The 144,179-nt window shown below is 34.4% G+C and overlaps 1 long non-coding RNA gene and 1 pseudogene across 1 annotated transcript; one reads left to right on the plus strand and one right to left on the minus strand.

The window, feature by feature from the left end:
• Positions 1–30,642: 30,642 nt before the first annotated feature.
• Positions 30,643–34,013, minus strand: LOC139362620 (large ribosomal subunit protein uL30 pseudogene; annotated as a pseudogene).
• A 1,009-nt stretch (positions 34,014–35,022) lies between these two features.
• On the plus strand, positions 35,023–86,715 carry LOC105475418 (uncharacterized). Its single transcript, XR_983336.2, has 4 exons — positions 35,023–35,153; positions 52,393–52,499; positions 74,452–74,580; positions 86,549–86,715. It is a non-coding gene; the product is annotated as an uncharacterized lncRNA (long non-coding RNA).
• Positions 86,716–144,179: the final 57,464 nt, after the last annotated feature.

A 144,179-nucleotide genomic window follows, 5' to 3' on the forward strand; every position in this document is an offset into this window, starting at 1 on the left:
CGTGATGGATTTGAAACAGATCCCTCATTCTGCCACATAAGCCAAGTTATCTTTTTAATCTGAATTAAATTGCTTTAAGGAGATTTACACTGTCAGGCAGATTGACATTCTCCAATTGGACATTTATTTTAATGTTCTTGAAGCCAATTTTTACGGAAAATGTCCTCATCTAGGTATTTCTGTATATTACTTATTATTTCAGGCACCTTAACCCATCAAAACTTTAGGGTTTTCTGTGTCACCACTCTTTTTCACAAGAAAAAAAAAATGCACAAGAAATCAGAATGAGTATAATTAACTTCCAAAAATCAGGCTGTTGGATCTATTTTCCTATGTTGCTGAGAGCTATTTTCCCGTGTTAAACAGTGTGCGGCTACTATTGTTAATCATGATGATGATGGTAATTGAACAGTTGCTACATGACAAACTATGTAAAGAGCGTTACACAATCATTTCTTCTGAGTCCTACAAGGACACTGTAAGGTCAATATTGCTATTATTATCATCTTTTTTTTTTTTTTTTTTTAAACAAATGAGGGAGTCTCTGAGAGGTTACTGTACCCAAAGTCATGGTTTTGTTTTGGTTGGAAGCAGGATTCAATCTGATCTGCCTCTAGAATTCTCACTCTTCCCCATGTCAGACAGTCTCCCTGAAGAATAATTTTTATCCGGTACAGAATCAGATGATTATTATTGATCTCTTTTATAAGAAAATAAAACATAAACTCTTATTTATATGAATACTTAGAGTTTAGAAGTAGATATTCTAACTTCATGTGCCCAGACAGGTAGTAGAAATATAGTCTAGTCTACTGATAGAAGTGTAGACTCATGTTAGAGGGACCCAGCAAGTTAGGAATTGCCTAAGCAGTTATATTTTTAAAATAATTTATTGGAACTTTTTTATAATGAAAATCTCTTGAGCAAATGTTTCTTTAATATCCCTAATTCATTTGCAGCAAATTTGTAAAATAAAGTACAGGATTAAAAATTAAAAATTATCACATCTATTTTCCATGTTTCCATAAGTTGTCCAAAATTCATTCATTGTTTGATTAAAAATTTTTATGATCCTTTTCAGATTTTATCATTTCTCTGTAAATAATTACTTTATTCTAATAGAAGCTTGTTTGACTCATCAGTAAAATAATATAATTTAGTAGACTAAAAAGAGAAAAGCTCTTTTCACTTCTGGAAACAAAAAAGATAATAAAATAATTATTTAATAAAAGGTATGTTAAACTTCAATAAAAACTGTATTTAAGTTATGAGAGTAATATTTATTGAAAATTATAAAAGATAAACAACAATATAAAAGTCTGATTTTTAAATAATTGCATTGTTTTATGCTGTATGGCAGATCACACTAGCATCCATATCTTTTGTCCTCTGATTTTGGATATTTATAATAATCACACTAAACAATTAGAAAAGTGTCCTCTCTGTCATTCCATCTAAAAAAAGGAATAAGAAGAAACAAGCTTCAAAATGTAAAACTATTTTTAAGGGAACTATTAAAAGGCAATAAAGGAGAATAATAATGTATGGGAAAAATGGGGATAGGAAACCAAGGAAAAGACAGATGGAAGCAAAGAACACAGATAACAGAACCCAAGAAAAAAACTGATAAACAGATTGTGATTTCAGTGTACCCCAAGGGGCCAATACAATTTGAAGAAGTCTAAACGTTTCATAAATATCATTTGAATATAGCTGTGGTATGAGAAGAGGGTCTCTTTAACAATGTCTGGTTATTTTAGAGAGTGTTTGTGTATAAGTATATGTATGTATGTGTGATTTTCATATCCTAAAGACATTACAAGCATGTGTTGATATTCAGGTTTCAGAAATCATACTACTGGATGAGCACAAAATTACCTGCAGAAATATTACATAAGAGAGCCATTTATCATAACTTTCTTTAATTGGATTTAAGTAAATTAGATTGAAGTTTCTGGCTATCTGAACTCTCTATTATGAACTTTAGCATTTTCAGATTTCAGAAATTTTCACTGGAAAAACAAACAAAATTTCTGCATTTTCATGGTTTCACATAATTTACCCTGAAGACTGTCATTGTGATATGTTTTTTCTATCTTAGTTGAAAATGAAACATATTGGAAACATCCCAAGAAAAAAATATCCTGGGGAGTTTCCAGTCTAACTTTTATACCAAAACTTGGATAAGATTTAGAGAAGCATACAGTTTCTTTATTTTGATTTATATCTATGTTTTTTTCCCAACCCATCATACAAGCCTATTCACAAGGGGGTTCTCTTTAACAAATGCTCTCTAATTTATGAACTAATGATTCAATGCTTGCTGGTTTTTCTTTTACCTGTAGGAAGGCAAAAATCAAAATTTCCCCAACTCACGTCTAGCTGGCCACATCATTCCTGATTTGGATCTGTTTTCAATTCTATTTATTCCCATTCTATTAAATCACACATTCACCTTTAGTTTTACTAATGGAGGCTATGGCAGTGGTTGTGGTGTCTGTGAAGTTACTATTAATAAGATTCTTTTAATAAACTTCAATATGGTCTGTCATTTCCAATTAAATATCAAAATAGTTTGCTGAAATGATGTACAAATATTTCTCTTTAATAAATATGTTCAACTATTTATGATATGTGATTGAAACAGAAATTTAGGGCTCTTTTAATAATCTGGTTTAAGACTTGATTCTCTTTTAAATATGTGTCTTGCTTTGATCAAGCTTTCAAAGTCCAAATGGTAAATAATTTTAGTTCCAAGCCACTTATTTCTGAGTTAAAGGTAATGGAAAAACAGCATGATGATCCCTAGTATCAAATTGGCATTTCTGAAAACAGTGCTTCAGCTCCTAAATGTAAACACATTTTACGTAAATTCCTTTTAAAAAAACTTCTGCCAGACATGGTGGCTCACACCTGTAATCCCAACACTTTGGGAGGGCAAGGTGGGCAGATCACCTGAGGTCGGGAATTCGAGACCAGCGTGACAAACATGGAGAAACCCCGTCTCTACTGAAAATACAAAATTAGCCTGGCGTGGTGGTGCATGCCTGTAATCCCAGCTACTCGGGAGGCTGAGGCAGGAGAATCACTTGAAACCAGGAGGCAGAGGTTGTGGTGAGCCGAGATGACGCCATTGACCATTGACTCTAGTCTGGGCAACAAGAGCAAAACTCCATCTCAAAAACAACAACAACAACAACAAACAAACAAAAAAACCTTTCCATATTTTTATATTTTTCACGCCATAGTTTCAATTTTATGCCTCATTAACGCAAGGATATAAAACATATGGAGTTCCTTAAAGCACAGGGTTCACTGACTCTTTTACAGATATATCGTCTTCCCAGTGTGGTTTATTGGAGTGCGATTATATGTAACGTGAAGATAAAACAGGGTTTGTGTTTTTGTTGATTCACCGGTTTTAGAGAATGGGACTGAAATGTTACTTTATGTTGTTGTGGATTCACCAACTCTAAAATATGTCATGCAATGGGCAAAGAAAGTAAAAATTTAGGTACCAGACCATTAATATATTAATATTATGATATTACATTAATAGTATAAGCTATCAATAGAAAAAGATTGGATAGAATTGTAGAAAACGGTATATTTCTGTGAGCAGATCTGATAAAACTGTCAGAGATTTGCCAGTTGGGTGTGAATAATCAAGAATTCAACAAATATTCGGGGTAACTCCTTCTATGAGACTAGGCTTGATTCATATAATTTTATGATATAAAAATATTTCCAACATTGGTTCTCTTCTCCTTCTATTACGCTGGTGCAAAAGTAATCACAGTTTTTCCCATTAAAAAGTAAAAAGTTACAGTCTAATATTAGATCTTAAATATCATCCTAAAAAGTAATCAGGCCAAGGTAAGAACATTCTCTCCAAAATTTTTATTATAATAAAAATGCTAGTGATCGAGGAGGAGGATAAAATGTACTAATTAAATATTTTTAAAACTTATTCTTTATTCTCTGTGTTAGTTTAGGACATTAGCTAATAGTGGTATGGTATAGTATACTTTTCAAAGGACAAGCTGCATCAGGGAATAATTTCTTTGGGGAATATGAATAGTACGGGTTGTCAAAAGTGGTACAGGTGGTGTGATCAAAAGGGCTCCAGGTAGGTGGAAGTCCTTAAAATCATAAATCTCCATGAGGTGACCAACCCAAGGAAAGCCATTATTTAAAAAAAGATACATTTGGGTGAGTTCAAAATTAGGTAACATTTGGGGGTGGGGGACAGAGAGATAGAGGAAAATTTAAAGGAAAGAGGTCTCAAAAAAGTTCTGCCAACTTTACAATTTTGCCTAGGCCAACACTGGGAAATACGTAAGATAACTGGAGGCTATTTGTGAGCCAGTTAGTGAAAAGACTAAAACCCTTGCATAAAAATTATTATTTTACCATGTTTTTAAGATTTTCCAGACAATTTTTAATTTAGCCATCACTGATACATAACAATGCCTAATGTCTGACCTCAACATTTTACAAACTCTAGGGTATGAAAATGTACACACAAAACAAATTAAATAATATTTCATTTCAAGAATGATATATACAATAAATTTAATAAAAAGTAAGAAAATGTGAGTTCAATATGGATTGCATGAATTCATAAGTACTCAAGGACTTTGGTTCAGAAACAATGACAAAAGTAGTCAAATAGAAGTTTTAATTTGGGGAATCATGAATAAATGTGGGAAGGGCAAGATTGTGTAGAACAAAGAAACATTGTTAGAAATTTTCTGGTAAGTGTCTGGCATGATAAATATCATGTTTGGGAAAGATTAATTGGAAGGGATTAGCAAAATGCAAGACTGCCTTTGAGGCTGCTGCAATAACTCAGGCACTGACCTACTTTCCTGATTTGATCTTCACTTTTCCCTCAGCATAAAAGTATCCCTGCAGACTGATACACTCTAGTCCTTGTAGCATTCCATTCTCATTTCTGCTCCCATGTTTGTGCCACGTGCTTGTAGTTCACTGGAAAGGATAGGATTTAAAAACACTCTTTGACCCAAATCCTGATTCCACCACTTAATAGTAATTTAACTTCCCTAATCCTGTTCAATAAATGGAATTGCAACACCTACTTTTGAAGTTGAGCCATGATGAGGTCTCTAAACTGGAACTTTATAAAATGAATTAAATATAAACTTGAGGTAGTTAATTAATGTCTTTATATCTCCAAATTCTTACATAATGACTAGATTCTAGTATAGATGTCCAAAATATTTTTTTCAAATGTTTGCGTATCATAATATTTTTCATAGTGTGTCTCAAAAATGTAAAAACACTAACTAGGTGTAATTTTGTAGAATTACCAAATGGACTTGGTTAATGATAATGATATTAGAAACAAACTAACAAAAAAAAGTCTTATATTCAAGAGAAATTTCAAAGCTAAAAGCAACAATACTTGATAACAAATTAGAGATGAAGGAGGCTGAGTCAAAATTGATTTCACAAATAACAGAAAATTACAGTGGATTAAACAAGACCACTGTTTATTCAATGTCTCTTTCTTGTTCAAATGAGAGAAGTCCACCAGTTACATTCCAAGTCTTGCACGGCATCATTTCTCAAAACATAAGAGATCCACCATCTTCTTTGTTTCTGCCCTGCCATTTCCATCTAATGGATGTAATTTTCAAGGTAAGGAAAAAAAAAAAAAAAGCTGCTGGAATTCTGGTCATTGTTTTTGCGGTGACCAAAAGTTTGGTAGAGAGGGTAAAAACAAACCCATACCAAGTGTTAAAGGGCCAATCCAAAATGCTCCACATATAAACTTTTGCTTATATAATGTTGGCTTCACTAGCGGTAAGGAAGGTTGATAATGCAGTTGTGTTAACTGCCTGAAATATAAATCAGAACTATATTACTGAGAAATACAGCTAAATACTTTGGAGAAGAAACTAAAAGTCTCTTCTTTATCAATTAAAATGAAGATTAGTATTTGGGAGAAGTAGAAATATTTGGAGGAGGAACTATTTTAAGTTGGAATTTATTGACTTTAAATATGAGTGGATCCTGTAATCCTAGCATTTTGGGAGGCCAAGGAGGGCAGATCATTTGAGCTCAGGAGTTCGAGATCAGCCTGGGCAACATGGTGAAACCCCATTTCTGCAAAAAAAAAAAAGAAAAAAAAAAAAATACAAAGATTGGCTGGGCATGGTGGCATGTGGCTATAGCCCCAACTACTCCAGGGAGCTGAGGCAGAAGGATCACTTGAGTCCCGGAGGCAGAGGTTGCAGTGAGCTGAGATGACTATTGATTGTGTCTTTTGATGCACAAATGTTTTAAATTTTGATGAAGTCCAGTTTACCTCTTCTTTTCTTTTGTTGCCTATGCTTTGGGTATCATAGCCAAAAAATAATTGCCAAACCCGATAATAGAATGATTTTCCTCTGTGTTCTTCCAAGAGTTTTATTGTTGTAGCTCTTACATTTGTGTTTTAATCCATTTTTTATTAATTTTGGTATATGGCATAAGGTAATAGTTCAAATTATTCTTTTGAATGTGGATATGCAGCTTTACCAACACCATTTGTGGAAAAAACAGCCTTTTTCCTCTTTGAATGGTCTTGTCAATCTTGTTGAAAATCACTTCACCATATATGTGAGGGTTTATTTTTGGGCTCTGTATTCTGCTCCATTGGTATGTATGTCCAGTTTTATGCCACCTTATGCTCTTCTGATTACAGTAGCTTTGCAGTAAGTTTTAAAATCAGAAAGTGTGAGACCTCTAACTTTGTGTTTTGTGATTTTTTTTCAAGATTGTTTTGCCAAATTGTGGTTTTTTGAGACTGCATATAAATTTTTGGAAAGCTTTTTCTATCTTTGCAAAATCATCTTGAAATTTTGATAGAGATTACACTGAATCTATAGATCACATTGGGTAATACTGAACTCAACAATATGAAGTCTTCCAGCCCATAAACGTGGACTATCTTTTCATTTTTTATGTGTCTTTAGTATCTTTCAGCAGCTTTTTAAAGTTTTCAGTGTACACATATTTTGCCTCCTGGGTTAGATTTATTCCTAAGTATTTTACTCTTTTTGATACTCTTTGTAATAGTATGCTTTCACACTGCTGATAAAGACATACGTGAGACTGGGTAATTTATCAGGAAAATGAGGTTTAATGGCCTCACAGTTCCACGTGGCTGGAGAGGCCTCACAATCATGATGAAAGGTGAAAGGGACATCTTACATGGCAGCAGGCAAGAGAGGATGAGAACCAAGAGAAAGGGGTTTCCCCTTGTAAAACCTTCTGATCTCACAAGACATGTTCACTACCACGAGAACAGTAGGGAGGAAACTGCCCCCATGATTCAATTATCTCCCACTGGTTCCTCCCCCAAACACGTGGGAATTATAGGAGCTAAAATTCAAGATGAGATTTGGGTGGATACAAAACCGAACCATATCATTGTTATAAATTAAAATGAAAAACTATTTAGTATTTCTAAGAGTAATTATTACAGAAGGTTTGAAGTCTCTTAATATTCTCTGTTCTCCCAAGCTTGATACCCCTTCTCTCTCTCCAAAATCTATAGTGAACATGAATTCGGTTTTTATAATTTTAAAAGGTAATAGTATTAATTTGCATTAATAGTATTTTCTGGGTTTTAAAGTTTACTTTTTAAAATCCGACATTACAGACAGATTTTTTCATGCTAATGTAAATAGAGTTAATTATTTTAACAATGGTAACAAAGTTTATCATGTGACTCATACAATATTTTTAGTCAGTAAACAGTTTTAATCTATATTATTTCGATTGTTTTTGCTTTATTTATTTATTTCCATCTATTTTTTATTCTAGATTCAGGGATTACAGACACAGGTTTATTACATGGCTGTTTTTTGGATAATATCTCTTTCTTGATACATTTTTAAACAATATTTATTTACTTTTTAAAATCAACACAAATTATATATATTTATTATGTACAACATGATGTTTTGAAATATATACACATCGTAAAATGGCTAAATTAAGCTAATTAACACATGCATTATTCCATACAATTATAATTTTTTTGTAGTGAGAAACTTAAAATCTCTGTTATCAATTTTAAAGATAATGCATTGTTATTAACTATAGTCACCCTGTTGTAAAACAGATCTCTTGAACTTATTCCTCCTAACCTAAATTTGTATCCTTTGCTCAACATCTCTTCAACCTCACTCCACCCCACCCCTAGCACTTGTTAACTACCATTTTACTCTGTGCTTTTATAAGGTCAACTCTTTAGATTTTACATATAAGTGAGATCACGGCATATTTGTGTTTCTGTGCCTGGCTTCTTACATTTAGCATAATGTCCTCCAGGATTATCCATATTTTTGTAAAATGACAGGATTTCCTTCTTTTTTTTGAAGCCAAATAGTATTCCATTATATATAATATATATATAATGTTTTTTTGTTCATTCATTAATTAACACAGATTGATTATAATCTTAGCTATTTTTAGTAATATTGTAATAAACCTGGGAGTGTAGATATCTCTTCAACACACTGATTTTATTTCCTTTGAATATATATCCAGTTGTGGGATTACTGGAATATGGTAGTTCTATTTTTGTTTTTTAAAGAAGCTTTCACACAGTTTATCTAATCACTATGCTAATTTATACTTCCCCTATAGTGTGCAATTATTTTATTTTCTTCACATCTTCACCAGCACTACTTATCTTTCACCTTGTTAATAACAGTCATGAAGTAATAGTTCATTGTGGTTTAAATTTGAATTTCTCTGATGATTAGTAATGTTGAACATTTTTTCATATACCTGTTGACCGTTTTTATGTCTTCTTTTGAGAAATAGAAGACATTTTGGTCCTTTGCCCATTCTTTTAAATGGGTTGTCTCTTTTCAAACTATAAACTATTGAGTTGTTTGAGTTTCTTACATGTTTTGGATATTAACACCTTAACAGATATGTGGTTTGCAAACATTTTCTTTCATTCTATGGGTTGTCTCGTTACTTAGTTAATTGTTTACTGCGCAGAAGCTTTTTAGTTTGACAAAATCTTAGAATGTAAATTTATTTGGAAATAAGGTTTTTGCAGATGTAATTTAGTTAAGGACTGTGGAAAGAGATTATTCTCTATTTAGGATTACCTCTAGATTTAATGATTGGTATTCTTATGGGAGAAAAAGCTGCAGAGACACACAGAGGAATGTGCCATGTGATGACGAAGGCAAAGATTGCTCTATGTGCCAAAGAACAGGCAGTATTCCTGGCAACACCCAGAAACGAAGAATTATGGAACAGATTCTCGCTCAGAGCCTCCAGAAGTAACCAGCTCTGCCAACTCCTTAATTTTGGACTTCTGGTCTCCAGAATTGTGAGAGAATAAATTTTTGTTGTTGTTAGTGATGAAGTTTGCTGTAATTTGTTATACCAGCCCTAGGAAACTAATGCATTACTTTACTTGTGTTAATCATTTATCTCTCATAACAGTTGTATGAATTAGTTACTACTCTTATCCAATTTTATAGATGAGGAAATAAAGTTACAATATACTAAATAATTTACCAAAAGTTACACAGCTGGGAAGTGGTGGAGACAGATGGTAAGATACAAATTACTAGAAACAAGCCACATTGCCTCTTAATCTGGGCTAATTTAGTAATTATGGTCATTCAAATGCATATAGCTAGCTTGACTTGCTAGCATTGACCATCAGAATGATTACTAAATCTTTACTTTCTACCTTGTATGTGTTAGAAAAGGACAGTTAACTGTATTTCCATATGTCAAGAATATTTCTATAAGTTTTTATATAAAAACATTTTCTACCACCAAGATTTAAAACTTGTCACCATGATTTAGTAGAAGTTTACCATAGCACATTTTGATTATACTTATTTGGACATCGCTTTTTAAAGAGCACTGAAGGAATTTGAAAAACTAAAGCAAATGTTAAAAATCCTTCAGGCAGGAAGTATCAGAGGAGTGAAAGCTGGTTTTCATTGTTCAAATAATCATTCTACAATATTTCAACATTTCACAGTGGCATGTTACATGTGTCATTTTATGTACGTGATGGGAAAGTACAAGGAAGTACAACTTATTTAGTAAATCCAGATTTTGGTAGAGCAATAATCAAGAATAAAATTTTATTATAACATGTCCATTCATAAATTAGCAAATTTTTCTAACTCATCTAAACACAAGTAATTCTTCCTAATTTTCTAACCAATCTAAACTCATCTAAGTTTTCTCAAATCTTTATTTTAACAATGCTATGTTTACATTTAAAAAAAAAAAAATCAATTGTTGATACTTTAGCCATACATGTATGAGTTTCTTTTCTTTGTAGGCTTTTTTTTTCCCCCCCACAAAGTCTTGCTTTGTCACCTAAGCTGGAGTGTAGTGGCATGATCTTGGCTCGCTGCAAACTCCGCTTCCCAGGTTCAAGCAATTCTCCTGCCTCAGCCTCCTCAGTAGCTGGGATTATAGGTGTGCACTACCTTTTCTGGCTAATTTTTGTATTTTTAGTAGAGGCAGAGTTTCACCATGTTGGTCAGACTGGTCTCGAACTCCTGACCTCGCGATCCGCCCTCCTCGGCCTCCCAAAGTGCTAGGATTACAAGTGTGAGCCACCATGTCTGGCCTCTTTTTGTTTTTTATCTTTTAAATTTTCTCTTTTTTAAAAAATTGCATTTTTCTTTTAAATGTTCTATTGCTTGAGTTCTTTCTTGATAGAGTTTTTATAATCTTTTAGACTTTTAAACATTGATTGAATCTTTAATGTATGTTAAATATAATTAGGGTTTATGGAATTGTAAAATGTATTTTGTAACTTGTCGTTGCGTAATTTCATCCAAAAAGAAATTCTTTAAATTTAGAAATAACCTCATATAATTTTATATATCCTTGTACTTTCCCTCATTAATTAATCTTTAACCACTGTCAAAAATTGCCTATGATGCCCCAAAAACATCGTGCTTAACAGGCGCTATGGAAACCTAGTATTTCTATAAGGTTTTCTTATTCTCTCTCATTTTTCACTTCCCTGTACACATTTATAATATAGGAAAATGAAGTTAGAAATGTATGTCTTTATGTGCCTATGCTGACAAACAAATAATTCTTCAACAGTTTTTCATTGAGAATCTACTATATACAAGCCATTATACTAGATGCAGTGGGTAAATATAACATTATCAGTATTGTTTAGATAAGACAAACTACAGTTAAATTATTAGTAAATAGTTTTAAAATATTGTCCTTTGGCTTTTTGAAATTACAAAAACCTATTAGGTAATGTTTTTAAAGGTTCTTTTGTATTCTCTTATAGTGGCGTTGATTATCAACGATGCCAACAGCAATCTCCTTTAAATTTTTTTTTTCAGTCAGTAAAGCCCATCAACAAATATACATTGTGTTCAAAACTACTTACTCTACATGGGAATGCTTCAAGCTACTAGTGACTTGTGGATTGGTAAAGATAAGCAAATTGATAAAATAATAATGATAATAATCCTGCTAATAAAAGCGTATCCTAAGTTGCCAGCAAATGTTGCTTTAAATTACGTTAGTGATTATGGAGACACTGTGTTGGTAACCGTGCTTGCTCATCAGAATACTATGTGTGAACTGAGCTTTAAGCACTGGAGAGTAAATGTTAACAAGGAGAAGGCCCTGAATACCACATTTGGCGTTTTATTTTATTTTGAGTGTCAGTTGAAAGGCACTTGTGTATCTTCAGAATGGGGATCATGAAACATTATATTTGACACGATATTTCCCTCTGAGAGCTTCACAAGAGTTTAGAGGCAAGAATGCCATCATTTGAAAAAAAAAAAAATTCAGTAGTTTGGCTACAGGTAGTGATGACTTAAGCTGCGGCTCTAACTGTAATAACATAGCAAAGAAAAATTCCAGAAAATAGCATGATGAGCTGCATTTGGTAATTACTCAAACACAGGGGAAAGAGCATAACAGATACAAATGAGACTTGAAAACAAATACAGAATATTCTGTGACAAAACAAGAGTGATCAACTATCTTTCTAATCACAATGTTTACAAAAGGCCACATTGCTAAGTTGACTACACAAACCAAAAATATAATTCTCCATATACAAAAGAGATTTAATTTCTAAACAGCATGATCCACTGTTCTGCATATTTTTAGTGTGGCAGAAGACAAAGTGCTTTTCCTGAAACTTTTAAGTGAGCTCATTTTTTTCTGCTCTGTTATTTTATGCCAACAATAGTCAGTAGATTGAATGGCCATCCATACCCAGAAAAATGTTACTGATGAATTAGTGTCAGCCCGGGGAGACATAACAAGTGATGTTTTGAAGGGGTCACCTTTACATCGAGGACTGCTTAAGTGTTTCTTCAATGACCTGGAAAATGAAATAGAGAATAGGCTCATCAAATTTGTAGATGAGTTCAATCTCCTGAAGAGAATAAGGACAGAACGACTCATGGAAGATGGATTCGGTATTCAAAATGAACTTGGCAAATTGGAAAGGCAGTGAGAGATGAACAGAATAAAGTTCAAAGAGGTCAGATTCAAGTTAGTGCAACACAGACAAAGATCCAATGTCAAAGGATACACAACAATATCTTTGTACTAATGGGGTAAAGGTGATTTAGAATAGTGTTTGAAATACTCTCTTTAGTGATGCCATGCCAAAAAAGAGTGGGGAATGGTACCTGTAATGGCAGCCTGGCACAGAAAAACCAAATTCACCACATTCTAAAACTTTCTTTGGAAATTACCTAGGGGCTCAAATCCTCACAAAGATTTTCTATGTCACAGTTCAGCAATAGATATTTACTAGTTGGATTTATCTGTGCTGTTTTTGTTGTTTTAATGCTACATCACAAACATTTGCTACATACATGTGTTATGTAGCATTAAAACTATATTTAATGTACCTAATAAGTATACATAAGTCTAGTTCAAAAAATTAGGCTCAAGTAGTTAAAGAACAACTTATGCTCATAAAAAAATGGTTTTGTGTATTTTGCGTATTTTGAATATTTTTTTCTTAATCACATTGTTTACAGTATTAAGTCATTCAACAAACAGTCAATAAATAATAGTTAAGTGATAACCGTGTGCGGCACTCAGTTAAGTACTGGTATGCGGCTGTGGAATAAGCAATAGAATCTCTGACTTCAATGAGCCCATATCTAGAACAGAAGTCAGCAAACTGTGAAAGGGCAGACAGTAAATATCTTAGACTTTTGTTGACCGTATGGTATTTGTTGCAATGACTCAACTCTGCTGTTGTAGCACAAAACCAGCCATATAATACACAAATAGGTATGACTGTGTTACCATAGACATTTCTATATTAAAAAAAAAAATAGGCAGTAGCGCAAATCTGGCCCATGGGTCTTAGTTTGCCAACCCATGTTCCAGGGGATGAGATAGGCATTAAACAAGTAAAAACTTGATATAAACACAAATAGAGTGTCATGTGGTAAAATACTGAGAGATGGTCAAGAAGACTATCTTAGAGCGGGTGGTTTGGAAAGGTTTTACTGAGGAAGTGACATTTCAGATGAGACATGAAGAATGTTCACAGTTTGCCAATCCACACTGCGACAAAGGCTCTGCAGCAGAATGACATTTGTGTAGGTGATGCCCTAAAACAGGCCAGGCGGCAACAGATATAGGGCCTGTTCTAAGTAAGGGGAAGGAGATGGTTAAAAAGAAAAGGTTGCTACCATCCAGACTGAGTATTATGTTCCGATGGAATGAGGCAGTTTAAAAAATAACTGTACACACATAAATGAGGTAGAAAATTTCAGATCATAAAAAGTGCTATAGAGAAAATAAAACAGGCCGGGCGCGGTGGCTCAAGCCTGTAATCCCAGCACTTTGGGAGGCCGAGACGGGTGGATCACGAGGTCAGGAGATCGAGACCATCCTGGTTAACACGGTGAAACCCTGTCTCTACTAAAAAATACAAAAAACTAGCAGGCGAGGTGGCGGGCGCCTGTAGTCCCAGCTACTCGGGAGGCTGAGGCAGGAGAATGGCGTAAACCCGGGAGGCGGAGCTTGCAGTGAGCTGAGATCCGGCCACTGCACTCCAGCCTGGGCGACAGAGCGAGACTCCATCTCAAAAAAAAAAAAAAAAAGAAAAAAGAAAAAAAAAGAAAACAAGTTCATATGATAGTATGATTGGGTAGCAAGGGATGTATGAGCATGACACATTTGACCTGAATATAAAGAAGAATACAGCTTTGAAAACACATGAAGGGAGGGAGTTCCAGCCTGAGGAAACAGTAAATGACAAGGCTCAAAGATAAAAGGAGGCTTGGCATGATATAGGGTCAGAACAATGGCTGAGGTGGACACAGCGTCTTTTGGAAGTGGTGACATTTACTGTGATATACAAGATTGAGGGAGGAGCAGAACTAGAAAGAAATGTCATAAATTCTGTTTTGGTTTTGTCGAGTTTTCATTGCTTCATAAACATCTTATCCAAGATCTACAATATGCAGTTGGATACATGAGCCCAGGGCCCAGAGCTAAGAAAAAGGCTAGGGCTGTAAGTGTAAATTTGGGAAGATGTTTTAAATGTGGAAAGTCAATGTCTTTGGGCATAGTGAGTTATGAAGACTCTGGCACAAGAAATTAGAAAGGTAAGCAGAGTTATATCATGTAGGGCCTTGCATGCCATATGTTAACTAGGTTATATTTTATTCCAAAAGTACTGAGAAGAAATTGCATTATGTTTAAACAGGGGAGTCATATGATTCAGTTTCTAGGAGATTGTCACTATTTGTGGATTTCCTATTTGTGAATTTGTCTACCCATACCCACGAAATCTATACTCACAGCATTTGTATGGTCACTCACAGACATACACAGGTAGTGAAAATTTGAGTCTCCAGATGCCGGTGTGCCCAGGTGAGGCTGAACAAGGTCATGTTCTACTTTCTTACTTCAGTTCTCATACGATGTAAGTTTTCTTTTTGTGGTCTATTTAGTGCCACATTTACCTCATTCTTTTGCTTTTTGTTGCTGATTTTGTGGTTTAAAATGGTGTCCAGTCATAATACTGATGTGCTGTCTAGTGTTCCTAAGTGCAAGATGTCTGTGATGTGCCTTAAGGGACAGATATCTGTGTTAGATAAGTTTTATACAAGCATGAATTATAGTGCTGTTGGTCCTGAGGTTCAAAGTTAATGAATCAATGCTATATATTAAATAAAGTGTCTTTAATAGAAACACACTTAAAACAAGATTATGTATTGACTGGCTGATAAAAATTTTGCAGCCAGAAAATCTGCAGGAACCTAACCTTGTGTTTCCCCAAGGAGCAATTGGTTCCATATTCGCTAATTCAGTGTTTGCAGCAACGTTTGCAGCAACTTCCTAAAACATAACTACCTTTAATAAAGAGGATTGACTGAATATCTCAAAAAGGCTACACTGAATTGCATAATGAAATAGTTGGGTTTATTATAAGGAAGCTTTTCCTGTAGTTGTGTATAACATTGGCAGAACTTCTTTAGGGAACAAGAAAGAAAAGTAATTTCTTTTTCAAATGGCTGTGTTTTAAAAAAAAATCAACCAGTAATCGAGAAATTTTAGCACACAGATTATGCATACTTGTTGGATTATTTTATCTGTCATTAAATAAAATGTAAAGTGCAGTTTTAGTTGGCTTTTCCTGTCCTGGTCTTGAAATCAACAAATACAATTATATACATGTGTGAAACTAAAGCCAAGGGCTTAGCACAGTGCATGATGAATAGTCTTTCCTCCGGGAAGTGTTAGCTGCTGTTGCTGCTGCTGCTGCTGCTGCTGTTGCTGCTGCTGCTGCTGTTTCCAATGCCCTATACAGGAATGTCCTATTTCTACCCTGAGATGGCATTCCTGAGGAACAAAGGTGGCAGCCCCAGCAGATTAACCAAGATATGTTCCCTAAAGGTAGTTATGACCGAGACAGTCTCTGCTCATGCCTGTTGTTTCAGCCAGTATCCCATTCTGTTGGTGGTCCCTTTATTGGTACAAAAAAATTATTTGCTCATGCTATGCAGAGATGTTTCAAATATAAAATTATGAAATATGGATTTGGTGGTGGAGCAGCTGCCACTTAGCCTCAGAATCAGTTAGACAAGGGGCTAGGGATTGGGGAGTGTTCTAGGCCAGTGTGTTCTAATCAGGAACAGAATGGGAGGTGGCTGTCTTAGAGTCAAAGAGAGATGTTGGAGCTAAAAGTCAGAAGAGCAGGAGATTTTCAGAGAAGGATTTTGGCAGTGATGGAGCAGAAAATATGTTTACAACAGCATCATGGGGAAAAGGAAGTAACAGGAATGCTGCAGAAAGTTGAATTTGGAGAGAGTTAGCAAATCGCAAAACGGAAAAAGCAAATTTTTTAAAATGTGAAAAAAAGAGAGTCATAGATATATAATGAAAACAGAAAGGATTACATAAATGTAAATATAAAATGTTGATTTCATTCTTGACTTTATTTCTTCAATTCTCTTTATTTCCTGTCATTCTCTACTTTTCCTTCATGACTTAAATTATTTTAGAAATCCATTATTTAATATCTAAGCTGACAGTGATCCATTCCATCCTCCCTTGCATCACACATCTAGTCCCTTTGGTCACGCAAGTTCTTCCTTCTCAATGTCCTATTTTTCCCCAATCCCTCCTGCTCACACTCTTGCCTGAACTATGTCAGCCACCCTCAATTCTTTGCCTCATCGCTGATATCTCTAAAGTCATACCTTGTAGACATTTTTAAAAAGTAAATTAAAGATTTTCTAAAAATGTGTTTTACTCTTCTCTTTCGTCTTTATATCTATCTGTTGAATATTGTACTAATCTCTTTATCATTCTGGAACCCTGTTTTCACTCTCAGTCAGCTCTTATTCTCTGTTCTCTTCTTGTTAGTTTTATTTTTATTTTCCTTTTTTTTTCTTTCCTTTTTCTTTGTTTCAATTGGCCAAATAAAGTACAATTTTAATGTTTCTTCTTTTTTTCTTATGTTCCAAAATTTTAGTGAATTGTTTGTTTTCTTTAAAAAATAAAGTTTACTATAATATTAACATTTACTAAGAAGACTTGCTGTGTGTGTGTTCTGACTCCTGTCCAACTCTCCTGCTGCATCTAAAGCCACTATTTACTAACCTGTACCCAATCCAGAGCCTTCTTTCAGTTTCTCCCTAGAGCAAGCTCTTGCTAATTTCAAGGTTTGTGAAATAACAATTCCTTCCTCTTTGAATACCTTTTCATAGTCTTCATTACTCTTAGTAATTTCTTAGTTTAAACGTCACTTCCTCAAATAGGTCTGCCCTGACCAGACCAATCAATAGATATTCACTGATTACTGTGATCATTAATATTGTGTGTCAACCTGATTGGATGCAAAATATCGTTCCTGCATGTGTCTGTGAGGGTGTTGTCAAAGAAGATTAACATTTGAATCAGTGAACTGGGAGAGGCAGACCCACTCTCAATCTGGGTGGGCACCATCCAATCAGCTGCCAGCACAGCTAGGATAAAATCAGGCAGAGGAAGGTGGATGGGCTAGACTGACCTGAGCCTTCTGCATTCGTCTTTCTCCATGCTGGATGCTTCCTGCCCTTGGACATCAAACTTCAAGTTTTTCAGATTTTGTACTCTTGGACTTATACCATTGGTTCGCCAGGGGCCCTCAGACCTTCAACCACATACTGAAGGCTAGACTGTCGGCTTCTCTATTTTTGAGATTTTGGGACTCAGACTGGCTTCCTTGTTTTTCAGCTTGCAGACAGCCTACTGTGAGATTTCACCTTGTGATTGTGTGAGTCAATACTCTTTACTAAACTCCCCTTTATATATACACCTATCCTATTAGTTATGTCCCTCTAGAGAAACCTAACTGATACAAGTACTTACTACACAGCAGAATTTGTCTTAGACAATGCGAATACAGCAGTGAGTATATCAGACAAAAACCTCTGCCCTCATGGAGTTTAAAGGGTAGTGGGAAGACAGACAAGAAAGCAAGAAGTAAAATCCTGTTGTGACAGATGGTCTGAGTCACAGGAAACATAAGGAGGGAAAGAGAATGAGAAAGACCGGTGTGTTTGGAGGTTGTACGTTTCAAAATGTTCTTCAGGGAAGGCCTCTGTGAAAAATTAGTTCTCTACTAAAGACTCAAGAATGTGAAGGCATGTGCCACATGGAAATATGCAGAAGAGTATGGCAGGATGAAGAAATGAGTAGTCCAAAGGCAATGAGGAGGAAAAAGCTAGGAAATGCAAATAGCTGGAGCCTGCTGAGCAAGGGCAAGTGCAGCAGAAGATGAGGCCAGGCAGGCAACTGGGCACCAGGCTGGGATGACCTTAGGTTCTAACCCTGATTGAGATGAGAAGCCATGGACACTTTAAGCAGAGTGACATGCTCTGTATTACGTTTGAACCACATTACTCTGACAGCTGGGTTGAGGCCATACTGAGGCAGAGCAAAAGTAGACTAAAGGAGCACTTCTCACTCCTCATAAAGTGCATTATTATGTATTCAATTTTACATTCATTTATTTAGTATCATCTCTCTCATCTGTTGAAATATATTCACCATGAGGACCAGAACAAAGTCACTTTGTTTGCAATGTCTCTTTTCCCAACAGGTGTTGAGCCTGGGTTTTTGGACACATAGTAGGTACTGAATAAATAATTGCTAGTGAAAATATTAAACAATCCTATGATGCATGATTTCCACCTTAGAAATAGATAAACTGCATTTCTGGGAAGTTAGATTGCCCAGGAAAGTGGGATAATGGGAATTGAATTCTTTTCCGTTTCCAAAGTCAAATGTTTTAAATAAATACAATATTCTGTTAATAGTTTATATATTTTTCTATAAAGATTGTAATCAATACTTGAGTTATAAATTAACGGAACACATTAAAATTCAAGTAACTCTTTTTGATTGCCATTTTAACTAGGAAGATTCACACTTCTTATCATAGCTTAACATTGCATTTCCCAATATTATTCATGGAGTGTTAGTCCATTATATGAACTACATATATATGGAAGACAAGGAAAAAAAAAAAAAAAACAATCTTCCCTCTTCCTTCCACAATGATGGAATACGTTTCAAAAACAACTGTGGTTTTTGTTTATGGCAGCATGAAGATCTCTAGGGATTTGAACCTTTACAGTATATCTTGGACTCAGCGAAGGTAGAATAGAATCACATTTCCAGGAGGTTACCTAATATCATAAAAGGCTTTTGCTAAATCTCAAGTGATCTGCAGTAACATTTTACTGCTCCGTTGCTATAGCTTTCCACATGTAAGTGTATATAAGCTGTTTGAGAGTCTTCAAAAGTGAAATCTGACAGACAATACATCATTAGTATACCTTTCCCATTAAAAGAAAATAATGGTTAATGTATTTCACCAATGATGCTCAAAATTCTGAGATTTTTTTCTATTTTAAAAAATGTCATTCCAAACTAGGTTAAATTAATCTGTTTTTTAAAGTAATTTTAAACACAAAATTTTTCAATAATATGTTTGTCTGTCTAAAGCAAAACATCAGTTGAGCAGTCTTTTAAATGGAAAAATGGGAAGATGTGATAACATAAATTCCAGGAATTTCTCATAAAAATGATATAATCTTATCCAGAATATTCATGTGTTCCTATGTTTCAAATATGTGTATTGAAGGAGGAAAATAGTAGGAATGGTGGAAAGAAATGCTTTCTACTAACATCAAAGATTTCTTCTTCAGAGTCTTGAAGCTACCACAAATACAAACTAACCTCGAACTAAAAAATTAACCTATATGATACAGTCTGCCTTGTGAGCAATGAAATAATGCAGTTTTGTTATGATGTTTCTTTAATTTAGAACATTAGTTACCAGTCAGATACAAGTTTCAGGGAAATAATATGCAGTAAGAATTGTTTATAATTTATTTTCTTTATCTTCTGTTCAAGAACATGTTAGTAACTGTAAATAAGACCCTGATAATACAAATTTCATTTTAGCAAACCTTATTTTCCCTCTATAACACACTGAAGCTCTGTAATATACAAGCTAGTCAATTTCAACTCACTATAAATTGAACTAACGATTAAACTAATCTAGATATTTATCATTTTATGGCAAACATTCAGATAGCTAATTGCATATTTCAAATTAAATTTATGTTTTCTCTGAACACGCTTTTAGGTTTATTTTAAAGTTTATAAAGTGGTCATTTCAGACTTCTGGAGTTTATTTTTCCTGTTTAAAAATTAGTCAGAATAAATGAAGCATACAGTAGGAATTCTCCTGGAAACATATAGTTCAAAGAAATTTCTGGAGACGTCGTTGTAGCCCTGCAGAGCCTTTCTTTGTTGCCTACAAGGTTTCCCCCAATTAAATATTCTATCAGTGCTGTGGGCCTACCAGTATTTTTATAGCTTCTGATATCCGGGATCTGGTATCTGCTTCTGTCATAGTTCTATTTATTTCTTCTGTATGCCTTGCCACTTAGGAAGAAAACATATTTTATGAAAAATACTTTTCTTCTACCCTTGGGAGCCCCAGAGAAAGAAGCACAAGGTTGGGATGGCCTGTAACACATTGTTTATGGCAGTATCCACAAGCAACATTTTGTATGTCTACATATGGTACAAGTCTTATTTTAATTCAGCCCTTGGGACTTCAATCCAATAATGCTGCCAAAATATACTCTTCTAAGTTCAGTGATAATAGAGTCTGAGGACAGCACACTTCCAAGCTTTCCAGCTTATAGATGGCTTACTTTTTGTACATATTTTATACATATGCATAGTAAAATATATGTAAGTAGTATTTGTTACTTTATTCTATGCTTAAGCCTGAACTCTGATGTGGTAAGTTAATGTCTGTTTACTTTTACTAATAGAATTATGTCTTAACTATTTTGGTGTATTTTTCTTTTGTTTACAGTGCAACCAAATACAAGTGACATCTGTTAGGTGCTTGAACTTTCTCAAACACAGGTACACATTTTTTTTTTGTAACTCAAATGCTTTTTTTACAAAGTGAAATATGGAATGTCCAAACACGTTGTAATGTCCCATCAGAACTGTTGCTTTTTCTGGATCTGTTTCAGGGTTTTGGGCCCAAGCATAGAAAGGTGTCCACTGATTTTACAAGCCAAGCCTGACATATGTTTTTTTACAGAACTCTAGAATGGAGTAAAGAAAATTGTTCATATTTAGGTCACAACAATGCCTTGGGGAAGAACAAGTGTGCTCACTAAGTCTGTATTACACTTAATGCTCTGACCTCTGTGTCAAGGCTTTATTTTGTGTTTTTTTCTAGATTAGAGTGTTAATTATTACTACAAGTATATCACATATTTGTCTTTAAACCTTGAATGATTGTGAGCAGAGAAGCAGCATGGGTTGACATAGCTCCCGTTAAAATGCAAACTATGTACAGGGTTTGTTTTTTTCTTCTCACTGCCATGTAATCAAAAGGAAGGACAGCAAAACCACTACAAATGGCTTTGCAGTATTTTTTCCATGATGCCTTTAGTTTATTTCTGGCCTCAAGCTAGGTCAACAGTCACTTAAAATCATATTCCCCAAACTTGTCACTTCTTATTAAAAGCCTAAATAAGCCAGATGAAACAAAGATTGTTTTTATTTACAAAACATTTAGCGTCTCAATCCAAATCTAATAGTATTGAAACATTTTAATTCAAATATATTGGATGTAATTTTATTGCAAACTAACACAATTATTCATATAGATCAAATAAGACAGTATTTAAACAGAGCCACATCTATAGACTGAGTAATGGCAAATCCAATATTCTTTGCTTTATAGTTACAACCTAAAATAGGTTATCTAGGCATTCCCCATTAATGTCAGTAATTCATTTCTGAAAATCAGAAGTTCTGTTTGAAAATAACTACTGGAGGTCCATTTCATATTGTATTAATGGGAGAAATTATAATGCATTGAGTGCCAACCTCTAATCTTCAACCAATTATCTAATATGAGTATGTGTAAGTAACAAAGTATCACGTTAGAACATTAAATGTTTTAAAACATTAATTCCTGATGACCAAAAGAATAATATGTGCTGTTTAAAAGAAGCAGTAGGTGCAGTACACTGTGTGTTTTGCACTCCTTACCATAAGCATTTAGTTTTGATAAGGCATGTGAAATGCAATATAATAAACATTTAGAAACAAAACGCAGTTATACAAAATATAATGAAATTATCTAAAAATATAGAATGACAAATGAAAACTAGGGGATTGTTCTGATTATCTCTTAATGCCTAATATTATTAACACTTACAGTTCTGTGGGTTGACTGGACTCTGCAGGATCCTTCTAGCTTAGGGTTTTTCATGTGGTGACAGATGGAAGCTGGCATTGTAGTTATCTAAAGGTGCAGCTGGATTGGATGTCCAAGATTGTTCATGCACACAGCTGGCAGTTAATACTAGCTGTTGCCCAGGACCTGGAGCCGTCAAGCAGAGCACCTACACCTGATCTTCTCATGGTATTGCGACTAACTTCATATAGGAAACATTCCAAGAAAAAGCATTTCAAGACGTCCAAGCAGAATCTGCAAGCCTTCTTATTTAGCTTCAGAAGTCCCAGAACATTATTTCTGTTTCATTCTCTTAGTGACAAGTTTATTTTAAGATCAGCTCAGATTTAAAGAGAAGGAGATTTAGATTCTACCTCTTGGTGTCAGATGCAGCATAAGCATGTGCATATAAGGAAAGAAAATAATTTATAGTGAGCATATTTGAAGATTGTCCACCACAGAAATTATCAAACTACAACTTCCAGGCAAAATCTATCTTACCATCTGGGTTTTTAAATACAGCTTTATCGTAACAGTGCCACACTCATTAGTTTACGTATTGTCTATGTCTGTGTTCACTATATAAGGGCAGAGTTGAGTAATTGTGACAGAGAACATATGTCCCACAAAGTCTAAGGTACTATTAGGCAAAGGTCGCTGAACACTTCTTTAACAGCAATTTTCTGGAGCAAACGGTTATTAGCTGAGTAGGGACTTGAAGCTTTAAGAAAAGTTCAGAAATAAGGTGGGAAAGAGAAGTAGACCAGTGTCACTGGGTGTGAAAGATGATGGTGTGGATGAGCCAAGTGAAAAAGGGAGAGTTTTAGGTAACCTATTAAGACTCAGAGCTTCTACTTTAGATTTTCATTGTTTGGTGTTTTCATTGTTTTGGTGTTCCTATTGACATTCCTAAGCAAAAAAATCTTCAAATATTTTTAGTGGGTTTAACAAAGTCTTTTGAATATTAAAACCAATGCAAAATGCAGCTTTACTCATGTTCTTATTTGTGTGTATGCGTGTGTGTGTGTGTTTGGAATTATGTGAATGGTGTGTTATAAAGGACATCAGACCATTTTAAAAGGAAGGACACTCATGATACATTCAAGGACAATGCTTATTGTTGCATAATCCACATTTCTTCAAGCTAATGGTGTCTTGTGTTTTGATTGATTGCTCTTTTCGGTTTTTTACACTATGGTCTTCTTCACACTAGGTGATACTTAAAGGCTTTTCAAAGTTATGTCTTTGATTTCTTCTAAGCTATTTACTATTACAAGAGGAAAACTTTTCCTTTTGGCATTGACTATCTTTTCAAAGCTTTTGAAATTAACAACAATTGCAGGATCTGTTTCTTCAATATTCTGTTAATCATTTGTAGAGATACTCATTGTCATGCCTTATCAATGATTTCTAAAACTGTTTTTATGTAAAAGCATTTCCAAAGGCCTTTCAGTGAGTCTTCTTGATTGGCATTCACACTGCAGACCACATATTGTTTGCATAGGGAAATAAGCACGAGAAGCTATAAAGGAGGCAATACCGTACTAGTTCACAGGATGCATTGGAGAGGTCCGTTTGGGAGAAGGAAAGCCAACTGAATGTTGTCACTACATATTACAACACTGTGTGGTTGTCTAGGAATATTGTCTATAATGTGTAAAGCCTTCTTCGTGAGGTTTTATTTGACTGTTTTCTCCTTCAGGAAGCACAGTTATTAGAATTGTATGTCATTTACAAAAACCTTCTCATTAACTAGTGTTGATATTGAAACTCCAGAAACTTGATAATTTTTTTGAACATTTTTTAAGCACATGGAGATTTACAAAATGGTCATTAGAAAAGGTTGAAACTTAACTCCCAGCAATGAAGTTGATCTCTTCTGGAGGCTTTCTGATCCAATGCTTTCTTCTCCTCTAGTAAAATAAATACTGAGAAAGACATACACTTTCAAAGCTAAAATTTGTATTGCCTATAATTTTTTACATTGAATTATGCTCACTTGTATAGACTCCTTCATCAATACTTTTTAAAAATTAGATGGTAATGTGATGTTCACCTCACTGTCAGCTACAGCTGCCTCCCCTGTTGTCTTGATATTGTGGAATATGGCTTAAATATACAGCAAAACTCAAGGCTTCCTCCTTCATTAATTTATCCTTCTCTACTACATTCTTCTTCTTAAGCTTCTCAAACATGTTCGCAGTCTCCCAGATCAACATAGTACAGAAAAAGTGTCTTGATCACTTTGGTTTAACATCTACTTTTCCAGGTTTATTCTAAGCTTTCCTAACATAGAACAGTGTATTATTTCCCTCACCGCACGTATTGCTACCAAAGTGCTTTATGGCTTTTTTTTTTTTTTCACTCCTTATTATGATAGTACACAAGGTGATGATTAAATAGTGTAGTATGCACATGATGTCTTTGGTGGGCAGGCTGTCCATTGTTAAAACACTATTAACTTCATTTTCTCTTCTATTGTAATCATCTCTCACACTCTTTCCTAACTTTTTCATCCTTTTTTATTTCAAAACTTTTCCAAAGTTATGAAGACATTTTATAACATGAGACAAAAATAAAGGCTACATATAAGTATACATTGTAAAAATAAGTTTAGGACATTGTATAGCTGAGGAAAAATAATTACACTAAGTGCGATCCTGTGATGACCGTCTTGGTGCTAGCAACAATTGATATTCACATCCCTTTTATTAGCACTCAAAATACCTTTTAAAATATCACGTGATTTTGCTATTTCACTGTTAGATTTCAAATGTAACATGAGACGTTACTTCTACATAATTTTGTAAATATATTTCAGTTTGGAGATTTATACACCCACACACATGCACACACACACCCCAAAATTACCCTCCAAACTTAATATACACATATTTTATATATACATCCACGTTTAATATCTGTATGTATAAACTTCAAACTTAAATTAAGCTTATATTTATATGTAAACTTTAAAAATTGTATATAAACATGTGCCCACATATGTTTACATATGTATTTAAACATATATGTACAAGTATATACATGTATGTATATGTAATTTTTTCTTCAACAAGCATCAGTTGAAAAACCTATTACTGAGATATGTCCTAAGAAATTTTGATATTAAAAACTAGATGGTATTTCAGCAAGATTTATTACATATATGCCTACACAAGTTTTGTTAACAAAGGAAATGTTTATGAAAAATGACAAATAATTTATTAAATTATATATAACCTTTACCTTACTTTATTTTAGATACATTACTTTCACTTCATTAGATATTAACATTTGTTGCACTCTCTAAAATAATCTTTAAAAAATTATTAAAGAGACATATCCTTTATTATACATAGAAGGAAAAATATATGTATAAATGCAACTAATTCTGCCAGTAATATCAGAGACCGAAAGTCAAAAAATCAGACTACGTTTCTTCTTTTTGTCAATCAAGTATTTTAACAGAAGCCGTGGTAAATACCACTACCTGTCCACCAAATTCCAATTTTTTTTTTTTTTTTTTTTTTTCTGTGCAGTAGAATTAGAGCCAAGCACATGACTGGACTCCATTCCCCACCCTCCCTGAAGGTGAATATGACCATATTACTAAGTTTATCCAATATTACAAAAGTCGAGACTTCTGATAAGGGCATATGTGCCCATTCCACTCTGACTTTCTGCTTTGTCTCTCTGGAAGTGGCAGGTGACAATGTCACAGAAAAGGGTGGAGCCCGAAACTCCTTGTATTACCATATGAAAGATAGCTACCTACCAACAAGGAATGTCTATTTTGTTTCATTATGGGAACAATAAATAAATTCCTGCTGTGTTCATGTCATTAAGCATTTTGGGTTCTGGTTGTTACTGCAGTTTAGCTTACCCTTACTATTACAGAAGTAATTTAATACATTGAAATTTTTGTGCAAAAACATCAAAGATTTGTAACTATTTTGATTTTTCATTAAGAGAGTAAGAATTTAAAAATTCAGTCATCAAAAACATTAAGCATGTAGAGTTCTAAGTTTGTTATAACCTCTAAATATACTAACTCTTTATATCTTTATTTTGGCTACTTGGCTGGGAATATTAGCTATATGGTATGGTGACTACATTTTCTATCACTTTTAATTTTATTTTATACTTTTTTTGTGTTTATAGTTTCCCTCACAAAAACTATGAAACTCTTCAGGATCATATCATGTATGTTTTATAAATGATCCATCCCACCTAGTATATACTAGTTACATGTTAGGTTCATAACAGATGCCATAAATAAAATTGAGAACTTTGGTGTTTTTTGTCATTATTCCCTCTCATATATACCAGTCTTTGTCCATAAGGTAATTCTATGAAAAAGGATAATGATAAGTATCTCAAGTATTAAAGCAAAAAATGCACAATTTTCATATGTTCTTTTCATTGTAAATGAAGATACGAATACATTTTTAAAAATTCCTTACAACACTGTTTTATTTTGGGGGTTGCTTTGAGATATTTAATATTTTTCCCTCTGATAGTTAACACAAAAGTTACAAAAAAAACAAGTGTGGATCTCAATGATCTCACACATTGTTATTTTAAATTACTTTATAACAGGGTATCATTATAGAATTAAAACAAAATGAACGTGAACAATATTATATTACTATAATAACAAATTCTAATTTTTTCAGCACAATATTTCAAAAATAAGCTACTTTGAGAATAAAGCAGTTAAAAATAAATTGAATAGATTTCAAATAATTTTCATTTAGGCAACTTTTCATTCTAACCATAAATAGTGTAAGCATGCAAGCACAGGCTTTGAATGCATATATATGAAAATGAAATACTTACTTTTAAATAACCCAGCCTAATCACAATATTGAAAATAGTGATATATCATCAATCATTGAAACTGCAGTAAAACATTTTAATATTCTGAATTCATTTTATTTTTCATAAACTACATCACTAGTATTAATAATAATTATTAACTGGACAAAACAGGATCCATAGTATTTATTACTTTTTACATGGTTAAATCACCAGTTGAATCAACGCATTGTGAAATATAAACTGAATCATGTGCCTTTTCCCTCAAAGTTCTTATTTCATTCGTGGTTAACATTATCTTTTTGTTTTTTTTTTTTTTTACTTGTTTTAAGGCTATAGTTAGAAACATGCTTATATAATCAAACACTGCCTAGTGTATTGAGAAACTATAAATAAACAATAATTCTTAGTTCTTTCCTTATGTCATCAAACACTGCATTTGATTATTAATAATATTAATAAATTAGCATAATTATTTATACAAACGTGCTCTTTTGCTGTGTCATTTTCAGCGTCAGTGTTGGCATCCTGTTGAGTCAAATGGAAGATCATGCACAGTGATGTCTTAAAAACAAATCAACAAAACTTAGAAAGAAATGACAAGAAACAGCTAGACATTTTGCCAAACATTTAGATGCCAAGAATTCTTTACAGCAATCCATCTCCCTCTTTTACTGGAATAAAATATGCAGGAGTAGGGACATTAGACTTTTGAAATACTTTTCACCACATGTAGTTATGCTAGCAATTTTTGTTAAAGTTAATGAAAAATGTATTACAGACTCTAGGCACTATCACAGATACGCTATTCTTGGATCCCTCTCTCAGGTCAATAGGGCTGCAGTACTGGCTGGCATGCTCTTTGGAGTTTTGTGGACTCGGGTCAATAGGACTGCAGTACTGGCTGGCATGCTCTTTGGAGTTTTGTGGAATTTGAGATGGTAATTCTTCATGTAGGTAATGCAAGCAATGCCTATGTTACTAGAGAACTAGGAAATATGAAAATTTGTCATTTATTCATTTTTTCCTATTTCTTCCCAAAAGTCATGAATAATAATGTATATTTAATTTGCTATGCATATTACTTTACTACTTTCATGTCTTTTACTTTCCAGTTTCCACAATCATATGAAAACATTCTAGGACCTTATATTTAGAACTTTTATCTTACAGATTCTTTCTTATCCACAAGGAAATTTACATTGCCCTCAGGTTTACCCTAACACAATTTGCAAGTATGATTGGGGTAGGGAGAAATGTAACAAGTTTTCACCTTAAACTTACTCAGGTTAAAAAAAAAATTACACACAATGAGGGCCAAGAAAAAAAAAACATTGTTTTATGTGTCGATGTTTTTTCTTCAACAAGGTAGTCTGCTATAAAAACAGATTGGGATTTTTTTCCATTATATTTGAGCTATTGCCTTATATTAGAATTATTAAAATCCCAGTAGTTATATGATGTAAGTTATATATTAGGTCTGGAAAACAAGCATCATAATTTTTCAAGCAATACAAAATTAGGGTAGACTTTAGAGTCTTTGTGGAAATTAAGTCTAAGTGGTTAAAGTCGCTGAGTTGTCACTTTCATAAGGATGGCTGAAAATAGGGCAGACAACCGCTCCACAAACGACTGCATCTCTACCATGTTTAATGTGTTTCAGATCCTCTAAGTTATTCCATTCTTTTCTAAGTATAAAAGTCTATAAACTAATTATGAGCATGGTTAAGAAAATCTAAACAGAAAGTAATATTTAAACGTTTGTTATAAAAAGTAATCATACACTTAATTCAATACATAGCTAGCAGCTATTAATATGATTATTTAACTTATAATAATAGATTTTTACATACTCCTCTTACCTTTTTTATAACACTATGAACACCCCCAAAATGAGTCACACTGCTTGTATGCATGTAACTTGGTAGGCTGTTTACAAAGAACAGTGGTTTCCAATACTGGTAAAATATGTATTTTTGGTTGGCCTCGAATTTTTATACCTAAGAATGAATATAAAGGATCTAAGTGAATGAAGTAAGTGATCAGGATTTAAGGAATTAGCAATAAGGATTTCATCACAGTATTATTTATGATATGAAAATGTTGATAATAGCCTAAAAGTAAATAAGTTAAATAATGAGTAAAGGATTATTTGGTCACTAAAATGATATCATACATATTTCATTATGTCTGTGGAAAGATAGTCACGTAGTATCAGGCAAATTTAAGCTTAAAAACAATGTGTGGAATATCAGCTTACTTTTTATGAAATAAACATAAATATAAAAATTTCTGGGAAGATATAAAATCTGTTAATTTTAAAAAGTAATGATCAGACATCAAATACTAGAAATAACTCTCTGTTATAAAACTTAGTTGTAACATATTGTACATTTACTTCACTCTTTTTCTGAATTATTAATATTATTATTATTTTGCTGGGACTGAAAAATGCTTGATAATCAAATGCAAAATACTTTAACATCTACTGAGTATTAAGGTAGAATTAACAAAACATTTACTGCTTACGTAAAGCCCAATGTTTTGGCAGTCTTTCTACTGGCATCAGGCAATCAAAAAGAAAAAATATCAGTGATGTGATAAAGGATGTAGCTCATGAACTCATATAAATGTTTTGTTAATTCTACATTAACACTCAGTAGATGTTAAAGTACTTTGCATTTAATTATTAAGCATTTCTCATTTCCAGCAATAATAATAATAATAATAATAATAATTCAGAAAAAGAGTGAAGTAAATGTGCAATAAGTTACAGCTAAGTTTTATAAAAGAGAGTTATTTCTAGTAATTAGATGTCTGATCATTACTTTTTAAAATCAACAGATTGTATACAACAGTGAAAAGGATGTTGAAACTAAATGTAGCTCAAAGAATACCTCTTTCTTGGTTTTGCTCCATTGATCATAGTTTCCTTATGAAACATAGGAAGTTGTGCTTGGAGTTGCCTTAAATTGTGTCATGTCAATCGAATTGAGTTTAGGAGGAAAATGTTTTGAAATACTAACATGAATGGAAGTAAAACCTTAGAGTCTCCTCTTCATGCACTGTGTGCTATCCTCCTGATAATACCACAGAGCTTGTGCCAAACTCTGCAGACCTTTTCCAGAGGTACGTCTAGCCCACAGTGTGTGAGCAGTGAATTCTGGGCACTCTTAGAGCTTGAACAGATCAACTTTGGAAGTTCAGTGAATCATTTTAGCCCACGTGGAAATGTCAGTAGCTGAAATCTTAGTAAAAACAATTAGTGGTCTGAAATACTAAACTCACTTGAAAGTTTGTTTTCACTTTAAACATCTTTTTGGCTTGTTGTACATCGAATACAGGTCATATCCGTTGCCTACATACTTGTAGATTAAAAAAATAATAACCAAGGATGTCAGCACTGTAAACTATAATTGTAATCAACATATATGATGGGTATAGTTGCTTTATCTTTTCAAAAGTAGACACGTTTATTAACTGACCAGGTTACAAAAATAAACACAGCAAATGTCTTAGTTCATCCTTCTAAGTCTTTTGATTCTTCTAAGGCTTTTGATCTGGCCTTCCTTGTTGTCAGCATCTCCACTTTCTGCAAAATGAGTGGTCTTTTTCTTTATTGAACATCCTGGAGAGGATGATTTGAAGGGCCACAGGGAGTTATCTGCTTCTTTGAAGCATTTTCTAACAGTATAGATCTCATAAATGAGGTACTCCGTGCTGATGATGCCGTATTTACCAAGAGATGGACCAAAGTGTTATCTGTGAAGGCAATTCACTTGTTACTGATTTGGCCATAACCATGCTTATAGATTAGTTCATTTATTGACTTCAGGTTTGGGTACTCCCGTGCAAAATATGGTTCCACAATTCTCACGTTGTTAATTGAAGCCTCGTTGAGGTTAAAAAAAGTTCCTTTCAAGATCTGATGAAGGCAAAGAAGCTGGAATACCTTTTAGACCTTTGGACTCACACCGTTAATACCTCAGATCCTGATGACAAATGCCAATTTGGGTTCTGCAGGTACACATAACTTGTCAGTTTTTCTTGCCATCTTATCCAATCGTGTATCAGTTCTATACATTTGCCTATATTCTTTGTAGCAGTGCTTCACTTTTTCATAGATAAGCTTCCTCCTTGCCTTCAGAAGCATCTTTTGGGCTAAACTTCTTTCTCAGGCATTTGATCTTCAGGTCTGCAAAATTCCTTCACAGTTTCTTAAGGGTTTCTGGAACAGCAGAACCTTCTTCTTCCCTTTGACATCCTTCTTGGTTCCAGCTAGAAAAGAGTGGTTGCTTTTTCCTTTTAAGAAGTTGTCATTTTTTCAAAGCATTGAATTAAGGATTTCCATGGTGGTAAGAAATGCAGAGAGAGCATGAAAATTCACTGACAAGGCAAAAAGTTGACAATTGTTTGTGGGCAAGCATTTTTTTCTTAAATATAAAGTGTGAGTTAAAGAAATGAGCCAAAGATGTAGGTGAGCCAGATGGATACAACTTTCATTTTATGTTTTTCTCACACCTGTATAAAATATTGTTTTAGTTCAAGGTATTGGTGTGAATATTCAAGTCCCACTCAAGCCACCCCAGAATGTTAAGATTAATAATACATGTCAAATAAGAAAAGCAAACATTATGGATCCAGGTGTAAATGTTATTTGTCGTGTTTCTAGCTTTGCTGAGGACTTTTTTTCCTCTCTCTGCCAATTAACTTTTTTTTTTTTTACAGGAAGTAATCTTTTATTCCATGGGTGAGATATGTTTCTAATCTTTTACTCCATGCAGAATAGCACCGTTAAGGAAACTTAACTTTCTTTTCTTTTTTTGAGATATATATATATTTTTTAAGCCACAGGTTTAATGTGCTGCCCTTGACCTGAGAAGAAAATCTTGGATTTGTCTTTAGAGGAGGGATTTTGCTATGCCCCACAGTGTTTATGACCAAAGCACATATTTGCTTCCTTTGTCACTGCTGTGGGGTTATCATGTGCAACTGGGTTAAACAAATGAAAAATACATTCCTATCACACACCCACCTCTGAGTCCAGATAAAAACAAAAGAACGGCACCATAAATGTCATCATTGGTTTGATTTCATATGTATGCATATATATTAAATGTGTGTTTGGTATGTACCTATTTGACAATGAGTCAAAAAATATTCTACTATCATCTTTAATAACTCTTATGTAAGCCAAATGTGGCATGAAGTGATGTGATCCAGAACTCTGAGTAATCCCAGCCACAGTTTACTAGGATTTTCAGTAGTTATTGAACCCTATGAATGTGTGTAGCTTTTCTTTAAGTCCTTCTGAAAACAGGTCTGTCCTTGAGGTGTCAGATTAACACTCCACTCAGAAGACAAATTGTTCGTGGGCACACTGGACATATGAGAGCCATTAGAAAGTGTGCTCTGCATTCTTGAAAAATGAAAAATTCTAGGCAACATTACATCTTATAAATGCAAGATGTTTATTATTACAGTACCAGCAATAAATGTTTAGAAACTGGAGAGGGTTCACAATGGTTCTGACTAGGAACATATGCCTATCAAGTTCATTGGAAGCGGAGCCATTGATTTTTGGCATTAAGCAAAGGGTCTGGAAGCTATTATGCGTTTAGGCTTCTATGAGTATTTAATTATATCAATAGGAGAACACAATTTCTGTTGTGTGTATAGTGCTGAATGTCTCCATTTATTCATGTTACTGTGCATGATAGATGAGTTTAAACCAGATGCTGTAACTTTCTTGCTATTTGGCCAAATTATTTAAATCATATTCTTTGAAAATTCAGAAAATACCCTCCTAAACATCATTAAGCAAAATTCACCCATGGAATCTGTTTACAGACTTTTCTAAGGATGCTATACACATTAACATACACACATACACACACAACTGTGTATAAACATTTCCACCCCTTGATGTAAACTAATATATACTACTATATTGCTCTTACCCTTACACACTTTTCCAGGTCTGTCATTTCTGTCTTTCAATGATGCTTGCTTGAATATGTGATTACTACTGTTTATTTTATATTTGCCACTGCACACTCAGACATTATCTAATGATGCAATCCAAAGCTTTTTGTCTGGCAGCTTTCTTTTTATATGACTGCAGTTAAGATATGGGCTCTGGTACTCTTCTACTGTTTTTGATAAAGGTGATTTTACATTTAGAGTAAAACATCTTTTAAAGAAACCCATTCCTAGTTTGAATAAGATAAATACATTTTATATATAAACTAACACTTTGCGTTAGCACTTAGAACAGTCAATAACTTACACGTAGTAAGGATACAAAAAATATATATCAAATGAATGACTGAATGAATGAGCTTATGAAAGCCTCCAAATAAAAGAACAAACAATAAACATACAACTATTTCCAAAGTAGTCGTTTTCTACCATAAACTATTTCTTTTATTTTTCTTTTTTAAATTGACAGATACAATTTTATGTGTTTACCATATACAACATGATGTTTTCATGTATAAATCCATAGGAGTTAATGCATTTGTTAATTAGCTGTACTAAACCATTACTATGTAGTTCTGATTTAAGTAAGATTGTTGTTCTTGAATTGTTCTATTGGCCTGTTGGCTTGGGAGGAACCATTGGAATTTATAATTCCATTTAAGTTTATACTTTATTTAAGCTCTGGATCATTACTACCCAATAGGTAATGCTAGTCGTTATTTTTTAGGCATTGTGCTGTGCCCACATATTTCTTATCTTTTTTGTGTCTTCAGATACATGATGTATTTGTTCCATTTGCAGTTCCTTGTTACTCCATGACAGACTCCATGACAGAGAGAATCTCGGGAGACTGAAAACAATAGGCTCTGAAGTCAGATTTGGCAATAGCAATAAGTTGCCTCATTTCTAATATAAGAATAATTGTATTACTTGGGCAATGACTTTGAAAAATACAGAATTAATGAATATAAAGCAGCTACAAATATGAGTATTATAAATTAGATCCCCTCATTAGGTAAGCTACTAGTAAAATATCTCCTAGAAAACAATCATCACCTGTCATCTTTGGGCTCTCAATGGGTATAATTTTGTCATGGTGCACACAATATTACTTATCCCTGGTAAACTGGTTAAAAAAAAAAAAAATAGTGAGTCCAAATAATTTTAAATAGCAAAATAGTTACTAAAACTGAAATTCAATAAAAAGTAAATATGAAAAGGATAAATCAATATAAAAACATCACATTTGTGTTTTCATTCTTGTTTTTTCCTCTTCCAATGCATTAAGTTAAAGTTAAAATTCTGAATCTAGTATAGCAGCATCAATGACAAATTTAAATGTGCAAGTCAGAGGAAGTTGAGGGAGTCAAAAAAGTTAAATAAGACTAACCAAAAAAGGAAATCTTAAAAAAGTTAGATGGTAAGACATGGTACTTACTGTCAAGATGTAAATATACCAGTTTTCAAATTCAGGAAAATTTTCCACATGGGTGGAATGAAACACAGGAGAAGAAAGTAATTTGCCAGTGTTATAAGGGTAAGCCCATGTGTGAAAAAAAAGAATAAAACAGAAGAACAAGGGAGAGTAACAAAGCTAGGCCATTACTTTTGGGTTGGGAACCAGATGATGGATAATCCAAACGCAACATAATTGTGCATTTAAACTAGGACAAGGTTTAATTCCTTTAATATGTTTATATCTTTTTTTTTTTTTTTTTCTCTTGCTACATTTTTCCTGTGCTCCATGACAGTGCTAGGACATAAATTGAAGACATGGGGCGGAGGGGCAGTAATCAAAACCAAACAAAATAACCCTCTTGTTATTTAGTAATTCCTCCTTCTGTGGTATTCTAGGAATTCAGATAACTCGTTAACAGCTATCTTTTATTTACAGTGCCTCAAGCAAGAGGAGTACTTTCTTTTTAAATGTTTATGGTAGAAGAACATCAAGTATAGTTGTCAACAGACTTCTTAACATTACTGGTTGTGCCTTGCCTCCAAAGCATGGATTTGATAGCTCCAATATTGTAATCTAAATTTCCTGGTAAGAATTTTATTTCATTACGTGCTTAGGTAAAACAAAGTCTTGGTACTTTTTAATGGCTCTGACACCTTATTTCTGATAAGACAAAGATGCTTTAATTTCTTCACTTGTCTTAATTTGGTTTTAGCTTGCAAATAATTCCATGACGTAAACATGCATGATTAATACTAAACACCATGAGAATATCAAATAGTATTTGTTACAGTAGTAGGAGTGGGAGCAGGAGGAGTAATAGCGTCAGTGACTAACATTTGTTTTCAAATTCCGGATTTTGCTCTATCTACTTCATATGTATCATCTAATCCTGAGTAAATGCTCATTTTAAAGATGAAATAACAGAAGTTTTAAAACATTATGTGTCAGGCCTCTGAGCCCAAGCCAAGCCATTGCATCCCCTGTGACTTGCATGTATACGCCCAGATGGCCTGAAGTAACTGAGGAATCACAAAAGAAGTGCAAATGCCCTGCCTCGCCTTAACTGATGACATTTCACCACAAAAGAAGTGGAAATGGCCGGTCCTTGCCTTAAGCGATGAGGCTATCTTGTGAAATTCCTTTTCCTGGCTCATCCTGGCTCAGAAAGCTCCCCCACTGAGCACCTCGTGACCCCCACTCCTGCCCATCAGAGAACAACCCCCCTTTGACTGTAATTTTCCTTTACCTACCCAAATCCTATAAAACGGCCCCACCCTTATCTCCCTTCACTGACTCTCTTTTCAGACTCAGCCCGCCTGCATCCAGGTGAAATAAACAGCCATGTTGCCCACACAAAGCCTGTTTGGTGATCTCTTCACACGGACGCGCATGACATTATGTAATTTGCCCAATGTCACCTAGCAAGTAAGTGACAAAGTCAGATTGGATATTAATACTTTTACCCATTAAGATATATAAACTATTTTTTTCTTATTAAGTTTATAATTTAGTTAAGATAATTATTTCCTTTATTGAAAAAAGAATAGTCTCTTGAAAACTGTTTTTGAATATTTTATATTTAGTAGTTTATTCATAGGTCCTGGCCCTCATTAGATCATGACTATGACACAAAAATCATCTTTTTTTTTTTTTCTTGCCTATGACAATTTTGTAGTACTACACAAGAGGGGAGTTTAACTCAGCTTTCCTGTCATCCAAAATAACAGCTTCTACTTTTTTTGCCACCTCCTAATGGAGCTGGAACTCAGCAGGGCTTGCTTGATAATGGAGCATTCTACAATGAATGCATCACACGCTGCCTGGCCCCAGAGTGGGCTGCCTTTATGTAGTGCTACTACTGCTGCTTCTACTTCAGAATACTGTGCTGTTGTTGACTGCTTTGTCAGGTTCATGGAGAAAGACCATACATCATGCATGGGAGTCAGATTTTCCTTGGGAAGTCATTAATTACAGCCGGGAATACTGTAAGTATCTGACTTGAGGTGAGGAGGAATATACTCTATCTAAATCCAGTGGGAGGCTGAGCTTACACGCTGAGGTATGGAGAGTTCTGGATCTCTGCAAATAATGGAGTGCACTAGCATAACTAGTGAGAAACAAATAGACCAGGAGTGGCAATAGGAGTGCAGTAATACCAAGATTCAATATTTAATGAGAGGTGGCAATACAACAAATCAATTCTGCTTGAGACTATTTTCCAAAGAGATTACTGAGTGTTCTTTCCATGAAGTGTGGTGTGACGCTTAATTGACCCTCTACGGGTTATCTGATTCAATTAGAGTTTGGTTTTCTATTGAAAAATACCCCAAAGCTCTCTTCAATATAAAACACTCTCCACCTTCAGCCAGGTAGTTTCAGGTGATAGATGATAATGGGATAGACAGAAGCAAAGTCTCAAAAAATTCTGGATCAAAGGTTTATGTTCACAATAGAACCTGGTAATACGGGTTCATTTTTGAATGCAGAGTAAGAAGTTGTGGTTGAAGTTTATCAACTAGAGGGTCCATAAAAACATATACGTTATAAAAGTAGACTTTCATCCAAGAAACAGAAATATATACATCACATCATTTCCTGAACATTAGGAATCCATTTTTGAAAATTCATAGGTTCTGCATGAAAATACTAACTGGGGGCCTATATTAGTTTCATGTGGCTGCTGTAACAAATTACCACAAACCGGGTGGCTTAAAACAACAGAAATTTATTCTCCCACAGTTCTGCAGGCCAGAAATCTGAAATCAGTATCGCTGGACCCAAAACAAGGTGTTAGCGTCATTGCACTCTCTGGAGGCTCTACAGGATAATCCATTTATTGTCTTTTCCAGTTTCTGGTTGCTATCAGCATTCCTTGGCTTGTGACCATATAATCCAACCTCTGTCTCCCTGTGCAGAGTGTTCTCCTCTCTATGCATGTCTAATTTACCTCTGCCTCACTTTTATAAAGATACATGTAATTGCCTTTAGGGGCCACTCAGATAATTCAGAATAACCTCCTCATCTCCAAACCGTTAACTTAATCATATCTACAAAGACCTTTTTTCCAAATAGCGAAACATTTAAAAGTTACAGAAATTTGGATTTATTATAGTATCTAGAGAGTATTATTCAGCCTAACACAGAATGTATTTTCTGTTAAGTTGGAAAAATGATAATGGGCTACATGTTAACCCAAGACTCTCAGGCGATACCATGTAACTGAAACATGGTAAAACACTTTCGTGTAAGAAATATAATACCATGTAAATATATAAAATACATACTTAAAATGCTACTTCCTGACCATTACCTGATGAATATGGATATTAAAATAGAGTTTTATTGTTTGTGTTTGTGTGTTTATACTCTACTAGGAGAGTATAAACCAGGAATATATTCTGTGGGGCATGCCTAAAATGAGAATGTTGTTTTCTGAGAATTGCCTATAGATGGGTCATAATGACCCATATGATAAATGGATGATGGAAGAGAAACAGTTTCTCCTCAGAGAAAAAGAATGAACAGATGACCAATGTGACAAGATTGTAGGTTTTACATCCACCAAGATGTATTTGTGAGTCTTTAAATCATTAAGAAAAAAATAAATAAAGTCCAACATTGGGAGAATCAATCCTAAAACGGATCTTCCTTTCACTCAACCCAAATAACACTTCTCAATTTTGTGTGTGTGTGTGTGTGTGTGTGTGTGTTGTGCTGTGCTTTGATTCGGTTTGTTTTTTTACTCTAGGACTCTAACAATTTTGACTTTCTGATTCTGGAAGATACATTATCCAAAATACATCTAAAATTTTTCAATTGACTTCGTTTCTACTACTACCACTCTGGTCTAAGCTATCACCTTTTGCCTCAATTGCTCTAAAAGTCTTTTAACCAGTCTTCTTTATTCCACTCTTGCTTCTCTGCAATTCATTTCCCACACAGTGATCATTTAAACATGTAAGTCAGATTATTTCAGTTTACCAGTTGCAAGCCCTCTAATTTTGGGATCTAATCCAAATTTGTACTGTGATGCTGGTTGATGTGCCCCCAGCTTGCCTCATCTCCTACCACTCCTTCCCACTCTCACTAGCCACATTAGCCCTCCTTCTGTTCATCATTAACTGTGCTGAGCTTATCTCCACTTTCAGAGCTTGCTGTATCCTGAGCTGGAAGGTAATTAATTCCCCCAGAAAATACACCACTGTTGGGAATCATGCAAGTCTCAGGTGATCTTGAGACAGCCCTGTCATGTCGGTCCAATCTAAAGCAGACTCTGAACCCCAGTCACTTGTGAATGCCTTACTCTGCTTTATTTTTTTTTTTCAGGGAATCATCATCCTAAGAATTGATCTTATTTATTCACTTGCTTATAGTTGGTAAGCACCACAAAAGAGTTACTGCTCTGTTTATAGGGATGAGAATAGTTTCACTTGCAAATTTGCTTTTAAGAGAATTCTTTATGTCCTGGTTTTAAACACCAACTCATCAGTCTGTTTATACTGCTGGACTAAGCCATTTCTTAAGGACAAAACTTAGGCATAAGGCCACACTGCAAGTAGATATGTGGTTTCTTTAGAATATCAAATCCTAAGGTGTGTCAATATTGAGAGTCTGCTGAAATTGTACCAGGGATTTAACTGGTACACCAAAAATGGGTTTTAAGATGCCCAAATATTTATCTTTTTTTGGAGTCTGTTGTGTGAGATCTAGGATGTCTCAGGAGGATGTCATGACAATCCTCTTGTGTTTGCCCAAGTATGCAGTGTAAACAACAAATGAATCATTTTCTGAGTTGCCATGACATTTAAGGAATGTTGAGAAGTGCTGCACAGACACGACTAAATCCTTGCTGTGCCCTTCATAAATACCTATGCCTTTCCTGGTACAGAAGACATGCTCCAGTACTCTCCTGACCCTTGCCTCGGTCCATTCGTATTGCTGAAACAGAATAGCATGGACCAGATAGCTTATAAACAACAGAAATACATTTCTCACTTTTCTAAGTCTAAGATCAAAGAGCCAGCAGGTCTGGTGTCTGGTGAGGGTTTGTTTCCTGGTTTATTGTTGGTGCCTTCTTACTTAGTCCTCACATGAAGTCAGCTTGCAAACAAGCTGAGGGATCTTATCACATTTATGAGGGCTCTGTCTTCATGACCCAAATACTTCCCAAAGGCCCCACCTACCAATATCATCTCCTTAGTGGATAGGATTTTTACATATCAATTTGGAGAAGACACACACTTTCAGACCACAGCACTCCTGAAAGTCCTGGACTTTGGGTAAACTAAATGGAAGTTGTCACCATGTTTAACAAAAATTGCAATAATGGTACAGTGTCTGCTATAATTTATATAGTCTTTGAATATTGTTGTTGGCATTAATAGTGAATTTTTATAAATAAAAATAAATAAATTTATTGGTTTGAGGTTGATGAAACCAAACAAGAGTCAGTAAACTCCATTTGATAAAGGAAAACATACAGGAAATTTTAAAACAAGCAAAACAAAAATATAAGCAAAAACAAAAACAAAACACAGTTTAAAACAAATTATAAGTGGCATTTTTTTTTTTTTTTCTGTATGTCATGCCAGAAACATATATATTAGTGACACAGATTCTTTTAGGTTGTCCAGGATGTTAAAGGTACCTTATCCTTTTTGTTCTAAGTATCAATTAGGTTGAAACACCATTTCACATCCTAGCTCCCATCAACATGCCTTGGGTTTAGTAAGGGGCTTAAACTTTGTGCCTGATCATATATAGTCCCTATTTATTGCTTCTCAACAAACTCTTCATCTTCCTCAAGTCTTTCTACATATGGCTGTTTCTGTCTTTTCTCTCATGTCACGCAAATCAGTCCCTCTTCCGCCCATCTATTGTGTAGGAGACTTCTACTAAAGATTGAGGAGAAAGGGTAACACAGTTGAGGTACAAGAAATAGTGCTGCGTCAATGAGCAGCACATAATTGAAACTGGTACATTATGTAGCCTTCTTTAATATAAAGGTGAGGTCAGTTCCACACTGAAAAAATATTCTTTTCACTTATGGGGCCATCTCTAAATTCACAATATCCCAGACACCTGTATATTTCTTCATGGAAAATTACAAATTACACATTTATTTACATTTTCTTTAGTATTATTTTTATTACTTTTTTTTTCTTTTTCTTTTTTGTTTTTCGGAGATGGAGTTTCACTCTTGTTGCCCAGGCTGGAACGCGATGGCGCGATCTGGGCTCACCACAACCTCTGCCTCCTGGGTTCAAGTGATTCTCCTGCCTTAGCCTCCCAAGTAGGTGGGATTACAGGCATGCACCACCATGCCTGGCTAATTTTGTATTTTTAGCAGAAACCAGGCTTCTCCATGCTGGTCAGGCTGGTCTCAAACTCCCGGCCTCAGGTGATCTGCCCACCTCGGCCTCCCAAAGTGCTGGGATTCAGGCATGAGCCACCGTGCCAGGCCTCCTCTTTACATTTGCATTTTCAGCTAGCTTCTCTAGTCTGGGCACTTACATAAAACTGCTTTTTCACAAATTGAAGGCCTATCAAGGTAATACTCCAATCAATTCTTAAAAATTAAACTTTTTCTGCCCTCTAAGATTTGTAATTATTTATTATATTTGGTAGCAGATCTTGTAAAAGCTGTAATGCTACATGAGTCTTCATAACATAAAAAAGGTGTTTTTTTTTTTTTTTTTTTTTTTTTTTTTTTTTTAATTATCCTAAATTAGTGGGAAAGAGGATTAGGTCTGAATTTAGTAACCAGATCCTAGTTAACATTTAAAACCTAGAGGCCCTGTTTATACGTTGGCAGAAAACAAGGCCAACAAACAGAGCCCAGTGTGACTGCTCTGCAATAGTTTCTTCTTTCCCATTGAGATGAGACATAGGAAAACTCTATAGCAACTGGAATCAAGAACCAAATTGGGCGGTAAGATAAATACACTTTGGCTCAGCCAACAGTTGAATTGATAAATGTCCACTTCAAGCCAAGCTGTTTTTAAAGAGCATATATTCCTTATAAAAATATCTGGGTGGAGGGAGGCGGAGTTTGCAGTGAGTCGAGATCTTGCCACTGCACTCCAGCCTGCGTAACAGAACAAAGCTCTGTCTCAAAAAAAAAAAAAAAAAAAAAAAAAAAAAAGGGGTACAGAGAGGTGAATCCTAGCCTAAAGTGGGTTGGCCTGGAATACTTAAGAATACAAATATCAAATGAGTAGGGCCTTTAAAAAATATGGGAATTTATAGGGTGGTTTTCCAAGTGGAGGAAACCATATCCTTAAACGCCTTTCCTTTTCCGTTCTTGAGTTTCTCAATGGTAGAGATACTCAATCCTCCATGCCTGATATTTCACATGTTAGTCTATTACCTCAACTGGGAATGTTAGAGAGGTTAGACACAAGTTTAACATTGGGTAAACAACTTGTATATCAGTAAATAGACTAATTCTGTGGTTCTCTGACTTAAATTTCACTTAGTACATTTCAAAAATAAATATTAATTAACTATAGCTACTAAGTTTTGTAATTTGGGTAAGTGAAAAGTTAAAAAACAAAAAACAAAAAACAAAATGACCTTAAATATAATCATTTCACAAAAGAAAAGGTATTTTAACACCAGAAACAGTAAAAAAGCTTCTTAGACAAATAATGAAAAAGTCCTTAAAGAAAATAAATGTAGCTTTGTAAAAATTTTTAAATATTATGTTCTAGTTTTCATTTGGCCCAGACCCAAGGGGAATTATTCACAGACTGACTCCAAAATACAAGCAAGTGATTGGGTATATTGGAATAGCTCTTTTTGTTTTTTCTTTCTGTCACCACTTTTCTCACTATAATTACCTGGAAGAAACTTGTATCTTCAAGCACATAGGTTCACATAACTTCTGAGTCTCCTTCTGGTTTTCATTTGTTTATAACTTTAAACCACTACTGACTTTAAAGTGTTCAGCATAAAACCCAATTTGTGCTTTTATTCATTTACAACAGATGGGGTCAGAGTGAAAAGAGGGGCAGCTTATAGCTTCCCTTTTTTGTAGCCCCCTTTATTAAAATCACTTGCATCATTTTTATAAGGTTCACACTTTTCTCTAAGATGTAATGTTTATAAAGGATACTTTATTTAGAAGTGTTTAGTAAGTAGTAAACCTGGACCCTGAAAGTCTCTATAAAAAAGTTATGGCCAAACTGACCTTCATCTAAATCACAATACAGAAACCTAATAATTTTTCAAACATGCAGAAACCTTAAGCAGAACGAAATTCCAATAACACATGCTACAACTGATGACAATGAATGCAGCCAATTGCTTACCAAGAGCTATTGCTTACCAAGGTGAGAAACAAGATGAAAAAAGACTTACTACTCTTTTTGACTGAAAAGACATTGTCAGTCAGTCTGCCAATGGACTGGTACTTAAAATTCGTTTTAGACTTACAACTACGGGGATATTAGTAACCATTACTGATAACACACACACACACACACACACACACACACACACCCTTTATATATTTCTAATTCCAATTTTAATTTGAAAGGGAAATGCAAGAAGCAGGCCATGAAAGTGAAGGGCAACACATGATAGGCATAAAACAAATTAATGAATAATTTTAATAAAGAAAAATGTATTGAAAGAAGGAAATTGCTAGAAAGGGAAGCACACCTCCATCTTCCAGAATATGTCATTTCTTTCTTAGCATGTATGTCACTGGACCATGTAAAATTCCTGTCAACTATCCTCATACTTTGCAGTTTAGCTTACAATATACAGGATAGACTATGGTAATAAATTGTGTTGGTCTGATAAGGTAATATGTGAGCTGGATCGCTGAGTATGTCTTTATAGTAACAAGTATATAAAAAGTACTTTTAAAAATCACTTAGCAATGATGAAGTTCTTTTCACTATTTATATAAAAATGCAAAATGTATTTTCTATTTTATATAGAAAAGGACAAGCAGATATAAAATTCCATGTGCATCACCACTTATGCCCCATAGAAAATATTATTTGCATAAAAGTAAGTGTAGCATTAAGTGGCATTTGGTAGAAGATAAACTAACTTCAAGAAAATCACGGTCTTTCAACAAAGAGTGGTTTGAGATATTTTACATATTTAAAATTATAAAATAATAAATAATTAAGACCAGTTTTGACTCAATTTGATTGATACTATTTCTCTTAAATATTCTTTTTGTTTAATACAAAGGATTTATATTCTCAGATATAATGAAAGATAAGGGGAATAATTTTAATGATTATAATAATGTTTTACATTTACGTAAAAGAAAAATATCACTGACTCTAGTATAGAAAAAATTGAGAAAAACTGAATTTATGTTTTATTTTTTAAATAAAACAAATTTCTATTATTACTGATAGTAAATATACATTGTAGAAAATAAATGAAGCAACAAAATTAATATTTTCCCAATCTAAAGTATAACTAGTATATTGAATTTTGGATTTTTTTATGTGTAAGTATTTATATTTTATTCTTTTTCTGATCTTATCTTACATTCTCTTGCGACCTTTTTTTTTTTTTTTCCCACCAGCATCTATTTTCATTTCTCTATTTCTATAAAATTATAACTTTTAAATACATAATTTACATTTAAATTATCTTAATGGACTCCAAAATGTTCAAATCAGTGGCTATTTCCAGACAAAATATTGTTTCTGCTTTTTACTTATTTATTTTTTTTGAGACAGAGTCTTGCTCTATGGCCCAGGCTGGAGTGCAGTGGCATGATCTTGGCTCACTGCAAGCTCTTCCTCCCGGGGTCACACTTTTTTCCTGCCTCAGCCTCCCGAGTAGCTGGGACTACAGGTGCCCGCCACCACACCCAGCTAAATATTTTGTATTTTCAGTACAGATGGGGTTTCACCGTGTTAGCCAGGATGGTCTCGATCTCCTGACCTCATGATCCGCCCACCTCAGCCTCCCAAAGTGCTGGGATTACAGGCGTGAGCCACCGCACCCGGCTGTTTCTGCTTTTAATGTTTCTTAATCTTCTTTCCTCTTTATTAGACGTTCCTTAAATCTCTTAATTTAGGATTTTTTTCTACTGTCTCTTCTTAAAAATGTTTTATCACTGAGAACTTCTAACATTTATAAAATAGAATAGGATGACTTCCTGTGTACTCATCAGCTAATTTCAACATATGTTAACTCAAGTCAATCCTTTATCCCCAAAGACATAATTCCTGTCCCTGCATAAAACAAAACTAAATTATTTGCAGTAAATCCTAGTCTTAATATTATCATATCATTTTCCTCTTTTTTTTTTTTTTTTTTTTGTTGTTTTTTTTGTTTTTGAGATGGAGTTTTGCTCTTGTTGCCCAGGCTGGAGTGCAATGGTGCAATCTTGGCTTACCACAACCTCCGCCTCCGGGGTTCAAGCAATTCTCCTTCCTCAGCCTCCTGAGTAGCTAGGATTACAGGAATGAGCTGCCACACCCAGCTAATTTTGTATTTTTAGTAGAGACTATGTTTCTCCATGTTGGTCAGGCTGGTCTCAAACTCCTGACCTCAGGTGATCCGCCCGCCTGGGCCTCCCAAAGTTCAGGGATTACAGGCGTGAGCCACCACGCCTGGCCTCATATCACTTTATCTGTAAAACTACAGTTATATATCTGTAAGATAGGTGCTCTTTCAGGGAATAGAATGATGGTCACTGGAGGCTGGGACAGGTAGTGCAGGGGTTTGAGGGATGAAGGCATATGATTAGTGGAAACAAAATGGACTTAGATAGAAGGAATAAGAAATAGTGTTTGATATCACAGTAGGATAACTATAGTCAAAAATAATGTATGTATATTTCAAAATAACTAAAGCAGTGGAATTAGAATGTTCCTAACACAAAGAAATGGCAAATGCTTGAGGTGATCAATACCCGAATTATCTTGATTTGATCTACACCTTGTATGCTAATATCAAATTTTCACATGTATGCCATAAATATGTACAATTATTTATTCATAAAAATGAAAATTAAAAAAACTATAAACAAAAAAGCAAAAAAGTGCTCTTTTAAAAATATAACATAATAACATCAATATACATACTATGTATATGTAAACGTGTGAATATGGGTTTTTTAAGTATCTAAAAAGACATGTACATATACACACACATTTCCTGTACATGTGTTTGCATATGTAATTACATGTGTTAGAATAAAAGTATTAATATAATGAATCACATGTAGTAGACTAAAAAATCTATTGAATACAGTCTATTAATATTTTTAAAATGGTTTTTTTCCTTGTGCTGTATGTATAGGGGTATACAGTCAAATTATTGTATTTTAAAGGCATTTGGAATAATTTCACTATGTGTGGTTTTATCATCAATTCAATATATTGTTTAATTTGCTTCACTTTGTTTCAGGTTGTAGGAATTACTATTTTTTCCCCACTTAAAATATTTTTTAGAATTATGCAATACATTTTCATGGATATAGAATACAAATCTACAAAACACAGTATAGTCGGAGAAGGCCAACTCTTATTTCTTTCCCTCTAAGCCTTGTCTCTCCTTTTCCCGTGTGTGTGTGTGTGTGTGTGTGTGTGTGTGTGTATATATATATATTTTTTTTTTTTTGAAACAGAATCTTGCTCCGTCACCCAAACTGGTACGCAGTAGCCGATCTCGCCTCACTGCAACCTCTGCTTCCCGGGCTCAAGCGATTCTCCTGCCTCAGTCTCCCGAGTAGCTGGGATTACAGGCACACACCAATATACCCAGCTAATTTTTGCATTTTTAGTACAGACGGTGTTTCACCACGTTGACCAGACTTGTTTCGAACTCCTGACCTCAGGTGATCCACCTGTCTTGGCCTCCCAAAGTGCTGGGATTACAGGTGTGAGCCACCATGCCCTGTCGTTATCTCTATATTTTCTAAATTTAAAATTACTTTCCAGCTTTTAACATACCGATATACATATGCATATATTAACCTAGTCAATACATGTTGTCTATATCCTAATATTTTGCTATTTATACATAATATCCTGCTTATGTTGTCTCTTTCTTAAACGATCACATATTATACCCATTTTTTCTTGAACTTGCTTTTTATATCTAACAATATATATTAGAGAAAACTTCTTAGTAGTTTGTTGAGGTATTCCATTTGTCATTTTAGTATTATCTGGATTTCCATTGTGTTACTATACTGTGTTTATCCAACCAACTGCAGTATCATACTTATGTACATTTGTTTTTTTCCCAGTTTTTACAATTCAGATATTGCAGCATAAATGGCATTGTACATATTGTTCTCTTTTTCATATTTTTGTCAGTATATCTTTGGGATATGTTCTTCAAAGTGGGATTGCTGGGTCACAAGACAAAGGCATAAATGTTGCTAGACTTTATTAAATTTCCCTTCATAGTGGTTTTGAACATTTTGCATTTTCGTTATCAATGTATGAGACTGTTTTGTTCATCCTTACCCACAGAGGACATTGTCAATCTTCTGGATCTTAGCCAATTCAATATGTGAGAAATTGGATCGCAGAGTATTTTAATTTGCAGTTTTCATATTATGAACAAAGCAGAACATTTTTTCATATTTTAAAGGTATTTATATTTTCATTCTTTTTGAGCTATCTGTATATTTTGCCTATTTTCTATAGTGTTAAGGCTTTTCTTTATTTTTAGAAGATATTAATATGTTTCACATACTAACTTTTTTTGTTGTGTGCGTTACATATTTCCAGTTTCTCATTTGCCTTTTACACTGAATTTTTTTGCATTTACAAATTTTTATATGAACAAATTTATCAATATTTTCTACTGTTTTGTGTATAAATTGTCATAGTTTGAACACTTTTCTCCATTCTAGATGTACAGTGAAATTAACCTTTGTTTTTACCTAGCACTGGTATATAGTTTTTTCATTTTAGATTTTTAATCCATTTAAAATTTATTCTGGCGTAATAGGTAAGACTGGAACAAAATTTGTTTATTTTTCTTACATGGCTATTTCATCACAAGATCTTAATTATTAAAAACTAGTATATTTTACTCACTGACTTGAAGTCTCACCTTTGTCTTATACCAAATTTATATTCACAATTTGGGCTATTTCTGGAATATCTATTATAAGGTACCAGTTTTAGTCAGATGAGCTTGTTGAAATTAATGAAGCAGCTGTCCAGAAGAATGTCCTGCCTCTTGGGTTTGTCTGCTTGATTCCTTTTGAGGTATTTTACTTGATTTTTCATTTTGCTAGAAGTTAAATTTAAAAGCTTTATAAAATCAAATGAAGCATTTTTGACTAGAATAAAAACTGATGAAATTATATCCTTCATAGTACATCATAGCAGAATTTATGTAATATCAGTTTGACCCACCATTAATTGCACTATAATTTGTCACTAAACAAGTTAACACTGATGATCCCTCTGTCATACATTTTTCCTTGAAATTTGTAGAAATAAAATTTAGAATACATCAAAATTTAATTAGTTAATTTTATTTAAACTTAATTTATTTATAATTTTAAAATAAAATTTATCAATGATTTAATATAGATTGCTATATTTTATAAAAATAGTACTTAAACTATAAGATAAAACATTGAAAATATGTTATGGCAGCTAGAATTATAGTTGCCTAATTTTTAAAAAAGTTATCTGTAGTTTTCTGTTTTCCTCTACTTTTATTTTTATAATTATATTAATACTTAATATCATTATTAAGGTAAGGGTCTAAACTTGCCTTAATAATGATACAAGTATTAATACTTATTATATCAAATCATATCAAACCATCATATAATCAGTAGACATTTTAATGACAAATGAATGATTTAAACAATTTTTTTTTACTTGACAAATGAATGATTTAAACAATTTTTCTTTTTTACTTGTTCCCTTATTCTAGGCAGACAAGGCAAATTGCAAAAAATAAAATCACATTCAACAAAAATATGTGAAAAAGTTTTTAAATTGATAATTGTAAACTATGAGTTTCAAAAATATTTTTGTATTCAGTTTTACTAGAATAATTGAATATATATAGTACTTGTTTTGATAAATAATTTTTAAACTTTTTTTTCACTTTTTAATGAGAGCATGGATATTTCCCCTCTAATTATTTTATGCATGCATGGGTAAATATGACTTGTTTCTAAAATCATCCAAGATGCAGCCTTAATTGTTTTCCCTTTTTTATTTTCAGAAATGTCAGTAGTTACTAACATTTTTCATATTTCAAATAAATAAATAGATGGGAATACAAGGAATTCTAACATAGTTGTATCACTTAATTACACTTAATTACAAAAAATCCCTTTTGTATTGTATGTGGAAACTGTATTGTGATCATTTACCAAACATTACTTTTAATGATTTATTAACTGACAACCGTATTTGACCATCTTTCAATTTTGTTGAAAGCAAATATTGGAAAGCACTTGAATTGTAAAAGCATTTGTTATCCAATCAGCAAAGTCATGCACACTTTCAATTTTGGGGAAGTCTAAAAATTGACATGATCAAGATCTGTCAAATGTCTTAGTTTTCGTACACATGTTAGAAGTTAAAGGATGCTTCTTAGGCAACAGTAAATTTAATTGTTTTTTGTTTAGTAGTACAAAGTAAGTGAGAATGAATGATGGCAGGGAGTTGGTCAGAAAGTGTGGGAACTGACAGAACATCTTTATAGCAAGTGTCTTCTCAGGCAAATAGATTTTAGCAAATAGTATCTATGAAAGTGAGAATATGATCTGGAAAGTGACTGCCTAAAAAGTGTCCATGTCAGCTTCTCCCTTGGTAAGCATGTATTCCAGGGTACACATGTCTCTCAGTTTGAAGAACACTGTCCATAGGTTCCCACAAAGTCATGTAGAGTGCCTTTCAAAAGGAAAGAAATGTTGATAGAGGAGATGCTGATAAGTTTCAATAAAATAATTCAGGAACAAGCACTTCAAATTTGTTTAGATTATCGTGGGTTTTAAAAAATATATATTCTGGGAGCCTGTGTTGTCTCTTTCCTTAGAAGACTCTAAAAATAGTCAACTGGAATCTGTTTCTCCTTTGCATTAATCAGCTTGTGTTAATCAGCTCAAGTAGAACCTCTGCCTATTCGCAAGGACAGAGGGCTTTCTGTATCCTGAGTTCTTGCCTTAGTGTACTGGAAAAATCGGATCACACATGAGCTTGGAGAATGAGTGCAAAGTTCTGTTGAGTGGAAGTAGCTCTCAGTAGCTCTCACTGAGTTGAATGGGGAGGACAGCAGGGAATGGAGTGGGAAGTTGGAATTGAGCCACCAGATTCTCCTTCTGCCTTGACGTCCGCATCATTCCTCTATGGATGGCCTTCCAGGATCTGACAATGGGTTCTGCCAGGGTGTTCCTCTAGACATCTAGCCGCTTGTGTCTGTGCCCACTAGGATCTCGGGGTTTTTATAGGTTATGGGGGCGTGGTAGGCCAGGGTGGTCTTAGAAAAGCAACATTTCGGCATGAAAACAAAAGTGCTTGTCCTCACGTAGGTCAGTGGGCACAGACTCAAGGGTGGAGCTTTGGCCAGGGAACCACCCTTCTCGACGCAGCACTTCTCTGTCCATCTGCAGTATCATGTGATATATACTTATACACAGTTAGACATTATATTTAATATACTATTTAATATATAGTGCCAAAGGAAAGCACATAAACAATTCCACCTATTATTTGGTATGGTTTTTGGCAAGAGGAATTGTAGCCTTCTCTGTAAACAATTACTATTATTACCAACTTATATTACTTAAAAGGTAATCAGGAAAGCATTGGTAGTGAAATGACATACATATGTTAAAGTACTTAAAATGTTGTATAGGATGAGATACGGTAAATCGGACAGAGATGACAAAATGAATGGAAAATGGCATGGAGGCTAAGCATGATAATAATGTGTCTTATTCAATTATAGGATTTAACGATATTTTGATTTAAGGTTAGATACAATCCAAATCTCTCAAAATTTAGATTATTAGCAAATGTAAACTATTTTTTATTTTTCCCCCAAAAACTGAATTAAGTAACTTATAGTGTATTAAATGGGGCCATTTGTACATTCAATAGCTCTATTTAATCAGAAACATTCAAACTGTTTCCTTGAAAAAATATATGGGTGTAAATAATAGTGGAAAATGAGCTTGGCAAGGTATCTTTGGAGCATGCCAAACCCCAGACATCTTAGAAATACTTGAAGATGTTATAATGAGCAAAACATACTACCAGTTCACTGAACCTTGGCGAAATGTGTCAGGAAAGCAGACAAAATACCAAATATGTTGTCATACTTTCACTTAACCAAAGCCATCCTTTTGCATTTGAATTTTACTAAAGACTTATCCCATTTTTGTTCAGCTCTGAGATGAATTAGTGTGATTAAACCAATGGCAGATTCCAATAAAACTTTTCATCAGTTGCTTATATTAATCTCTGAAATGGAATTGGGCCTGTATGCTTTGAAGACTTTCACAAAAGGACACAACATTTAATGAGTTGCCCAAACTTTATATGGAGGAATGAATTTCCTACCAGTGGTACATGGAAATTTTTGCATTAGAAAAATGTTAGTAAAAACACACACCATATGCTTCTGTTGCAGGAACTTTGAGAACCTTATTATGTCTCATAATAGACAGAGAGCAGTACAAATTCTTACTTTTACATTGTACACTGTCTATTCTTCATGTCAAATGTGTACAAAATGAGTTCCTCTTCTACTGATCCAAGACTATTTTCTTCTTCCTTTTATTACCTGAAGTCTACTCCTATGTTATCATTCTTTTAGATGAATTGAAATTGAACACATATTTTATGCACTACATGAAGTGCAGCATAGCTTATTTATATATGAATTATTTTGCTTCTAATAAGAGAACAATCCACAATCCATCCTATATTATATATTATATAAAGTGGGTTAACAAAGAGGAGATTCTAGAATGTATAAAAACTACTGGGTGAATGTTCTGTTTTTTAGTTTGCTGCTTCCATTTGGATGCCTCTAAACTGAGCTAAGAGAAACTCTTTGATTTCATTCTGAGGAATTACTAAAAGATTTCTGACATTCAGGTGAGAGGGCAGAAGGAACCAAGAGGCATATAAAGCTAGCGGCATGCAGCTCATTCTGATTTAGAAATATTCAAAGGCCCAGCCACAAGTGGAAAAACCACTGGAATGCCGAGAGTGCAAATGTTTTAAGAAGACAAGAATTCTAATTAGCCTGGATGGGAAACTCAGCATGATGTTCGATAGCTGGTTTGATGTTTAGAGTCATTACACTGAACTGTGTCAGTAGGATTATACAATACTATTGTGATAATACAAATGTTAAATAAACCACCTACCTCAGAAATTTCTAAACAGAACTTTACAGTTTTTGGAGCAAATAAAAAAAAAAAAAACGTAGTATTTTTCTTTGTTAGATTTCCTAATGAATTTAGCAGTCTTTACACTTAGCAGGAAATCTGGACTGATCATTTGAGGCCTGTTTTCTTTATACATTTTGGAGTACGGGTTTGCTTTTGGACACCTAATAAATCATGATCTAACATCTAAGAGAGACTTATTGCTATACTGTGAAATCAAGGGAAGAAAAAAAAAAAGAAAACAGTGTAAATACTTGTACTATCTTGCTATATTCTTTGACCTACAGGACAGTAATGAACCAAAAAGCAAAATTCTCTAGCAATGATATGTTAGTGCCCCAGTCTTACTATGTGGAGTTAGTAATGGTTTTGTGTTTGAAAATGTTAAGCCTTACCTTGTTTGTAGTTCACCAAGGAATACGACCATATGTGATGCTTTTTCTATTTCAGGCAATGCCCCCACTGCTGGAGAGATTGCTGTTGACAGCTTTTGACCAGAGGGAGCCATTAGATTTTGCTGGCTAGCAAACAATTACAGCTTTGATATGAGCTACAAGGTAAAGATTAAAAGGAATACCAATGCCCCAAAATATGCTAGGCCTGTGTGGTCTCTAGTCCCTTCTTGTGCAAATGAAAAATTGTTTAGATGTAAAAACTAACAAAAGAAAACCAAAAATAGCCAAACTTTTTAGGATTCTAACAAAGGTCATCTGAATGGTGAAAGATCCCTTTAAGAATAGTAAAGACTTCATACCATTATAAAGAATTCAAAAGTTTCATTTAAAGATAACAAATATCTTTCAAATGATGCTATTAGTAAGGGAGGTTTAAAAATAATTTTCATATTTGGAAATGTGCTGTTTTTATTTCTAGCAGTGTAGTCTTACGGGAGCAGTTATATCTTATATATTATGGTGCAATAGTGCATTTAAACTGACTAGGCATATGGGTCAATACATGCTGTCAAACAATAAGATAAAAAGATTGTTCATATTGTTTGGGCATTGCTGAGAATAAGCTAAATCCATAGTTTGTTAGTTTGAAAACATTGCTTGGAATAGAAAAAGAGACAGGAACTATAGTAAATTTAGTATTTCATAGATCCTGATATTATAAGAAAAATCAACTTAAACATTTTTATAGGCAAGCATATCTTCCTTTGGCAGAAAATAAACTTTCATAGATTCTGAAGGGAATCTTACAGAGAAAAGATAAAAATACTCACTTTTTTTTGTGTGTGGAGTGTTCTGTGCTCTGAGATTTTCAAAAATTGGAAGGAAATAGTAACCTATGAGTTCAATTTTAAGGAAGTAAAAGCTTTTGATGTCCTAAGACAAATGCAACCTTACAATCTTTTACTGTGGTAAAGTGAGATATATTACTCCTTATGAAAAGTCTATGGATTTGATAATTTGTCAAACTACTAATATATAACTTAATTTTTGTTTTGTTTTTAACTGCATGAATATTAGAATCATTTTTCCTCTGGGTATTTTCATCAGTATCTATAACTATAAAGTAGAAACTGATGTATTAAACATAATATATTTAGGTTGACTATAGTATGAAAACTGACATGGTTTGGATGTGTGTACCCTCAAAATCTCATGTCAAAATGTGACCTCCAGTGTCGGAGGTGGACCTGGTGGAAGGTGTTTGGATCATGAAAGTGGACTTCTCATAAATGACTTTGCCATCCTTGTGGTAACAGGTGAGTTATCACTCTATCAGTTCATGCAAGAGCTAGTTGTTTAAGAGTCTGGCACCTGTTTCCCTGTTCTCTTGCTCTCTTTCTCTCTCTCTCACCATGTGGCAGGTTTGCTTCCCCTTCACCTTCTACCATGAGGAGAAGTTTCCTGAGGGCTCACCAGAAGCTGAGCAAATGCTGGTGTCATGTTAGTACAGCCTGTGAAATAATGAGCCAAATCTCTGACATTTATAATTTACCCAGGCTCAGGTATTCATTATAACAATGTAACACATATTAACACAATAGTTAAAAAAGCATAGTTTTATCATGTTATGTTGTTTTCAAATATAGGCATCTTGTATAAATACAAACCTGCCTTACTTAACAAATCCATATACTAAATACGTTCCCTTGTATTGTCTCTTACAAGATTTCTGAAACAACTTTAGTCTATTTTAATGTGTTTGCTACCCTCTTCAGTTAAGACCAATAATCTGGCTTTTGGAAATGAAAATATGATTATCATACAACTGTCATGATGACAACAAAAATATAGTCTTTTTTGGATTCCCTGGATCCAAAATTACTATTAAATAACCTGCCTAGGTGAGAGAGATGACTTACTTTACAATAATATGGAACCAAATAAGAATCACTTCCTATTCCATGTCTGAAAGATTGTCTTAATGGACACTCTTCCTCCAAATTTTGGGTTTATGAAAGGTCTGGCTGTCTGGCATGTAGAACTACACGTAGACAACTGCATTCTCATTTGGCTTATTTTCCAAAGTACACCATTTTTTCCACTTTGCTTCTATTTCTATATCTGTTAATGAAGAATAACAATACTTAGCACAAGAGTTGTTACGAGGCTCTTAAATTGCTTTGTGCACTGTCTGACATATGGTAAGTGCTCAAAAACTTAGCTAATTTTATAACTGTAATTGTTTTTACCTACTTTTAGGGTACAGAGTCTTTATCATATCATTAAAAGAGCAAATGAGTGATTTAAAAATCAATGAATCTTCTGTGGAGAGGTTATGAAAAATATGTTGATTTAAAAGTGTCTTAAATGATATTTATCTTCTTGGACATCACCTAATTGCAAGTCTTTCTCTTTTCTCTAAAAAATAAACATACACACAAAAACAAAAAACAAAGTAAAACAAAAAAAAAAACAAAAAAATTTCAAATCTCGGCTGGGTGTGGTGGCTCACTCCTGTAATCCCAGCACTTTGGGAGGCCGAGGCTGGTGGATCACCTGAGGTCAGGAGTTCGAGACCAGCTTTGCCAACTGGTGAAACTGCATCTCTACTAAAAACACAAAAATTAGTCAGGCATGGTGGTGCATGCCTGTAGTCTTAGCTATTCAGGAGGCTGAGGCAGGAGAATTGCTTGAACCCAGGAGGCAGAGGTTGCAGTGAGCTGAGATCAAGCCACTGCATATTGCAGCAGGGCTGCAGAGCAAGACTCTGTCTCAAAAAAAAAAAAAAAAAAAAAAAAAAAAATCATTAATATTCTTCAAAAGAATCAATAGAAGCTTACAGTAGCTAATAGCCTATTCAATCTCTAATAGAATGAATATGCACATTTTTAAAATTCTGATAAATGAATTCATATATATTTGAAAGAATCAAAATTAATTGAAACAACATAAAAAACACTCAAATTTTATAAATGAATGATTTTGAAAGAAGTAAACATTTTTATATTAAAAAATTCTGAAAGAGAAAGTAAGCTATATATTACATTGTACTGCTGGATATATTTTGATCATTTGTTGGTTTTGTATCTGTTTGGGGTATTCACACATATCTCTCTATGTTGGTGACTTGACTTTCTTTATTCTTCTACTCTTTACTTGAATCTTTTCCTTTTCAGTTTTCTTTGTCTCTCTACATTTGCCTAAGTGAGAAGGCTTATTGTCACCCTTCAAAACCCTCCTCTCCACCTTCTGTATGCAGTGTGACACAAAGATATGGGAGTGCTGGGAAGGAAAGAGCGCAGTCCCTTTAAATGATATGGAAGGTGGGAAGAGAAGTGCTGGATAGAGAAAGGCAGGTCCTTGGCTAGGGTTCTACCCCCACGGACTTCAGTGAGGACAGGTATTTCCTGCCCAAATGTTGCATTTTCCAAGACCCTGCCACTCCCTCATCCTGGGTATATAAAAACCCGAGACCCTAGCATGCACAGAGGTGGCCAGATGTTGAGAGAAGCACATCAGTGGAAGAAGACACAAGCGGCTGGTTGTGGAGAGGGGCACACCAGGAGAGGAGCACACCAGGGGAGGAGCACACCAACAGATGCCAGAACTCAGGCAGGCCATTCACCAGTGGAATGACACAGAGTTCGGCTGGGGTGGTCGGAGAAGAGTCAGGCCAAGCCTGACTCCAGGGGAATAGCATCTCCCTTCTGGCTCCTGGATCTCCTGAGAGCTACTTCTACAACAAAACGTTGCACTCATTCTCTAAGCCAACATGTGATCCGATTCTGCCAGTACACTAAGAGAAGAAAGCCCTGTATATAGGAATCCCTCTGTCCTTGTGATAAGGGAGTCTAACTGAGCTGCTTAACACAAGCTGCCTATAGATGGCAACTAAGAGAGCACCCTGTTACACACCCACTGGGGCTTCAGGAGTTGTAAACATTCACCCCTAGACACTGCCGTGACTTCAGAGTCCCACAGTCTGCCGTCTGTATACTCCCCTAAAGGTTTAAGCAGCAGGGCACTGAAGAAGTGAGCCACACACCTCCATCACATGCCCTGCAAGGGGGACAAGGGAACCTTTCCCATTTCAATGATTCCACTTCAAACAATATCTTAGATTGGTCCACGTTCTTCTGCTTACACTACCATCGTTTCTTTCCTGAAGAACAACAATCACCTTCGATTTAGTGTCTCCTAGAGTCTTCCTTTAGTCTTCCCATAATCTAATGCAATCTTAAAATGTAAACTTGTTTTCTGCATTTCCCTTCTTAAAATCGTTTGACTGGTTTCTTATTGTGTGTGAATAAAATGAATATTCCTTGCTGTGGTGATCTTCTCTCAGGTCCATATCATCTTTCACTGTACTCAAGCCAAAGCAGCTTTTTTTTTTTTTCTATTTCTAGAAATGTTCAAACTCTTACTTTTCTCAGAGCTTTAATATCTGTCCTTTCTTTGCCTCGAATGCTCTTTTCTCAATTGTGCCTCAGGAAATATCTATCTAAATAAAAAGTATGAGTTTTAAAAGTTAAGGTGTTAGAGAGAACTGTCCTAATCGAACAATATAAGTTATGTTCTTTCTGTTACTCTGCTTTACAGATGCACTGTTATTTTGCCTGGTAGACTCAATGTACTTATTTTTTCTTAAGACCTATTTACTGTTTCTTTTCTATTTGTTTGCCTATGAAATTGATCAAACAGAAAAGTATAGGCCATTAAGAAGTACACAATAGTGTTCCTACCACTGAGATTTAATCTTACATACACTGCCCAATTTTCTTAAATACGTTGCAATAAAAAGTTACTAACATCAGCATTTCTAGAGGGCATGTTTATTTTCACCCTTTATGGCAATATATGGAGCTGTTATACTCTCCTAATCCTTGTTAACACTAACAACACTCATGAGTAGTAAATGAAGTCTCCTAGTTTTAAATTGTTTACTGATTGCTGTTTTCTTAGGGAACTTTCTCCCTGTGTACTGCTTAAGTATCCTTACTCTTCTTTTGTGACTTGCCTTCATAATATTTATCTATTTTATTCTTGAGTTGTACCACCCTCTCACACCACCATTATCAGCTTCTGGGAGATTTTTAGATGTTCAGCATCTTATCATTTGTTTATAATATATGTTGCAGATATTTGCTCCTAGTGTGTGTGTGTGTTTAATTCAATTTACTTTTTTGTTTTACAGTGTCTTTAGTTACACAGGAATAGTTCATTGTAGTGTAATACAATTATCATTTTTTAAATTATGACATTTAAACATTACAAAGAAGGACTGGGTCACACTTAGGGGTAGAAAGGAATGAAAAAATGCTTTTAGGACTTCTAAATCTGAAGTTCAAATATGAAGATGCAGGACTATGGGTAATGTGAGGCTGCAACACAGGAAGGACCCATGGGACTGAGAGGAAGGAGAAACTCAAGGAGGAAGAAAAGAGGCACAAGCTGAGAGAATGTAGCAACCTGTGGAGTTCTAAGGCTGCAACTTTATTAGCATTGCAGTAGTTCAGGGAAGGAGTATAAAAAGAGTATAAGGTGGGTATTGAGATCTAGGAGATAGTGCTAGAAGGATTAAGTGATGATTTTTCAGGGCTAACCCAGAACTGGAGACAAGTTTGAGGAAAATGTTTTTAATATGAGCTCAAGGTCCCCAAATGAGTAAAGAGAACAAGGAAAATGGGCAGAGAAAAGTGTGCATGCAAAATGAGTCCCAATAGATCATTCTGTGCTTGCTGTTTTCTCAAGACTGGATGATCAATGTCATGCACCCAGTTAATGTCTGGTGAGTATGACCTACATATGAATGAAGTCCTTATCATGCCTCAGTTATTTTGCACACCATAGATCAGACATGCTTTCACTATAATTCCCCATTCATGGCACAGTTCCACTCAGTTGTGAGAAAACCCCTCAGTTCCCAACTTCTCCCTAGGGAGGAAGCTGGACTATGCATTAAACATGCCACCGTTTTCAGCGATTTGTTGAGGAACTGGCTTTCTTGTGTCACCTGTCTAGGAGCACTGACAGAACGCAACATACACTAAACATCTAAGGGCTACTGTGAACAAAGGCAGTGGTTTGACCTAGTATGTGGGCACTCACCACAAATCATCTCACTAACTCTGCCTACAGTAAGTGGATAAAGAAGAGCCTCAGCACATAGCTTTTCACTGGAAAGAAAATAGTTGGACCACAAATTCAAGGTTCCAAGTTTTTCAGGAGCTGCTCAAGAGTCTGACTTCTGTCTTGCTTTTCTCAGAGTGCTGACAGAACCAATCACAGTCTAGAAGCCTGATAGTCACTGAAAATAAATATTATTTTTCAAATTTCATTTTTGTTTAATTTGAATATTTTATTGTTAAAAATTCCATTTATATTGAAATACAGATAAAAATCAATGCATATAGTTACAAAATACAGACAGAAAATTTCCCTTCTGACATCTCTAGCCTCTTACTCATGGGTTCTATTTCTTAATAGCAACTACTTTTTACTGTTTTATTTTTAGTCCTTCTGGCTGTTTCTTTCATAAATTTAAATTATATGTTCATCCCTGTATTTTTGAATAATCTATGCTAAATAACATCTAGTAGTTTTTATTTAAAAATTAAAAATTATTTTACTTTTAACATTGTGTCGTCTCTGAAACTTCTCTTCATTGTTGAAAATATTTTTATTTTTACCTTTTTATAGATTATGTTTACTTTTTAATTGACACACAATTGTACACATTTATGGGGTTTAAACAAGCACAAAAGCAACCTCCATCAACTCTCTCCCCTGCCTCGTGAAGAGTGAGTGAGTGAAAAAACTTTATCTTCTATCTTCTCCCTGGGGAGGTAAAGAGTTGGACAGTGAACCCAATGATCTAACTCTCTGGTTTCTATATGACAGAATGGCTTCTGTCTTTGATGTCTTGGAGCAGTGTCAGGATCTGCTGTACTCTAGACACTTGAGGGTGGCTGGGAACTAAGATAGCAGTATGGACTACCACAAAGGTTTGGGAGATCCACAGATAATCTGGCCAAACTGATTGAAGAAAGTCTTTTACTGCACAAAGCAAATATGTGAAGACTGAGTGAAGTGATTTTTTTCTAATGTGTAGATCATATCAACGTACAAAGTAAAGGAAATGAAGAAACAAGAAAACACAATCCAAATAAAGCAACAAGATGAAACTCCAGAAACCAACCCTAATAAAACAGATAAATATAAATTAACTGACAGAAAACATGCAATCACCATTATAAAATGTTTAATGAGTTTAAGTGAACAATACAAGAAAAATAGAAGAAGTTCAACAAGCAGATAGAAAATTTTTAGAAGAACAAAACTGAAATCTTGAAGCTGAAGAATATAACTGAAATAAAAAATGTAATAGAGAAGTTTCAGCAGCAGACTAGAGCAATCAGAAGAAATAATCAACAAACTAAAACACAGGTCATTTGAAATTATACAGTGAGAGTTGCAAAAAGAAAAGAAATGAAAAATAGTGAAAAAAGCTTAAGGGGCTTAGGAGAAAACATTAAGCAGATCAATACAAGCATTATGGACATTTCAGAAAGACAAGAGAGAGAGAGAAAGAGCCATAAAGTTTACTCAAAGGCATAATGGCTGAAAACTTCCAAAATCTGGGGAAGAAACTGGAAATCCAAATGCAGAAAACCCAAAGGATTCTAAATAAGATGCACCAGAAAAGAAACAGAAAGAAAAACACACCAAGACACATTAAAATCAAATTGTCAAATTCAAAGAAAATTCCAAAATCAGACAAAAAGAAAACTTTCACATACAAATAATCTCTATAAGACTAACAGCAGATTTTTACTTTTCAGGCCAGTAGCTAGAAGTATGATATATTCAAAGTGCTGAAACAAACAAACAAACAAAAAAACTGACAACCAAGAATATTATACTCATTAAAACTATCTTTCAAAATTGAAGGGAACAAAGATTTTCCCAGGTAAACAAAATCTGAATAATTTTATTGCTACTGTATCTGCATTACAAGGAGTACTAAAGGGAAGTTTTTCAAGTTGAAATGAAAAGATACTAAACCATAACATGATAGTATAACAAACCATAAAACTAATTGGTAAGGGTAAATATATAGACATATATAAAATGCTATAATAGCAGTGGATAAATAACTTTTTATTCTAGTATAAAAGCTAAAAACAAAATGTATTAAAAATGACTAAGTAAAAATATGTTAATAGATACACAATATAAATAGGTTGAAATTGTGACAAAAATAATATAAAGTGTGGGAAAGGGAGAAATAAATATGTAGAGTTTTTGTATGCAGTTGAAGTTAAGCTGTTATCAGTTTAAAATAACTTACATAATGATAAGAAATTTTATTTAAATCTCATTGTAACCACAAAGAAAAAAATATATTTATATAGATCACACAACACCACAAAAGAGAAAGTAAATAAAGGATATAAAAAAATCTACTACAGACAAAGGAACACCACACAAGTGGAAGAGTGACAGAACAAAAAACAAAACCTCATAGAAAGCAATTAACAACATGGCAAGAGGAAAGTTTTTCTAATCAATAATTACTTTAAATGTAAATGGATTAAAGTACTCAAGCAAGAAGCACTGAGGGGTTGAATTAATCAGAAATAAATATGATCAATCCATATGTTATCTACAAGAAATTCACTTTATGTTTAATGATACACAGTGACTGAAAGTGAAGAAATGGAAAAAAATACTCCATGCAAATGGCTGCCAAAAGATAGCAGAAGTGGCTAGACTTGGATCAGACAAAACACACTTTAAATACAAGACCTTCACAAGAGATAAAGAAGCACATTATATAAGGATACAAGAATAAAATTGTCTGAAAGATATAATTATATATATATGTATAATTGTGATGTTACATATGTGTGTGTGTACCCAACATCAGAACATATAAATATATATAGCAGTCATTGACAGAGCTGAAGGAAGAAATTGACTGCAATATAATAATAGGAGACCAGAAACAGCCAACATGAACAAAAGGACATATTGATAGATCTACCAAACATACACAGAGCACTCCACCCCACAGTAGCATATATATTGAGTAGAATATACATTCTTCTCAAGTGTACATAAAGCATTTCTCAGGGCAGATCACATTTTAGGTCACAAAAGAATCTTAACAAATCGAAGAAGATTGAAATCCTACCAATTATATTTTCCAATCACAATGGAAGAAAACTAGAAATCAACAGCAGTAGGACAATTGGAAAACACACAAACATGTGAAAACTAAACACAATTTGAACAACCAATGAGTCAAATAAGTAATCAAAATAGAAAATGGAAAATATCTTGAGATAAATGAAAGTAAGAACACAACATACAAAACTTACGGGATGCAGCAAAGGCTGTGTGTACTAAGGAAAGTGTATAGTGATAAAACACTAACATTCAAAAAGAAGAAAAATCACAAATAAACAAATTAAATTTAAACCTCAAATGATTGGGGAAAAAAACAACCTAAGCCCAAATTTAGCATAAAAAGGAAATAATAAAGATCAGAGCAAAATATATAAAATAAAGAATAGAAAAATGATGGGAAAAAATCAACAAAACTGTTTTTTTTTTTTTTTTTTTAATGAACTATTTATCTTTTCAAAGCTAAAAAAAAACCTTTAGCTAGACTAAGGAAAAGAGAGAAGATTTGAATAAATAATCAGAAATAAAAAAGGAGACACTGCAACGGATGCCATGAGAATAAAAAGGATAATGAGAGAATATTACCATTGTATGCTTTCTGAATAACCTAGAAAAAAATGAATCAAACCCTAGAAAGATATAGCTTACCAAGATTAAGTCAAGAAGAAACAGGTAACTTAACCGATGAAATACAACTAGATTTAAAGAAAAATTAATGCTGGGTCTTCCCAAACTCTTCCAAAATATTGAAGAGGAAGGAACACTCCCAAACTCATTTATGAGGCCAGTGTTACCCTGATAACACAGCAAGACAATGACACAACAAGAAAACTGTAGGTTAGTATCTCTGATGGATATGGAATTTAAAATCCATAACAAAATACTAGCAAACTGCATCCAACAGCACATTAAAATGTTCATACACCATGACAATGTAGGTGTTATATCTAGGATACAAGATGACTCAACATAAAAACATCAATATAATATACCACTTTAAAAGAATGAAGAATATAAATTACATGATCATCTTAATAGATGCACAGAAAGCATTTGAAAAATTCAACAGACTTTCACAATAAAATCTCAGCAAATTAGGAATAGAAAGAAATTACTTTAATATAATAAAGAATATACATGAAAAGTCCATGGCTAACATCACATTCTATGGTGAAAAACTGAAAACTTTCCCTCTAAATTCAGTGAACCAAATACGCCTATTCTTATCACTTCTGCCATAATAATAAATGTCCTAGCAAGAGCAATTAGACAAGAGAAGGAAATAAAGGTTCTCAGAGAAAAAAGAAGTAAAATTGTCCCTGTTCGTGGATGACCTGATCTCACATATTGAAAATCCCAAAGACTCCACCAAAAACCAAAAATGAAAAAAATCTTTTAGAATGAACAAACAAAGCAATAAAATTGAAGGATACAAAATCAAGATACAAAAATAAGTTTTTTATAGTAAGTTTTTGTGTTTCTGTGCATTAGCGATGAAATATCTGAAAAGGAGATTACCAAAACAAATCCCATCTAAAAAAGCATTTAAAAAATACTTAGGAATAACCTTAACTAAGGAGGTGAACAATCCTGTGCAATGAAAAGTACAAAACATCAATAAAACAAAGATGCAAGTTGAAATACATCCTGCACTCATCAATTACCAAGCATAATGTTTTTAAAATATCCATAGTTAACCAAAATAATCCACAGATACAAAGCAATCCTCATAAAAATTGCAATTGTTGTCTTCAGAGAAGTAGAAAAATAGCTTAAAATTTATATGGAAACCCTGAAGACCCCAAATAGCCAAAAAAAATCTTGAGAGAGAATAAAGCTGGAGGCATCACACTTCTGATTCCAAAATATAGTACAAGGTTACACTAATTGAAAGAGTATGATATTAACATAAAGATAGACATATAGATCAACAGAGCAGAATACAGAACCCAGAAATATATCCACACATTTATGGTCAACTGATCTTTGACAAGGGTGACGAAACTATAAAATGGGAAATGATACTTTCTTCAACAAATAGTATTGGGAAAACAACATCCAAATGTAAAAACAATTAATTTGAAACTTTATCTTACATCATACACACACAAAAAAACTCAAAATAAATTAAGGTCTTAAATTTAAGACCTGAAACTGTAATAGTAACAGAAGAAGAGATGGAGAATAAATTTCATGACATTGGTCTTGGCAGTGATTTCATAAATCTGACACCAAAGGCACAGACAGCAAAAACAAAAATTAACAAGTGGGATTACATCTAACTAAAAGCTTGTGCGCAGGAAAGAAAATAAGCAACAAAATGAAAAGGCAACCTATCAAATGGGAGAAAATATTTGCAAACTAGATATCCAATGAGATTAATTTACGAAATAAAAAAGGGATTTCTACAACTCAAAGTGAAATCATATCAACAAAAAGAAACCTAATCCTATTTTAAAAATTGGCTAAGGATTTGAATAGACGTTTCTCCAAAGAAGTCATACGAATGTCCAGCAGGCCTATGAAAAGATGCTTAACATCTCTAATCTTCAGGGAAATGCAAATAAAAACCACAATACAAGTTATCACTCCACATGTTGATATGGTTAATATTAAATAATAATAATAATAATAATAATAATAACAAATCTTGGCAGTCAAGGAATTGAACTCCCATGAACTATTGGTGGAAATGTAAAATGGTGCATCTCTTATGGAAAACCATATGGGTTTTTTTCAAAAAATAAAAATAAAAAATACCATATGATCTAGCAATTCTACTTCTAGGTATTTGTCCAAAATAACTTAAGTTAGGATCTCAACAAGATAATACATTCTCATGTTCATTGTACCATTATTCACAAATGTCAGGGTGTGGAAACAACCTTAAGGTCTATCAGCAGGATAGGTGGATAAAGCAAATGTGATATATAAATACAATGGAATATTTTCAGCCTTAAGAAAGAATTTTTGCTATATACGACAATGTGGATGAACCTTGAGTACATTATGCTAAGTAAAATAAGCTAGACACAGAGAGGCACATATTTCATGATTCCACTAATATGCACTATCTGAAATAGTCAAATTATTAGTAACAGAAAATGGCATAATTGTTGCCAGTGTCTGGGGTGATAGAGTGACATGGGAAGTTGCTAATCCATTGGCATAAGTTTCAGGAATGCAAATATGTTAGTTTTTTAGAGATCTGTTGCAAAATACTGTTCCTGTACTTGACAATACTGTTATTGGACACTTAAAAATTTCTTATGAGGGTAGATCTCATGTTAAGTGTTCTCACCACTATAAGAACTATAAATAAATAAATAAAAGTAAGATAACTATTTTCTAACGGTTTTACAATGTGCAAGGATCCTCTCTCTGGGACAATACTTCATTTTGTCAGTCAGGTCAGAGAGTGCCAGTTCCATTCCTTTATCAATGAGTTCAGAGTAAACACTTTCAGTTTGTCTGGAATATGAAAGTAGTTGAAAATGTAGAGATTCATTGTCCACTCTCTGTGAAAAGAATGGAGTCACAGAATTTTGGGATTACTATTAATACAGTTTAAATTGTAATCATGGCTCAAAGCTCTCACCTTCCTCAATATGCGGGAAATCGGGAGGAGTATTCCTTTGGTTACATTAGAGTAGAGCAATAGTTCAAAGACCTGTTATATAACTAGAGAGCTTAGACAAGTATGTGTTGTATGCATGATAGTTGATTTCTAGTTTTACATGCACCAAATAATTGTCAAAGTGTTCTACATTCCACTGCATATAAATTTCCTCATACAGTCTATTGATTTATTTTTTATTTTTTTGGAGAGTAATGATTGAATGTACTATGTTCCAGAAATACATTAGAGTCTGAGGTTACAAAAACATGTTAGATGTAGTGCTTGCCCACAAGGAATATTTGAATAAGGGATATAGGCATGTAATTCATAATTATAGTGTTATAAGTGCCTATGATTAGAGTATGGAATGGGTAGTATTGAATTACATAGAAGGGATATCTAAATAAGGTGAAGGATTAAAAAATTTTTGAAGAGATAAACTATTTCAGTTATACATAAAAAAACAAGGGAGTAATGGGAAAGATATAATATAAAATTTCATAAAGCTATTAAGTAGGGGAATTAATAACCATTGAGGGAGAAAATACTGTGCTTAATATATCACTAAGTCTAAGTCATAAAGTAATTATATTTTATATGAATTTTGTTAATTTTGATCATTAAAAAATGATCTATTTAGTTTTTGTGTCAGGGCTGCTCATTGTCCCCATAAAAACATTATCTTTCTTATCAGTAAGGGAACTTCAGTATTTGGTTAGGTACAGGGCCTAATATAAAACTTGCAGCTAAGATTGGTCTATAATTAATGATTAAGTTCTGGTCCATAGGATATAAACAGGAGTAATGTCCTTAAAAAACAGTAACATATCCTTCTCTATCCCTTCCTCCTTACAAGTGGTGAGAATACAGATGTGCTGGCTGGAGTCGGAACAGTATTTTTGGACAATGCTGTAATAATTTCAAGTTGAAGATGACAGAGAAAAACAGAGGAGCCCAAGTCCCTGCTGACCCCATGGACCAGCATCCCATCTCCACCCATGGATTAGCTATCCTGGGCTTTTGTTTTTTAACTGGAGAGAGACACAAATATGCATATCGGAGTTTTCAATTACTCAGAGCCAAGCGGTCATAATGAATATAGTTTTATTCTTACAACACTCATTTAAAAATACTTTCTAAATGAATGACAACATTAATTAGAATAACAGTTATCATTTTTTTAGATCACCTCTGGTGGTCTAACACTTTATCTAGGTATATGTATCTCATCTAAGTCTCTCAGCATCCCATGAAGTAGGCCTTATTATTAGCTGCTCCAATTCACAGGGGTGAAGGCTCAAGGTCAAAGAAAGAGATCAGTCAGGATTTGAACCAGGCCATTGAAATCTAGTGTCTGACTCTTCCTGTTTTGCATATTCTGCCTTCCCTAACTAGATACAAATTAAGAAAAACAAAACAAGTTATTTTTTTTCTGAAATCATGACGACAAAATTAATAAATTCATTGAGTTTTTGAAATGTATTTTCTGTCTTTTTCAGTAAGCATGCAAACTGCAATACGTTTCAAAAAACAAAGCTATCTGAAAATAATACATTTTAGATATATGCGTTCTAGGAATAATGTTCGTGAACTTAAGATAGAAAAAGATGAAATATCAACAGCATATAGAAACATAAACTTCTGAAAATATAAATTGAATAACAACTTTTTAAATTACTTTTAAAGAGACAGTCATCCAATTCATATGACTCTACCATTCCTGTATGTTTTCAACTGATGTGTGACTTCTCCTATTATCCAGTCAGCAATGAGAGTAGGAACTTTTTCCTGTACAATATAGGTGGTCATATAATTTATAGCCTGGATTGGGACTTAGAGAAATCCTAATTCAATCTGTTTAATTTATCAATAAAGAAACTATTAGACAATAGTTTCTCTATTAGAACGACATGTTATAGCAACTTAATTACAGTTTGAATTGTATTTAGATCTAGTTCTAATTTTAGATCTAGTTCTAATTTTAAATCTAGTAACAGTTTCACTACATCTCATATATGAAAAGAATCTTCTGCCTCCATTTGATGGAAAAGTAGGCAAACTGCTTAAGATATTTGCAGGCGAAATATCCTTGAACAGATTGAGGGTTTCATGGTGTCTATTATTTGATTTATTTATTTATTTATTTTTATTTATAGAGATGGGATCTTGCTATGTTGCCTAGATTGGGCTCAAACTCCTGGCCCCAGTGATCCTCTTTCCACAGCTTCCCAAAACACTGGGATTATAGACATGAGCCACCATGCTCAGCCAAGGTGTCTATTATTTGATAGTAGATATAATATTATTTGAAAGTAGTAGTAGTTTATTGTACTCAATGTATCAGCCAGGCAAAAGTTTCTAGTCTGGAGATGGTTATTTGTAGGTTTGTAAGCCACTGAAATTGCATAGTAAAATATTTACAAGTAACCATACATTGTTCTGAGGAGTGAGTACATAGTTTTGTTAGATATTCAAAGTATTGAATAATTGAAAAACATTGAGAGAAGTGCCTACTTCAAATGTCCTGATTATCTGCTGAAGCATTATTATGCACCACTTCATTCACAATTATTTGCTCTTGTTTTTTTTTTTTTTTTTTTTTCTGCCATAATTTGGAAAGTGAGACATAATCCAGATAAAGGGATAAAAAGGATGTCCATAATTGCTTTGGGACAATTGCCCCATTAAGTAAAACAGTAAAATAAACAAAAACAAAACACAAAATGCGAATGGCTTGGATGAAATAATTGCAATGAGAAGGCAGCAGTGTATTTGTTGCCATCATAGAACACACAGGTAATCCTGAGAATGAGGCAGAAGAGAAATGTTCCTTGAATAAGCTCCCTTCTTATCTTTTAGCAAAAAAAAAAAAAAAAGAAAAAAAAAATAAAAAAAAATGATGAGCTGGTTTTTAAATATCACACCCTTTATGAAAATGGATCATGAAACACATTTGACTTCACAGGTATTTCACATTAACTTATTCTTTAGGAATGGTGATGGCTGAAAGACACAAAAGAAATAATTGTTCATGAGACTGTAAAAAACACCAATCATGCAGCACACCTCACACTCTTAACTAAGAACATTCGGCTCAGTTAGGAGTCTCCATCTAAAAAGATTTTCAATATAAAGTAAACATGGCAAATGAATTCTCCTCCTTCCTTTGGAGAGGTCACATTTGAGGTTCACCGGTAATGCAAATGGGAAGGCCTGGCTTGTGCTCACCTGCTAAGAGTTCAACAGAGAGCTTGTGCAATCAATGCCTGGTGTTTCATGGGCAGCACTGAATTTATCACCTGAAACTCTAACAAGCTAATAGGCCATTTATTAATTTGTGTTAGTTTGGGTACCATAGAATTGCCCTAACTTGAAAACAGCCACCCTCTCAAGATACGCGAAAATTCTCAGGCAAAATAGTTGCATTCATTGCTTTGGAAAACCAAGTTTACCAGGCAGGTTTTGTTGTGCTCTTCTCAGCATGGTTCTTAGTATCTAAAGTGCCACCACATGTTGTAACAATAAAGCTATTGCTTATCAATTAGACCAAGTTGACAACCAACAAATGCTGCTATGAGTTGTTGTAGGCTGGGTTACAATCCTCTCCTTGGTTACCCATCAGTGTGTGTCTAATAAGCAGTGTTCAGTAATGTTCAGGGTAGTAAACTCATGTAGAAACACTTAGAAATTAAAACAAAAACAACAACAAAACAAACAAAACAAGAAACAAAGGCTATGTGTGGAGAAACTTTTCCAGAAACAACTAATTGTGAAAGTACACAGTTTCCACAAGGGGAAAAATACACTATTTTTTAAAGATGAAAAATTCTAGACAACACCATGTTTTTTATTAAAATCTAACCTTACAAGTAACACTGAACTATTCTTAAAGATAGATGGGCATTCATCACCCTCCTCTTTGATGGAAGGTGTTGATACATTTTTGGTGGTAGCTTAGCTACATTGTTCTTTAACTCTTTCAGAAGTTTTAGATGAAGACCATTTGAACATGGTGATTTATGGCCACTTAATTTCTCATATTTTTTCAATCAGGTCTTTGTTTTGATTTCTCTGACAGTTCTCCACCTTCTTTCTTTGTACAAAGTAATTCCAGAGTAGATACTTCTTCATCATCCTGGAAAGCAAGCTAGGCACAAAGCATCCATTCAGTCTCTTTGTATTTTTTACTATCTCTTTGGAATGTTTCATTCCCAACATGGTCTAATAGGTCAATATAATCTTCAGTGGATTTTGCTGATATACTTGTCACCTGTCTGAAGGGAATTCTTTTATTATGCACTTGGGAATGACTTTTGATTTTTTTTTTAACATTATCCCTAAAGATCAGTATTGTGGTCTCCAATCACATCTCCTCCATCTTTTCCAAACTCAAATATTTAGCCTCATATTTACTTTTGTCGGTGTTCACAAGTCTCTGATAATGTATCCTTAGTCAGGGTATATGCTATTTCTATGTATTTAAGTTTCCTACATTTTTGCTTTTGGACCTTTCTAACTAATCTCTTTGTTGTTTTTCTTAAACTTATCAAAATTTGAGTATCCACATATGTCCCTTTGATGTAAAGATTTCTACAAAAATGTCAAATGTGATTGTGTCATCACTACTGCTAATTTTTAAAATTTATCATCTTTCACCTTCAGACCAATGTGTCAAAAGTGACAGAAGCTATAACAACTCTCTAATTTCCTAAATGGTGTACTTTTAAAAAATGTATTCATCCCACAGTGATACAAGTTTCATGACTTAAACTATCAATGTAAAAATCTTGTTATTTTTATGCCACCTTTTGAAATGTGCCACTCATGCCCAAATAGCCAGAACAAGTTTTCCCATCTACCAGACCTGCCACTGCTGTCCCATGCTCTATATAACATGTCTTTGCTGTAATGCAAAGCTTATGTCTTGTATTTTAATATGATAAATCAATCGCAATGAAACATAGGTTTCTTATTAACATATGTCAATCACCCTTTGGTACTCCACCAACACTTATGTATAGTAACCATAGTTTATCCTTCTTTGTATAAATAAAACAATGTGTCTCTCTCACTTTTCTAACCATTTCAGTGTAATGCCTAGTGTCAGACAAACCAAACTAAGCAGTGGTGACCCTATTTTTACTCCTTCCAGATTGAATAAATCTAATCAAATAGTTTTATATTACCACGGATTCTCTTTTGTAAGAAACCATGAAAGAATTGCCAAATTCCTGGATTAACTGAAAAACATACAAATATTTCAGCAAAATCTTAAAGTGACTTTGTAAAAAATCATAAAGCCAGTATATACTTTGCCGTTACTAGGGACATTTGTTCTGAACTTAGATCTTAGACTATTTTATAATCATCTGTTTCTCTTATATGGATTATTCAGATTGCCAGATAACTTGCGGACCTCATTGTCAATTTTTCCCAAATGTCCAAAGTTTACAGAAAGCACACCTGGCTCTGTACCCATTTGTTAACATTTGCATTTAAATTCAGATTCAGAGTATCCTATCCTTGGAGGGAACTCAGGCCTTTCACAAGATAACCAGGCTTCAGACAAATGTTATGGATGGATTGTCTCTCTCCCAGATTCACATATTGAAGTCCTAACCCCAAAAATACCTTGAAATGTGGTCTTATTTGGAAATAGGGTCATTGCAGATGTAACTAGTTAAATTTAGGTTATACTACAGTGGAGTAGGCCCCAAAACTATATGACGGGTATCCTTATAAAAAGGAAATATTTGGACAGAGAAATACACACACGGGGAGAATTCTATGTGAATATTGGCATTAAAATATCACAAGCCAATGAAAAACCAGGAGCTAGGAAAAAGGGTTGGAACTGATCTTCCCATATCCTTACAGGGAATACAGCCCTGTCAAAACCTTGATCTCAGACTTTTGGTCTCAAGAACTGTGAGACAATTCCATTTCAGTTGTTTAAGCCACCCAGTTTGTGATATTTTGTTATGGCCTTTTTAGCAAAATTCAGTATAGTTAATATCAAATAATGAATCAGGCAAATAACGAACGATGGGCAGAGTAGAGAGAAATTTGTAATATAATTTTGAAGGATTGTTATTTTATATAATCCTGAAGTATAAATTTTTTTCTATAATTGCTGGGTAATTATTAGCTTGCTCTTCAGAACCCCCATAGCACTTGTTTCATATGTACATTAATAGTGCTTTTCACACTGTTATGATCACTTATCCTCAGGTCTGTCTCTCATTATCTCGAAATCGAAGAAGCCTGGGACCACGTGTAGCTTCTTCATCTCAGAATCCTATGACACATAATACATGCTCACTAAATGTCTTCAAAAATGATGAAACTATCTTTGCCATCATATTTAGAATTTTTGCCAGATTGTTCTTTAAGTAAGATTTTTACTCAAAATAGTAATAAACGAGACACACAAAACAGTTCAAGACTGGACTCTCACCATATCTTTTTTCAACATGATTACTACAAAGGAGATATATTGTTTTTTAAAAGGTTTTTAAAGACCAAATTTACTGATGATATAGTGGACTGAAAAGTAAGAGTGAAGAGACAGAAAGCAGTCCCTGGCCTCTGAACTAGATTTCTATTTGTAGATTTGTAGTTGTTGTCTGTTTCTTACAACTTAGTATTAAGAGAAGGCATAAAAATATTGCCATGTGTTAACCTCTATCATAGACACAGCTTGTCCTGTTAGGCCAGGGATGGAAGTATGTGAGCTGAAACACACATCTTAATGTGAACCAGACTTGGTGGGGGATTCACCACTGTATCTTGCCAGGTATTCAAGCCTTCCAGATACTCTTCGTCTTTTGATGATCTGCCTATAAATTCTTTCAGTCTCGGAGACTGAGCCCAATATTTCTTCTCCTCCTCCTCCCTCTGACCTCCACTGTGTCTCATCTGCATTGTACAGTCTGACACAAGCTACCATGGTTTTGTCTCACTTTCATTTTGCTGCATCTGTTTTACCACATAACACAGATCATTGTGTTTTCAAGCATAGACTGGAAATCTGACCTCTGTTCCTGATAGATAATTTAGTTTTATTTTTCTGACTCTGTGTCTTAACCCACTAAGAAATGTCCAAGACATAGCAGTTAATCACAAGTGTGGAAGCATAGATTTCTGATCTCTGTCCCCAGATGTATGTGAAGTGGCCCTGCATTTGATCTTGAAAGATGTGTTCCCCAGGTAACTGTGCTATGAACAAGAGCTACTATTGGTGGGCTCCTGTATTTTAATCAAAGGGGAAGAAATAAAGCATTTACAAACACTATTTTTCAATTTCATTAGTTTAAAACATATACAGCATTGCTGATTAAGTTTGCTTTGCACTGAAACTCTTTATTGTAGATTCTTATTGATTTTCAACAATCTTCCACGAAATTTAAGTTATTTAGAAAAAAATTGTAAGTTTTCTCTCACTGTCATTATTTTACATCTCAAAAACAGTTGATAAAAATATTTGATACTACTGTAATGGAGATTGAAAGTTGAAAGACCCCAGATGAAATGAAGTTTAATGTAGTCTGTTGGGCTGATAAAATGTTTTTAAGGTTTATTTATCAACAAAATTTAAAGGTAGTATATTTCCACCCACCTCCCTTCATGCAAAACAAAAACAAAACTAAATTCTGAATCTCCAACTAATGTTGAAAAAAAAAAAAAAAAAACGAAAGGTCTGGAAACATAATATTTCCATTTCCACATGACTGAAATTGATTCTAATATGGTATGGTTAGTTTGCCAGATTCCCCACCTCTCCCTCTTACCCCTACCAAACTTACTTCATTCATGAGAGATAGCTGCTGGCTCCTGTATTAATTTAAATAACCTGTAAATTGCCCGATATGTTGATGTTTTATGCAAGTGATTTCAGTAGGATGAATCCTACATCTTACTGAAAAAAAAAATGTTTTTCAATAGAATTGTGTTTACTTTGTGTGTAACTTGCTCATAAACTGACCCACTCAGTACAGATACATATGTCCCAAGTGTTAGCCTTTCTTAAAGAGCAGAACTTTGACCTTGTGGATATAGGCTTTTTGTTCAATAAGGAAAACCATCAATTACATTACGTTGTTTGGTACCAAAAATGCTTTGATCTTTTTTAAGGGTATTTATTACAAAGGAAAGCAGGGTGAGAACCTTCTGACAGACATGAGGCCATGAGGCTTTATGTGAAAACCTTGAGCATCTGTGACTGACCGGCATAAAACCATGGGTATAAAATGTTTCAGATCTGATCCACCTCACCTTTCTGGATTTGATTTCTAGGTTTTCTACTTACTAGTTATGTATTTGTGGAAAAATCCCAACCTTCCTGTGCCTGAATTTTTAAGTTTGTCACATTATTTCTTTTTTTCATATATGTTTTAAAATTTTTATTTTAGGTTTGGGGGTACATGTGAAAGTTTACATATGAAGGTTTGTTACATACATAAACACATGTCATGGGGGCTGTTGCACATATTATTACATCACCCAGGTATTAAGCTCAGTACCCAATAGTTATCTTTTCTGCTCTTTTCCCTCCTCCCATCCTCCCCCCTCAAGTAGATCCCAGTGTCTGTTGTTCCCTTATTTGTGTTTATAAGTTCTTATCATTATTTCTTTTTTTTTTTTTTTGAGACGGGGTCTCGCTCTGTCACCCAGGCTGGAGTGCAGTGGCCGGATCTCAGCTCACTGCAAGCTCCGCCTCCCGGGTTCACGCCATTCTCCTGCCTCAGCCTCCCGAGTAGCTGGGACTACAGGCGCCCGCCACCTCGCCCGGCTAGTTTTTTGTATTTTTTAGTAGAGACGGGGTTTCACCGTGTTAGCCAGGATGGTCTCGATCTCCTGACCTTGTGATCCACCCGTCTCGGCCTCCCAAAGTGCTGGGATTACAGGCTTGAGCCACCGCGCCCGGCCTCTTATCATTATTTCTAAGATTCCAAATATGATCTCTGAAAACCCACTGAATTTCTTAGAAAACCTCAATAAGACTCCATGGCATTTTAAAAGTTCTCATTCTAATTAGCACATTAGAAATTCATGGCCACAACTCAAATGTTTTACAGTAAAACCATTTTGCAAATTAACCTAAAATTGCTGAACTCATTGTTGTTCTATGGGTAGTGTATTGAGTTTTTATTTATTTTTGCTAACTTCATGTTTTCATCACAGTATATTAAATTTCAGATGGAATTTCACCCTAGAATCTATTCCAACTGCTAAAGGTTTTGAATGTATTAAATTGCAATTCAACTCTCTGACACCTCCCCACTTTCTGTTTCATCTTGAAAACAGGCTCTACCTCTCCCCTGAGTATTAGAAGTCTGAAAAGAAGAGCTGTCTCCATGAAAATGGGCCACATGTCCTCCCTCCTGTGGCTGATTGTGCTACATCATCCCAGCATGATAAACCATATATCTTTGAGTGAGTTTAATTTCCTATCCCTCCGTGATCCTGCAAAACCCAACTAGTCATGTAATTTGTGCATTACTTATATCCACCCCCAAGCCCAACTGCTGAGGTTTTGTAACAAACTCTTTGCCCAAGGCCTGCCCCCTTAAAAATCTGTGACAGTATTTTCAAACTGGTATTTCTGCAACATGTGCTTAACTATTTCTTTCTTTTTCATAAAACCATTGTCCTCTTTCTCACAGCATTGTGAAGTCAGCATGTGATGGTCATAAGAACACAGAGTTGGGGAAGGTGACAAGCCAGAGTTTATATTGATGCTCTCCATTGTCAACTATGTAGTCACAGGAAGTAGCTATGTTTGAAATGCAAGTATGAAAAACATTGCTTTAGGGAAAAGAGGTATATAGGTTTTACATGTCACCACAGAAGGCAAAACTATGACTTCCTGATAGATATGATAGAGGCATATATTTTCAATGTAATACACTGAAGAATCTTCATTGAAGCAACTTCAAAATGAAATTTAATGTTTTATGAAACACAATTTCTCCATCCTTAAAAGTATTTTAGTCGAGAAAATATGACTATGAGTTAAAGAAAGAAATGCATGTATCAGATGGGAAAGAAGCGAGGTTGCATGAGGAAGCAGCAAAGGATGTTTCCAATCTGAGATTTTCCAATTCTCTTGTTTTAGTTTAATTGAATTGGCTTAAATTAAATTCTCATTCAAGTATATTTTATACTTGAATTTCAGGACTACATTCATTTATAGAAACAAAGTTTACTAAATGTAAAACTTCTTTATCAAGTGGATATATACTATAAAATAACTCTTTCAAGCTTAATTTGTGTAGAACTTGTACTTGGATTTAGGGATGTATGAGATGATATTATGTTTAATTCTTTGGTGGTTAACTTGAGAAAATTTAAATACATTTCTTGGGGAATCTATACACATGTACACACACACAACAGAATTATCACAAAAATTCAAAATATTTTACTTTCTTTGAAATGAATAGATTATTTATCAAAGAAATTACACTATTAATCTTAGAGTTTCTATAGTGATTTAGACATAATTTACATTTATTTACATTTACATATATTTCAAGAGTTTTATTTTGAAATATATTTTTTTCAGCATCTGAACAATTTTTGTCCTTGAGAAAATTTGTTGTTGTTGTTGTTTTGAAATAATGTTTTTGTTTCATTTAAGCCTAAATGTAAGGAGATAAATTGCTACAAACCCTAATGGTCTTTTTTATGATGTGAATACCTGTCCGTGGAATTGAGACCACCAACCAATTTCCTATAAAACATCAAGCAACATCATGTGTTAACAATTTTCGGTCACTTTTAATCTGGTTTGGATTCAAAATGGTAAAACAGAGGTGAAAGGTCGGATTTAAAAAAAAAGAAGAAGAAATTCTCCTGGGATAACCAGCCTTTTGAATTTTCCGAATTTAAGTTAATTATATTATTAGAATTTAATGATATTATCAACATGTTCAGTTTCATTTCACAGTAACACTTCCCTGTTCAGATTAGAATCAATCTTTTAATGTTTATCTAGGTGTTTATAAAGAGAACCACGGAGGACCTAGTGTTTTTATAATGCACTTCATTATTAGATTTTGAAGTGAGACCATAATTTAAGATTTGGTGAGGGAAATGCTTTTTTTAATGGTAAATGAACAATGTTTTTGTTATGTTCTTATGGAATTTATACTTAAAATTTACTCACTGGTTAAATATTCGTCTCAATGCTGCAGTGCTATTTTTGACCTGACTGTTATTATATTTTTGTCACAGTTACTTATTTGTAAAATTAAGAAAATATTTAATATTTAATATTTAAGTAGTTTAATAAAATGACTACTATTTCTTTTAACCAATATAAATATAAAATAAAATAAATTATTCGAAACTTTAATATATGGATAATCTTTTGAACTCAGATTCTAAAAAGTGAGAATGCGTTTATAACTATATTATAGGTTTCATACGTCACATATTATTGTGTTTTTAGATTATCTTACCAAAATAGATGATTCTGTGAAGGCCTTAATGACTCTAGCTTAACTTTATGAACTCAGTCACTTTAAAAAAAAATTTAAATATTGTAGTCACGTTATTATTGTAGGTTGCTTTCTCTTGTTATTTTAAAATTTATTAAATAACAAAAATTTAGATAAATATTAATGGAATGTGACATAAAAGTGATGAAGATGAAAGATAACATAGAGTATTTGTAAAATTTGTTTTTCATATGATACCATGCGAGGTAATTAATTAAGGAGATATAAATTTCAGAAAGAAGTAATAAATAAGCTCTTGGATTTTTGACAATCTGTTTAATAAACAGTAATGAAATAAGAACATATTTTTAAAATTTTTAAATGGCAGTTTGATAAAAAATGCATTCATAAAGAGACTATACAACTCAGAATACACCTCAAAATAAGGACCACCATAAGTATCTCATGATTCAATAAAAATATAAGTTGAAATAAATATTTAAATTTTAAAATTAAAGCTAGTTTATAATCAGCTGTAATCGATTATGATCATTCTCTTCTACTAAGATGATAAAGGTGACCTTTATAAGCTTTATAGTTGTTAAATATTTGTATGTTTGTGGCATTTTTTTTCTCTTCAAAAAATCCTTTAACACCCAATGTTGTATTTATAATTTTATCTTTGTTCTATCTTAAAGAGGATAAAAACATGTTTTATGCTTCGGGCTCCACAAAACTTAGATCATCTCCTTTGTTCAAAGTAATATTGCTTAAGAAATATTTAAAATTCACTCAGATGAAGAATGGTGTAAATTTCTAAACAAGAAGGGGAAATTACAATCACTTTGACTTTCTTTTACATTCTTCCTCCCCTTCCATTTTCATCTCTGTGCAATGCTAAGTTGTCTAATGCAAAGCCTTCTCTAACCGTGCAATCGGGAAAAGGTTTGAGTACATAGAATGAGAAAGCTCCTAATGTATACCTCAACAAAATGTCTTAGCCTAATTTTTGAGACAAGAGATTCTTATGATACTCATTATTTCCCATTTATTTTATTCCTTCACTGACACATTGTTCATCAGTATAACTAACCTGAAACACAACTTCAACTCTGCCAACTGACTTCTGCTTTGGAAGATAAATTAATCTGTAATTAACAGAAAATCCAAAATAAGTGTGGCTTAAACAACAGAAAAGTTTATAACATTCCGAATTAATTGTAAGCAGTCTAACACTGGTCTGAAGCCCCATATTATCAGGGATGCCAGCTCTTTCTCCTTTGCTGATCTGTTGATCACAATATACAGTTTCTACAACATTTTCCAAGGCAGCTATTCAAGTAAATGCCTGAAGTAAGAAAAAACATGGTAGTAACATATTTCTCCTTTAAGACACTTCCTGGATATTCCACAAGGCACTTCTACTCATAGGTCATTGGTCAGAATCATGTTGCTTGGAAAATGAATTATTTATTCTGAGTGTCCCGGGGCATAGCTAACCTCCAGGGTTGATATAAAATGTCCATGCCGTATAAACTGTGTTATGTTTGTAACTACCGTTTTCCAGTTCATTGTCTTTATTGTGGCTATCTAAGAACTTGAAAGTAGCCTGCTCAATTCTTGTCACTGCACAGTTTCCATTTGTATAGAGATGAATAAATTGTTGGTGTCATTCACAGCCACTATTTTTAGTTGTCATTCTTAGAAAGTATAATTTAAGATAGGAAGTTAGTATTCTTTTTAACTTTTTTCCCTTAAGGCTAATCTTAAGAGATGAGCCTAGGAGTGCACAGTTCTCTTAATGCAAATGTAATATTGTATTAGAATATTATGTATCATGACATTCTTAGACCTAAAAAAGTAATATTATTTCACATCATCTGAAATCCTAAGAAATAAAACAAGAAAATAAATAATTTAATATGACATATCAAAATTACATATATCAAAAATAAGATAAATTAGTAAAGGCAGAATACTTAGTTAATGAACTACGGAAGAAGTAAACCACCAAAGGTGCTTAAAGTTTCAAATAATAGCAAGGAAAGCAAAATGGAAGGGGAAAAGGCAAAATGATTGTTTGTATTATATTTTTACTAAATGGGAAAAGAATGAAGCCAATAATATAGTTAAAATTGTGGGGGGAGGTGAATAACTTTAATGGCTAAACAATACATATTCATGAACAACATAGAAGGGGACAGGAAAGTAATATGATTTTATGTACCAGTTCTTTATTTTAAAAATATATATGGTAGGCCTACTATATTCCAAGTTGTATTCTACACTCTGGCAATAAAAGAGTGTATAAGACGAAGTCTATGACTTCAAGAGTTTATATTTTAGGAGTGATAAAGGCAATAAAAAATAAACAAATATAAAATTAAGTGATATCAGTTAATTGTTAGTATGTTGAGGAAAATAAAACAGCATAAGAAGACACAATGATTTACAGGAGGTAAAATGGCAGGCATTTACAGAAGGTGGAAGGGCAGGGCACAGAGTGATTTACAGAAAGTGGCAACTATTTTGCAATTACAGTCTGAGAATGTCTTTCTGAAGATGCTGTATTGGAGCAGAGCAAATTTGTGACAACAAGATTCTTGCAGAAAAATGTTCCAGTCAAAGGAAATGTCTCACCTTGCACCCAAATTCTGAAATTTGAAGATAGATAAGGCTCTAAAAGAATTGCTGTTAGGTTTATTACAGATCTCATCATCCAGAGGAGTAAACATTACTTTGAACATGTTACAAAAGCACAGAATGAGAGGAATAACAGGATTTTGCCATCATTTATAAAAGGCTGAAGGTCGTGAAGCAAATTATTAACCCTACAAACAATGCCAAATGCACAAAAAATCAACTGATAACTTCGATAAGTTTCCTAAATTTCCCTTTTTTAGGTAATTAGCAATGATATTTTTAAATAAAAAAAAGAAATGAAACAGGATTAATGTTCTCTGTCATATTTTGAAGGGACTCAATATCCCTCCACCTCTTCCACATTGAAAAAAGATAATATATCAAATTGCTCCTATTCTAGAAAAATAGGCATAAAACTAAAATAAAATTACATTAATATGTACTTGATGCAATGATATCAATTACTACATGTTACTAGAAAACCACAGAACAGGGGTTTCTAATTCACCCCAGAGAACATTCAGTGAAGGCATCAGTGATTAAGTGTTATTTGATAAATGGTATGTTGCTGCAGTTTTCAGGCAAAATATGAGCAGCATAACAGAACTAGGAATGAACAAAAAAAAATGACTGGAGAAATATCCAGGTGAGAAATTTTTTGAATAGTTAGCAGGACTTAAGGAAATGGACAAATCAATCATGACTCCCAAAATTTAAATGTAGGGCTACTAATTTAAATGGATCCTACAAGACTAGGAGATGGGAAATGAGTTAGGCATACCACCCAAGGCCTATTCTATTAATGCTGAATTTAATTACCTGGCATGACTAGATCAGTAAGGGACCAAGGGGAGAAGAGTTAATTTATATGCCCCATCTCCTCTGAGTTGCTATTTAGGTTATTAGAAAAGCACATAGTAGGGGTTCCTAACCCCTAGTGTACATCATTTTATATACTAATAGGTTTGGAAGCTGTTACTTCCTTGTGTTTCCTCTCTCTCGGTATTTACTCATGATGATAGTTATGATTTCACATGTGACTAAGAAATAATGGGATAATATTATGCTTTTATTATAATAAAAGATATCCAGTGGCAGTTGAATACAGAAATCTCAAAATCAGGGTAAATTTTGGAAATCATCAGCATACGAGTTGGGGTGAAATCATAAACACAGATAAAATAACACAAAGAGAGTATAAAGAGCAAAAAATAAATTTAACTTGGAGAAAGGGACTCACAAATAAAATTAAGCACCAACAGTAACAGAAGGATAAGGCAAATCACATGTATTCAATAATTCAATCAATTATATAATCTTGCAGTTCCTAGACAATAAGTCCACAATGTCAGATTCTATTTAAGTTACGCACTTTTAGTTAATGTTTTGACACGAATTGTTATTTGATCATTCCAAGTAAAATTCAAATGCTCTAACTGCTAATATTTTGCTTGTGGTAGTACTTGAGTACTCTGAAGAGCATATTGACACATTTTAATTATAAATTAGTAAAAACAATTATGTAAATATTTACTTAAAAGCTCTATCATTGGTTGTATTTACAAGAATACCTTTTGGTTACAAGTCACAAAAACTCAATCAATAGTAGAATATGTTGGTTCAGAAACATAAAAATCTAGGGTCATTTAGGTTTAGCTGGATCCAGGAACTCAACAAAATAATCAAATATCAGATAGCCTGCCTCTTTTTATGCTCTGTCTCTGCTAAATTTTACTTTCTAATGGTTTCAGGCTCAAGAAGTTTGTCTCCTGGCCATCATCAGATATAGTTTGGATTGTATTTAACAACTAGCAATGCCAGAGAAAAGTGCATAGCATCCCATTCCCAAGATTTATATCAATCTTTGGAAGACAAAGTCACTGAAGCTTTTTCTTTCATATGCACCATAAAATTCAGGAAGTGAAGCCAGGTGGTTATAGACTCTACCAAGTGAAAGAAAGAGCTGTCCTCCTTAGAGCAAAAAGATGCAAAGAACAGGATGCCAAGAAGATAAAAACAACAAATATCAACTGCACTACCTAGGCATGTTATAGGTAAAAAGGATCAAGAGTCAGTATTTGAAAAAATATTATGACCCATCAAAGTATGTTTTTTATTCCTATAAGGAAACATAGTGTTCTTTCACTCCTTACTATGATTTAGAATAGTTCATAGTCCAAATCAAAATAATTAACTATTACTATAATGTTTCTTCACCAGACATACATAGAAATGAATACTTCTAATGAAGGATTTGAATTGCTCTGTTTTGAATTTGTTAACTATTTGTTTAACCTGTGCTGTCAGAAGTACTATAAATCTATCTTGGATAATTGTATGTGTCTTTTTCTTTTGCTTGATACCCTTAAATGTCACTAGAGACTATCTTTTCTCCACGAATGATTAATTTAAAAAAATTATACATTTAGATTGAAAGATGTGGAAATAGCATAAAATATCAGGAAATCCACCCAGGAAGGAAAGCCAAAAATAACACACCTGAAAAAGTAAAGAGTATAACAGTTATGCCAATGGAATATCAATTTAAAACATAAATAATTATAATTTTGATTGACTATTTCTAAAGCGTTTTTACATATGCATATGAAAGCAATGCTAAATTGCGTTTTTCTGAAAGCTTCTCATCTATGGTTTAAGAAAAGATTTACATATTTTACATAAAAATAAATTTTGCTGCTGCATTCATTAATCATTCAACAGCTATTTGATAGCACCTGTGGCATGCCAATCACTGTTGTCAATTTTGAAGACAGAGAAAAGTACCTACCTTTAGACTTTGCAAAATTAAGAGTTTAAATGATTACCATTTGGATAAGATATAAGGAGAAAAAAGAATCAAGAATGACTTCCAGGCCTTTGGCCCTAACACACGTGTGAATAGTGATTCTTTTCAGTGAGATGGGGAGGAAATGCAGATTGGGATGATATGCAGGGAGAGGGCAGTTCGGTTTTGGACATAGTTTGACATGCCTGTTATAATGCCAAATGAAAGCATGAATTAGACAATTGGATACAGAGGTTCCTGATCAAGAAAGAAGTTCAGCCTGCAGACAAACATTTGGAAGTAAAAAATGGAGAGATGTTAACCAAGGCCATCAGACAAAATGAGATTCTGTAGGGAGAGAAAAAATTAGAGAAGAAAGGGCCAATGATATCCTTGAGGTGCTTGATAATTTAGAGTTATGGAAAAAAGCAGGAGTCAGCTACAAAGATAAATAAAGTGATGTAGGAATGTAAGGCCAAATAAAGAAAGGATTTCAAGATAGATGCAGTTGAGTTAACAGTTGCTAAGAAATCAAAAAGGTGAGGACTGAGAACTTGGCAAGATGTGATTATTAGTAATCTCAATAGGACAAGTTTCAATGATGTTGTTGAAATAAAGAAATAATTAAGTTGAGGAAACAGATAAAAGGAGAAGTAATAATTGCTTCAAAGAGTGTTGCACTAAAGAGAAGTAGAATAATAGGGTGGCAACTAGAGAGTGAGTCAAAGTTTTTAAAACATGGATCATACCATGATGGGAATTATACAGCAGAGAGTGAAAAACTGATTATATAGGGGAAACAAGATGAATATTTTAGGGAACAAAGCCTTGAGAAGTTTAATGAATTGGATCTAGCAAACCTGTGGAGGAATTAGTCTTCAATACAAGAAGTGACATTTCATCCATAAGTTCAGGAAGGAAGATCTTATGTACAAATATAGACACAAGTGGTTTTGTAGATTTTCTTCCTTCCCATCTGGGATACAATAAACAAGATCATTAGTGAGACCCAGGGTTGGAGAAAGTTGTTGGCAATTTGAAGAGAGAGGAAAAGGTGCAAAGTAGTCCAGGAGACTGGAAGAGCAATGCTGGAGCCCATGAAGGGTTACACTATCAGAGAATGTGCTGGGAGAATGAGTGTGATGGTGCACGACATGTTTAGACAGCAACCACAGGGCATGATCCTGATCCTATCAAGTGAACAACTGAGATTGGGCTGCAGGCCATAGTCTAGGTCATAGATTAGGGAATATATTTTTGACTTGATAGGAGTTTGTTGGTAGAAAGTTTTGCAATTTGTAATATGCTGAAAAAAAAGAGCTATAGCCATATAGATATAAAACCATTTAATCTCACTGGTAAATAAGGAAATACAAATTATAAAAACCATAAAATACCATTTTATGTTTTGAAATTTGCCAAAAATTAAAACACCATAATATAAAGTCTCACAAGGATTACATTCCCTGCTGGTGGAAACATAGTTATACCCAATCACTTTCAGATTATTTTGTCAATATCAAGGAAAGTTGAAGGTGCCCAAATTTATGTGGGAATATACATTAAAGAGACTCTTGTCAGCTTCATTAGACGTACACAGGTAATTATAATAAAAAATACATGTATATTGGTAGGAAAATAGGAGAGTAAATTGTGTTATTGTTATAAGAGTGTTCTGGAGAGATAAAAATGAATGAATGAGCTCTATGGACCAATATAAAGGGAAACAAGAGGGAAGATAAATATTTCAGTGCTGGAGAAAGTTGGCTTATAGAATTGTTGGTGGGAAGATAATGATATTTCCATCCTTTTGTTGTCTTAATGAATTGAAAGATGAGATTAGTAGCTAAAATAGGATGGAGGAAAGAAGAGAAATTTGGAGACTTGAGAAAAAGGAAAACTGTACAGTAGTCTTCAGAAAAATAAATGAAGAAAATTCACTAGAGACTTCTAGCAATCATAAGCAGAGTTACAATTCCTACAGTTTTCATCATTTCGATAGCAATAATCATTTCAGTAATATAACTGAAATTTATTTGTATCTACAAGGTTATACTGCTAGACCGGAATGATTTAAAGTTTCCAAGGGCAATTAGCTGAAAATTTTTTAAAAAGGTGGAGGTAAGGAGGCTAAATTTCTCTGAGCCTTGAAGATGCTTGTGCAATTGCAGCTCTCTTAAAGGATGATACACAATCTTACAGAAGCATTTTACCAGAGAACACCTAATTGGACTTGACTAGCGAGACCACTTTATATATAGCCTCATAAACTTAGTAAAATATTGTTTATCATTATTAATATTCATTTAAAAAGAAGTCTTGATTTAGCAAAATTCTACCATGTTAAAAAAACCATTATAAGTACAAAGATCTAGTAATATACTTAACAGCGTTCAGGCATTGAATCAAAGAGGTTTGAAATACTATTGAACATGTTGCTTACAAATACAAGTTGTTGTACAGTTCTTGCAATTATGAGAGGTACTTCAATATAAAATCTCTGGAATGAGATGGAATGTATTTTCTAAAGCAACTTTAAATTTCAGAGAGATATAAATAATAGTATATCACATAGTGGTTTTTCCAAGTATGTGCCTTTAAATTTAGATATTTCCTGTTATTTTATTTCCTAGGAGTAATTTTTAAAGTACAATTGGTTAAGGTTTTAGCCTTCATTATTTCCTAATACATATCTATATGGAAAAAGTATTCCAGGTATTGTTATTTATAGAAGGGATTATTTTGCACTGTATTAACAAGAAAGGAGTGTATCCAGCTGAATATTAGTATTTTTCTTCAGTTTCTAGGAGTGGTTCGAATTCCTAGTCTCAGATACAATCTTAAATTTCTGAAGTGGAAACTCTCTGTTCTGACTGTTCCATATTTGGCATCAATTTTATTATTAAGCTATTAATACAGAGTGCTTCAAACACTCATCTCCAGATTATTTAGTTTAAGCAATTCAAGTGAACTAGAAATATATAAATTTATTTTTCAACGCTTATTGGAATGATAATTTGGGGGATAAAAAATGTCAATTGAAAGCATTCAACCACAATAATCTTATTTAATAGTATCTTTCAGGCAAGGTAATATGTATCAATGACACAGATAACTTTTAGACTAATTTGATCGTTTTCAAAGAAGTACCCTCTTTATGAACAACTTACCTTGAAGAAGAAGGACTGGGGAACAAACATTTTAGGATTTACAGATCAAATAGTCTCTGCATCAAGAACTCAAGTATTCAGCTCTGTTGTTGAAGTGTGAGGGCAGCCATAGATAATTTGTAAATGAATGGCTGTGACTGTGTTTCAATAAAACTTTATTTACAAGAACAAGTTGCAAGCCAGATATGGTACCTGGCTGTAGTTTGCTTACTCTTGGATTGGATCACTTCTATATAAATAAAATCCATTTACTCAAAGTTATGTATTATTAGTAAATATCTGTCATATGCGGCTAATGAAGTAGAAGAGATTTTCCAAGAAAAATATTAATAAAATACTGATGTAATAAGATAAATTGTATTGACATAAGAAAAATCACTTTTGTATGTAACCTTAAGATAAGATATAAACACAATAGTTGATGCCTTCTTTCTGTTTTCTTCTGTTAAACGTTCCCTCTAAACTCTCCAATGTTGCTTTTAAACACATTCTGTATTGGTCAAAGACTTTTCTTTCTTTTCTTTTCTTTTTTTTTTTTTTAAGTTTCCAGTAAGTTACAGAGTACATGTTAAAATCCACATCTTTGTATTCCAATTTTGGTTTATTATTGTCAAATTTAAACAAAGAGGCATCTGTCTAACTCTGAAAGACAGGAGTTTACAAATATTAATGTTACTGCAAGTGGAGAGCTATTTACCCACTACTCCAAAGAAATTGTCATTCTGCCAGAATGCTTCACTGGTATCTATTAAAACTCCACTACACAGAACACTGATCCCCTCCAAAGCTCTAAAATTTTCAGGGCTTTGCAGTGTTTTAATGATGTATCTCTATAAACTCAGATTTTTTTTTTCCTGAGTTTGAACTGTCTTATTTCATCTCTCTAAAAATAGATGCAAACCCCATTTTAAGTGCTGAATTTAACATTTTTAAAAGTTTAATTTACCAGAATGTTTAAGATTTTAAATAATGACGACATAATTCTGTAGCTTTGTATTTTTCATCTTATATATTTTCTCTCTTGCTTATTCTATTTCATTCTCACATACATATATATTGTGTATATATAGATATAGTAATTTTGTTCATTATTGTGTGTAATTTTCAAACAAATAATTAGAAATAAAATAAATACTAATTTTTATGTACTTTACTAATATCTATAAGTTAAATTCTGATATATGGACTCCTATAATCTTTTATAATTTGTTATATTGTTAATTGGGTGGCAATTTCAGTTAAATAATTTTCTCTAGGCTAAATCTATAATTTAATGGCTACAGTAGAAAGAGTATAGAAAAATATATAATCTATAAATGGTTATAAGAGAAAGATTTCTAAAACATAATTTTCTTTTTCAGGTACCACATCTTTATTCTTATGAAAATCCAGATACCACTGATACTCTTTGCAGTAAGCATGCAAAAATATGTAATCTGCTCTTACTGAAGAAATCTCAAAGCATAATTTTTGTGACAAGAATAATAACTGCGTGAGAAATAAAAGCATTCATTTTTCAGTGTTTCCAGTTCACCTTTTATTAATTGATTTTTCACTCTTTAAACAAAGAAGGCCTAATGGGATAGCATAGTATTAAGATATTAGGAGACTTGAGGTGTATACAATTGTTTTATAAGATTTAAGGATTCTTTTGATGGCAGAACACAATTACATTCAGGTAGAATAAAGACAGAGTTCTTTGTTATTTATGTCTCCAAACAAGAGAAGGCTGACACACAGAGCCAGACAGGGAGTTGTACCTAGGGCCAGGGGAGCAGCAAGCTGAAGTTTGGAGAGTAATTTATGTGGGGAAAGTGGGGTGCCACTAGCTAGATGTCAGGAGCTCTCTGCGGACTGGTTAATTTGACTAACTTCATGGGCTCTGAGCATAGGTGCTGTCCCAGCTAGCTGGTGCCTGTGCCCCAGGCAATTAAGGTAGGTTTATATGGTCATGGAGTCTGAGAATTCTAAAAAAAGAAGTATTGGAGGTGTGGACTTCGCTGCTCAAGAAAATAAACTGTCAGTCTCTAGTGAAGGCCTCAAAACTGGGTAGACAGCATTTAAAACAAAAACCAAACTATGTTACAATTGACCCCTTTGTGTCTTGACATCAGTTTTAACATAAATTATTTGGGGTATCTGAATGGTCTAAATAGTAGAATCTCCCAGTAGATATTCCACACATTACCCCCAACTCTGTAGAAAATATTTTATGATGACAGTAAAAAGGAAGAAAATAAGTAAAAGTACAAGGCATCTTTATAGGTTTCCCTTAAAGGAAGTTTCCCATGTATAGAATATTACCTAGGAAAACAAATCTGAAGTATCTGAGGTGTCTAAGAGTATCTTTGTGGTGTTATAAAGTATGTTAGAAGTATGAATTAATTTGTATGCCAATAATATCTTGGTGTATTCCTGAGTCAAGGCAACAAGTCCAGTAGTTATGTTGTAAAGGGCATGAACTCATATTCAGTAAGGTACATGCAAAGTTAGGAATAATCAAAGTGAAAGGGACAGTTGTGGCGCTCCTGGTCTGAGATGTAGTATGCGGGGTCATGGTGGAAAGCTGGAATGGGGTTTAAGAGAAGGAGCTGTGGCTTGGGAAATTCTCCCTTCATGGGGCCGAGGAGTGGACTGATATGAGGCAGTTACCTCCTGGAGAAAGCAGTAATCTTGATCAACTTTTAGAATGGCACAGATAGTAGTAATGGCTACAAGATTTCCCTTTAGGTTTGACAGTGTAGGAATGCATGTATTGGAAGAGTGCAAGGATTATGGACTGAGGAAACAGTGGACTCAGAGAATATAATAGAATCTGAAATAGCAGAGGAAGAAAAGCAATAAATGCCCCGTCTCCAATTTGTCTGCGTCTTAGGAGAGGCAGTCCACGGGAATTGCTGAGGCAGTGTTCTCAGTGTACAGGATGTCATCTTCTCTGGTAGCAAGTTCCTGGCCTAGAAGATGTTATCTAGGCTGTGGAATTAGGGTATCTTTCTCAAGTAGATAATCACTCAGGCCTTGTGGGTCACATTTTTGTGGTTCTATAATATAACAAGACTGAACCACCTGTGAAATTTGAAGGAAAATTTTGGCCTGGGAGCTTGACTTGAAAATATCTTTTAAGTCAAGGGGCCTTTGGGTACAGGTGATGCCAGCATCTCAGATATGTTAGTAACTGGAGCACAGTGCCAAAACCTGTCTGGTACAATTAAAGCGCCAATTATTGGTGACTGAGTCTAAAGGCCCCCAACTCTCCATGTTTTTCCCAGATGGATGAGGAGAGGGTTTTGAAACAAATATGTTTTAAATCATATGGCCTGATTTTGGTTCATGTGGTTAATATGGTGTGAAGTTGCTTGCCAATTAAAATACCTGTGGCTATGAGTAGAGCTGCAACATTAGCCTGTAGGCAGGCCCTCCAATTTCACCGATTACTATGGATCCATTGCATCAGACATTGGAAAATGCTACTGTAAAATCTGGTAACTTAGCATTTGATGAAAGAGCAGAAGTAGGCCCTAAAAACTAGAAAGAATCCCCCTAGCTATCCTGAAGCAGGCCATAAAACCCAGCTTATCTTTCCCTCAAAATAGATTATAATACTCTCATTCCAGAGGGGTCTTCCTTCTACCCAGAGAGGAGAAAGATATCCTTAATCCTGAAGATGCAAAGACACAGAGAAGAATCTGAACACCAGGTCTTGATGAATTTCCTCCCCAATTGGTTACCATTACCTCAGACCCCTTTTTGTCCAATTACCTTTCACCACAAATATCTACTTCTTCTTCAGACTTAGCATAATATGTACAGAGTTGACCTCATTTTTCTGAGCATTCATTTTCTGAGGACTTTCATGTAACATAAAGCATATTAAATAAATGTTTATGCTTTTCTCTTATTAGTGTTTTTTGTTTGTTTGCTTGTTTTTGTTTTTAAGAAATTACTTTTTCTTCCTTCCACATCAGTTGTTGGGTTTTTTTGGTGAAGGACAAGCTGGTGAGGCCTTTGGGTTTCATTAGTCAAATTCAATATTTGCCATGCTTGGTTAAAACAATGACTTGGAAAGTTTAAGTCTGTGTATCACAAACCAATGAAAGTACCCAAACTGAGAGTAACCAGACTAATAGCCTGCAGAACGGTGTGCAGTTAGATTTGACAGGGTTTTGCTGCTTGATGTTGCTTTTCCTCTGGTATGTTATTACCAAGGAGGGTTTGTCTGGTTTAATCTGTATGAAATATGGTGTAAATTCCATTATTATCTCTGAAGATAATTTTAATTTACTAAGTTGAGTTTTCTGTCTTCCTTCTGTGTAGTCTACACTGTCTGTAGGATTGGCCCTAGACCACTAATTTTAATTTTATGGAGGGATGAGAAGGAGAACCCAGATTAATTATCCACCCCTTATAACACAAATATTGAGGGAAGTATTTAGGGTGGTGGCAATTCAAGTTCAATTGGGTCCCATACTACAGCAGCAGGTATCTGGCCTGTGAGACAATCTATGGCTAATGGGTCTCAGGAGAGTATGTGCTGTCCATATGACTTCCAGGCCTTATGAGCCAGTGTTATAACTGAAAATTTATAAAGGAAAGAGCAGACATTATTGAGGGAACTCATAAATAAAGAGTCTCCATATATACAGAGATGAAACCTACCCCCCATTATGTATAGGAATGGGCAAAAGGTAGGATTTTAAAAGTTGTATAAGGTGTAAAGTAAGCCAGTGGGCCTTCAATTAAGATAGATGAAAGTCTGGGGCACCATATGGACCCATTTATAAGTCTATTTGTCATTTCACAACTTAAATATAGTTCTCTGAGGAGCCCATTAGGCCTCTCAATTAAACCTTCTGTCTGAGGCCTATAGTGGAGATGAAAGTTCCATTGAATGTCTTTTCTAAGAGCTGTTATTGGGTATTCTGAGATGTGAGATGTATGCATTATTAATGTCTGGAACTTTGAAGGGAATGGAAAACACCCTGATGAGGCTTTATGTTGTTGTCTTAGGATATGTGAAGATACACGAGGACTTGATTTAGTTTGGATTTCTGTGAGGTGAAATATCTCAGAACTCTTTATCCTGAAGAGAACAGATCAGGAAATGGCCCAAGTGTTTGTAAAAATGTGCAGACGGGGTCATTTGTTGACTAGGGCATTCAGTGCTAAAATGACTTTCTGAAGTGTGGCCAATTGTCCTGCCCATTATTAAGGAATTCTTCGTTAACTATGGAAAGCAGCAACATTCTACTGAGCTTCACCACTTATAATGGTTTCAATGCCGTATGTTCAGTCTATGCGATCCCACAGCTATTCACTCAGTTAATCTCACTTAATTTACAGGTAGCCAAGGAGCTAGACATCCAGCAACATGACATCTGGCAAGGAACTGAAGACAGACAAGGCCATTCCCTCCTGCAAGAGGAATATGCTATAGGGCTCAGGTTCAGGTACATCCTGTACCAAGGATTACTCACTAGCCATGCTGAACTTGTAGGATGTTGTTGCCACGATCCAGGTCATAATGTGCAGGATGGTATGCAGGGCCACAGGCTTAGGGTTTTCAAGAGCTTCAATTTCCAACAGATTCCAATATGTGGCCAGAAATTGCCACTCTAATAGTGGATGTCTGAGAAGAAAATTTTCCAGCATTGGAAACCCATGGGCAATTTATGCCCATCATAGCTGGTTCAGAGACACCGTAAGGCATGCGGGGACACTATTAAAGCTTCCACAGTGAAGAAGCCTTTGAGGATACTAACAGGAATATCTGTTGATTTTAATTTAGACAAAAAGATGTACTCATATTTCCACAAAATGTATGTCCAACAAATCTACTCACAAGGAAGTGTCATACCTGTGCTCCTGGAGAAAATGGGATGCAGTTAAGATCTTACCTACAAAGATGACGTGCAAAGACAAATCTGTTGAGATATCGCATGAGTAGGCTAGGAGATATTGTAATCCCTTCAAAGGTGAAGGCAGACGGCAGCTGAGAGACTGATGAAATCAGCACCAAACAGAACATATTCGTCAAATGTACAACATAAAGATATTTACCAGCTGCTAATTTGATAAAGTTATTAATTTCAGTAATACTGAATTTTGGCTAGGGAGGCCTTAATGGATGGGACCTGATAATTAAGATTGCAGTAAGACATTGTAATGTACTACTCATTTTTTATAGGTTTAAGAACAGCAAAACCGAACCTCACGCTTCCTGGAAATAAATTGTGATGCAGTGAGACCCTCTCCACTCCACACCCAGGCAGATCTCCAGGTATTCAGAGTACAAGCTCACCTGGATTAGCAGCCTGAGCTGTCCCACCCTTCCTGTGAAGAGATCCTGGTGCAGGGCACGGTGCAGCGGGGGAGTGGGCTCCCTGCTACATGCCCAGGCAGATCTCCATGCATTCAGAACACCTGCTTTTCTGGTTCACCAACCTAAGTCACCTCCACTCCTGTGAAAAGATCTTGCTGCAGGGGAACCTTCACTCCACACCCAGGTAGATCTTCAAGCATTTGGAGCACCCACTCACTTGGTTCAGCAAGCTGACCTGTCCCAACCTTCCCATGCAGAAATCCTGATGCAGAAGGCCTTCTCTGCTTAATACCCTGGCAGATCTCCAGACATTCAGAGCACCCGCTCATCTGGTTCAGCAGTCTAAGCCACTCCTCCCTTCCTGAACATAGATTGTGGTATAGCAAGGCCCTATCTGTTCCACACCCAGGCGGATCTCCAGACATTCAGAAAACCTGCTTGCCTGGTTTAAGAGCCTGAGTTGCCCCACCAGTCCTGTGTAGACATCTGGGTGCAGTAGGTCCCTCTCTGCTCCATGCACAGGGAGATTTCCAGGCATCTGGAAAGCCCACTCTCCAGGATTAGAAATTTAGTATATCGTCATCCTCTTGCAGAGAACTTGAGCTCAAAGAGGTTTCACAGCTCCATGCATAGACATACTTCTGGGCACCTGGTGGCCACCCACTGGCTTCTCCTTCTGTACAGGTATTTGTGCCTGCCCTGGGGGACCTTTAGGAGGACCTGCCAGGTCTGGCTCTACCCATCATGGCCTGATGGGCAGGTGGCTCAGACCACTGTTCATTATATGAATAAACCCATTCTCTGAGACAACAGAGAGCTTATTCCAATAAGCAGGGATCAAGCATACACTCAATCATATAAGATGTACCCAGCTCTTACCTGTACATGTTTTTTATTGGCTCATGCATTGAACTGCACAGGCCAATATAAAATCTGCTAAAAGAATTACATAGGGTTATAGAAGCAAAACCCAAAAACCCCACTTAGCATTCTCTAGAGTTTTACCCTCTAGGGAGTGGGAAAGAGGGAAATAGAAAGAAAAAAATTAATACTACAGGAAGAGGGAGAAAAAGGAAAAATATATATATACCCACACAAAAACAATTTAACAAATCAGAAGTGCCAGCATTTCCAGCTGACAAGGAACCAGTGCAAAACTTCTGGCACCATGAAAAATCTAAATGTTGTGACACCACAAGAGGATCACACTAGCTCTCCAGCAATGGTTTCTAACCAAAACAGAAATTCGGAAATGACAGAGAAAGAATTCAAAGCATGATTTGCGAGGAAATTCAAGGAGATACAAGACAAAATTGAAAGTCAACACAAGTAAACTTCTAAAGCATTAAATGAAGTAACAGATAAATATCTTAAAAAGAAATTATTCAGAGCTTCTGAAATTGCAAGCTTACTTAAGGAACTTCAAAATACAATTGAAAGCTTTGTTAATAGACTGGACTATGCAGAAGAAATAATTTGAGATCTTCAAGACTGATTTTTGAGTTAACCTGGTCATACAAGAATAAAGAAAAAATAATTTTAAAAAGTAAACAAAGTCTTTGACAAATATGAGATTATGTAGAGCAACCAAACCTACAAATTATCAACATTCTTGAGAGGGAAAAAGAAAAAGAAAATTAAAAAAACATATTTGAGGAAATAATTTAATAAAATTTCTCTAATCTTGTTAAGGTGGTCAACATCCAGAGACTAGAAATCCAGAGACTAGAAATCCAGAGAACACCTGCAAGATAGTATATAAACAAACATCACAAAGGCATATAGTTACCAGACTGTCCAAGGTCAACAATAAAGAAAAAATCTTAAAGGCAGCTAGATAAAATTTAGGATCATATCAAAAGGGAATCTCGTCAGGCCTACAGCAGACTTCTCACAAGAAACATTACAAGCCAGGAGAGATCATGGGCCTATTTTCAGCATTCTTGAAGCAAAGAAATTCCAACCAGTAATTTCAAATGACCAAAATAAGATTTATAAGCAAAGGAGAAATAAATTCCAAATTACTGAGATAATTTGTTACCATTAGACCAGCCTTACCTAAGATCCTTAAGGAAGTTTTAAACATTCAAATGAAATGATACCCACTGCCACAAAAACAAACTGAAGCACATAGCCCACAGACCCTGTAAAGCAGCCACACAATGGAAATTACAATGTAAACAGCTAACAACTACATGATGGAATCAAATACTCTCATAACAATATTAACTTTGAATAAAAGTGATCTAAATGCCCCACTTAAAGGGCATAGAGTGGCAAGTTAAATACAAATAAATAAATAAATAAATAAATAAAAAGACCCATCAATCTGCTGTATTCAAGAGACCCATCTCACACATAATGAAACTCATAGGCTCTAAGTAAAGGATTGAAGAAAAATTTATCACGAAAATGGGAAGCAAACAACAAAAAAGCAGAGGTGACTATACTTAGATAAAATAAAACTTTAAATCAAAAGTAAAAAAGAACAAAGAATTATGTCAAATAATGATAAAGTGTTCAATTCAACTAAATATATATGCACCCCAAATTGGAGCACCCAGATTCTTTAAAAAAGTACTATCTATTTTGTTAATCTTTTCAAAAAACCAGCTCTTGGATTCACTGATTTTTTTGAAGGGTTTCTTGTTTCTTTATCTCCTTTAGTTCTGTTCTGATTTTAGTTATTTCTTGTCTTCTGATAGCTTTTGTGTTTGTTTGCTCTTGCTTCTCTAGTTCTTTTAATTGCAATGTTAGAGTGTCGATTTTAGATCTTTCCTGCTTTCTCCTGTGGACATTTAGTGCTATAAATTTCCCTCTAAACACTGCTTTAGCTGTGTCAAAGAGATTCTGGTATGTTATGTCTTTGTTCTCATTGGTTTCAAATAACTTATTTTTTTCTGCCTGAATTTCATTATTTACCCAGTAGTCATTCTTGAGCAGGTTGTTCAGTTTCTGTATAGTTGTATGGTTTTGAGTGAATTGCTTAACCCTGAGTTCTAGTTTGATTGCACTGTAGTCTGAGAGACTGTTTGTTATGATTTACATTCTTTTGCATTTACTGAGGAGTGTTTTACTTTAAATTATGTGGTCAAGTTTGGAATAAGTGGCTATGTGGTGCTCAGAAGAATTTGTATCCTGTTGATTTGGGGCAGAGCCAAAATTAAAAAATGGGATCTAATTAAAGTGTTTCTGCACAGTAAAAGAAACTATCATTGGAGTGAACAGGCAACCTACAGAATGAGAGACAATTTTTGCAATCTATCCATCTGAAAAAGGGCTAATATCCAAAATCTACAAGAAACTTAAACAAATTTACAAAAGAAAAACAAACAACCCCATCAAAAAGCAGGCAAAGTATATGAACAGACACTTCTCGGAAGAAGACATTTATGCATTCAATAATGAATGCATGAAAAAAAAAAGCTCATCATCACTGGTCATTAGAGAAATGTATATCAAAAACACAATGAAATACCATCTCACTCCAGTTAAATGGCTATTACTACAAAGTCAGGAAACAACAGATGCTGGGGAGGATGTGGAGAAATAGGAATGCTTTTACACTGTTGGTGGGAGTGTAAATTAGTTTGACCATTATGGAAGACAGTCTGGTGATTCCTCAAGGATCTAGAATCAGAAATACCATTTGATGCAGCAATCCCATTACTGGGCATATACCCAAAGGATTATAAATCATTCTATGATAAAGACACATGCACATGTATGTGTATTGCAGCACTATTTACAATACCAAAGACTTGGAACTAATCCAAATGCCCATCAGGAACAGACTGGATAAAGAAAATGTGGTGCATATACACCATGGAATACTATGCAGCCATGAAAAAGAATGAGTTCATGTCCCTTGCATGAACATGGATGAAGCTGGAAGCCATCATTTTCAGCAAACTAACACAGGAACAGAAAACCTATTACCACAAGTTCTCACTCATAAGTGGGAGTTGAACAAGGAGAACACATGGACAGAGAGAAGGGAACATTGCACCCTAGGGCCTATCTGGGGTGGGGGGCTAAGGGAGGAATAGTATTAGGAGAAATACCTAACATAGATGATGGGTTAATGGGTGCAGCAAACCACCATGGCACATGTATACCTATGTAACAAACATGCACATTTTGTACATGTATCCCAGAACTTAAAGTATAATAAAAAATGAACTATTAAAAAAAAAAAAAGAAAAAAAAAACCAAGTACTGCTAGATCTATGGAAATACTTTGACAGACAAACAATAATAGTGAGGAACTTTGAAACCCCAGTGTCAGCATAAGAAAGATAATCTAGGCAGAAAACTGAAAAAACAATTCTGGACTTAAACTTGACACTTGACCAATTAGACCTAATAGATATCTATCAAAAAACTACAATGACCAATGACAGAATATATATTTTTCTTCTCTACAAATGGAACATACTCCATGATTGATTCAACCATTTGCTTGACTATAAAGCAAGTCTTAGTACAGTCCAAAAAATCAAAATTATGCCTGTCATACCCTTGGGCCACAGAGAAACAACTTTAAAACTAAATAGCAGATGATCTCCTCAAATCACAGAATTATATGACATTAATCAACTTGCTTTTCAATGACGTTTGAGTAAATAAGAATAATAAGGCAGAAATCAAAAAGTTATTTGAAATAAATGAAAATGGAGACACAATACACTAAAATACCTGGGTTGCAACAAAAGCATTGTTAAGAGGAAAGTTTATAGCATTTTATATCTACCTAAAAAGTTAGAAAGACCTCAGATTAACAATCTAACATCAATCCCAGAGGAACTAGAAAAACAGGAAGAAAAAAAAAAAAACTACCAGAAAAAAAGAAATAACTGAAATCAACACAAAACTGAATGAAATCAGACCTAAAAATCTATACAAAGAATCGACAAAACCAAAAATTGGTACTTTGAAAGAATAAACAAAGATTTTTATCTTGTACATCAAGATATTTTATCTTTTATATATTTTATCTTGCATATCAGTGTACATCCTCTGAAAGGATGTACACTGATATATACATTTACAAACAGAAAAAGAGAAAATATTAAAATAAGCACAATCCGAAATGACAAAGAACACATTACCACTGACCACACAAAAATACAAAAGATCCTCAAAGTCTACTATGAACACCTTTACACATACAAAATAGAAAATGCAGATGAAATGGATAAATTCTTGGAAGCACAGAATTCCCCATGGTTAAATCAGGGAAAAATAGAAACCCTGAACAGACCAATTTCACATTCTAAAATTGAATAAGTATAAACACCCTACCAACCAAAAAAAAAGTTCTTGGCCAGATGGATTCACAGCTGAATTCTGCCAGACATACAAAGAAGACATGGTACTGATTCTACAGAAACCATTCCAAAAAATTTAGGAGGAGGGACTCCTTCCTAATTCATTCTGTGAAGTCAACATCATCCTGATACTAAAACCTGGCAAAGATACAACGAAGAAAGAAAACTATAGGCCAATCATCCTGATGGACGTGAATGCAAACATCCTCAACAAAGTACAAGCAAACTGAATCCAACAGCACATCAAAAATTTAAGTCATCATGATTAAACACACTTCATTCGTGGGATGCAAGGTTGTTTCAACATATGCAAATCAGTAAATGTGACTTACCATATAAGCAATTAAAACAAAAGCTATATGATCATCTTAATGGTTGCAGAAAAAGCTCAATACAATCCAACATCCTTTTCATACGGTTTGGATCTGTGTCCCTGACCAAATCTCATGTCAAATTGTGATTTTCATTGTTGGAAGTGGGGTCTGGTGAAAGGTGATTGGATTGTGGGGTGGTTTCTAATGGGTTAGCACCATCCCCCTACTGCACTCTTGGGATAGAGTTCTCATGAGATCTGGCTGTTTAAAAGTGTGTGGCACCTCCTGGCTCTATCTCTCTTCCTCCTGCTTTGGCCACATGAAATGTCAGCTTCCTCTTCACCTTCTGCCATGATTGAAGCCAAACAGATGCTGCCATGTTTCTTGTACAGCCTGCAGAACCATGAACCAATTAAACTTGTCTTCTTCATAAATTATTCAGTCTTAGGTATTTCTTCACAGCAATGTGATAACAGACTAATAATGCACCTTGACGATAAAAATCCTCAACAAATTAGGCATCAAAGGAACACACCTCAAAATAATAAGAGCCATCTATGACAATCCCAAAGCTAACATCACACTAAATAGTCAAAAACTGGAAGCATTCCCTTGAGAACTGGAAAAACTTCAACACAGTAGTAGAAGTTCTAGCCAGGGAAATAAGGCAAGAGAAAAAAGTTAAAGGCATCCAAAGAGAAAAAGAATAAGTCAAAGTATTTCTCTTCACTGATGTTATAAATCAGTATCTAAAAATCCCTAAAGAGATGGCCTAAAGGCCCTTGGAACAGATAAACCACTTAGGGAAAGTTTCAAGGTACAAAATCATCATACAAATATCAGTAGCATTTTTATATGCCAGTAATGTTCAAGCTGAGACCCACATCAAGAATGCTATCCCATTTACAACAGACACACAAAAAAGTAAATACCTAGGAAAACATATAACCAGGTGGCAAATAATCTTTATGAGGAAAATTATAAAACACTACTGAAAGATATCATAGAGGACACAAATAAATGGGAAAAACTTCCCATGCTCATGGACTGGAAGAATCAATATCATCAAAATGGCCATATTGTCCAGAGGGATCTACAGATTCAAACCTATTCCTGTCAAACAACAAACGTCATTTTTCACAGAAATAGAAAATAAAAACTATTCTAAAATTTTATGGAATCTAAACATAGCCCAAATATCCAAAACAATTCTAAGCAAAAAGAACAAAGCTGGAGGCATCACATTATCTAACTTCAAAGTGTACTATAAGGTTACAGCAATCAAAGTAGAATGGTACTGGTATAAAAACAGACACATATACCAATGGAGCAGAATAGAGAATCCAAAAATAAGACATTATTCCCAAAGCCATCTGATCTTTGACAAATTTGACAAAAATAAGCAATGCAGAAAGAACTCCCTATTCAATAAATGGTACTGAGATAGCTGGCAAACCATGTCAAAAAGAAATGAAACTGGACCCCAACTTTTCATTATATACAAAATTAACTCAAGATGGATTAAAGAGTTATGTGTAAATATTCAAACTATAAGAATTCTAGACAAAAACCCAGGAAACACCATCTGGCTATCAGCCCTAAGAAAGAATTTATTATTAAGTCTTTGAAAGCAATTGCAATGAAAAGAAAAAGTGAGAAGTAGAAACGAATTAAACTAAAGAGCTTCTTCACAGTGAAAGAAACAATCAACAGAGTAAACATATAACCTACAAATAGGGAGAAAATATTCACAAATATATATCTGACAAAGGTCTAATATTCAGACTCTGAAGAAATTAAGCAACCGAATAAGCAAAAACCAAATAACACATTAAAAAGAACAGACACTTCTGAAAAGAAGACATACACGCAACTAACAGACATGAAAAATTGGTCAACATCACTATTTATCAGAGAAATGGAAATGAAATTCACAGTGAAATACCATCTCACACAGTCAGAATGGATATTATTAAAGCACCAAAAAACACAGACATTGGTGAGGCTGCAGGTGAAAGCAAACATTTATACACTGTTCGTGGAAAGAAAAATTAATCTAGCTATTGTGAAAAGCAGCTGATGATTTCTTAAAGAACTTAGAAAAGAACCACCATTCTACCCAGCAATCCCATTACTGGATTTATATCCCAAAGAAAACAAATCATTTTACCAAAAGACACCTGCATTCCCATATTCATTGTAGCACTATTTACAATAGCAAAAGCATGGAATCAACCTAGGTGCCCATCACCAGTGGACTGAGTAAAGAATATATGGTACATGTACACCATGGAGTGTTATACAGCCATAAAGAAGAACGAAATTGTGTCCCTTGCAGCAATGTGGATGCAGCTGGAGGCCATTGTCCAAAGTGAATTAATGCAGGAACAGAAAATCAAATACTGCATGTTATCTCTTATAAGCAGGAGGTGAACATTGGGTGTTCAGGGACAGAAAGACAACAACAATAGAAACTAGGCACTATTAAAGAGTTGAGGTAGGGAGGGAGGGAGGTAAGTATTGAAAAACTTCTGGGTACTATGCTCAGTACCTGGGTGACAGGATACTTTCTACCCCAAACCTCAGCATCTTACAATATACCCATGTAACTAACCTGCATGTATACCCTGTGAATCTAAAATGAAAGTTGAAAAATAAATAAATGAATGAATAAAGAATAAAGAATGGGTAAAACTGTCAAATGGAAAAGCTAATTAAGACTTACAGAGTGAGTTTTGATTCTTTAAATTCCTGTTTTACTTACATTAGGTCATATTAACTAATTTAACCAGAATCTATAAGTAATATTTTGTCATATCAATTTGTAAAAGTTCCAAATATTTAATTCAATTTTAATTTGTTAGTCATTGTATCAGTGATTCTATGCCCACTATGAGATATTTTAGGACATTGGGTACTATTATCTCGGGAAATTTAGGCATGGCTACAGTTAAAGTGAGGTATACTTATATTTCCTCCATTTTATATTTAGTTATTTTCCTCAGATTATAGAAGATAACATGTTTATATTCAGTGGGACCCCAGATATAATTGTAATTTGAGCTCCAGAATTAAGTCCACAAATCTTTGCCAATTGGTGAATTATAGTAAAAGTTAAGTTAATTAAGAACTGATGTTACAGAAAAATAAAAGCCAATCAGCACCCTTTTAAATATGTTTCTTATATAAATTATTTTTTCTAAACTTTGTATTTCCAAATGGGTCAAATTGTCAACCATTGTTTCACTTTGATAACAAATCACTCTCTCTCTCTAACACACACAAACACACACACACACACAACACACACACACCCCACATATACTTTCCCTCCTTGTATTTAGGCTTCCTTCTTTCTTTGGTGTTATTGTTGTTGATTTTTTGCACTGGATATATTTTGATGTCATCTTTTTGCAGTAGTCATAACATATATATTATATAATATAAATTATATGTTATGTATATAAATTATATATATTTATACATATATTACATATATTATACACTATTATATATTTATATATAATACATATAAAATAGCATAACATTATATATTATATATAAAATATACGTATATAATATATTTAATATTTTTTTCTCTAGAGAATTTCCAATTAGTATGGTCAGGGTTAGGAATCTCCTCCACAGTAAGGGTTGTATGTTTTAAAGACCCTGGGCCTGGCTTACGTTTTTATTGAACTAACCCTTTTGTTGTGGCAAAAGGTACAGGAGTGTTTTCCCTTGCAACTCTGATAATTAGGCTACTATTTCAACAGAGCCATAAGTAGGATAGTTGTATAACAGAAAAGCACTAGGTCTCAGAGCACACAGACGGTTGGATTGAAACCACACTGTAATGTAACTCTGAATTTTCTCTTTGATATGGTATATTAGTTAAGGTTCCCTAGAAGGACTGAACTAAAAGGACAGATACATATACACAAGAGGGAGTGTATTAAGTATTAACTTATGTGATCACAAGATCCAACAATAGGCTGTCTTCAAGCTCGAGGAGCAAGGAGAGCCATTCCGAGTCTCAAAAGTGAAGAACTTGGAGTACGATGTTTTAGGGCAGGAAGCATCCAGCACAGGAGAAAGATGTAGGCTGGTAGGGTAGGCCAGTCTTGCCTTTTCACTTTTTTCTGCCTGTTTATATTTGCTGGCAGCTGATTAGATTGTGCCCACCGGATTAAGGGTGGGTCTGCCTTCCCCAGCCCACTGACTCAAATGTTAATCTCCTTTGGCAATACCCTTACAGACACACCCAGGATCGATACTTTTCATCCTTCAATTCAATCAAGTTGACACTTGGTATTAACCATCACATATGGCTCTGCTTTTTCTTTTCACACTGTCCACTCTATTCCTAATCACCTCCCCACTTATTTCCCTTGTTTTGGGTTTCTAGGTGTGTGAAGCTGTCATTCTGTTTTTGCCATCTTTCTGTGATTTATAATGTGGACCTTCAGGTGTTTACAGAAGAGGACAGGAGTCTTGGTAACTTGCCTTATAGGTGGCTGATATGGCCTGGATACTTGTCCCCTCCAGATCTCATGTTGAAACGTAATTCCCAGCATTGGAGATGGGACCTGGTGGGAGGTGAGTGGTTCATGGGTTCAGATCCCTCATGAATGCTTTAACACCATCCTCTTGGTGATAAGTTAGTTATCACTCAGTGAGATCATGTGAAATCTACTTGTTTAAAAGTGTGTGGCACCTCCCACTCTCTCTCTTGCTCCTGCTCTCGTCATGTGACATTCCTGATCCTGCATTGCCTTCCACCATGAGTGAAAGCTCCTTGAAGCCCCAGCAGTAGCTGAGCAGATACTGATGCCATGCTTCCTGTGCAGTCTGCAGAACTGTTAGCCAATTTAACTTATTTTCTTAATAAATTATCCAGCCTTGGATATTTATTTATAGCAAAGCAAGAATGGCTTAATACAGTGGCCACCTCTTCTGTCAAAATTTCTCAGTAAGTCCCTTGTGGAGGCATCTGAGTTTGTATTTCAGAGAGCTCTAGCAGCCTATCCTTGGGACAGTTAACTCCCTGTCCAAATTTAGTCCCTTCTCATATTGATATGAAGCAGAATTTAGTAAGACTCGAGTAGACTAGCTGAATGTTTGACATTTAGTAATTGAGTCACTTTGGCTGGTGTTCTGCAGGCCCCAGGAATAAAGTATGTATACCCTTGCCCCTTTGAATTAACCACTAGTCCCCATGGTTAAATCTACAATATCCCTGGGGGTCTGGGAATTGTGAAGTTTTCTGGTGTCAGCAGCAGTGTATGAAGCAACAAAGAAGGCCAGCAAGTCAGCTACCCCCACTTGAGCAACACTGACATCAAGATCAGGATGCCATTTAAATTATTACTTGTATTATTATGATTATTCTAATATATTATAACATACACTATGTATAATAGTAAAATATAATGTAATAATTAGTAGTACTATATTATAATATACTATTGTAATATTTTATTGATAATTATGATTACAGTGATGATTATGCATCCCTGTAACTATATTAGATATCATTATGTTGTACAATTTTAAAAAAGCAAAGTGGTTACATTAATACCAAATGAAATAAATTTAAGGATAAGGAAATCTGCCAGAGACTAAGAGAGATATTACATAATGAAGTGACAACTCATAAATAAATCATAGTAATGCTAAGTGTGTATGTAACATACAAAGCTGAAAATTATGTGAAGCAAAAACTGATAGAAATGAGAGGAGAAACAGACACTTCCACAAAGATAGTTGGAGAAGTCAATACCCTCCTCTCAACAATTGACAGAACAACAAAAAAGAAGATCAACAAGGATACAGAAGAATTCAACAATATCATTACCCAACAGTATCAAATAGACCTTAACAGGACAATTCACCCATCAACATCAGAATACCCATTCTTTTCATGCATCCACAGAATATACAGAATATATAATGATATAGACCCTGTCCTGGGACTTAAGACCAATCTCAACAATTTAAAGAACTAAAATCATACAAAGTTTCTTTTCTGACCACAATAGAATCAAACAAGAAATGAATAACAATTTATTTCATTGGTATGAAAATATCCACAAAGTAGCTAACAACCATGTAAATAAATGGAAATATGTTCTGATATTTTTGCTACCCAAATCCATCATTAATTTTAGGTGTTCATCTTTAAAATGAGTAGGATGCTCCTCTGGATAAGACAGATATATAGTAAAAATCACAGACCTGTATCCTAATCCCACATGGAACTCTAAGAGGCTGTGTTATATTGAATAAGGCATTTACTATTTCTCAGAGATAGTACAAAAATGAAGATATCTACATTCCAAAGTTGTGCCAAATTATGAAGTAATCTCTGTAAATACCAAGTATAATACTTTAGTCCTACCAAGTAATACAATAAATATTGTTTCCTCCTCATTCTACAAGTTATGGCTTCTTAGAGATTGCAGACACAATACTGAGAAATGATGTTTTCAGCTAAAATACAACCTTGGAAAAATGTTTTCTAGATTTTAGTATTGCTTCCTACCAAATATATGATATACAATATAAGAACTGCAGAAAGGTATCCAAAGTTATGAAACTACTTAGTTTTACAATAAGAAAATGTATAAATAAGGGTTTTTAGGCATTATTTGTATTTAAAATAAAGTATGTCAACATTGCGTAAACTAGAATTTTAAAGGTGTAGAAACTACTATTTGATTATCTCTCATCATTTTAATTCTAAACATTCTTTCTTTCATTCATCTGTTTAGAGATAATAAAGGGAAAAATAGCAAGTCAAGTGAGACATACGGTGTTAATGGAATTATTTCTTTTCAAGATTGTATACATGTAATTCTGAAATGAAGTTCAATAAGCACTACACAAAGTAAAAATAAAATTGTGAAGATGATTTTGGAAATGTGCTTTTGAAATTTAGGAAGAGAAAGAACAAGCTTATATCTGTATGGTTAAAGTTCAAAAAAAAAAAAAAGCTCTGTAATGTAAGTTCCATTTCTGATAGTTTTATACTAAATAATAGGATTTTAGAAGACAAAGATGGAGAGAGTATTCTAGATGATGTCAATATTATAAAGAAAGCCAAATTCAGAGTGTGAGCATGTCTTGGCATAATAAGTACACCAGTTTGACAGAACAGAGGTTATTGGCATTGGAATAGTGAATGACATTCTGAAGACAGTCTGGTATTATTCAAATTTATTGGATTATTGTGTACAAATACATCCTTCTTCTGTTTTTAAAAATCTGCTTATAGTGGGCTAGTATTGTGTTTAATAATATAAACTTGAAAATATGAAAGATGGTTGACTACATGCAATTAGTATGTGCCTCCTCCACAGAGGGGAACCAGGATAGTAAGTATATATTCATATTTCAGATAGTTTAGGAGAAAATGCCTGCGTTCACTAGAGAAGAAACAGGAAGCACCAGAAGTAAGTAGAGAGTTCAAGGCAGCTTGCCCAGCTGCCGTGAGAGGCTCCTACACATAGGAATAACAGTAAGAGAGAAATCCTCTAGGCTCAGATTTTATAATCATGGCTATGAGAGAAAATTTTGATCCATAGGGACTTCAGCTTGACATACAGAGATGCCTAAAGATTGCAGAGAGACTTTACTCCAGAAGGGGCACCCAAAATAGAATCTTACAGGCATCTGAGCCTAGTCTATCCTCAGTTGGCATCCATTTTGAGAGTATAGATACAGGGGATCTACAAACATGGCTGCTGCCACCGTACTGTGGATGGAGAGGGGAAACCAGGTGCTCCCACGCACTGCAGGAGGGTCCCTATCACCCTACTGTGGGCTGATATTAAGACTGAGATGTGAGTGAAGTGCACTCCCCAGAGCTTCTTGCCTATGCTACTTGCCTTGAAGTTACCCTGCCCTCTCTGGTTTGAGGCCATTTTGAGAGTTTGAAGCTGCACTGCACTCCACTGCCTCCTGGCCAAGTTAAGGCTGATGCAGTGCTAGCTCCCACCTGGACAAGAAGTGACAGGGAACCAGGCTATCCTAACCAAGCAGAAATTCTGGAGCTAAAAAATTCACTGAAGGAAATACAAGGCACATTCAAATACTTCAATAATTGACTATATCAAACACATACACACACATACACACTCTCCCCCACAAAAAATGTAAAACTTGAACAGGTATTTTTGAAATAATCCAGTCAGATAAAAATAAGAAAGAAAAGAATGTGAAAGAATAAGCAAGGCCTTCAAGATGTCTGGGACTACATAAAGCAACTGTCCTTATGATTATTCGTATTTCCAAAGAGGAAGAGAGATCAAGAAGTTTAAAAAACATGTTAAAAGGAATAATCAATGAAAACTTCCTACGTCTAGCAAGAGAGACACACATTCAGACACAGGAGGCCCAGCAATCCCTGGGAAAAGACGTTGCCAAAAGGACTTCACTATGGCATATTATGCTCAGAATGCCTAAAGTCAAAGTGAAAGAAATAAGTTTAAAATTAGTAAGAGAAAAGCATCTACATACCTATAAAGGAAACACCTTCAGGCTAACAGAAGACTTTTCAGCAGAAATATTACAGGTCAGAAGACACATTTTTAAAGTGCTGAAAACAAGCAAGCAAGCAAGCAAACAAACAAAAACCCATCACCCAAAAGTTTTATATACAGCCAAAGAAGCTTAATAAATGAAGGAGAAAAAATGTTTTTCCTGAAGAAGCTAATAATGAGGGAATCTATCACCACAAGACCAGTGCTACAGGAAGTGCTGGAAAGGATCTTAAACATGGAAATTAAAGGTAGATATTCACCATCATAAAAACCCATGATAATATAAAACTTAGAGCTCTTATAAACCAATCACACAAAGGCAAAAGAGAAAGGAATCAAATTGACAACAAATTCTCATCAAACCACAAAGTCAAAAAGACAAAAATAATAAAACAATGAATTTATTTTAAAAACTTGAAAACAATTAACAATATGACAGGAACAAAACCTTGCATATCAATATTAACTTTAAATATAAATAGATTAAATATTCTACTTGAAAGATATAGATTGGTAAAATGAATACAGCCGTGATCAAACTATCTGCTGCCTACAAGAAACTCACCTTACCCATAAAGACACATGTAGACTTTTTAAAAATATCAGATAAAACAGCAAATAAGCCAACTGATCTTCAACAAAACATACAAAAACATAAACTGGGGAAAGGATACCCTGTTCAATAAATGGTGCTGGCAAAACTGACAAGCCACATATAGAAGAATGAAACTGGATACTCATATCTTACCTTATACAAAAATCAATGCAAGATAGATCAAAGACTTAAATTGAAGACCTGAAATCATAAAATTTTTGGAAAATAATATCAGAAAAACTCTTCTAGATATTGGCTTAGGTAAATAATTTATGACTAAGACCCCCAAAGCAAATGCAACAAAAACAAAAATAATAAATGTGACCTAATTAAACTAAAAAGCTTCCACACAGCAAAAGAAATAATCAATAAACAGACAACCTACAGAGTAGGAGAAAAATATAATAATAGTAGAGGACTGTAAATTATGTTGTACTTGACATGTCTTTCAAATGCCCTAAACAAAGAATGGAAATGCTTTGTATTTCTTTTTGACCAAACAGTGATTCTAGAATGTGTACCACTCTATGGTAAGTCAATTTAATCTGTTTGTCTAGATATGTGAAACCAAAATATTTAACAAGAAAATAAACTTGGAGTGCAAAGAGCTTGGCATCAATAAACTGGGAAGCATTGGTAAGATACATTTTGATGAGGAGATGTGTTAGGGATAAGATGTCAAGTATAGGACAATTCCAGAAAGTCCTCCATGTGGTCTCTAGGAAATTTGGAATTGTCACACAGAGAGACAGAAGAACAAACAGCCAGTGTGACAACCACTACAAGTCAAATGTAACTCATTTGGCAAACTTGCCTATAACAATGCTTATCTATAAACAGTTTTAGTGTCATGTCAAATAATTATTTAAAATTTAAATTTTAACAAAAGTTTATTAAACAAATATTAACCGGTTCTTTGGTTTTCACACTGTTTTAAATGGAAGGCATAATAATTTCCTTAGGAAATTTCTGGGAGTCATTTGGAAGAGAAAATTGTGGAAGAATATTTGTTCATTTTAATATTCATCACTTAAGAGTAGGTTTCTGAGAGTAGATTGTAAAAACAATAGAGTAGGGTTCCCAAAAACGTAGAAATATTTAGAAAAGCAGTTATGTAAAATACATGAATAGCCAGGTGCAGTGGCTCACACCTGTAATGCCAGTACTTTGGGAGGATGTGGCAGGAGAATTGCATGAGGCCAGGAGTTCAAGATCAGCCTGCCAACATAGCAAGACCTTATATTTATAAAATGTAAAATAAAAATAAATATATAAATAAATAAATAAAATATGTGAATAGACAAATATTTATAAACACATACCCATTCCTACATATATCTTATATCAGTAATATGTTAATATATTTATAATATATATAAAATAAGTAAAGAAAACAAATTACTTTTAGTTGAAAAAAATGATGTCATATGTATAACAAATGTGTGCACACACACATATTAATGCACTTAAAAACTAACATTCTAACCAATTTCTGAAAAACTATAAATATTTTGAATGCAGATTAATTTCAGGATTATTAGCTAGATTTTCCATTATCAAGTCTTCCTTTAGGAATTGTCTATGGAACAATAAATATGTAATGTAGCTTAGTTTTTCCAACACACTAAGAATCTTTTCAATTAAGCTATTTGTTTGTAAAATCAAAATGGAATGACATTCATTTCCTGTAGTGAAGGTTTAGTTTCCCTGAAAGCTGCCAATCACTTTTCCCACATTCAAGTATGGTTGGTCTAATTTTTTCTTTACTAATGCATTCAAATTATTAAGATCTGGCTAGACTTTTGGTTGGCAACAAGCATGACTGAGAATCAAGATTTAAAAATTGTGTATATCTATACTTAAATAATTTCTTCTTCCTGTTTCTTCTGGTTATTCTTCTATTCAGTGTTCTTCATGAAATTGTAAAATTAAATACCTTGAGTCACAATAAAATGTGTTTCAGTGTGCAGTCTTTACAAACAGATTTTCCCAAATGTATACTGATTGCATTGCATAGATTGCTTCAAAATTAAATCAAATTTATAAAAGCTAGGAAAAATAAAATTATTAAAGAGCTTTAGAAAAATTAATAAATGAAACACTTAAAAGTTTGGCATAGGATAAGAGACAGATATGTTTTGAGGACTTTTGGAGAAGTATCTAAAAACTACTTCTCAGACTAAGTTGTACATATAGAAAGAAATGTTTGTAATACTCATTCTCACAATCCTTTAGATAAAGAACGATTAATGGGAATGTTACTCATTTTCTATATATTTCCGTTGGCATATTCTATCTTTCCCCTTACTATACTCTCATTCTCTAGTCCTGTGTAACTAACAATTTCGTCTTTCATTGCTTTTTCAGTATTTTCCGCAAGAAATTTTTTTATTAAATAATCAGAAAACCATTTAAATGTGCAAGAATAGTGCAGTAAATAAGTAACATAAACCCTAGAATACTACAAGACTAAGCTGAGTGTTAGATAAAAGATAAACAAGTAGCATTTCTCAGAGGCCAAGTGCACGATAATAAAAAGGATAGTTTATAAAGAGGTCAATAATTTTCTTTTCGTTTAGAGAACCTATTCATCTCAAATATAGGTCATTGCCCTTGGGGTGGACCCTTGACGAAGATGGGTTAACTTCATTTTCTCTCCTAGAAACTTAAAATGAATGGGCACAACCCATATATTTGGGATTCTAGATCACCATTTTGGGGTGATCATTATGTGTGTGTCATTTATCATGTGCAAAATGATTGATAAAACATATTTAAAAGAGAAGCAGAGACCAAAGCCACTGAAAAACTAGAAAGAAAGAAAAATGCTTTGGTTTCTGCGTTCTATTTGTCTTATTCCATTTGGGCTGCTAGACCAGAGTGCCATAAACTGGGCTTGGGAGGTAAAAGTTTAAAAACACAGACTGTATTTAACTCACAATTCTTGTTAATAGAAAAAGAGGAGTTTGGAGCTCCAGGGAAAACCCAATGAAAAAGGGTTGTCAAAGAGGAACAAATAGGTAGAGGTTAAAGATTGCAGAAAAGTTAAAAGAGCCAAGAAAGATATTGCAGATGGAGGTGCAGTTTAAAGAAATTTTCAATAAAATAACTTTCAAAAATAAATTGTAAATTTGTTTTGTAGTGCAATATAATATCCCCTCTCTCCTCTAGCACTTCATCACTATCTATTAAGCTAATTATCTTTTTTTGTGTGTGTGAGAGAGATTATATATTTGTTTATGTGTGTGTCTGAGGGAAGGCAATGAAAAAAGATGGGATTTCAGATTCATATTAATATGGTAACTTCCTTGAAGGAATCAGTCAGTTGGAGCCCTGAGAGTGTTATTTGTTTCCTTCCCCCACCTCTCCATCCAAGAAACTATTGGAAACTTTGGGGGAACAGTTTAGACATCTCCAGATCTTAGAAGTGAGGAATTTGATGTAACTTTTCCTGAATTTGAAAAAGTGGAGTTTTTGAGTTTATATCTGGGTTGCATTAATATTAAGCCTCCTTTTTACCTGAAATGTTTTTTGACTGAGCTCTGTTCTTTTAAACCAGACAAGTCCACTTCATTGAAGAACTTGAGCGGTCACCTTGAATTGTAACAAGTGTTAGGTCTGATTTTAACCAGATGATGGCAAGTGCAAAGGATACATGAGGAATTTGGATTAATAATTATGACACAGTGTGGTAAATGCTGTAATAGTAGAAGCATGCAACATTATAACAGTAAAGAGAAGACACAGTTGAGTACTTTTGAGATGCAGTAGTTCAGAAATGTTACAGGAAAGGGGATCCATAATTAAATCTGGATTGGTAATTTTAAGATTAGACAACTAACTGAAAAATGAGTAAATGACACAGAGATATAAAATAACTTAAAATATTTAAGATATAAGTATTTTAATGTATTATATAATAATATAAGATATTAAATGATTTGGTTTTGATTGAACACCAACTGTGTTTGTTTCTAATTGATTTTATGTAGCTTAAATAAGGAAGATTCTGAAGGCAAATGGAAAAAAAAATTAAATGGCTATATTTCAATCCTGTCAAAGGCAAATTTATGATAAGAAAACCCACTCTGGTGGCAGTATGCAGTATTTATCATCTGGACAATAGATACTGTGGGGTAAGGGGACAAGTTTGGAACTGTTTATAGAAGAAAGGATAAGTTTTAGAGTCATATAGAAGGCAAAATTAATACAGCTTAGTATTGGTGACTAAATATGTGAGTATAAACATAATTAGTAAACGATGGAATGAGGTAAGACTGCTGGATGAAACTCCAAGGCTTCTGTCTTGGGTGACTGGCCTCATAACGTTTGCTTTCAATGAGACAGAAACCAGGGGCAGTTTATGCTATATTCCTTCTATGAATATTCAAGAGATATAATAGATATATAATAGACTCATTCTGAAGATCAAGAGAGCCAAAGACATTTGTGAATCAAAAGCATACAAGCAGTAGTCAAAACCATAAACAAGAATAAAATTTTATCAGAACACATAGTTTGAGAAGAAAATAAGGATTGACAGAAAACTAATATTTTCCGAGGGGGAAGAAAACAAAAGCAGTTAGAGCCAGGTTAACAATAGAAAGCCAAAGATTATCAACACGGTGGTCAAAGAAGGTGAGTGCTAAAGAAGAGGAAGGCCTGCAACTGATTAAAGATAAAAAAGGGTCAAACAGATTTAATAATTAATTAAAGAAATTGACAAATGGCTTTTTAGAGCTTACTATTGGCTGACTCGATTGATGCGAACCTCTGCAGACAGAATGGTAGCTCAGAGGCCTAGTCCTTATATTTGTGGGTGTTACTGTCCAACGACATAGACAAATAATAAATACATTAACAGACAAAGATTATGATTTAAGTGGCAAGAGATGGTCTCTTTCAAGTTGATATTGAGTTTATTTGAATAGTATTTTAGCTTAGAAATGATAAGCTAGGATAAGAAGGAGCTAACCAGGAAGAAAAATCATGCCAGGAAGAGGAAAAGTGTGGTTAAAAGGTGTCAGACAGGAAAGAGGATGGCATGTTTTCAGAAACATGAATAGAACCCACACAGTTGAAGTGATGATGTGGGAGGAGTAAGCACATCCAAGTCATGTTTGTTTTAAGCTTGGAGAGACATGAACTTGTGACATTTTCCTAAAAAAATTAAGAAGAGTACTTATGCTGAGGTAGAAATCTGTGAAGACTGAAAGATTTTGTAATAAATGAGGAAAAATGTGTATGTTCTATTAAAAGAATTGACAATGAAATAATTACTCCTACTTTGGAGTATGAATTTTTCTGATGTGTATTTCAATACCTTCCCCTAGTTCTAGCTTCTCTGTGAAAAAGTTTTTCAAAATATATGAATCTGGTATGACCTACACTGGAAACTGCCTACCTGCCAGAAGGCAGGTGAATGACCCAAAGTGAACACACTGAAGTGCTTCCCTGTTATTTTTCATTAAGTGCACCACATCTTCAGGGATAACCAAGGAAATAATTGCTTACCTCATGGAGAAGCTTTTCAGAAGAATGAAATTAATGCTGAGAGCAGCACAGAGAGACAGGAAATGAAGGGAGTTCTTAGGATTTTCAAGTCTTTGCGGGTAGTCATCAAGGAGACCTCTGGCCTTCTCGAAGTTTACCCATGTGAGCTAATAACTTCATCTTTTCATCTTTTTGTTTGTTTAGACCATTTTTAGTTTCACCCTTTTGAAATGAAATTGTGCTGATTCATATGATAATTAAATTGGCTGGAAGTGCTCTCTTTCAAATCGATACTGAGTTGATCTAAGTTGGTATTTCAGTTTAGAAATGAAAAATAAGAAGGAGCTAACCAGGGAGAAAAATCATGTCAGGAAAATCATGCCAAAAATCACGCCATTTATCTAGCGTGGTTTGAAGAAAGGGAAAAAGTTACTTGGAAACAATCACATAAAGCTCAGAATAATCAAATATGATGAGGATAATAATACTGTTTTGGTTGCATTATTTGTTTTGTAGAACATTGCTGTTATTATAGCAGGAATAGAAAGAAAAATAAGAGTCCACAGTCAGTTTTGACATTCAGAGTGAGAACAAACAGCAGAGATGAGCAGAGAATCAGCCACAGACAAGCCTTTATCTTCCCCAGGGCCATGAGAACTAGAACTCTTCCCCTCACAAACATGCATTTCAGAAGGAGAGGAAGGGAAAACAGTCTCTTAGGGACTGGAACTTTACATTGACTGAAAGCTTAACTGCGACAGACTAAGTTACTCCTATTGGTAAGTTTATGGATTTCTAATAAAATGTGGGAGGTTTACGAGAAAAATTAGAACAATTATAAAAAATACAGTTTTTAAACTCTACATCTTTATTGTCCATGTGAGTGCAAATGTATGATCCTTCCAGACTAGCAATAAAAGTGGAAAAAAAATCCGGATAACTTTATTAAAGAATCACCAATGAGGTGCTCAAGTTAATATATATTTAATAATGTCCAGCTGTTAGCCATATTCCCCCACCACTATTACCCACCTGCTGGCAGAAAGTTTTTATTTTTAATTAAAAAATTATCTTTTCATCCCTACTCCTGAAATAAACATGCCATCACATGACAACTCATTTTATCAAGAGTTTATAACATTCATAAATGGATATGCTTTGATCTGGCAGGTCCCCTATCTCCAGTAAAATTTCACATCCATTTTTATTAAGTACCTTTGTGACATCGCTTTTATTACTGCTGTGAAATAAAAATCTGGGCATCATTCAGGTTCAAGGTCACTTCTGTAAGCGAGGTAAAGTGCAGGACTTGACAAGCTTATGAAAATTATAAGAAGGATTAATAGTATCAAGGGATCATTAAGGTCTCTATGATTGTACAAAGACTATAAAGTTCCCGTGCCTAATAGCTAGAGATTATCTTAGTTTCTTGCTTTCTTTTTTTTTCTTCTAAATATTTGCTCCCCAGAAAGTGACCATTTAGAATACTAGTTGTATATATATCGACTGAAAATGCATTATTTCTTTCTCTTATGTAAATTGTATTTAGACAAAATTTAATTGTTTATTATTTGGGAAAAACCAAAGCATTTATTAAATATAAGAATTTCATGGAAATTGACTTTATAAGTTAATTTTTGTGTTTCAAACAATGTAAGTTTGTTAATACTTATGTTTCAGCACATTTAAAACTTGATGCTGCAGAGCATTTTGTGGTACTTCTAGAGCTCTTATGGCTAGATGTTCCAGAGGAGAGAATTGGAATAAAATAGATAAACTGAAAATGGCATGCTAACGGGGAAGGGCTAATTATCTACCTTTCCTGTCTAAGTAAAGTTAAATAACAGTATGAAGAGAAATTCTAAACATGACAAAGAACATAAGGGCTTACTGCTATGTTTTGTTAGGGGCATCCTGAAAGTTATTTTATGCTGCATTTAAATTCAAAAGATAAAAATCACAACAACAATTCAGGGTTAAATTTGAATTCAAAGTTTAAAGTACATGTTAAGAATGCCCAGGATTAAAAATAACTTGCAAGTTGTTTGATAATAGCTATAATTTTCTCCTCATTTTTGTCCTATTAGTGAATTATATCACCAGATAAGCCATTTAAGATGCTTGAATAAATATTCATTGTATTTACAAAAGAAAATCACATAGAGCAATAACACTTATATTTATTTACTCTCTTTTATTCACAATGGATAAACAAATATGCATGAACAATATTTTCAGGTAGAATTGACAAAGAGATGAAAAAATAAGTCAGTTTAAACGCTAGAGTTCATTAGGACTGCAAGCTTTTCTAAATCTGTATTGTGTTATTATAATCATACACTTAGAATAATTTAGTTATGATTTTATTAAAATATAGTATTTTACTCATTCCCAACAGTGTTGTAAAGAAATTGCAGAACATTTGGAAAGACTTTAAAGACTTATAAATACTTAACACTTTTTAGTATTTAAAAATATATTAAAGTCTCCCTCTTCCCACGAAATACATTTCTGGAAAGTCAAATTAAGTTAATATTGTAAGTAAAGACAAACTGAAAATATATTCTATGTAAATCTATCTTTCCTTATGATTATAATTCATATGTAGATAGGAACATTCCCAATGATTAGAGGCTGATGGCTGAAGTTTAATTCAAAGCTGTAATACCATGATTTGCATAGTTTAATTGACAGATGTAAAATAATAATATTTAGGACTCTTTTCTGAATATGTTCTACATATGAAATACATTACAAATTGAACTGCTGTCAGTTCTCCTTCCTGATTGGCTGGGACCATTATTACAGTCCATCAACTCACCATCAGACCATTACTTGCTCAGCAGTGTTCCCTGAGGACTTACATTGCTCACTTTGAACATATTGCTTTAATAAGGAGAATTATTTCAGAAAGCTTGAGTTATCTCAGGCCCGGGAAGAAGCACTTCAGAACCTGACAAAGGGGTTTCTGTAGTAAATGGCTTTGGAGATCAAAGAGTAAAATTTATATTTGACTTCATTTACATAAAAACATCCAGCACAGCATTTTACAAATTAACACAAATTTGATATAACACGGAATGATATATGACTAAATTCTTCCATTTCTAGGATTCCAGATGTGTTTTCTATGTTGGTTGATTTACTTTTTGATTAGTTGTTAGAACGTCAGACATCTGTTGCCATTGTACAGTGTAGAATATTTTAATGGTATTACTAAATGCCGTGCATCTCTCAGTGCCTAATCATGTGTCTAGTGCTAAAGCAACTCCCTGGGTAGGGTTTTCTAACAGATGTGGAACACCAGACTGCTGACCTCGAAATTCTTCCAAAACAGCGCTTATGAAAAGCAACTTCTTAGTATTAAATTTAGGTAGCAAAAAAGTGCTAAAACTGTACAAATATAATTCAGCAAGTTTCATAATTTTATTTGATTTTTTATTGCTGCAGCTGTACTGGCATATGGTTTCTGTAGTTGCACTGTATGTTTAAGAAACTTAATTTCATTATTATTGGTTACATCAGATTTTTCTGTTTCCTCTGAAGCTCAGGAAAGTAAGTCATAGTGTGCCTAGTGTCTAATAACTAACCAAGGTGGAACTAATGCAAATCAGACACTGATTAGAAAGATAATCATGTAGTTATCCCCAAATAAACTGTATATACACTTCTTTATTCCTGCTTAATTATCTAATTTTTATGGAATGTATGTCTGCTGAGAGGATTTACAGTGTTTATTGCCAATCCAGACTTTGTTTTCTTTAACTATTGATAAGAAAGGCTACGAAAAGATAATGACAGGATGAACAACTAGCTACCTGGTAAATTTCAGAAATCAATGAAAGATCGCAGTTCAAAAATAGTTACAGTGATATATTGCCAGGTGATTTTATTTTACGTATGTAGAATTCTAATGATAAATAGAATTCTGAACTTATTTAGGTCATAAATACTATCGCTGTGCAAATCTTATTAAGAGGAAGACAAAAACGCATTCTCTCTGCACTGATGCTCAGCTAGACCTAAAGCAGTAATGACTGATCCCTTCAAACTGTTATGGGAATAGGTCAAAGTTAGAATTTTTTTGCTAAACTCTTTGTACATTATATGCACGTAAGTAGGCATCATTTTAGATAAAGTCGGAGATATCTCCTGGCCAAAGGAAGTAAAAATATGGTTAAAAAAAAAAGTGTAGGGATTCGTTGCTTTCATGAATCTTTGAAGTCAAATAGAAGAATGCTCAAGTTATGACTTTGCCGTTACCTAGCTATGTTATCTTCAGTGAGTTAAATAGCCTATTTTTGTCTCTGTTTCTTAATGAAATGTGGAAATAGAGATGACTGCTTGGTAATAATTGTGAGAATTAAATATCATGTACCTCATGTTTCCCATATAAAGTTCACATATACCAAATTCAGTAAGCCTTAGTTATTATTATATTGTTCATTATCATTACACTATTATTTTTATTCTCTCTGATAATTACGTGGAGTTATCATTCTGAGCTAAAATGTCCTGTAAAGGAACAAAACCAATGCTTAATTCTCATTGAAAATAAATTCTCACTCAACATCAATTATGGCCAAAAGAAATATTTGTTTTCACACTGTAACTGTTTAATGGAAAGAATAGGAACTTCATCTAAGTGTTCAATCCATTCTGCCACATGGGGGCATATTTTGTGCTTAATTTGTTATGATGTATCAACAGGAGGCAGATTATTATGGCCTAATAGATATAAGACCTCTATAAGTAATATTAAATTAATCAGAATGCGCAATACAAATAGAGGCATTTGTTTCTAATACTAATTTTTAAGATGTATACTGCATCTTCAGTCAACATGTCTGTTTCATGTAGAAATAAGGAGGAAATACAAAGGCATTCTTCAGGGCATCTTTAAGATGCTTACTTGGTAAGTTTCTACCAACTGCTCCCACATAGCACGTGAACTGAACTGTGTCACACATGCACATTATTTTTAAGGAAGACCTAAGAGGCGGAGTTTTCATTGTTATTGTTGCTGTTATTGGTTTGTTTTGTTTATTTTTCACTGGGTGGTGCGCCACTCCCAATCAAACTGAAGTCCTGTTTTCAAGGAAAAAGGATAAACTAAATATTAGGTAGACAACAATCACTCTTTGTCACAATAGGGTACACAATAGTTAACAAAATGTGATTAAGGCAAACATCATCAGTTCTACAACATGGGAAATCACAAGAAGGAAAGAAGGAAAGAGGCATAACTCGTGGAGATCACACGTTTCAATACTCGTTAAAAAAATAACTCAGGAAACAGTTCAGAACTTATTCGGAACTTGAACTTGCTATAATAATTACAGTTATTATTTTAATTCTCTTTACCAAAAAAAAAGTGACTGAAGTAATGCATGTCAAACCCTTAGAAAATCCAAGAAAGCTCCAAACAGAAAGGAAAAATATTTAATATAATCATAATCTCAATGCAAGGACTAAAGTTAAGATTTTTACTAATATGTACATTTTTTAGTTATGTATTATATTTACACACACACAGTTTATAAACATAATTCTTTACCTATTTTATCTTTATTTAAAAATAAATTTAAAAACCTTCTACATTATTATTTTTTATGATTTTAATGTTACAGTATAGGCAATTTGAAAGTAACAGAAGATATATTGCTCCTTTATAGGAGGATACAATTGCTTATTATAAAGTTCTGTTGTAAAGAAGATCATAATCATGAACTAAGTGACTTAGTGAGATTATAATGCAAGAATTTCAATAGGGATTTTCATTTAAAAATTCATACGTTCTCTATTGTTTTGGTTTTTCCAATATTATTTATGAACTCTAGACTTTCAAAACAGACACACACACACACACACACACACACACACACAGACATATACATACACATAGCAAAGGAAAACAAAACACATTATCGTAACTCAACTTTTTATTGCTTCCCAAATTATCTTCTCTCATAATATGTACCCATTGAAATCACAATATTTTCAGCTACCACGACTTAAGTCAGAACCTTGAAGAGGACTCTATCCAAATGGAATGTGCTCCACCTGCTAGAGTTGAATCCAACTCAACCACGGATACTTAGAAACTTGGATTATCTTTTGTACTATTTTCTAAACTATAAAATGGGGGCAATAATTTTTTTGTCTAATTGTATGATTTGGAGAATTTAATGAGACGGCATGTTAAGAATTGTCCATTATTACCCGTTCTATTTTGGTCATATATTGGCCTGTTATTTCTACCTCTGTATTAATTATATGCATTTCAAACTCTTTGTTCTCACTATAATTAATCATAATCACAATAATCGCTTTATTATCTTACATTCCAAACAGTCTCACAACTTCCAATTTCCCCTTTTTAAATTTAATTTAATTTTTTTTCTTTTTTTTTTTTTTTTTGAGACAGAATCTCTCTCTGTCACTCTGTCACCCAGGCTGGAGTGTAATGGCATGATTTCATCTCACTGCAACCTCTGCCTCCCAGGCTCAAGCGAGTCTTCTCCCTCAGCCTCCCAAATAGCTGGGATTATAGGCACCTGCCACCAAGCCCAGCTAATTTTAGGAGAGACAGGGATTCACCATGTTAGCCAGGCTGGTCTCGAACTCCTGACCTCAGGTGATCCACTGCCTCAACCTCCCAAAGAGCTGGGATTACAGGCATGAGTCACCAGGCTGGCTGGATTAATTTTCTTAAAGCAAACCTCTGATACACTTATGCTGCTGCTCAAAAGTTGGTGGCAATTCTTCATCAACAATGAATGAGAGGCCACCTGACATTCAACATCCTCCACAATCTGGCTCAAACTCACTATCCACCTTTTTGGTCCTTTACTTCACTTTTTCATTCATAGGGTACAGCCATAATAATATTTTCTCTAAATCTCCCTATCTTTCCCCACTGGATATACTTTCCTTACATTTTCACATATTTTAATCTTACCTGTTCTTCTAGATTCCACTAAAAATACATTTTTTTTTCCATAAAATGTAGGCTTTTATTGTCTTCCTATCATACGCAGTCTCTCCTGGCACTGAAATCCTCTAGAGTTTTATTTGCATTTCGTATGAGTCAGTGCTTTTTACATTTGTCTGTGAGTTATAGAATCCATTTATGATTTCTACATATTTTAAGAATTGAAGAATTTTTGAAGTGGAATTATGCATTTTTTCCTGTCTCCATAGCATCCAAGTTTATATAGTGGGGATACTCAATGAAATGTAATTGGCCCAATTAAGTAAAAATTACTCTTTTAAGTATTTCCAAAATTGCAAGAGTGATAAAGAAAATTGGCAAATGTATGGTAATATTACTTCAGATTCTAACACTCCATTCTATGATTTTACGAATGTCTCCTATAATTTTTAAGAAATGAGTAGACCGATGGAATTTTACAGCTAATTAGAGATTTTAGGAATTACCTATTCCAACTTCCTCTTGTGACTGATGAAGCTTCTGAGGTTTAGAAATGTTAAGGAACTTGCAAACACAACATTTTTATTGGCAAGAAGCTGGAACCTGGAATCTTACTTTCTGACATGCAGTCTAGTAAACTTTCCACTATTTGTCAGCCTTAATTTGCTTTGTGGTCCAACCTAGAGTTGGGTGTTTAGTGAAATGACTTCTGTTGATTTCTTTTCAACTTTGAGATATATTTTACATATTATAATTTAATTTATACAACTCAATAAATTTTCAGTAAATTTATTGAATTATGAATGAAATTATACAATATGTGGTCTCTTATGGTGAACTTATTTCACTTACCATAATATTTTTGAGTTTCACTGATATTGTAACATTTATCAGTAGCTTGCTCATTTTTAATGCTGACTAGTATTCTGTTATATGGATATATAACACTTCATCTATTTCTTCATCTGTTGATAAGCATTTAGGTTGTTTCTAATTTTGGCTATTTGAATAAATACTTCTATGAATAATTTATAAGCAGATATTTTGTGTGGACATCCACCTTACTATCCACCTTTATGTCTCTTTCCTTCACTTTTGCATTCATATGGTACAGCCATAATAATATTTCGTCTAAATTTATCTATCTTTTCACGTACTTCTCCCCACTAGATATACTTTCCTCACATTTTCACATATTTTAATCTTAATTGTTCTTCTAGATTCCACTAAAAATATGTTTTAAATACCTAAGAACAGAATAGAACAGGTTTTATAGTATATTTATGTTTAACTTTTAAGAAACTGCCAACTGCTTTGCAAAGTGGCGGTACAATTTTACCTGTCCATCAGCATTATAGAAGGCTTCCTGTTTCTCTGATCCTCAACACTTGCTATTATCTGTCTTTATTATAGCTAAAATAGTGGATTTAAGTGATTTCTTATTGTGATTTTAATTTACACTTCCCTAATGACTAATGATGTTGAACATCTTACATTCTTACACATAAATATACACACACATACATACATATATATACATATACACACATGCATTAAATATATGTATGTATGTGTACGTATGATTGTGTGTGTGTGCATCAGTGTGTGTGTATTCTCTTTGGTGAGCTGCCTATTCAAATCTTTGCCTAATTCAAGGTCTCCAAGATTTTTTCCTGCTGTCTACTAACAAAATTTATCTTTTTCGTTCTTAGATGTAGCTTTATGATCTATGTATAGTCTATTTTTTGTGTGTGGTATGAGGCAAGGGTCTAAGTTAATATTTTTTTGTGAATTACTTTGGTAACTTTTTTGAAAAACAATTAACCACAAATGTTAGAATTTGTTTCTGGACTCTTAGTTTTAGTCTATTAATCTACCTGTGTATTCTTATGCCAATACCACACAGATCTGATAAATACAACTTTTAATAAGTTTTGAAATTGGAAAATGAAAGTTCTTTAGCTTTGTTCTTTTTCAAAATTGTTTTGGGTCTTTTAGATTTTCTACAATTTAGAATCAACATCAATTTCTGCAAAAAAAAAAAAATCTGCTGGAACTTTGTTAAGATTTATATTAAATCTATTAATTACTCTGGGGAGAATTATCATCTTAGCAATATTAAGTTTTCCAATTCATGAACAGAGAATATATTTCCACTTATTTGGGTCACTTTTAATGTCTTTCAACAATGTTTTATAAATTTCAATATACTATTCTTGGACTTCTTTTGTTAAATTTATTTCTGAATAAGATATTTCCTTTTATTTATATTTTCTTCAGAAACAGAGTCTTCCTCTGCTGCCCAGGCTGGAGTGCAGTGGAGCAATCATAGCTCACTATAACCTTGAAGTTCTGGGCTCAAACAATCTTCCCACCACAACCTCACAACATCCTAAGTAGCTAAGAATGCAGGCACACACCACCACACCCAGCTATTTTTTACCTTTTTAAAAAATTATTATTTTTCATTGTTTTTCTCTTCTTCTACCTCTTCCCCCTCCTCCTCCTCCTCTTATTCCTCTTTCTCTTCCTCCTCCTCCTCCTCCTCTTTTTTTTTCTACTCTTTTTGCAGTGATGGGATCTTTCTGTGTTGCTCAGGCTGGTTTTGAACTCCTGGCCTCAAGTCATCCTTCCACCTCGGCCTCCCAAACCTCTGGGGCTATTAGTGTGAGGCACTGTCCCAAGCTTAAGTATTTCATTGTTTTTCATAGCAATGTGAATAAAATTTTCTTCTTGATTTTATTTTTGGGTTCTTCATTGCTTATATATTAAAATGCAATTCATTTTAGACATATCAATCTTGTATCATATAATCTTGCTTAAGTTGGTTATTTTTTCTAATACATTTGAAGATAATTTCTTAGAGTTTTTTGGTATACAGGATCATATCATGATGCATAAAGACAGTTTTACTTATTTTTTCTAGTCTACATACCTTTTATTTCTTCTTCTTCAGTTTTATTCCCCCAGAATGTCTGAAACAATGTTAAATGATGTGATGACAGTGAACATCCTTGAAACTGTTCAGCTCTTAGAAGGAAAGCTTAATTTTATTATTAATTATGATGTTAGCTATAGGGTGTTTAGTATGTGGACTTTACTAGGTTAAATATACTGAGAGTTTTTATTATAAATGGGTGTTGGTTTTCATCAAATTCTTTTTCTACATATTGAGATGATTATTTTGATATAAACATCCATATATACACACAAAACATCTATATATATACACACGTGTGTGTGTGTGTGTGTGTGTGTGTGTGTGTGTGTAAGCACTTTACATTCTTAGGATACATCCCATGAAGTAGTAGTGTATACATTTTTATATGTTGTTGTACTTGGTTTACTAACATTTTGTTGTCCTAAATAGCTTCTGAAAAGATTACTCAAATGTTTTTCTTTGAGTGTCTATATGTTTCTAACATAAATTTTAGACTAGATATGCTACTTGAACTATTTGCTGATAAAGAAGAGAATACCTTATGCTTTTAATTATAATGCAGTATGGTGACTATAAGGAGAAACAGACTTCCAACACCAGTTTAAATACCTCTGGGGAATTTCATAGCATACTCATTATTAGTCCAAAACTACTGTCATCAGAGAGCTGGTGAGACAAAGAATGGGGATTTTCTATTTCATCTAACTCAATTTCAAGCCCCAACACCTTGCTTCTGAACTCTCTCCAACTCTTTTGGGTATGTTAATCCTCATCTTTGATCAAACTATATCTTTGACTTTTTTTGTCATCTTTCAGTTCATTCATTCTGGCAACCACCTTCCTTCTGGGTACATTTTGGTTCCTTAATTCTACTGGACCCACTGAGTCATCCTTCTTAACTTTTAAATTCTGAGTTATTGGAGAATATTTCTATATGATGTTGGCCAGAATCCTTGTGAAATCACATGGCTTATTTATCTATAATCCCCTCCCCTGAATTGAAGCTGTTTTTGTGATTTGTCACATACAGTATGACAGAATTAACATTGTTCAAATTTCAGATTCTAAAACTAAGAGGTGTTACAGATTACACTCTTGTTCCTTTGGAACACTGTGAAAAAATACAGACTGGAGGATAGGAGGTCATGTGGGTGTGACCTAGGACAACTCAGCTCACAGCCAACACCAACTGCTAACATGTGAGGCCACGTCAGAGCATCCAACCCAGTGAAGACTTCAGATAATTGCAGCTCCATGAGCAATCCTAGATGATACAAGCAGAAGAAATGCCTGAACAACCAATTCATAGAATTATGAGGAATAATATATTTATTATTCTTTTAAGTCACTAAAGATTGGGATAGTGTGCCACACAGTTATAGATAACTAATACACTAAACGATCAAGATATTTCATCTACAACTTTTTTTTTTTTTACTTACCACAGTCACTTTCATTAATATTTGTACATATTTTTAAAACCAAAAAACATTTCTTTTACCATGAAAATTCTCTTTGAGTTTGAATAGATTTAATTTTAAGAATTCTTTCTAATATCAGTGAGTCCTAGTAAATTATTAATATTCAACCTACAACTTCCATCATGTACATATTTGTTCTGTCAATATATAACCATACAAACCCTTTCCTGACCCATCCAGTATATTGAATAGCTCTTTTTTCTACACTGTGTATCTACTTTGTATATGCTTCTATAGTTGTATTGTTCAATCTCTACTGTAACTTTATGATTTTACTTGTCTATCTTGCTTTTTTGACTGTGTACTTCTCATGGTAAGGGATTGTGTTTTGTCAATGTAGGTATCCTAGATATCCACACACTTCTGGCACAATTCCAGAACTCAGTAAATATTTAATGAAATAATGAATGGATTAATGATGAATGTCAGAGCCAGCGATGGATGAAGAAATGACTAAATGAGTAGCTTATTTAAAAATATTACTTTGTTAGTTACTTTCCACTTTTACTTGTAACATCTCTAGAGTTCTAACATATTTTTCTTGTGTTTTTCTTGTGTGTTTCACTTTCTTCCCCAAATAGATTTTAATGGCTTGGGTGGTGAGACTATAACTGATACTATGGTATATATCTTGTACATAAGTGATTTTCTCCTATGACTACTTGTTGTCACGTATTTGATTGCTTTATTCTTAATTTCTCTACCTAATTCTCATAGAGACATATGAAAGTTTACATTCTCATAGTTAAATATTTTTGGTTTTGAAAATTTAATGACAACTGGCATTACTGGAAACACCACAGCATGGTACAGAAAAAGGCAAGAACTCTTAGCACTAGGAACTAATAAAATTATTGTTGGCTAAGACACCTAAATGTAAATCTTTTTTTTTTTTTTATTTTTTTTATTTTTTTTTATTTATTTTTTTTTTAATTTTTTTTTTTAATTATTATTATTATACTTTAAGTTGTAGGGTACATGTGCATAACGTGCAGGTTTGTTACATATGTATACTTCTGCCTTGTTGGTGTGCTGCACCCATCAACTCGTCATTTACATCAGGTATAACTCCCAATGCAATCCCTCCCCCCTCCCCCCTCCTCCCCTCCCCATGATAGGCCCCGGTGTGTGATGTTCCCCTTCCTGAGTCCGAGTGATCTCATTGTTCAGTTCCCACCTATGAGTGAGAACATGCGGTGTTTGGTTTTCTGTTCTTGTGATAGTTTGCTAAGAATGATGGTTTCCAGCTGCATCCATGTCCCTACAAAGGACACAAACTCATCCTTTTTGATGGCTGCATAGTATTCCATGGTGTATATGTGCCACATTTTCTTAATCCAATCTGTCACTGATGGACATTTGGGTTGATTCCAAGTCTTTGCTATTGTGAATAGTGCCGCAATAAACATACGTGTGCATGTGTCTTTATAGTAGCATAATTTATAATCCTTTGGGTATATACCCAGTAATGGGATGGCTGGGTCATATGGTACATCTAGTTCTAGATCCTTGAGGAATCGCCATACTGTTTTCCATAATGGTTGAACTAGTTTACAATCCCACCAACAGTGTAAAAGTGTTCCTATTTCTCCACATCCTCTCCAGCACCTGTTGTTTCCTGACTTTTTAATGATCGCCATTCTAACTGGTGTGAGATGGTATCTCATTGTGGTTTTGATTTGCATTTCTCTGATGGCCAGTGATGATGAGCATTTTTTCATGTGTCTGTTGGCTGTATGAATGTCTTCTTTTGAGAAACGTCTGTTCATATCCTTTGCCCACTTTTTGATGGGGTTGTTTGTTTTTTTCTTGTAAATTTGTTTGAGTTCTTTGTAGGTTCTGGATATTAGCCCTTTGTCAGATGAGTAGATTGCAAAAATTTTCTCCCATTCTGTAGGTTGCCTGTTCACTCTGATGGTAGTTTCTTTTGCTGTGCAGAAGCTCTTTAGTTTAATGAGATCCCATTTGTCAATTTTGGCTATTGTTGCCATTGCTTTTGGTGTTTTAGACATGAAGTCTTTGCCCATGCCTATGTCCTGAATGGTACTACCTAGGTTTTCCTCTAGGATTTTTATGGTATTAGGTCTAACATTTAAGTCTCTAATCCATCTTGAATTAATTTTCGTATAAGGAGTAAGGAAAGGATCCAGTTTCAGCTTTCTACTTACGGCTAGCCAATTTTCCCAGCACCATTTATTAAATAGGGAATCCTTTCCCCATTTCTTGTTTCTCTCAGGTTTGTCAAAGATCAGATGGCTGTAGATGTGTGGTATTATTTCTGAGGACTCTGTTCTGTTCCATTGGTCTATATCTCTGTTTTGGTACCAGTACCATGCTGTTTTGGTTACTGTAGCTTTGTAGTATAGTTTGAAGTCAGGTAGCGTGATGCCTCCAGCTTTGTTCTTTTGACTTAGGATTGTCTTGGAGATGCGGGCTCTTTTTTGGTTCCATATGAACTTTAAAGCAGTTTTTTCCAATTCTGTGAAGAAACTCGTTGGTAGCTTGATGGGGATGGCATTGAATCTATAAATAACCTTGGGCAGTATGGCCATTTTCACGATATTGATTCTTCCTATCCATGAGCATGGTATGTTCTTCCATTTGTTTGTGTCCTCTTTGATTTCACTGAGCAGTGGTTTGTAGTTCTCCTTGAAGAGGTCCTTTACATCCCTTGTAAGTTGGATTCCTAGGTATTTTATTCTCTTTGAAGCAATTGTGAATGGAAGTTCATTCCTGATTTGGCTCTCTGTTTGTCTGTTACTGGTGTATAAGAATGCTTGTGATTTTTGCACATTAATTTTGTATCCTGAGACTTTCCTGAAATTGCTTATCAGCTTAAGGAGATTTTGGGCTGAGACAATGGGGTTTTCTAAATATACAATCATGTCATCTGCAAACAGGGACAATTTGACTTCTTCTTTTCCTAACTGAATACCCTTGATTTCTTTCTCTTGCCTAATTGCCCTAGCCAGAACTTCCAACACTATGTTGAATAGGAGTGGTGAGAGAGGGCATCCCTGTCTTGTGCCAGTTTTCAAAGGGAATGTTTCCAGTTTTTGCCCATTCAGTATGATATTGGCTGTGGGTTTGTCATAGATAGCTCTTATTATTTTGAGGTACGTTCCATCAATACCGAATTTATTGAGCGTTTTTAGCATGAAGGGCTGTTGAATTTTGTCAAAAGCCTTTTCTGCATCTATTGAGATAATCATGTGGTTCTTGTCTTTGGTTCTGTTTATATGCTGGATTATGTTTATTGATTTGCGAATGTTGAACCAGCCTTGCATCCCAGGGATGAAGCCCACTTGATCATGGTGGATAAGCTTTTTGATATGTTGCTGAACCCGGTTTGCCAGTATTTTATTGAGGATTTTTGCATCGATGTTCATCAGGGATATTGGTCTAAAATTCTCTTTTTTTGTTGTGTCTCTGCCAGGCTTTGGTATCAGAATGATGTTGGCCTCATAAAATGAGTTAGGGAGGATTCCCTCTTTTTCTATTGATTGGAATAGTTTCAGAAGGAATGGTACCAACTCCTCCTTGTACCTCTGGTAGAATTCAGCTGTGAATCCATCTGGTCCTGGACTTTTTTTGGTTGGTAGGCTATTAATTATTGCCTCAATTTCAGAGCCTACTATTGGTCTATTCAGGGATTCAACTTCTTCCTGGTTTAGTCTTGGAAGAGTGTAAGTGTCCAGGAAATTATGCATTTCTTCTCGATTTTCCAGTTTATTTGCGTAGAGGTGTTTATAGTATTCTCTGATGGTAGTTTGTATTTCTGTGGGGTCGGTGGTGATATCCCCTTTATCATTTTTAATTGCGTAGATTTGATTCTTCTCTCTTTTCTTCTTTATTAGTCTGGCTAGTGGTCTGTCAATTTTGTTGATCTTTTCAAAAAACCAACTCCTAGATTCATTGATTTTTTGGAGAGTTTTTTGTGTCTCTATCTCCTTCAGTTCTGCTCTGATCTTAGTTATTTCTTGCCTTCTGCTAGCTTTCGAATGTGTTTGCTCTTGCTTCTCTAACTCTTTTAATTGTGATGTTAGAGTGTCAATTTTAGATCTTTCCTGCTTTCTCTTGTGGGCATTTAGTGCTATAAATTTCCCTCTACACACTGCTTTAAATGTGTCCCAGAGATTCTGGTATGTTGTATCTTTGTTCTCATTGGTTTCAAAGAACATCTTTATTTCTGCCTTCATTTCGTTATGTACCCAGTAGTCATTCAGGAGCAGGTTGTTCAGTTTCCATGTAGTTGAGCAGTTTTGATTGAGTTTCTTAGTCCTGAGTTCTAGTTTGATTGCACTGTGGTCTGAGAGACAGTTTGTTATAATTTCTGTTCTTGTACATTTGCTGAGGAGTGCTTTACTTCCAATTACGTGGTCAATTTTGGAGTAAGTACGATGTGATGCTGAGAAGAATGTATATTCTGTTGATTTGGGGTGGAGAGTTCTGTAGATGTCTATTAGGTCTGCTTGCTGCAGAGATGAGTTCAATTCCTGGATATCCTTGTTAACTTTCTGTCTCGTTGATCTGTCTAATGTTGACAGTGGAGTGTTGAAGTCTCCCATTATTATTGTATGGGAGTCTAAGTCTCTTTGTAAGTCTCTAAGGACTTGCTTTATGAATCTGGGTGCTCCTGTATTGGGTGCATATATATTTAGGATAGTTAGCTCTTCCTGTTGAATTGATCCCTTTACCATTATGTAATGGCCTTCTTTGTCTCTTTTGATCTTTGATGGTTTAAAGTCTGTTTTATCAGAGACTAGTATTGCAACCCCCGCTTTTTTTTGTTCTCCATTTGCTTGGTAAATCTTCCTCCATCCCTTTATTTTGAGCCTATGTATGTCTCTGCGTGTGAGATGGGTCTCCTGAATACAGCAGACTGATGGGTCTTGACTCTTTATCCAGTTTGCCAGTCTGTGTCTTTTAATTGGAGCATTTAGTCCATTTACATTTAAGGTTAAGATTGTTATGTGTGAACTTGATCCTGCCATTATGATATTAACTGGTTATTTTGCTCGTTAGTTGATGCAGTTTCTTCCTAGCCTCGATGGTCTTTACATTTTGGCATGTTTTTGCAATGGCTGGTACCGGTTGTTCCTTTCCATGTTGAGTGCTTCCTTCAGGATCTCTTGTAAGGCAGGCCTAGTGGTGACAAAATCTCTAAGCATTTGCTTATCTGTAAAGGATTTTATTTCTCCTTCACTTATGAAACTTAGTTTGGCTGGATATGAAATTCTGGGTTTAAAATTCTTTTCTTTAAGAATGTTGAATATTGGCCCCCACTCTCTTCTGGCTTGGAGAGTTTCTGCCGAGAGATCTGCTGTTAGTCTGATGGGCTTCCCTTTGTGGGTAACCCGACCTTTCTCTCTGGCTGCCCTTAAGATTTTTTCCTTCATTTCAACTTTGGTGAATCTGGCAATTATGTGTCTTGGAGTTGCTCTTCTTGAGGAGTATCTTTGTGGCGTTCTCTGTATTTCCTGGATTTGAATGTTGGCCTGCCCTACTAGGTTGGGGAAGTTCTCCTGGATGATATCCTGAAGAGTGTTTTCCAACTTGGTTCCATTTTCCCCCTCACTTTCAGGCACCCCAATCAGACGTAGATTTGGTCTTTTTACATAATCCCATACTTCTTGCAGGCTTTGTTCATTTCTTTTTCTTCTTTTTTCTTTTGGTTTCTCTTCTCACTTCATTTCATTCATTTGATCCTCAATCGCTGATACTCTTTCTTCCAGTTGATCGAGTCGGTTACTGAAGCTTGTGCATTTGTCACGTATTTCTCGTGTCATGGTTTTCATCTCTTTCATTTCGTTTAGGACCTTCTCTGCATTAATTACTCTAGCCATCAATTCTTCCACTTTTTTTTCAAGATTTTTAGTTTCTTTGCGCTGGGTACGTAATTCCTCCTTTAGCTCTGAGAAATTTGATGGACTGAAGCCTTCTTCTCTCATCTCGTCAAAGTCATTCTCCGTCCAGCTTTGATCCGTTGCTGGCGATGAGCTGCGCTCCTTTGCCGGGGGAGATGCGCTCTTATTTTTTGAATTTCCAGCTTTTCTGCCCTGCTTTTTCCCCATCTTTGTGGTTTTATCTGCCTCTGGTCTTTGATGATGGTGATGTACTGATGGGGTTTTGGTGTAGGTGTCCTTCCTGTTTGATAGTTTTCCTTCTAACAGTCAGGACCCTCAGCTGTAGGTCTGTTGGAGATTGCTTGAGGTCCACTCCAGACCCTGTTTGCCTGGGTATCAGCAGCAGAGGCTGCAGAAGATAGAATATTTCTGAACAGCGAGTGTACCTGTCTGATTCTTGCTTTGGAAGCTTCCTCTCAGGGGTGTACTCCACCCTGTGAGGTGTGGGGTATCAGACTGCCCCTAGTGGGGGATGTCTCCCAGTTAGGCTGCTCAGGGGTCAGGGACCCACTTGAGCAGGGAGTCTGTCCCTTCTCAGATCTCAACCTCCGTGTTGGGAGATCCACTGCTCTCTTCAAAGCTGTCAGACAGAGTCGTTTGCGTCTGCAGAGTTTTCTGCTGCTTTTGTTGTTGTATAGTTGTGCCCTGTCCCCAGAGGTGGAGTCTACAGAGACAGGCAGGTTTCCTTGAGCTGCTGTGAGCTCCACCCAGTTCGAGCTTCCCAGCGGCTATGTTTACCTACTTAAGCCTCGGCAATGGCGGGCGCCCCTCCCCCAGCCTCGCTGCTGCCTTGCCGGTAGATCACAGTCTGCTGTGCTAGCAATGAGGGAGGCTCCGTGGGTGTGGGACCCTCCCGGCCAGGCGTGGGATATGATCTCCTGGTGTGCCTGTTTGCTTAAAGCGCAGTATTGGGGTGGGAGTTACCCGATTTTCCAGGTGTTGTGTGTCTCAGTTCCCCTGGCTAGGAAAAGGGATTCCCTTCCCCCTTGCGCTTCCCAGGTGAGGCAATGCCTTGCCCTGCTTCAGCTCTCTCTGGTCGGGCTGCAGCAGCTGACCAGCACCGATCGTCCGGCACTCCCCAGTGAGATGAACCCAGTACCTCAGTTGAAAATGCAGAATTCACCGGTCTTCTGTGTCGCTCGCGCTGGGAGTTGGAGACTGGAGCTGTTCCTATTCGGCCATCTTGCTCCGCCCCCCTAAATGTAAATCTTAACTGCAATAAGTAGTCCCCCAACTCCCTTCAACAGTGCTAGCAAAGCTTTAACTTTAAAGTAAAACATGTAGTAACTGCCCAAATTTTACATGTCTTGTTTCTGTTATTTGGTAAATTCAGTTGTTGAAAACATGATAGTTATTTCTGGTCTGAGGATGCCCTACTCCAGCCAGAGAATATGGATCTTTTGCGAAGGGATTAATCACTTGCATTAAAAAACAAGTTCAGAACATATTCTCATTATCAAGGGTCAACAGCATCAATGTTACATGAAAATAGTAATGAATGGTATTCTCTTAGATATTTTTAACTTTATAGACTAAGATATACATATTTTTTTTCTCAAACTAAGCTTTCTATACTACTAATTGACAAGTACATTACATAGAGGGCTAAGTATGCATACGTAGACATATATAGATATATAAAATATATGTGTTATACATGTATCTTCTGGGGAGGGAATTGCTTGTGGATGTTTGGTATACAATACTAATGAAGTCCTTTAAAACTTTCTATCTTTTAATCACTTAATATTATATATTTTGTATATTATGAAATTTTACTTGTGAGACTAGTTCCATAATTAACAATCCCAATTATTGTACTTCTGACTGCTGTTTTCTTGCTCTGGTAGAGACAAACAGTAATTGGAATAATTACTGCATTTATTACATGCAGTCTCTTGAGATTTATAATAAATTTTCCAAAAATCTAATGAGAAACCAAGAGTGCAATGTTCTTTCTATAATAATTGCCCGAATTTTTTTTTCTTTTTTTTTCTTTTTTTTTTTTGAGCCAGAGTCTCGCTCTGTCGCCCAGGCTGGAGTGCAGTGGCCAGATCTCAGCTCACTGCAAGCTCCGCCTCCCGGGTTTACGCCATTCTCCTGCCTCAGCCTCCCAAGTAGCTGGGACTACAGGCGCCCACCACCTCGCCCAGATAGTTTTTTGTATTTTTAGTAGAGATGGGTTTTCACCGTGTTAGCCAGGATGGTCTCGATCTCCTGACCTCGTGATCCACCCGTCTTGGACTCCCAAAGTGCTGGGATTACAGGTTTGAGCCACCGCACCCAGCAATAATTGCCAGAAATTTTTTTAAGTAATTTCGATTATTTTAAGAAATTCTCTATTCATTGATTTGATAAACAAGTAGATTACCAAAGTTTATACTTTATTTTATGAATTGTAACCTTAACTATTTTTTTTCAAAGTTGTAATCTAACAAATATTTTGAAGAAAAAACAAATAGTACACAATCATCTGACTCCTGTCTAAAAAATGTTAGTTTGAGTATTTTGAACAATGGGTATTGATTGCTGGGAAAAAGTGGATTATAGCTTGACTAGACCTCACTGAAAGGATGAAAAACTACTTCAGAGTTTTCCCAAAGCAATTACTTCACCGAGTCACCTTTTGTCATCTTATGTTAAGTACTGATTGTCCTTTTGGGTAAGAAACATTTGACTAGATTCACAAAAGCTTTAATGAATCCAAAAGAAGTCAGAAAATAATTGCCACTTGTAAAATTCTTCTGATTTAAGGCAACAGCGTCTTCATAGTCAATCTACAAACTGAATTACATTCAACCTACTGCACTACTATTTACTTATACAGACATGCTGTAATGTGATTCAGTATTCAAACAAAAATAGAAGACTAGCAAAGGAATCTATCTGAACAATGACGTTTAAATAAACAGCCACAGTATTACAAAAGATATAATACACAATGGCATGTCTTTAGAATTTTTTTAAACAGAAAGGAAATGTGGACTTGTAAAGATATAAAACTTTTCATTAATTGAATGGTCATTATTGAAAATTTCTAGCATAATAAATTATAAAATGATAGGATATTTTATATTTCATGGCACAATCAATCAGCATTGTGGAAAACTCTATAATATGCTAACATGTTTTCTAAAAATTAATAAGAAACATATATGCTCTTTCCTGCAGTGGACTTTAGTATAAATAAAATTACCATGGGATTGGTAGTCACTACTTCTGATTCTTAGCTTATTGAGTGATGCTGATCTCCCTCCACAGATATTCCGTCCTCTAAAATCCTTTATCTGCATAGATCAGACCCTCTAAGTTTGAGTAACAAAAAAAATGCAAGGACATGAATTCTACAGATTTCAAGGAACAAAAATTTACAATAAAATCTATTGTTAGAATCACTATAGGATGCAATTTTATATTTAGAGCTTTTGCCAGTTTCAATATATGTGTATCAGCTGCTAGGGTGCTTCAAAAATTATGGTGGTCAAGATGTCTTAGTCGGTCCCAAGGAGGATAAGGGTTAGCAGAGTTGCTTGAATTTATATCTCCTGTTCTAACGCTCCATTTTCTCCCTAGAGATCAAGCACACGTTTTTCTTATTAAAGAAGTTTTGGGAGAGTAGATCATCATATTCCTGTCAAGATCACCCTTTGTCATGAGTCAAAATCATCTAGCTAATCTCTCGTGATTTCCTTTGAGCACACTGGTTCACTAGGAAAGATCTTTATATTAATTTTAAACCTCAGTGTTTCTTCTCTCAATAGAAAAACTTTGAGAAACATTAAAAATGAGTATGTTCTGGTGATGTGGAATACATTAGCAATATAAGAAAGGAGACTTCTTATGATGTGTTTTCTTCAATCAAAAAATGGCATTAGAAATATTCGTATTTCACTGCCAACTTTAATATTAAATGCTAAAACCATGAAATTTTCAATGAACTTAACCTGATCCTGTGGCTATATTGACATAAGACAGGTTAGAGAGCTATTAGTCATTAAGAATTTACCATGATGATTAGATTCTTGTAACATAAATTTAGAGTAAAATCATCCTGCTTACTTCATACCCTGTTCTCCAGAAAAGGAAGTTAAAGAGCACATATACATACACTGTAACCCAATATGTGAAACATTAGGGAGTTTTGAGAAATTCCTTTTTTCCCCAAGTGTGTTCTCTTATTTTATATGTCTGAAAAGGCTCGCAAGACTAAGAGCTGTGATGAAAGCATCCAAGATTTCTCAGAAAAAAAGAATCAATGTAAGAAGGAGGAAAACAATATAGTGATCTATAAGAAGCATCACCTTCTTCTTAAAAGAGTCTAAAGCCCAATGTCTCATGTATTCAGTTGTAATGATATTTTTCTAATTATTAGGAATTAGAAAGGAAGCTATAATAATTGCAACTATTGTGGAATAAAAACAAATGTCTGTGCACATTTTTTATAACTGCAAATGTTTATACAATTTTAGTATCACTTATTGTGAAATTAGTATAATGTTATTTAGATTTTTTAGTGAATTATTTTTATTCATAATCATAGTATTTTAGCATTTCCATCAACTATTTGATCCAAATCAAAACAAAGCTCTGTAAAATTATTATTCATATTTATGATACAGAAATTTTTCACAGATAAAAATCTTATGTTGGTTTCCCTTAACACACTTATTTATTTATTTTTTTCCTGAAAGCCACTCCTAATACGGTCTGCCACATAAGTGAGTCTTTGGTTCTCAAAATAGTATTCTTGGTACCTAACACAGTACCTATTACACATTTATGGCTATTTGGTGAATGAATAAGTTCCTACTATCTTGAAACTAAGCAATATCTCAGTATTCTTCAAACTTTTTAAAATGTAAATCTCTTAAAGGTTCAGGTTCATATAAAGGAATACTCATATACTTCCAATATTTTATTTAAAGCTAAGGAAAAACAACATCATAGAAATTCTGAGATAATAAAAAAAAACTACAGATTAATTTTTTGGGGGGAGGCAGGGCACTAAATTATGCATTTAATGCAAGAGACATTGGTCTTTATAGTTTGCAGAATGAATCAGACAAATGAATTGGATAATGAATTATACAAGTGATGTCACAGTCCCAAGAAATAGAAAAAAATGAACCAAAATCCTATTTTAAATCTAATGAAAGTCATAAACTAGAGCCTAATTGTTCTTGGGTATCAGACAGATTCATTTCAGCATGTATTTACTTGTCCCAGTTTCCTTGATCAATGATACTCACTTTTGTTAAAGCAGTTTTCCTTTTATTTTCTGACTACTTTTTATGTCTCACTAATATATTTTCATGCACATAACTCTGACATTGAAAGGCATATTCTATTTTTGTAATTAGTATTCTATTATTAATATTGTTTTAGAATTAGAAAACAAATAAAAATGCTTTATATTCATCTTACATATAGGTACAATTTTATTACTATAATTAAAAATAGTATTTTATGAGGAAACAAATAACACATGTAAAAGTTGTTTCAAGCAAGCAAATGGATAAATTACTCAGAAAGTTTCTTCCCTGTGTACGTTTCATTAGAGTGAGACATAATTGCAATACTGATTTTATACCAGTGACAGATTTTCATTGTTTAAACTCTCATGTATCGAGTTAAAAAAATAATCAGTCTCATGGCCGGGCGCGGTGGCTCAAGCCTGTAATCCCAGCATTTTGGGAGGCCGAGACGGGTGGATCACAAGGTCAGGAGATCGAGACCATCCTGGCTAACATGGTGAAACCCCGTCTCTACTAAAAAAATACAAAAAAAACTAGCTGGGCGAGGTGGTGGGCACCTGTAGTCCCAGCTACTCGGGAGGCTGAGGCAGGAGAATGGTGTAAACCTGGGAGGCGGAGCTTGCAGTGAGCTGAGATCTGGCCACTGCACTCCAGCCTGGGTGACAGAGCGACACTCCGTCTCAAAAATAATAATAATAATAATAATCAGTCTCACAATACATTCTCATCTCTCTAGAAGCCTATAATTTAAGGAAATATTAGTATGCACATTAGCTGAAACATGGAGAATACTAAACCTTTTAATCATTGAATAGATAGAATTCAACCATTCCACATAAGGGAGCTGCAGAATTATCCGTCCCAACATTTACAATTTGATTGACAATACAACAAGTAAAAATGTCTCAGAATTATCCTATCGCCCTTACATCAGAGAAAAAAAACCTCCTTCTGGTTTTTCTTTGAAAACTTAAGTAGCTACCAAATTTTTGTATGTCAAAATTGAATCAAATTTTTCTATTTTTATTCAGAAATATATCTTTTTTATGATTTTTACTTTAAATAAAAACAAAAGTAGATTAAATAATTAATAACCCAAAGGGGCATTAGAATATGAAGAAGACTGACTGCTTCTTAATCACAAATTCCAGGGAATATTTGAAACAAATGTCAAATGTACATAATTAAGAGACCATTCCATCCAACTTAAACATGAACTCTGAGTGTCATCCCACAATCATTTAGTTAGTTCATTCTTAATAGAATAGAACCATTAAGAATAGTTAATAGAAATGCATAGTTAATAGAAATGTTTTTAAATATGTGAAAACAAAATTCAACATTCAGAAAAGCAGCAAAATGGATAATATTCACTACACTTTATTCCACAGGTTTCTCTGTTTGTATATTACGCACATTATTATGCACATTAGAGGTTGTGTCATTGGTTTACTCTTATCAGAGTCAGTAAGAATGTATTAGCCTATTTCTGGATTTTGAATTCACTTAAGCCCATCATATCAGTGCCTTAAGTTTTCTGGGCAATCTATTTCATTACACTTACTAGAGTTTTCCTCTATCCTAGAACTATAGCTTCCTAGCAGACAAAGTTATTAACCTCTGTGGCTTACCTCGCTACAATTGGGAAAACTTTTCCCATCTCATCACAGCCATGTTCCTATTTGTGCACAAAAGTAATTTGCTGTTCTATGGATCTGCTGAGAGGGGCTCACTAAAACGTCTCAGATACTTCCCTTGAATAATATTAAATGTCTCAAAATGCACACAAATAAAACTCTAGAGTACAGTCAAATTTTATCCAACCATGAATTTGATATGTTAAACTTACTATAATTTGTTGGAAGTTAGCTTAGGGATAAGTCTCATTCCTTCTAAAGTATAAGCTATTATATATTGAATATCAGTCATTGTGCTATGCACTTTACATGCAGTTTCATTTATTCCTCCCATTAATTCTAAGAGTCAGGGCCCATAATTTTCTCTGCCTTGCATATTAAGAAGCTGAAGTTCAGAGAATAATTAACTTACCCAAACTTAATGGTAAAGCAGAAAATCATACTCCAATTGTATTTCTTCAAAGTTCTAGTTGAGGTTGTTATATATATGTCTGTTTTTGTTTTAGAAAAACCTTTTTGAGAGATAACTTTAAGTATACATATAAAAACACCTATATGAAATTTACATGTTGATGTCTTTTTTAAGAGCATAAACCTTTAGAATCACCAGCATAAATCAAGATAAAATGTTCATTATTCCAAGAAATTATTTTATATACCTTTTCAGTCACTTGCCCCCTTATTGTGAGCCACAAATAACCACTGATCTGCTTCCCATCATGATACTTTGGTGCTTTGTGGTTACATAACATGGAATCTCCAATTATGAAATTTCTGTGTTTGTTTCTATTCCTCAACATAATGTTTTTAATATTCATTTATGTTATTGTGTATATCATTCTACTTTGTACAGATTGTAAATTGTTTATATCAGCTATTGTATAAATCAGTGAAATTTCTTTCTATAGTTGATAGTACTCATTGATCTATTTATCTATCTATCTATCTATCTATCTATCTATCTATCTATCTATCTATCTAATCTGTCTATCTTTCTATCTATCTATCGATACCAAAATTTACTTAGCCATTCATCAGTAGACAGACATTTGAGGTGTTTCCAGGTTTGGACTCTTATGCATAAAACTTCAATGAACATTTGTTTCAAGTCTTTGCGTGGATGTATGCATTTATTTTTCTTAAGAAAATACCTAGGTATACAGTTTTTGGGGTCATTAAATAATTACATTTCTAACTTTATAAGACACTACACTAATTTGTAATTCTCATTTTCCTAATGGTAAATGATGTTGAGTATCTTTTCACATAATTTTCGGCCAATTGTATTGCGTTTCTTCCTTAGTAAAGTTGTATTCATTTTTTTTTTGTCAAAATGTTAATTGGGTAGTTTTTCTGTTTACTACTAAATTGCAAGTGTTCCATATTTTTTGCAGAATTTTATATCATGTGAATGTATTTGTTTCTCCCCATTATTTTCTCCTAGTTTGTGAATTTATGGTTCTCTCAAAAACAGAAGTTTTAAATTTTGATAAAATATAAGATTTTTCTCCTATGATTTGTGCATTTTGTGTCCTAAAATATGTTTGCCTATTCCACATTGTGAAGGCTTTTTCCCCCTCCATTTCTTCTAGAAATTTTAAAACTCAGCCATACATTTAGACCTCCCGACCACTTCAGGTCAACTTTTTATCTGATATAAGGATCAAAGGCTTTTTTTTTTTTTTTTTTTTTTTTTCATACGGCTATCCAGTTTATTCAGCACTGTTGAAAGGACTCTTGCTGAAAATCAATTCACCAATAACCTTTCTACGACTGGCAGGGCAGTAGGTTTATTTAGACCTGCATCACCACAAACATGTGAGTAATGTGTAACCTACTGCCCTGCCGGTTGTATAAAAGTATAGTACATACAGTAATAGACAGTACATAATATATAATAATAATCATAAACATCTTGTTACTGGTTTATTTATTTATTATATTATACTTTTTGTCATTATTTTAGAAAGCACTTCTTCTACTTATAAAAATAAATGAACTGTAAGACAGCCTCAGGCAGGTCCTTTAGGAGGTATTCCAGAAGGCACTGTTCTCATAGGAGTTGACAGCTCCATATGTGTCATTGCCCTTGAAGACCTTCCAGTAGGACAAGATGTGGAAGAGAAAGAAATACTGATGATCCTGACCTTTTGTAGGCCTAGACTAATGTGTGTGTTTGCAGCTTAGTTTTTTAAGAAAAAGTTTAAAAAGCAAAAATAAATAAATAAATAAAATAGGAAAAAGCTTACAAAAATAAGCATTTAAAGAAAACCATATTTTATACAGCTGTACATGTTTGTATTTTAATTTGTGTTATTACAAAATAAAAAAGTTAAAAAATTAAGTTTCTAAACTAAACTGTTACAATAAGCTCCAAAAAACGTATTATTACAGAAAAAAATTTTGAACTAACTTAGTGTAGCCTAAGATTATAGTGTTTATAAAGTATACAGTACTATACAGTAATCTCCTAGGACTTCACATTCACTCACCACTCACTGACTCACCCAAAGCGACTTCCAGTCCTACAAGTTCCATTCATGTAAGTGTCCTATAGAGGTGTACCATTTTTTTAACTTTTAGAGCACACTGTTACTGTACCTTTACATGTTTATATATATTATATATGTTTAGATACACAAATATTAACATTGTCTTACAATTGCCTACAGTGTTCAGTACAATAACATATTGTACATGTTTGTAGTCTAGGAGCAGTAGGCTATAAAATATAGCCTATGTGTGTAGTAGGCTAGACCATCTAGGTTTCTGTAAGTATACTCTATTATGTTCACACAGTGACAAAATCACCTAATGACACATTTATCAAAATATATCCCTGTTGTTAAGCAATATGTGACTGTACATATATATGCACATACATATACACAAATATATAAAAATTATATCCATATTTATATCTGTATACAGAGAGACTTATTTTAAGGAATTGGGTCATACAATTGCAGGGCTGGCAAATTCAAATTCTGTAGGGTAGTCCGGCACACTGAAGACATAGGGAAGGGCTGAACTAGGGAAGTGTTGATGCAGCAGTTCAGGTCTTAAGGCAATCTGCTGGAAGAATTTCCTCTTTTTTTGAGAGAGATCAGCCTTTTTCTATACACATTTTCAACTGACAGAATGAGGCTTATTCACATTATGGAGGGTAATCCGCTTTACTCAAAGTCTACTGATTTAAATATTAATCTCATTGTATTAGGTCATTTTTACATTGCTAAATCTCATTGCCTGAGACTGTGCAATTTGTAAGAAAAGCAGATTAATTGGCTTACATTCTGCAGGGAATATAAGCATGATACCATCATCCTTACACTTCTAGGGTAGCCTCAGGGAGCTTTTGTTTATGATGGAAGGCAAAGCAGGAGCAGGTACTTCACATGGTAAAAGCAAGAGCAAAAGAGAGAGAGAGAGAGATTATATATATACACATACATAATATTTGTACATGTTTATGGGGTACATGTGATATTTTATTACATGCATAGGATATGTAATGATCAAGACTAGGTATTTATGGTATATCTCATCTTGAATATTTCTCATTTCTATGTGTTGGTGATATAGTTTGGCTTTGTGTCCCATCCAAATTTCATCTTCTCATAATTCTCACATGTTGTGGGAGGGACCCAGTGGGAGACAACTGAATCATGAGGGTGGGTCTTTCCCATGCTGTTCTTGGGATAGTGAATAAGTCTCACACGATCCAATGATTTTTAAAAAAGGAGTTTGCCTGTACACGCTGTCTCTTTTCCTGCTGCCATCCATGTAAGATGTGAGTTGCTCCTCCTGCCTTCCACCATGATTGTGAGGCCTCCCTAGTCATGTGGAACTATAAGTCCATTAAACCTGTTTCTTTTGTAAATTGCCTAGCCTTGGGTAAGTCTTTATCAGCATCGTGAAAATGGACCAATACAGTAAATTGGTACCAGTAGAGTGGGGCATTGCTGAAAAGACACCCAAAAATGTGGTAGCAATTTTGGAACTGGGAGGGCTCAGAAGAAGATAGAAAAAATGTGGAAATGTTCGGAACTTCCTAGAGACTTGTTGAATGCCTTTGCCCAAAAGCCTCATATCGATATGGACAATAAGGTCCAGGTTGAGGTGGTCTCAGATGGAAATGGGAAACATGGGAACTGGAGCAAAAGTGACTCTTGCTATGTTTTAGCAAGGAGACTGGTGGCATTTAGCCCCTGCCTTAGAGATTTGTGGAACTTTGAACTTTAGAGAGATGATTTAGGGTATCTGACAGAAGAAATTTCTAAGCAGCAAAGGATTTGAGAAATAACTTGGCTGCTGTTAAAGGTATTCAGTTTTATAAGGCAAGCAGAAAATAAAAGTTTGGAAAATTTGCAGCCTGACAATGTGATAGAAAAGAAAATTCCATTTTTCTGAGGAGAAATTCAAGCTTGCTGCAGAAATTTGCAGAAGTAACAGGAAGATGAATGTTAATCCCTAAGACATTGGGAAAATGTCTCCAGGTCATGTCAGAAGTCTTCATGGCATCCCCTCCTATCACAGGCTTGGAGGTCCAGGAGGAACAAATGGTTTTGTAGGCCAGGCCCATGGTCCCCGTACTGTGTGCAGTCCAGGGAGTTGGTGCCAGAGTCCTGGCTGCTACAGCCGTGACTAAAATGGGTGAAGGTACAGCTCAGGATGTTGCTTTAGATGGTGCAAGTCCTAAGCCTTGGCAGCTTCCACATGATGTTGAGCCTGTGGGTGCACAGAAATCAAGAATTGAGGTTTGGGAATCTCTGTCTAGATTTCAGAGTATGTATGGAAATGCCTGAATACCCAGGAAATGTTTGCTTCAGGAGAGGAGCACTCGTGGAGAATCTCTGCTAGGGCAGTGCAGAAGGAAAATGTGAAATGGGAGCCCCTACATAGACTTTCTACTGTGGCACTGCCTAGTGAAGCTGTGAGAAGAGGGCAACCATCCTCCAGACTCCAGAATGGTAGATCCACTGACAACCTGCACCATGCACCTGGAAAAGCTGAAGACACTCAGCACCAGCCCATGAAAGCAGCCAGAAAGGGGGGCTATACCCTGCAAAGCCACAGGGGAGGTGCTACCCAAGGCCATGGGAGCCCACCTCTTGCATCACTGTGACCTGGATGTGAGACATGGAGTCAAAGGAGATCATCTTGGAGCTTTAAGATTTGACTGCCCCACTGGATTTTGGATTTGCATGGGTCCCATAGCCCTTTTGGCCAATTTTTCCCATTTGGAACATCTGTATTTACCCAATGTCTGTACCCTCGGTGTATTTAAGAAGTAACTAATTTGCTTTTGATTTTACAGGCTCATAGGCAAAAGGGACTTGCCTTTTCTCAGATGAGACTTTGGACTGTTGACTTTTGGGTTAATGCTGAAATGAGTTGAGACTTTGGGGGACTGCTGGGAAGGCTTGATTGATTGGCTTCGAAATGTGAAGAAATGAAATTTGGGAGGGGCCAGGGGTGGAATAATCTGGTTCGACTCTCTGTCCCCACCCAAATCTCATCTTGTAGCCCCCATAATTCTCAGGTGTTGTGAGAGGAACCCAGTGGGAGATAATTGAATCATGGGGGTGAGTCTTTCTCATGATGTTCTCATGATAGTGAGTAAGGCTCATGAGATCTGATGGTTTCAAAAATGGGAGTTTCCCTATACAAGCTCTCTCTCTTTGCCTGCTGCCATCCATGTAAGAAGTGACTTGCTCCCCCTTGCCTTCCACCATGATTGTGAGACCTCTCCAACCACATGGAACTGCAAATCAATTAAATCTCTCTTGTAAATTGCTCAGTCTTGGGTATGTCTTTATCAGCAACACGAGAATGGACTAATACAGTTGGGAACACTTCAAGTCCCCTCTCCTAGCTATTTTTAAATATCAAATACGTTGTTGCTAACTATAGTCACTTTGCTATTAAACATTAGGTCTTATTTCTTCTACCTAACTGCATGTTTGTATGCATTAATCAAACTCACTTCATCCTGCCCATCTCAACCCACATACCCTTCCCAGCCTCTAGTATCTATCATTATGCGAACTTTTTGGCTCACACATATGATGATTCAGAATGTGGAATATTTGTCTCTTTGTGTTGGTCTAGTTTCCCTTAATGACCCCCAGCAACCATGCTGCTGTAAGTGACATGATTTCATTCTATTTTATGGCCAAATTGTATTCCATTGTTTATATATGCCACATTATCTTCATTAATTTGTCTGTTGATGGACACTGTTCTCCAGCCCCTTAGTGGTGTGTGGGGGTGTTGGCTGTAGTAGGTAGGAACAGGGTGATCTCTAGGACCTCAGTAGAATACTCGAGTAGGGGTGAGGGGAAACAGAAGTGCACTGTGGCTCTGCTTCTGGGTGTAGCAAGGTCATTGCCAATGGCTCACACACACCTTGGGCCTGTTTGCAGCAGCCAGCAGTGCCACCAGGCTGTGTGTATGTGGGATATCAGTGGGGCTCCAGGGCTGGGCTTGGCCCCAGGACTGGATGCAGTCTGGTGAGGACTGGACTCTCAAAATGGTACCTTGTTGTATCTGCTTAGGGCTTGAAGTGTGTGGGACATGGTGTGACATCCCCCGCACCCTCCCCGCCCATTCCTGGAGCAATACCACTGCATGGTTTTCAGATGGCTTTCTATGTTAGTTTCAGGACCTGCAAGGATCAAATGGCTCTCTTGTGGCTAGAATTATAGGAGTTATATCCGTTTTATTAAAGAACTTCTTTCATTTAATTTACTTTGGAATCCAGTCATACATATTCTTAAGATTATCTAACCATTCACTTCTTCTATCACCTAGAAGCATTTATTTCCCTTATTCATAAGGTACAAGGAGAGATTTTTGACAACTATGATGGCCTATGTCTTCAGCAATCATTTGATCTAGGAATCTAATAATACAGTTAAAAAAAAAAAAAAAAAGGAAATGACACTTGTTTGACATGACTAGCTTCTAGTAAATTCATGCTGACTGCCAGCATTCTCAACATTCCTAAGTCTAACTGTGTCATGTGCTAAGAAACCAGTCAAAAATTCCTTGGTGAGCTATGCAGTTTTGAGCTTTACTCATCTCCTTTGTTTGAAAATTGAGATATTTACTTCTCTGCTTATTTCTCATTAATCATAAATTCTGAAAAATTATCAGGAGTGGTTTTACTAACATAATTACAATTACTTTCAGTCTAAAACATAATTTTCTGGGCCTAGAATAATTGAGTGCTTTTAATTAAAGAGCTCATGATAACTACTTTTTACCCATTATAAAACATCTGAGCTTTTAAAATGCAGAAAGATTAATGTAATGGTATCTCACATTAGTAGGTGTTAGGAAGCAAAGCAGACATTGTCCTCATCCTCACAAAACCCACAGTTCAGTAAGAGAAAAATGTAAAAATATTCACATTAACTATGTAAAATTACAAATGTGAAATGTCTTAAGAAAGAACAATCAAATAGTGTTGAAAAGGCAGGAGAATCTAACTGAATTTGGGATGCCGCAGAAGGCTTATCATAGGGAGGTTTTAAAAATGAGTAGCAATAAACTAGCAAGGTAGGCAGTAAAGATAAGAAGGCTAGCATTCTAAACAGACGGAACAAACAGCATGTGCAGAGGGGCTTGAAAAAAAATAAAAAATAATAAAAACAGGCTTACTTAAAGCCTTAGTGTTATATATTCAAAAATATTTCTCACTAGTTGCCTTTTCTTACTTTTCCTTTATAATAAAATGGAAGTTTATTTCTCTTTCCTAATGTGCATCTAGACCTTACAAAAAACCCTCACGTGGTGCACATGCAGTAAATATTTGTTAACCACCTCAATGAATAAAAGAATGTTATTCATCAGTCAAAATTATCACCCAGTTTTAGTGCATTTACCATACTTATTCTTACCTTGGTTTGGTGTTGGGTGTCTTTTATCACTTGGTGCATTTCACCTTTTCTTCATAGTCAAAAATTTACTTTTATGTCTGAAGTCAAACGTTCATCTACGAATCCCTTTCTCTTGCTCTACTCTGGTTTAGTCTTTCTTCTTTTGCATCCCTGTCACATCATAATATGTGCTATGCTATTAATATTTAGTATCTCACCATATGCAACCATCATTGCTATTTACTTGTTTGGGTTTTGTTCATCTATGTACATATCTTTGTTTTTAAATATAACTACCTTCAAAGTGGTCAAGTTTATAGTCTCCCCTAAAATATTCCCAGTTTCATATCCTAACATT

The sequence above is a fragment of the Macaca nemestrina genome, chromosome 4, assembly GCF_043159975.1.
Source record: "Macaca nemestrina isolate mMacNem1 chromosome 4, mMacNem.hap1, whole genome shotgun sequence".
NCBI classification, from domain to species: Eukaryota; Metazoa; Chordata; class Mammalia; order Primates; family Cercopithecidae; genus Macaca; species Macaca nemestrina.